The sequence below is a fragment of the Canis lupus genome, chromosome 16 (genome assembly GCF_048164855.1).
Source record: "Canis lupus baileyi chromosome 16, mCanLup2.hap1, whole genome shotgun sequence".
Lineage (NCBI taxonomy): Eukaryota > Metazoa > Chordata > Mammalia > Carnivora > Canidae > Canis > Canis lupus.
The window spans coordinates 5,747,430-5,868,173 of NC_132853.1; the positions used below are offsets into that span (position 1 = coordinate 5,747,430).

General features: G+C 52.3%; 5 protein-coding genes and 2 long non-coding RNA genes across 41 annotated transcripts; 4 read left to right on the plus strand and 3 right to left on the minus strand.

Moving 5' to 3' along the window:
* The first annotated feature begins 2,715 nt into the window (after window positions 1-2,715).
* On the plus strand, window positions 2,716-6,204 carry BBLN (bublin coiled coil protein). Its single transcript, XM_072778139.1, has 2 exons — window positions 2,716-2,943; window positions 5,726-6,204. Exons 1-2 carry the CDS (start codon window positions 2,865-2,867, stop codon window positions 5,896-5,898), a joined length of 252 nt encoding a protein of 83 aa, XP_072634240.1. The 5' UTR covers window positions 2,716-2,864; the 3' UTR covers window positions 5,899-6,204.
* Window positions 3,718-23,332, minus strand: CIZ1 (CDKN1A interacting zinc finger protein 1). Of its 14 annotated transcripts, none has more exons than XM_072778116.1 (19): window positions 22,726-23,332; window positions 21,846-21,969; window positions 21,497-21,612; window positions 19,923-19,994; window positions 17,933-18,162; window positions 15,659-15,752; window positions 15,364-15,472; window positions 14,554-14,848; window positions 14,286-14,469; window positions 13,955-14,073; window positions 13,132-13,329; window positions 12,346-12,470; window positions 10,175-10,262; window positions 9,619-9,732; window positions 9,266-9,412; window positions 8,225-8,294; window positions 7,898-8,019; window positions 7,387-7,542; window positions 3,718-4,866 (listed from the first exon to the last, which is right to left on the minus strand). In XM_072778116.1, the coding sequence occupies exons 1-19, from the start codon at window positions 22,877-22,879 to the stop codon at window positions 4,774-4,776; spliced, it is 2,610 nt and encodes an 869-aa protein (XP_072634217.1). In that variant the 5' UTR covers window positions 22,880-23,332; the 3' UTR covers window positions 3,718-4,773. The 14 variants fall into 14 exon arrangements, with proteins under 14 accessions (XP_072634217.1, XP_072634215.1, XP_072634216.1 ...); XM_072778114.1 differs by adding an exon at window positions 6,857-6,915 and having other exon boundaries at window positions 3,718-4,830; window positions 14,286-14,848; XM_072778115.1 differs by adding an exon at window positions 6,857-6,915 and having other exon boundaries at window positions 14,286-14,848.
* Window positions 23,333-25,408: 2,076 nt separating this feature from the next.
* LOC140605804 (uncharacterized) lies at window positions 25,409-29,535 on the minus strand. 2 transcript variants are annotated; one of them, XR_012008351.1, is made up of 3 exons: window positions 29,214-29,535; window positions 28,675-28,853; window positions 25,409-25,784 (listed from the first exon to the last, which is right to left on the minus strand). It is a non-coding gene; the product is annotated as an uncharacterized lncRNA (long non-coding RNA). The 2 variants fall into 2 exon arrangements; XR_012008350.1 differs by lacking the exon at window positions 29,214-29,535 and having other exon boundaries at window positions 28,675-29,199.
* Window positions 27,887-73,636, plus strand: DNM1 (dynamin 1). Of its 20 annotated transcripts, none has more exons than XM_072778137.1 (23): window positions 27,887-28,158; window positions 41,668-41,741; window positions 42,044-42,193; window positions 42,478-42,681; window positions 43,084-43,182; window positions 43,273-43,433; window positions 44,660-44,802; window positions 44,943-45,078; window positions 45,251-45,318; window positions 46,421-46,559; window positions 55,456-55,542; window positions 58,606-58,676; window positions 58,848-58,899; window positions 59,105-59,116; window positions 61,444-61,557; window positions 65,352-65,461; window positions 66,099-66,210; window positions 66,654-66,665; window positions 67,240-67,410; window positions 68,475-68,716; window positions 69,084-69,299; window positions 71,411-71,447; window positions 73,037-73,636. In XM_072778137.1, exons 1-22 carry the CDS (start codon window positions 27,998-28,000, stop codon window positions 71,430-71,432), a joined length of 2,556 nt encoding a protein of 851 aa, XP_072634238.1. In that variant the 5' UTR covers window positions 27,887-27,997; the 3' UTR covers window positions 71,433-71,447; window positions 73,037-73,636. The 20 variants fall into 20 exon arrangements, 14 of the variants coding, with proteins under 14 accessions (XP_072634238.1, XP_072634225.1, XP_072634227.1 ...); XR_012008345.1 differs by lacking the exon at window positions 46,421-46,559 and adding an exon at window positions 48,173-48,311 and having other exon boundaries at window positions 27,888-28,158; window positions 68,475-68,690; window positions 72,376-73,636; XR_012008344.1 differs by lacking the exon at window positions 46,421-46,559 and adding an exon at window positions 48,173-48,311 and having other exon boundaries at window positions 27,888-28,158; window positions 68,475-68,690; window positions 72,379-73,636.
* A 657-nt stretch (window positions 73,637-74,293) lies between these two features.
* On the minus strand, window positions 74,294-91,231 carry GOLGA2 (golgin A2). 2 transcript variants are annotated; one of them, XM_072778105.1, is made up of 27 exons: window positions 91,073-91,231; window positions 89,432-89,548; window positions 88,217-88,297; window positions 84,999-85,115; window positions 84,677-84,720; window positions 84,494-84,557; window positions 84,016-84,075; window positions 83,755-83,835; window positions 82,918-82,956; window positions 82,551-82,613; window positions 82,372-82,465; window positions 82,167-82,273; window positions 81,176-81,234; window positions 80,751-80,892; window positions 79,523-79,612; window positions 79,309-79,416; window positions 79,036-79,123; window positions 78,315-78,655; window positions 77,932-78,045; window positions 76,874-77,098; window positions 76,719-76,794; window positions 76,433-76,521; window positions 75,950-76,159; window positions 75,764-75,866; window positions 75,574-75,680; window positions 75,343-75,496; window positions 74,294-75,254 (listed from the first exon to the last, which is right to left on the minus strand). In XM_072778105.1, exons 1-27 carry the CDS (start codon window positions 91,118-91,120, stop codon window positions 75,031-75,033), a joined length of 3,045 nt encoding a protein of 1,014 aa, XP_072634206.1. In that variant the 5' UTR covers window positions 91,121-91,231; the 3' UTR covers window positions 74,294-75,030. The 2 variants fall into 2 exon arrangements, with proteins under 2 accessions (XP_072634206.1, XP_072634207.1); XM_072778106.1 differs by lacking the exon at window positions 88,217-88,297.
* Window positions 82,781-86,921, plus strand: LOC140605803 (uncharacterized). The gene is made up of 5 exons (XR_012008349.1): window positions 82,781-82,978; window positions 84,829-84,928; window positions 85,631-85,773; window positions 86,121-86,339; window positions 86,643-86,921. It is a non-coding gene; the product is annotated as an uncharacterized lncRNA (long non-coding RNA).
* A 131-nt stretch (window positions 91,232-91,362) lies between the features above and the next one.
* On the plus strand, window positions 91,363-96,498 carry SWI5 (SWI5 homologous recombination repair protein; the record flags this gene model as incomplete). Its single annotated transcript, XM_072778140.1, has 5 exons — window positions 91,363-91,580; window positions 91,841-91,889; window positions 93,600-93,721; window positions 94,451-94,545; window positions 96,153-96,498. Coding segments are annotated over 5 exons (549 nt in total), but the record flags the coding sequence as incomplete, so codon positions are not given.
* Window positions 96,499-120,744: the final 24,246 nt, after the last annotated feature.

The following is a 120,744-nucleotide window of genomic DNA, read 5'->3' on the forward strand; positions in this document are numbered from 1 at the left end:
TCCTCATCTCAAAATACTTCATGTAATCACATCTGTACAGGCTCTTTTTTTTTTTTTTTTTTTCCAAATAAGGTACTGTTCCCAGGTTCCAAGGATTAGGATCCAGATATCTTTGGGGGCAGACTACTACATTGGATTTGGAGAGGGAATCATGGCAAGGCTAATGAGATGGGGAGACAGGTGAACGAGGACTCAAGAGGCAGGGTAGCAGCAAGGCATACTCTCTTCCCCCATCAGGGCTGGATGGAGTAGGTGGCTGTTTTGTCCTGTGGTTTGGCTTATGGGCCCTGAGTGAGGGAGTGAGGTGACCAGAGGGAGAGGCCCTCCTTGGGACCATAGCATTTAACCAACTAGGAGCATGCCCGAGGGCAGCTGGGCACTCAGACAGGTGGATGTGTGCATCATGCATCCCTGTGCAGGCTCTGTGCATGAGCATTCGCATCTATCTGCTGTGTCCCTGTGGTATGCGTATCTGTGCATGCCTAGGCATGTTTCTGAAAAACTACGTGACTTTCTGAGGGTTTGTTTGCCCATCCCCTTGCCCTGGAGCCTGCAAGTTTGTCCCCTGGTTTAGATACAGAGTCAGGTCCTGTGATCCCACATGTGATTTCACATTTAGGAGAAAACCACATGCCTCAGTTTTTGTTTGGATGTCTCAAACTTAAAGGGATAAATGTGTTTGGATTATGTCAGCACGTCCACATAGATGACCTGTATTTCTGCCCTGTCTCTGCAGACCTGCGTGCCACATGAGGATACAGGTGTTTCTGTGCCAGTCAGGACACACCGCGCTTTGCTCTCTTGGTTGGTGAAATGCTGTGGTCTTTTTTTTTTTTTTTTTTTTTTTTAAATTTGGGCTTTTTTTTTTATTATTAATTTTTTTTTAATTTATTTATGATAGTCACAGAGAGAGAGAGAGAGAGAGGCAGAGACATAGGCAGAGGGAGAAGCAGGCTCCATGCACCGGGAGCCCGATGTGGGATTCGATCCCGGGTCTCCAGGATCGCGCCCTGGGCCAAAGGCAGGCGCCAAACCGCTGCGCCACCCAGGGATCCCAAATGCTGTGGTCTTAAGGAAGGCCTCCAACCCATCAGCCAAAGGCAGATGCCCAGACCTCTTTCTCAATCCTGCTCACTGGTTCAATGTAGGCCTCACCTCCACTCACCCACCTGGTTGGGGGGAGGGGGGGAGAAGGTAGGGCTGCCAGTATGCAAGTCAGTGGTGGCTCTGACTGTAGGCTGTGGACTCCACCTCACTTCCACCTTCCTTAGGACACAGAGGATCCTTCCCTGTTGTCATCATTTGGGACATACCCAGGTCCCCACTGGGGCCGGACATTGTGGGCTTGGGCTCCTGGGCCGCCAGGGCTGTGCCACAATGGAATGCAGTGACCCTGGCACCCAACAGCTGATAGCTGGTGCCCGGCCAAGGTAGGGGTGACAGATGGAACGCCAAGCGGTTGGGGACATACCCAAGTCTGATCCCTATCCTAAGGTTGTCCTAACCACAGAAACCACCAGTGTGAGACCAGCAACGACTGCTGTAGCCATGGGGCCTGCGGGCAGCTACAGGAGTCCCATGAGTAAGCCTGACTCAGCTGGACCCCTGGCCAGGATGATACCTCTGGGTCCAGCTCAGGAGTGATAGTGGCTTGGTGGGTGACTCTGGGCAGGCCTCCCTTTCTCAGCTGGCAAAAGGGGTGGAGGGTGATGGCAGCTGGGCCAGCCTTATCCTGAAGCCACGCACATCTCTGGGCCAACACAGACTATGACTCTCACCAAGGCCGTGAACCTAAGTCTTCCAAAGCCACGCGTCTCAGTTCACACTTAGCACTAATTACTTTATTGAATAAACACAATACCAAACAAAATGCATTCAAATGCTTTCTAAAAAAAAAAAAATCAATTTTTTTTTTTTTTTAAAAATCAATTTTAAAGGCCTTTCTATTCAGGCTAATGACAAACACAATAAAGGCAGATATGCTAGTGTAACATAATTGGCTGATTTTATACAGCACTTATTATCTTTTAGTCCACAAGTATATTATTAAATGATAGAGAACATCTAATACAACCATCTCTGCAGAACTAGGAAATAAATTTCTTTTTCTTTTTTTAAGTTTTTATTTGCTTATTCATGAGAGACACAGAGAGACAGAGAGAGAGAGAGAGGCAGAGACACAGGCAGAGGGAGAAGCAGGCTCCATGCAGGGAGCCCGACGTGGGACTCGATTCCAGGTCTCCAGGATCGCGCCCTGGGCTGACAGCGCACTAAAGCCCTGAGCCACCGGGGCTGCCCAGAACTAGGAAATAAATTTTTTTTTGTGGGGGGGGGGGGAAATAAATTTCTAAGAAAGAAAAATTTTACAGATTTTTCTCTTCCAAAGCCATGTGGAGGCGCCGGCTCGCCGACTCGCAGGTCCCCAGCTGCAGGACGGGCTGAGCGGGGGCGCCAGGCTGCCCCGCGCTTCTGCGGGGTTCGCGGGCCCCAGCGGCGAGCCCAGGCGTCCAGCCTAAGCTTCGGGGCGGGCAGTCGGGATGGCCCCGCCCCGCGGCCGGGAGAGGGGCGGGGCTCGGGGGCGGAGCGCGACTGTGAGGCAGGGAGTGGGCGGGCCCTGGGGCGTGGGGGCGTGGTCTGGCCGCTGCCGGGGGCGGAGCCCTGGGGGCGGGGCGGGGCGGGGCTCGCGCCGTGCGGCTCCGGCCTTCGGGGCGGGGCCCCGGCCGCCCTGCCGCGCTCCGCCCGCGCTTCGACTCTTCCGGCGCCGCGTTCCATCCCGCGCCTCCACCTTCCGCCCGGCGCCGGCCGTCCGCGGGCCTGTCGCCGCGTTCCGTCGTCGCGCGGCCCTCGCGGCGCCCGAGCCCGCAATGTCGGGCCCCAACGGGGACCTGGGCTTGCCGGTGGAGGCGGGCGCGGAAGGCGAGGACGACGGCTTCGGGGAAGCAGGTGACCCGGGGGGACTACCGAAGCGACCTTTGCTTTCTCAGGGTTGCCCTCCTGGGGATGGGGGCCGGGGCCAGGCGGGGGGCTTGGAGGGGACCGCAGAAGCCTCTCCCCCCTCGCCCCTGGGTGGGTTGCGGCTGCAGGCGCCGGCCCGGGGGCTCAGGGCGAGCACCCGGGAGTGGGTCCCTGGAAACCGCAGCATTGAGGGACTGCGGGCAACCGGCCCCGTTTTACAGTTGGGGAAACTGAGGCCACTTGAGGTTCACTCGCCCTTTAGACATTTGCTCCAGCCAGTCCGTGTCGTCCGTGTGCACACGGAGGCTCCTGGCGGGGGGCGGGGGGCCGTGTTGGCTTAGCCGGAGGGGCTGTCTGGGTGGGCGACAGGCCTGCTGCGTCAGCTTCCCCAGCCACCTTGGCCGGTGCGCCCTGGAGCCTTGGCGCCTGTGACCTGCTTACAGCGCAGCCTGTTGCCTGCACAGCACTGCAGGGGTGGGGTGGGGGGGGTGGGAATGGAGGTGGAGGGAGAACCATCAGCTCCCCTCTCACCTTGGGAAGCCTCAGTTTCCCCATCTGTAAAACAAGAATAATGAGTAGTATCTCCTGCGTTGCAATGTGTCAGGATTAAATGAAGAAAAAAACAAATGGAAAATAGCTAATAGGTTCGAAGCATACAAATGTTCTTTGGTGAGTGGTTATTATTCTCTTTAGTAAAATAAAGATTGGTTTCTCAAGTGGGAGAGCAGGACTTAGTAAACGTGAGATAAGTATGGAGTCCGCTTTTTGTTTTGTTTGGGTAACAGCTTTATTGAGCTATAATTCACATACTATACAATTTATCCATTTAAATCGTACATGTCAGTGGGTTTTAGGATATTCAGAGTTGTGCATCTATCACAATTTGATCACCCGGGGTCTGCTTTTAATAAAGAGGTAGAGGACTTTCCACAGGGTGGTAAGTGGCAGGCTGGCTGGTTTGCCCTGGGCACTGCAGGTGAACAGCAGCCAGATGTGTGTAAGTAAGCCTGCAGTGGGAGCAATCGGGAAAAGCCGCTCATGTGTCACACTGAGGGGATGCTAGCAGATTCACAGGACTTAGTGCAGTGGGGAGGTGGCTGTCCCAGGCAGAAGGCAAAGGCTTAACACTGGGAAGTGCCCTTGGCACAGATAAAGCCTGGCCCCAGTGGTGTGGAGACACCACCCGCCTCCCCCATTCTGCACACAGAATGTGAGTGTTGATAGTAATGACTATTTACTAAGTACTTGCTGTGGCCAGACCCTGTCTGAGTTCTTAATATACTGGAATCCTTACAACATCCCAGGCCTCATTGCCTTCCCAAAAGATCCAGTAACTTGTTGGGGTGGAGCAGAGGCTGGGACCAAAACCCAAGTGCCCCTGCTCCTTCTGAATCTTGGCTATGCCACCAACCAGCTGGAGGATCCTGGGTGGGTCCCTTCCTTCTTGGGCCTCTGTTCCCATCTGTACCACAAGGGGGTTGGACTCTAATATCCAGCAGGGACTTGCCAAGACTGTCCTTGGAGAGGTGTGCCAGCTCTGGGCGGTGGTGCTCTTCCCCCAGAATGCAGACACACTTGCACGCATATCCCAGATACACTCCTCCAGCCCTGACTTTTTCCAAACACTGCCAGCCACTTCCCCTTTGTCCCAGACTGGCAGCTGAGTATATCTGAGTCATGGGCTGGCTCAGAACTGGGTCCGCAGTGGGCACGGGCCCAGACCTTGGATCCTAAGGGACACTGTGCTGCTGAGAGGCAGGTCAGGAGTGGCCATGGAGGAGGGAGTGATGGTTTCTGGTGGAGACCAGGGAAGGCTTCTTAGAAGAGGAGGCGTTTTTGAGCTGGTCCTTGAATAGCTGTTGTGGTTGAGGCATTCTGAGTGGCAGAGACAGGTGAGCAAATGCAGAAAGGCTAGAAAGTCAGAGGCTTCATTCACTCATCCATGCATCTATCCATTCATTCAACTAGTGCTTATGGGACAGTGAAGGCATCGGGGAGAGCAGTGAACACAAGAACATTCCCCGTCTCATGAGCTCTGTAGTCTGGTGGGGGAGACACAGCAGCACACACTCACATCAGACAAGCCAGAGGTTGTGGAGGGCAAGGGGATCGGGACTAGAAGGGTGATCCCATCTGGGGCATTGGGAAAGCTCCCTGTGGCAGCATCCATGCTGAGACTAGAAGGATGAGAGGGGAAGGAAGAACGCATTGCAGGCAGAGGCAACAGCATGTTCAGGGGACCAGAGGTGGGCAGAGGTGGGTGACAAGAAAGGAAAGGGAGTGGAAGGTGGGGCTGGAGGGGGTGGGGCCTGGGAATCTAGGTGGTGCTTTTTCCTCAGGGCAAGGGGAGCTTCAGAGGAGCTGGAGAGTAGGGCCTGCAGGAGGACAGAGGTGGGCTCTGGCCTCTAGGTGGGCTTGAAGGTGGGCTCTGGCCTCTAGGCAGCTGATGAAGGAAGTAGAGAGGAGACTAGGCACCTGGTAGGCATCCTGGTAGGATACTGCCTGGCTGACCTCCCCCTGACTACCCTAATCCTAGAAACAAGGTATTATTTCTCCAAAGCCTTTCACTTGTGGTATCCACCCATTTTCTTTCTTTCTTTTTCTTTTTCTTTTTTTTTTCCACCCATTTTCCAGATGGTGACACAGAGGGTCAGAAAGGAGTACAGACTTGGCCAAAGCCCTTTTGTCTCACTGGAGAACAGTGTGGGGGAGGGTATCTGTGAACCCTGAGGAGACATGGGACCTTGGCTCTCTTTTCCTTTCCTCCTAGAATATGCTGCCATCAACTCCATGTTGGACCAGATCAACTCCTGTCTAGACCACCTAGAGGAGAAGAATGACCACCTCCATGCCCGCCTCCAGGAGCTGCTTGAGTCCAACCGGCAGACACGCCTTGAGTTCCAGCAGCAGCTTGGGGAGGCCCCTCCTGATGCCAGTCCTTAGGTTTTGGGAGCTCCCAGCCAGCTCCAACCCTGCCTCCCTGGGCTAGGCTCTGGCCTAGGCACTCACCACCTGGCTTCAACACCTGCTCAGGGGCTGGCCTACAGGTCCCCCAGTGGGTCTGCCTGCCTTGGACACCCTTCTGGTACTCCCCTTGGCATGCCTGGGCCAGCCCCCAACATCCGACATCCCCTCCCGGGGTCAGGTGTGGGCCCTCGACCCACCCACCTTGCCTGCCTGCCCAGTTCTGGGGCACTCTTCACTCTGCCCAGGCCTTGAGCGTCCACATTAAACGGGTCTCCAACACCACTGTGCCTCTCCTCTGTATCCTGGACTGAGGACCCCACTGGCCACCAGAGGGGAATAGGGCAGTGGGGGCATTCTAGGCACTGATCATGTGCTGGCAATCATGGGCCTGCTGATAGGATAGGGGTTCTCAGCCTTCTTGTATTTCTGGACACACAAGAAAAAGGTGAGGCAGGGCTTTCTCCGCGCCCGGTGCCATCCTGGACAGCAGGTGATTGCCCAGCCCAGCCAAGAGCATCGGACGTGCTATGTGACCCTGTAGACACACTCAGCTTCTCTGGGTCCTAGGGCCTTTTTTCTTTAAGACAGGCAATACATATTCATGCTGTGTAACCTTGGGCATCATCCTCTTGCTCCTGGCCTCAGTCCTCCTAGTTGGCCAATAACAGGGTTGGTCAGGTTGTCTACCTCTAAGGGTTTTTTCAGATGGGGGAAATACCAGAACCAAAGAACCAACTCCTGGGCCCCATTTGCTGCTGATTCTTCTTTGGGTTGCCTGACAAGAAGGGCGGGCCCCTGCTATTGAACCACAGACTCAGAACCAGAGGTCAGGGAGGCCCCCCACTCCTGCCTTTCAGCTTCCATGGGGTCCAAATGGAGAGAGGCCAGCGGAGGGGCCCAGAGGTCTGGCCTAGGGCAAATCCTGGTCACTCACCAGATATATGGCCTCCAGCAAGTAAGTCACTTGATCTTACTAGGCCTCAGTTTCTCCACCTATAATTTGGGGATCATAATAAGACCTGCTCCCTAGGGTCCCTGTGAGGATTAAATGAGATCTGGTTGAAGGTAAAGGTTTTCCTAGCCCTGATCACCCCATTAAGAGGGAAACAGGCTATGAGAGAGCACCTTGTGACCCCACAAGCCCTGTTTAGGGAGCCGGCCTATGGCCTTCCAGCTCAGCCACCACACCATGCCTAAAGAGGGTGGGTGCTGGCTGAGAGCTGGCTGGGGTACTCCCTCCCGCCGTCCACCCAGACAGAAGGGCTGGTGGGCATTATGTGGCCAAACTACCTTCTTTTATTTGATTTTCAGTAAAAACACCAACCACATCAGAATTTCCACACAGACTCTAAAAAGCATAGCAGACCTAGACCCAAACAGGGTGGGCAGGAGGCATGCCCTCTATCAAGTTTTGAGGCGGGTTGAGCGCCGGGGAAGTGGGGGCGAAGGGGGTTGGGCTGTCACCTTGCTGGGGGTTTTAGCTGTATCCTGGCTGCAGGGCTGGCTGGGTGCACGGCCACCAGAAGTGAACAGAGCAGTCAAAGCGTTCCGGGCGTTGATCGCACACCGGCGGCTCACGGGCCTGCTGGTAGGGCTGGGGTTCTTGGCCTTCTTGTATTTCTGGACACAGAAGGTGCAGATGAGGCAGGGCTTCCTCCCCACCTGGTAACACTCCCTGCTGGCAGCTGCCTCCCCGGCTTGACTGAGACTGCATTGGGCATGCCATGTGACCTTATATGTGTGTGTGACCCTTGTGATACACTCAGCCTCCTGGGGCCTGGCCCTCAGCATCGCAGAACAATAGCAGAAAGGGCTGGGCCCCACCCCTGCTCAGATTCCCTCTGCGGGAAGGCCCTCTTGTTGGGGGGTGTGCCCATGGGCTGAGGCTAGGCACAAGGATGGGGGGGTGGGGGTGCTGGCTGCTGGCTGAACTCATCAGCTAGGATGGGTGAGTGGGGCAGGAGGCCCAGCTCACCTGCAGGTTCTCGAAGTGGGCCAAGGACTTGCAGTGGGAGAGCTGTGCTCCTGAGTTGCTGTGGTAGAACTTGTGGCAGATGCGGCAAATGTACCCCATTACGGGCACCAGGAAGTCCACGCCTGTGGGGTTGCAGAGTTTGTGCACCCATCCCCATGCCAACCTGGCATCCCACTCTCTCTAGGAGCCCATTTGCTCACTCGGCCTCCAGGTAGGAGAGAAGAGGACAAGGGGAGAGGCTGCCCGGCCATGATGCTGTGGCTGGGCCCTGGGGGCTGGGCCCGAGGACCTCTGCTTCTGCAGGTGGGGTCAGGGCTAGGGTCTTACCGTATGCAGTGTTTGGGTTATAGGTCTCTGAGCCTTTCCACTCCTCTATGGATATATCTCTGGACCTCACCTGAAAATACACAAGTGTGGGCCTTGGTTCTAAGGTTCCCCCAAACTCCTCCCAGATGCAGGTGGGGCCTGCTTGGGGCTGAAGGCCACCCTTGCACCCCACCACCCACAGCCCATCCACAATGGCCCCTTTGGCTGCCCCTCACCACTCTGGACTGCAATGGGCAAGCCCCAGGAGGGCAGGGGCTTGATCCCCACATATCCCCACAGCTAGCACAGTGCCTGGCTCAGAGCAGCTGCTTTTCATTTCTTAAACGAAAAGAATCCAAGCTCCTCCAGCTCCTCGCTCATTGGAGGCAGTAGAGCTGGGACCTTATGAGCACAGGCTTTGGAGTCACATCCTGGCACCCAAGTTGGTGAGATTCAGCCAGGAAAGTGCTTGGTACACTCCTGGTGTATAACAAACGCTCAAAAGGTGTTGACTGGAGCAGCCCCAGTGGCTTAGCCGTTAAGTGCTGCCTTCAGCCCTGGGTGTGATCCTGGAGACCCGGGATGGAGTCCCACGTCAGGCTCCCTGCATGGCGCCTGCTTCTCCCTCTGCCTGTGTCTCTGCCTCTCTTGCTCTCTCTCTCTGTGTGTCTCTAATAAAAAAATAAAATCTTAAAAAAAAAAAAAAAAGTGTTGACTGCTACTATCTTCATCATCCTCATCTGGCACTGACTGTTCCTGTGTACCCCACATAGCTACCCCCATGCCCTTATTGGCCTAAGAAGCCCTTTCCCTTCCTTGACATCAAAATTTCAGCCAGGCTTCGAGGCTCTCACATGTTGCTGGCCGTCCTGCCATCCTCATGATGTGCATTTACACCTGGTCATATGGGATACAATCCTATTCATACTAAATCATGTCATGCATTTGTGCCTACAAATGCTAGCACTGTGCCCCCTGACCCCAAAGAGATGGGGTGAGGTCCCTCTGAGCTGGGAGTCCAGCCTCCAGTCTGCCTCCCACACCCCTTCTGCCCCCAAGCACCTGCTTGCAGAATTCCTCCTCAACCTCGATCTCTTCTTCATCCTCCTCCTCCTCCTCCTCTTCATCACCCTCAAAGCAGCCCACGGCATCCACTGTGATGAAGTGGTCCTCATCTTGACCGGCTATCTCCTTCTCGAGTGTCTTCAGCTGCCCAGGGGAGTGGGCCAGGGCTCAGGTCAGCTTTGGGCAGCTGAGGTGCCACCCCACCCACCTCTACCACACCCCTGAGAGTCCCAATCCCTCCAGACGTCTTGGAGTATAGGCTGGGATAAACCTCAATTCACTGTGTGGCCTTGGCCAAGGCTCTGTGCCTCTCTAGGCCTATGTCCTCCAAGGGAGCTGGGTTGGGTTACCTCCTTGGCTTTGTCCTTGTGCCCCTGGGACTTCACGTGCTCCACAAACTTGCGGGGGGTCTTGAAATAGCGGTTGCAAACAGTGCAGAAAGGTCGCAGGGATTGCTTGGCAATCTGTGGAAAGGAGGGCAGGCCAAGTGGGTGGCAGATGGTGTCCCCAGGTGCATCCCAGCTGTGCCCTGACACCTCATATCCCACCTACAGGCCACCACATTTGTAATCAGCTGGCTGTGCTCCACTCCTTTACCAGAATGTGGGCACGTACTCCCCCTGCCCACCCCTTGGGCTATGAGATGGGATGGCAGATGGCAACAGAGGACGGACATAGGGCAGGGAGAGAGAGTGGCTGCCAAGGAGGACCCCCATGAACTCTGGCTGACTGGCAGGGTGAGATGGTACCTTGCCTGATTGGACAGATGGAGACACTGAAGCCCTGAGAAGCCATGCTTAGGAGTGATAGCCTTGCAGAGACAAAGCCTGCCATTTACTGCACCCCCCAACCGTGGGCTGGGAGACAGCCCCTGTGGGCACCCTCGCAGCTTGCCAGCCCTCATACCTTGTGGTCCTGCGTCCTGCGGTGCTGGATCAGGTCTCCCATGTAGTAGACCTGGCAGGTGTTACACCAGCGCCTCGGCGGGGGCTCTCTGAATGGCGACAATCAAAACAAGTATAGTGTGACACTGCTCTTGTTGGGAAAACAGCCGCTCTCCCAAATGCTCCATAAGTGTAATACAGTACAATGTCAATGGGATGTTTTTTTAGAAACTCATTGTTGAATGGTTCAGAGATGCATCTGGAAGAATGCTTACACCAGGATAATAACCAAGGAAGGCTGGCAGGGGAAGAGATTTTTGGAAGCATTTGGGATACCAGGAGGCCAGCAGGACAGTAACAGCACTGAGCATACCTGGCCTTGGAAAGTCCTCTTTATCCTTCAATGTAGATGCCTGGTCATTCCTGGAGCTGTTCCTGCCCTGCCCTGGACCTACCCCCTCCTATCCCCCACATCCCCTACCACCCTCTGGTGCCCTAAGGGGCCACCACCACAGCATTTGCTACAACGGACAGGGAGGACCCGATCCCATCCCTGCTCCCACTGGACTGTGATGAGCTCTGGGAGGCCAGTACTCTATCCTAGAGCCCTGGGCTGGGCACGGCATCAGCCCCGAGCTTCTGACTGCGTTGCATGAAGGAAGCTTATCTGTAGGACTGCCATGTTCTGTGTGGCCTCGGGGGCCCCAGTCAGGCTTCATAGGAAGACGTCATCAGGAGACGGTTCAGTGAATGTCCTACACCTAAAGCCTGTTCGCAGGATGGGCTACATTCTTCGACTTTTCTTTTTTTTTTTTTTTTAATTTTTATTTATTTATGATAGTCACAGAGAGAGAGAGAGAGGCAGAGACACAGGCAGAGGGAGAAGCAGGCTCCATGCACCGGGAGCCGGACGTGGGATTCGATCCCGGGTCTCCAGGATCGCGCCCTGGGCCAAAGGCAGGCGCTAAACCACTGAGCCACCTAGGGATCCCTCGACTTTTCTTTTGTCACAAGATCTGTCTTTGCACAACTGAGCTTCCATAGTCTCATGAACTACCTCGTATTGCCCTATTTGTGAGCTGTTCCATCAAGCAGACAAGCCTGATCTAACTAATCCCACAGGTATGGAGATTTTAGACAGCATCCAATTAAAATTTTTTTACCATAATGTTACTCTGTAAGGAACATCCTTGGGAGTCATCTTTCTTCTGTATTTATGATCTCTTCACCTAAGTGTAATTCCTAGGTCCTTGAGCAGGGGGAGGTTTAAAGCTCAAGAACGTGCTACACCACCATGTCACAAAGTTCTTCTCAAAGTGAGAACCACCTAAGAGAGACACTGCTGCCTCTGGAGGGAGCACTCCGTTACCCAGGCCACCCAGGCCGTGCAAGCAGGGAGCTCCAAGCTGTGACCCTCTGTGAGCACACAGGCAGAGTCCCCACCCCACTGCCTCCAGGTCCGTCCAGCCCCATGAAGGGGTTTGATTCAGCCTCCCTAGGCTCTGCTTCGTTCTGATTCCAAACTAGCTGCTAGCATTCTAAAGTTGGGAGATTGCACATCAAAGCTGTTTCTATATTCTCCAGAACAATTAGGAGACCTGATGCTGAGGGGCAGCTATCCTGTAAGATGGAGCCCATGCCCCCCAGCACAGCCCAAGGCAGTGCCAACCTGCTTCTCCCCTCCCTGTAGGCACCTGTGACTGCTGGTGAAAGGTCTTCCAGCTTCCATCAGCACCCCTAGCCCAAGAGCTAGTCCTGGACTCCAGGAGGGTCATAAATAGGATCAATGAAGCCCCTATGACAATGAAAGGGGGAAATACAGGGTAGCTGTAATATCAGGCCATAAGATCCAGCCCCCTGATTGGAGTTAACACATATGCCAGGGAAGTAGGGGTCTGTACCACAAACCACTTCCTTCCCATGTGGGTAGTCACACTGTTCCTGCCTCGATGGAACCTTAAGAGACTATCTAGTTCATGAATTCTTGTACTTCACCAAGCCGTTTTACAGATGAGGAAAACTGAGGTCCAAAGGTATAAACAGCTAGTGGTGTAAAGAGGCCTCTGGCAGAAAGCAACACTTGACCCAAAGGCAGACCTTGCAGATGTTGGACTCAGGGCCCCTTTCAGCTTTTGCCTGGCCCACGAGACTGTCTACCCCCCAGTACGATGCCTCAGAGATCCCCCCACTCACTCATCCTCTCTCTCCAGGACATCCCGGGGCACGGGCAGCAGGGACAGGAGGCAGGCTTGGCTCATGTGCTGGATCTCCCCGAGCCGCTGCTGGTGCTGGGCTCCCGACATGTGGTCCTGGAACTCCTGCAGCGGGATGAAGAGTGAGCCCCAGAACAGTGGGCGAGCACAGGGCCCAGAGGACAGGCCTGCAGCTTCATGGTCACCCCACTGCCGCTGAGGCCATGCTTCTTACAGCCCTCTGGGGGCCAGTGAGCACACAGAAGCCAGAGCTTCTGCTGCTCCTCCTGGACACTGTGTGGGCTCCTCAGGGACAAGGACATGACCTCCAGATCCCACGGCTATGCTCAGGATGACACAGGCAGCAACAGCAAATGGTCATAATATTAGGAGCATAACGCTGTTGGTAAGGCTACACTCGCTCTGGGCTGGGCCTAGGGGCTCGTGATTTCAATGTCAAGTCACTGAATCGTCAGAACCTCCCAGCAAGGTGGGTTCTAAATGTTTCTTCATCTGATGCATGAGGAAACAGAGGCATAAGGAGTGGAACTCGCCATCTGGCTTCTACACACCTAGTCAGGGCTGAATTAGACCTGTCTGCTGGACTCTAAGATCCTAACTTCTTGGCTAGCCAGGAAATGTTTTCAGAACAGATGCATGGCTTTCATGAATGGTGCTCACAGGGCCCTCAGGGCCACTAAGGCACGGCAGCCAGGCCCGGGCACACCGTGTAGACACCCCCACTCTGCCCACTGGACTCCCCTTCCCGGGACCCGGCCGGCAGTACCTGCTGACTGCTACAGTTGGCCTTACAGAGGTAGCAGAAGAACTGGAGGGTCTGCTTAGAGGGTGTGCTGGCAGTGGCAGGGGTGGCAGATGTGGATTCGCCAACGCGAGGCACGGGTGTGAGGGGGACAGTGCTGAAGGCCCGGCTGTCACTGCTCTGCAGGATGGTGACCTTCAGGGAGCCCCCGGCACCCCACACCTGCAGCAGAGGCAGGGGCAGAGCTACCACCAGCTGGTACCTATGGTCGGCCAGCCCCTGTGCCAAGCATCCGGAAGCAGCATCTCACCAGACCCTCCCAACAGCCCCCTTCGCAGATGGGGAAACTGAGGTGCCGAGCTGGTAGCTGACTGCCCAGGCTCACAGAGCTAGGGTGTACTACAGCCAGGACTCAAGCCTAAGCCCACCCAACTGTAAAGACCACCCCATCCCATCCTCCCGTGACAGATGGAGAAACCGAGGTACAAAGAAGGGGGTGAGTTTGACCACAGTTGCACTATGAGATAGAGCTGGAACCTGAACTGCATGCACAGGCTTTTGCTCTGTGCTTTACCCCTAGAACACTTTACCTCGGGAGGGGACCAAGGCTATAGTCTAGGGATGAACAGGTTGGAAGGGACATGTCACCAAAAGCACCTCTGATTCTTCAGAGCAAAGGTGTGTGAAGGCAACACAGCAATGGTCAAACCCAGTCTGCTCTGCCCACGGGCCCCAGTGGTGGGGGTGGGGGTGGGGCACACAAGGGGGCCTAGGGGTGGGGGCGGGAAGGCCGTCCCACCACTGGGCCCCACAGTACCCGTGCAGTCCCAGGAGCATGTCTACCCACCCCTAGCATCTCTCTTGCCCTTTTTTCACATTCTCCCACATCCAGGCCACTGGTCAACTCGTCCTGACTCTCCATGCTGTCCTGGGCGCCCTCTGGCTCTGGCGAGGCCTCCTCCAGGCCTGAAATGAAAGATGGGTCCATCTCCCACCAGGGTCCAGAGGGACCTGGGTGGGCCTGATAGCCACCTTCTCTCCCCACAGCCAGGATCCTGAAGCCTTTGGTGGGGACAGCCCCGAACCATGGTCAGGACTGGACAGCACCAGGGGGAGGATCAAAGGGTCCTGGCAGAGCTGTCCCATCCCCAGGCAACCGGGAACCAGTGTTCACTGACCAGCTCCACTATCTCCCTTATCAGGAGGCGTCTCCAGCTCTGTGGAATGAACCGGAACCGGGGCTTGCTCCAATGCTGGTACTGACACCTGTAGCGGGGCCTGAGGCTGTCCCTCAGTGGGGTCAGGTGCCTGCACTGGCAGCTGCCCTGGAGGTTGTCTCAGTGGCTGCTCCGGCGGCTGGACCTGAGGATACGTCTGCGTCTGTGCCTGCTTCTGCAGCTGTGGCTGCTTCTGCACCAGGGGCTGGGAATGTGCCTGTGGCTGCACCTGTTTTTGCGGCTCTGCCTCCTTCAGCACCTGCCGCGGCCCCACATGGTCTGGAGAGGTCTGTGTCTGCACCTGCTTCTGCAGGAGGCGCTGCACTGGCATGTCCACGGGAGGCACCTGTGGCGGCGTCTGCGGCTGCACCTGGGCCTGGATCTGCAGAACCCGGGGCTGGAATCGTGGCAGAACTCGGGCTTCTGGCAGCTCAGGCAGCAGTTCGGGTGTCTGTGTCTGCTTCGGGGCTGTGGTGCGGGCCTGTGGCTGCCCCGAAAGCCCCTTCTCCGTGGGCAACTCTGAGCTAGGAAGGATCCAAAGATATCTTCCAGTATCTCCCCGTTGGCCCCAGGGGCTCCTCAAAAAGGGCCAAGACCCAGTTCCGTCCTAGTTTTAGCACGTACAAGCTGGGCATTGGGGCAAGCCCCCGCAGCTCTGCCAGCCCCAGTGTACCTAAATAAGTTGGGAGGATCACTCACCCACCACCTCCCACATCTGCTAATATGTATCCAAGGCCCTGTAAAGTCTCCCATCCTCTGCCCATTCTGAGGTCCCAGATGCACATGTTCACCTTTCTGACCCACCCACCTAGCCTGCCTCCAGGTGGCTCAGTGCCAGAGAAAACATTGGAGACTCTCCGGTTGGAGACTCCAGTGAGATGCAGAATTGGGTCTGACCTTCCTTCAAGCCAGACATCAAGGCCCTTTCCTTACTCCAGCTCCGTGAAGGGTCCCGACCCCACCTACACCCACCCCCAGCCTTTGCAAGAATGAGAGTACGAGGCACCTGGGCCCTGGGGGGGTTTTCAGCATGGTTTACCTCTTTGACCTCTTAGCTGGTGGCTCAGATGCCTCACAAGACTCGGGAGCAGGTGCTACAGTGTGTTTCTCCTTAGCAATGCCATCTGGGCAGGGTGGGGAATCCTGGTCTGGAATGGAGGGCAGATGAGTGACTGCCGATGCCACGAAGAGTACAAACTAGCTCCGAGAGATGGGGCCTGGGCTCCCCCTCCCTCCAAGGGCCCCGCCTCCCAGGTCTGCCTCCAACACCGACCCTGCACCCACATGCCCCAACCTGTATCCTCTCCAAAGGGCCAGCAGCCTCCCTGTCTTACCTTCTGGTGTGTCTGCTTGGGGCGCGACAGCTTCCTCAGACCCCTCTGGGGGGTCTGACTCATCTTCCACAGGCATTGTCTGAGAATAAGAATCCTGCTTCCTTTCAGAAACTAGTTTTGACATCTGCTGCCCAGTTAAGTATAACCTTAAGTATACCTTGGCCCAAGAGTAGCTGTGACAGTCTCCTAGGGGATGAAGGGACCTGGGGACTCTGGTGGTCCCAGAGCTGCCCAGAGATGATCCTAAGCACCCCAGGAATCATGTCTAGGCAGGTCCATCCAGCTGCATGGCTGTTAACCCAGATTTGGGGGACACAGAGGGCCCCTCCTGACTCCCCAAGTGACTTCTCCATGAAGCAGCCAGAAGAATCCATCTAAAATGCAAACCTGATCATGTCTTTTGTCTTTCAGGCTAAAATCCTCCTATGACTCCTCTGACTCTAGAGTACTCCTTCCTCACCCAAGCCCAAAACCACCTCCCCCACCCACCATCCAATTGGACCTCTGTCCCCCCGCCCCCACCCCAAGCCACCTCCTCACTCTCCCCTTCACCCTCTCGGTATCCACACTGGTCTTCTCTCTGGTTCCCCCAAATCCTAGGCCTCTTCCCATCCCAGGCCTTCACCCAGAGCCTCAAAGGCACTTCTTGCAAGAAGCTCTCCTGACCCCAGAATACAGATTCCCAAAGGAATTTGGGCTTCCTCTTTATGGAATATTTCAGTCTTAAATAATTGGCGGGAACATTATTTGCATTAACGTCTCGCCATTGTCACTACCCTCCTCAGCCTAAGACATCCGGGAGGGTCAGGCTAGATGCACCATCTACAACAGAAGCCCCTACAGGACTTAGAGATGTTTGTTAAATAAATGCACGACTCCGGTTGGTCCTGGGCTCCAATTAGCCCCTGCTCCCTCCTCCTAAGCTGAAGGAACCTGCTCCCAGTGGAAACGGGCACCACATCAGCACTCCATGCCCTTCAGAAACGACCTGGCTCTCACCCTGCATGACAGGAGCACTGCTGGCCTGTAAGTCAGGAGGCCTGGGGACTGGGTCTGTCTCGACACCACTCCCTGACCCTCAGTTTACACAGATGTCAAATGAGTGGCAGGAGCACTAGACAAGAAGAACATGTGAAGACAGGCCCAACTGGCAGGCTGGAGGCCGGGACCCCTCTCTGGAGGGAAATGCCTCACCTCCAGGTGTGAGCTGGCCTCAGAACCTGAGAAGGGGGGCGCCAGCCTTGCCCAGAATGCTCCCAGGAGCGTGCTGTGTGTGAGGAGCTGTCAGGACACTCGGGCACAGGACAGTCCCTGAAAGGAAGTTATCCCCAGGCAAATCTCCTCGCTTCTCTCAGCTTATGACAGAGAGAGGCACCTTTCACATACCCACACACCCACACCCACACCCACACCCACACCCACACTGGGCAAGGCACAAGGAGCTAGGGGTGCAGCTCCAGAACCTTAGGATGGCAACATGTAGAGTTTAGGGTTTTGTAACATTGTTTTACCCAATTACCTTTCTTTTACTTCCACCTACAACAATTAACTTAGACTTTTTTTTTTTTTTTTAACATTTCAGGTAGTGACATAATGTTTCTTTGTGAAATAAATGTAACCAACAAGAACCTAATTCATTTAAAGCTAGGTGGCTCAGGCTTTTGAGTTCTCCAAACATAGCAAGCCAAATTGAGATATCAGATTTTGAAGACTTGCTACAAAAGAAAAAGGAATGTAAAATGCCCCGACCATTTTTTAAAATATTGAATAAAAGTTGAAATGATAATACATATATATTTTTTACATATTGAGTTAACTAAAATCTGTTAGTAAAATTGATTTCACCAGTTTCTTCAGTTTCTTTTTACTTTGTTGATGTGATGACTAGAGAGAGACATTTAAATTCCGTATATGGCTCATATTTTCTTTCTACAGGGCAGCGTGGATTTACAGAGAACCACCACAGGACACCTAAAACTAATATAGTGTCCTGTGTCGTTTTTATCTCCAGGTGTTTACAAAGAGAGAAATATTAGGTAAATAATGGTACTGGTGGTATCTGGACATGGCAAAAGTCAATGCAAGAATATTTGAAATTTGGGAAACACTAGACAAGGTCAATTTACCCCCCTCTTTTTACAGATGGGGAAACTGAGGACAAAAAGGGATGTGACCTGCCTAAAGGCCAGTGTGAGCCACGTGGGTAGAACTGGGCTGATACCCAGGTATGACCTCCTACCCCATCCCCATCCGCTGTACCCCACTGCCACTCACCTTGCGATTGGGAGTAGTGGATGAGGGAGTGCGGGCCTGTTTCTGGGGAGTCCGCCCTGAAAGGTTGATCTGGGAGGGGTTCATGGGGACCCCGACAGGAGGGGGACCCAGCAAGGATTGCCGAGTTGCCTGGGGAAAAAACTGCTGTAGATTTGGGGTGGTCAGCTGAGGGGGTGTGAGGCTGGGGGCCGTCAGGGTTGGGGTTGCCAGGCCGTAGCCACGGAGGTTACCTGTGGGCAGGAAGAGGGGAGAAGAGGGATTACAATGGGGTCACATGGTAGAGGCCGGGGTCAGGTGTCAGTGCCCCAAAGCATCATGGAAACAACACACAGATGACTTTGACAGGGACATTTCCCACACGACAACAGCCAGAGAAGAGAGATGAGCACCAGAGGCCCACTCCCACCTTAGGCACTGGCGGTGAGGGGACTTTAGGGCTGGTTTTCTGCTCCAGCTGAGGAGAGGGACACTGCTTTTCCCCCTCCAGATGCCTCCCTGGTCAGCCTCCCCTGCAACCTCACTCACCCTCTGGGGTATGCTTTAGGGTACACCTTAAGATATGTGAAAGACCCAGCACAGTACCCATAGGGAGAACCAGCGAGTTGATTGACTGGTCCCTGGAATAAGAAGATACTCTCCCATCCCCCTTCACCCCACCCTCATCAAAAATCTACTGGAGGGATGGTTCAGCAGTTGGGTGGCTGCCTTTGGCTCAGGTCATGACCCCGGGGTCCGGGATTGAGTCCCACATCGGGTTCCTGCAAAGAGCCTGCTTCTCCCTCTGCCTATGTCTCTGCCTTTCTCTCTGTGTCTCTCATGAATAAATAAATAAATCTTAAAAAAAAAAAAAAAATCTACTGGGAACCAGGCACTTGCTAAGCATTTCCCATGCACAACCTCAGTCATTCGACCCAGCATAGCATAGGTATTATGTCTCTACCAATAACAAAACAGGCACAAAGCAGAGGTGCAGCTTGCCCAGGGTCTCTGCTCATTCTGCCTCCACCCCTCTCCACCTGCCTAAATCCTTCCATAGCTCCCTGCTGCTTGGAAAGGAGCCCATTCCTCACCGTGCAGGGGTCTGGCCCTGCCCTCCTCCCAGGCTTCCTTTCTTGCCCATTTCCCCACACATGCATCCACTACACTCCAGCTATATGCTTCTGTGCATCCCTCAACAAGCCTCATTTCTTCCTGCCTCCAGGTCTTTGCATATGCTGTTCCTTCTGCCCCGGCTATTCTGCCCCCCACTATCTCCTGGTCATCCTTCAGATCTCCCTTCAGGTGTTTATCCTCTGAGAGGCCTTCTCAGATCCTCTCTGTGTCTCCAGAGGCCCCAGCTGTTCTAGGACTAGCTGCACAATTTTTTCCTTGTCTGTTTCCCACTGCCCACCACCCAACCACAGTGGGAACTCCTATAAGGGCAGGCACCTCATCTAGCTCCGAGGCCCACTGCTCAGGAAGTATTTGAGCCATAAAAGACAGTTCAAATCCTTGCCCCAAAGCTGGGACAGGAAGCACAGGGGTTGAGGACATGGATCAGAGGAGCTCTAACAGCTAGTTCAGGTTCTATAACCAAAGCTCTGTGAGCAAATCAATTCCTCCTTCTTAGCTTCAGTTTCTTCATCTGTACAATGGGATAATAATAGCGCTTGACTCACTGTTTTATGAGGATTCAAGGAGATATACAAGTGTGCCTGGTATACGGTAAGTGTTCAATTAACATTAACTTAAAACAAATACATGTACATATATGTGCAGAGAGAATGCCAACCGGCTCTTTAAAAAGATCAAGAGATCTAAAAGATCTAAAAGAAAAATGGACAAAGGACATGGACGAGTCACAAAAAGAAATACGAATGTTTAACAGACAAAAAAACTGAACTAGCACTCCAAGAAATGTAAACTAAAACATTAATGATACAGCTTTTTTTGCCAACCAAGTTAGTAAATCATATGTGTATACATGTATATATAAAAAAGTATATAATACCCAGTGTTGCCGTGGGCATGGTGAGACCGGCACTGTCATACGTGGCTGGTGGCATTGCAAACTGGTCCAGTCCTTTGGGAAAGCAAGTTGGCAATACTTATCAAGAGCCATAAAACATCCATTCCCCCAACCCAGCTATTCTACTTTTGGGAATACATTCTAAGGAAATAGTCTCAAACAGGATATTCATCCCCATGTTATTTAAAACAGAGAAAAAAGAAAAAGAAAATAAAGAAAAAAGAAGCAGCTGAGTTTTGGTACATGAGTGCTTCCCCTCCAGTAGAATACAAACAGCCGTTAAAAAATAACTTTTACGGAGATGCTCAAATCATCTGGTAAATGATCATGCCATTCTATTCCATGAAAAAGAAGTAAGGTTCAGCCTTTCACTTACATGTCAATAACCAACCACAATCATATACAAATTCCCAACTTTGAGCCTAGAAAAAAATGGAGAAAATGCACCAAAACCCTGACAAGTGTTGTTGTTGTTTCCTCTAGGAGGGGAGTCTATAACAATGTGGGTTTCCTTATTCTCTTAAAAAAGTTTTGTTTTCACTTTTCTTTGAAAAGTGTGACTTTTAAAATGAGAAACAAAAAGGGGGAAATACATATGTATATATTGTGGGTCCCTGAGTGTGGTTTTCTCTCTCCACCTATCCATTGATCATTTGTAAATCAACTCACTCCAGGACCTTCCACGCCCATATGGCAGGCCTAAGAGTGACAGCCATCGCATCCTCTGACTTGGCAGTGTACTCTGCTGGATGGCAGGACAGGCTAGTATGTAAGAACACAGCTCTGTAGCCAGACCTGGGCTCTAACTCTCTTTCTAATCCACACCTACTCCCTGTGTGACTGTGAACACATGATTCTTCTCTGAGCCTCAGTTTTTTCATCTATAAAATGGGATCATGAGTGTGTCTCTCAGCTACCCCCAGGGTTATCAGCAGAGTCAAGGAATTGTGTTTGTAAAGGTCTCAGGACAGTGCACTGCCCAGAAGGACCACGCAGCAAGCCACAGCTACCACGTGGGAAGGGCTGGGTCTGCACATGAGCCATAAGTATCTGGAACAGCATCTTTGAAGGAAGAGCTGAGAAGCTGCTCTCCACGTAGGGAAACAGACAAGGACACAAGCTACACAGGGCTAGAGGCACCTACTCAGACATGCAGGGGTCAGAAGGCTCAGGCCTTCATATAGCTGAGTGACCCAGGGCAAGGACTTGGTCCAGACCCAGCTCTGGACCTCGGCTTCCTTATCTGTCGCATGGGATGTGGCAGAGGGTGGTCCGAAGAGATCTTTTCATCCATCATCTCATCTAATCTGAATGAGAACGAGCTATGCTGAGTGTTGCCTGCAGAGCCAGCACCGTGGCCAAGGGCACACCTCTGCAATCAGACCTGCGTCCAGCTGAGACAACTTTGGGACTCCACTTCCTGGAGCCTCAGAATCCTTGTCTGCAAACTAGGACGCCAAGAGTAGCTCCCTCTCAGAGTTGGTGTGTGGACTTGGTGGGATTTAGTGCAAATGGGGATGCTAGGGCACGCCACTAAGAAGTCAGAAGAGGCCTACCTTGCAACTGCTGCAAAAGCAAAGCTCTCTGTAGCACAGACCCGTTGAGGAGGGAGGCAGAGTTGGCACCTTGGAGATTCAGAAGCTGCTGCTGTGTCTGCTGCTGGGGAAGCCCCCTGTGTGTTGGGAGAGGGTATCAGAGGGCTTTGGGAGAGTCAGACCCCCCCCCCTTCCTTCACCTCCATTCTCAGCCCCTCTCTACTGCAGAGGAACCTCTTAAGGTGAGAATTAATGGCTTTCAAGACTGAAAAACAGGGATGTCCCTGGGAGAAAGGGCTGGGACGGGGTCTCCACGCCAGGGGCCTGAGTGACAGGGCTGAAACCACCCCCCCTCGGGAGGGTAACTCACCGGCTGACGGCTGCGGCCATGGGCAGCGGGGCTTGCGGTGGAGATTGTTGGAGCAGCTGCTGGAGCTGCAGGAGTTGCTGCTGCTGGAGCTGCTGGAGCTGCTGCTGCTGGTTGAACATGGTGGCTGAAGGAAGGACATGGGGTAAGCCACGACACCTGCCTCTGTGCCCATCCAGGCCCACCCATGGCCTTCAAACACCCGCCCGCTGAGCTTCACGGTCACACCCCAGTCCTGCCAAGAGCCTGCAGCATTTGCACCCTCATGCTTTCAATACCCCTCCTCCCGCCGCTCTCCGCAAATCTTGCCAAAAGTCCCCCCCAACCTGGCCCACCATCTCGACTCCCCTGGCTCGGTCCTTCCAGGGGCGTCAGACCCAAGCGCACCTCCCCCCACCCCCAGCCTTTCTCGCGCCAACACTATGCCAGCCCCTCTCCACACCACACCCCTCCCTCGTGCCTATTTTGCGTCAATAACAGAACCCCAATCTTTCGCTTTGGCCTCGGAACAAAGTGGGAGGCAGGCTTCCGCCCCCCACTCCGCTAACCCCTTCCTCTGCAGATCCAGCCAGCAACCCACGTCAAATCCGGTTACCCCACCTGCCCGCGACGCCCGCAGCCTCCAGCCAGCCGGCCTCTGAGCCTTGCACGCGTCCACCAGGCGCGCGGGGCCCGCGCACCTCGCTTCCCCGAACCCCCCCGCAATCGCCCCGCCCCCACTGGCGAGCGGGCAGGGCGGCCGGAGCTCGCGGTTCCGCGGGGGCTTGGCCACTTAGAACGGCCTGCGGACCCGGCCGCCGCAGCGCCCTCTGGAGGAGCGGAGGACCCGGCGCCGCCCGCCGCCCTGCGCTCGGGTCCCGCTGCGGGGACCGCCCCCGCTTACCCGGCGCCTCGGCTGCGGCGGGCGCGACCGTGGGCTGAGAGGGGGCCGTAGGCAGCGCAGACCCTCCGCCCCGCGTCCTCCGCCCCTGGAACCGGCGGCTCCGAGCCCGAGGTCCGTCTCTCTCCCGGAGGGGTCTGTCGGCTGGCGGGGACATCGCGGGCAACTTCGAGAAGGACCGACCCCAACCGACCTCCCCGCGGCTGCCACTGTCCCGCGATCCGGAGGCCTCGCGCGGGGCTGGGGTGGGAGGGGCCGTGCAGGCGGCCGCTGCACGTTCGAGGACTGGCCCGGCGAGAGGGTGACGGGCACAGCGGGCAGAAGGGGGTGGGGAGGTCCGTCTCCAGGTGCTTCTTCGAGTTGACTCGGGAGGGGGCGAGGAGGGCTGAGTGCAAGGTGAAAACCGCGTTCATCCTGACCCTGAAATTACCCGGCCCTCAAAGACTCTAATTACCCCTCGGCCGCACATCTTGGCGTCCCGGTGCTTGGCCCCCACGTGAGCCTAACAACCCGCGGTTACTAAGTAGCAATCCCTTTCCCTTTTTCTGTTACCTAAACCGGTCCATAAATTTAACCGCCCGGGGCAATCAGCTCCTTCTGCATTAAGCGCAGATTGTGCGCGGCCGCAGCGCGCAGTGGCGCTAGAGGCTCGCAGGTTGGAGGCCGCCCAGCGCGCTCGGCCGCGGAGATGAGTGTCAACCAATCCCTGCAGTCGTGTGACAAGCGCTGCGCTAAAGTTCGGGACCCGCTCCGCTGCAGCTCCGGGCGGCAGCGGCACAGATGCCTAATTCCGCCTGGATCTAGCGGCTCGAAAGTGGCTCGGCGTGGCCACAGCACGAGGCAGGGGCCGGAGTCCTCAGGACGTGGTGTCCTTGGGTGGAAGGGCAGGCTGCACCGTGGGAGCTTTGAAGGCCTGGCCTTGGGCTTTATCCCTGAAGGGCAGGGAGCGCTAGGAAAGTCTATGACAACAGCCCATCTCCCGGGATTAGAAAACTCACTCTGGGGGCGCCTAGGGTGACTCAGTGGTTGAACGTCTGCCTTTGGCTCAGGTCATGATCCCGGGGTACTGGACTCTTCTTCTGCCTGGGTCTCTGCTTCTCTCTATGTCTCTCATGAATAAATAATATCTTTTTTTAAAAATAGAAAAATAGAAAACTCACTCTGGTGAGAACCAAGACGGAGCCAAGATCCAAGCCCACTGACACCTTGGTCCCGGTGCTAGCAGAAGTTGAATCCCGACTCCACTACTTTCTGGCTAGGCCACCCAGATGCAGGCAGGAGTCCTCTCTGAGCCGGTTTCTTCCTCTATACAATGAATAATCCTTCCCTGGGTGGGTGTGAGGATAATATTACATAATGCATAGCGCTGTGTAATGTGTAACGTAGATCTGCATTCAAATTGCTGAAGTAAAAAAACAAAACTAAAAATAATGCTCATGCTGGTGATTCTGTATTAGTTCATCTTTCTGAAAAGCAATCTGTAAATGCTCTATCAAAACTCTTGAGGGACACCTAGGTGGCTCAGTGGTTGAGTGTCTGCCTTTGGCTAAGGGTGTGATCCTGGGGTCGTAGGATAGAGTCCCGCATGGGGCTCCCGGCAAGGAGCCTGCTTCTCCCTCTGCCTATGTCTCTGCCTCTCTCTCTCTCTCTCTCTCTGTGTCTCTCATGAATAAATAAATAAAATCTTAAAAAAAAAACAAAACCTCTTGAATGTGCTCTGCCCTTTGACCTGGCAACCCCTCTTGTAGGAAACTTGCCCAAGAAAAGAATCAGGAGACTTTTTAAAGCCAGCACGCCATTCATGGGACCATTATTTATAATAGCTATCCGGAAAGTAATCAACTTTAGGAGAACAGCTAAGGAAATCATGGTGTTTTCTTCTTATGGAGTAGCACACAGCCATCAGGAATTATGCTTTCAAAGACTATGTAAACACCCACAATATGATGTGAAGTGAAATCAGCAAGTTACAAAATTGCATACATAATTATGATCCCAATTTTGTTTTTTTTTTTTTTAATATTTTATTTTTTATTTATTCATGAGAGACACAGAAGGAGAGAGAGGCAGAGACACAGGCAGAGGGAGAGGGAGAAGCAGGCACCATGCAGGGAGCCTGATGTGGGACCTGATCCTGGGTCTCCAGGATCACGTCCTGGGCTGACGGCGGCGCTAAACCACTGAGCCACCTGGGCTGCCCATGATCCTAATTTTGGAAAAAATAAATATACGTGTGTAGTGAGCTCATGGAGGAGGTTCACTTTCTTTCCTTTTTTCTAATTTACGGTATCGGTTTAGATGATGTTTTCATGGGGAGGGAGTTGAACATTTTAAAAAATGTAAAAGACTTTGTGTTGACTCCTTGAAGACCAGACAAGACAATGGCTGGTAACTCCTTGGGGGATACTGTTCAGGGCTAGCCTCATGTTAATTGCTTTTAACCAATCCCTTGCTGGCAAAGCCCCCCAGTGGACTATGTTCAGAGGGAGAAGAGAGGCACCATCTCTTTGCATCTGATATGAAGTCTGACGCTGTAGCATCACCTGGAGGCCTCTTTCTTGCCTCTAATCTGAGTGGCACCTTTTTCATGTAATAAACTCTCATACTCATGTAGATCTGCATTCAGACCTGTTTCTGCTCCAGGAATCTACCCATCCCTTCCCATGATGCAACCTACCACTTGGTGTGACTATTACAGTTTGGGAATGTATTTTAATGCCTGATAGCACAAGCTCCCACCATTATCATGCTTTACAAAACATTTCTTGCCAATTCCCAATTGTGTAAAAAATTTTTTCCAGGTAAATTGTAGAATGACTTTGTTAAACCCCTCCCCCAGCTCCCACCACCTCTCAAGTTTTATATAATAATATATATAAGAGCTCCTTCAACTTTGATGTGCATAGGAATGTCCTGGGGCTCTTGGTTAAGTGCAGGTTTGTGATCCAGCAGACCGTGAGCAGGGCCCGAGATTCCATGCTTCTGACAAACTCCAGGTGATGTCCAAGCTGCTGTTCTGGCGTCAGTGATAAGCAGTACCAGACCTATAGTGTGATCCCATTCTATAAAAACAAGATGAAACAAAATGAATATATATATAGGAAAATCCAGAGAATAAACACCATATAAGCTATAAATAGTGGTTATCTGTGGGTGGGAGGATAACCAGAAGCTTTCAAACACAGTGTAAAGTCTGACTTTTACAGTAAGTTTCACTACTGTAACTAGGAAAAACAACGAGCCGTGATGGCACCCTTCTGGGCAGACATCGGCAAACTGCACCCCTTCCCCAAATTAATGGCTCCACACCAGGCTTCATCTCTGCCCTCTCTGGTTCTCAGAGCATAATAAAGGGCCTGGCCCTAAGCAGCTGCTCAGGATGGGTGTTGTGTGTAGCTAATACTCCAGCTGCCTGGAGGGCTCAATCAGTTGGTTTATTTATTTATTTTTAAAAAGATTTTATTTTATTTATTCATAGAGACAGAGAGAGAGAGAGAGGCAGGGACATAGGCAGAGGGAGAAACAGGCTCAATTAGTTGGTTTAATCAAATTCCCGTGAGCACCAAGCCAGTGCCACGCCCCTCACAGGGATTCTAATCTTTCATTATCCCCATTACCCAGATTAGATAACTGAGGCTCAGAGATGGGTAGGGACCTGGATCACCTAGCTTGACTAAATCCCTCCTAGGACAGGACCTGCTCATTCTCCTCTGCCTGTCTGGAAAATCCCCCCACCCCCAGATGTCCATATGGGTCACTTCCTTCAGATCTCTGCTCACATTTTTACCAGAATCCTACTCTCACCACTCTAAACAAAGAACAGCACTATCCACCCACCCCCCTGCCCGCTTAGCCTTCCCAAGCTTTCTTGCTTTCCAAAGCACCCATCACCATCTGACAGAGTCATATCTATTGGGTTATTGGTGCTTTGTTTCTTTTTCCACATAGGGGTATAAGCCACATATGGGAAAGGACTTTGTCCATTTTGCTCACTGCTCTGGGCTCTAGCATAGTGCCTGGCTCAGTTAATATGCATTAAACAGGTGAGTGAATGCAATCTCTGTTTGCCGGGCCACTGCTCTCCCAGAAATGCTTCCCCACCACCTGGATTCACAGCAGGGTGACCTGCTGATGCCTAACAGCACAGGATAGGCTGGCTTTTCTTTCCTAGACTCCTTGTGGGCAGTCCAAATTAGGTTCCTCCAAATCAAAGGTGGAAGGCTAGGGCTGGGGCCCACGGCCTCTCCATGTGAAAGGGATACACAGGGTAGGGCTATAAGAGTCCTGGATTTGAGTCCCAGTTTTACCACTACCCTGATGGATTGGGACAAAGACTGACACTCTAGGACAAGAAGTCCCAACGCTCCCAAGAAGGCCTTCCAAGGGTCAGGCCTGGCTCCCTCTCATCTTCTAGGTCTCTTCTCAAATATCACCTCCTCAGAGAACCACCCAACTCCTCCCAGGCTAAGTGGACGTTTTGCACCTAACGTAAGTACCTCTCTTCACACCCTGTTTACTTCTTCCATCACTGTTAGTGTACACTATTTTCATTTTTAGTCTTTCGTTTACCTGTTTTTCATTTCCTATCTGTCTCCACCAACCCAATGTGAGATCTGAGGGTAGAGACATTGTCAGTCTTGGTCACTACTGTAACTCCTCTGCCTACAACAGGGACTGGCTTATAGTAGGTGCTCAATAAATATTTGTTGAATTAATGTTCTGTCTCCTTCTAGAAACAAGGAAACTGAGGCCTAATGGTGGGAAGGGGCATGCCGCCATGAATTAGTGTCAGAACCTAGAGTAGAAGGCAGTGAGGCAGAGTGGAACTCCAGGTCCGGAGACTGTGACCTTGAAGGAGACCCATCTCTCTCCAAACCTCAGTTTCCTCATCTTAAGATGGAGTGAGACAGCCATGACCATTATCCAAGAGGCCTGGGACTAGGGGCGAGACCTTGCTCATTTCCAACAATGATGGCTACGGTGCAGCATCAGAGCTCCCCAGACACGGCTCAAGCGCCCCAAAAGCCGCAGGCGGAGAAAACTACAATCCCCATAATGCCACAGGCGGCACCTGCGCACGGCAGCCAGCCTGCAGCGCTGAGGGCGCCCTCTGGCGGTAGCCGGGCGCAGAGCTCCGCTCGGCTCCTGGAGGGGCGGGGGGGGGCCGCGCGCAGGCACTCGGAGCGCGCGGCTGCAGCAGAGGAGCCGGAGCCGGGAACCGGAGCCGGGAGCCGGAGCCGCGGCCGGATCGCAGCCCGCGGGGCCCGCCGCAGCCATGGGCAACCGCGGCATGGAGGATCTCATCCCGCTAGTCAACCGGCTGCAGGACGCCTTCTCCGCTATCGGCCAGAACGCGGACCTCGACCTACCGCAGATCGCGGTGGTGGGCGGCCAGAGCGCCGGCAAGAGCTCGGTGCTCGAGAATTTCGTAGGCAGGTAGGAGCGGCGCGCCCCGGAGCGCGAACTGCCCCCGCCCGGGTCCCCGGGCCTCCGCCCCCAGCCCCGACGGCGCCGCGACCTCGCAGCCCTTGGCGCTGCCCCCGCGGACCGCGCGCCCCCCTCCTCCAGCCAGACGGAGGGCGCCCCCCCAGCCCCGAGAGCCCCTTAGCGGCGGCAGCGCCCCCCGCTTGTCCGCAGACGTCGTCAAGCCACGGGCCACGGTATCACGCCCCCCTCCTCCGCCACATCCTTAGGGAAGACGGCGCTCCGCGGAGAGACACTGCCAAGGGGTCCCCCCCCAGTATGGGCACCGAGGGGGCCTGCATTACTCAGCGCCTCCCTTCGGCTCCCGCGGCCCCCGGAGCGGGCAGCACCAAGGGCAGTGCTCCCCAGCCCGGGGCTCCGCGGAAGACAGCTCCCTCCCGCACGAGGCCCCCCTCCCTAGCTGTGTCCCTGGGAGAGGACAGTCCCCGGGCCTCGAGGACCAGGCACAGCCGCCCCCCTCGCACACACCTCTGCAGCTCCCGCCGCCATCCGTGCGCAGCGCGGCGTTGGAGGGGAGGGGGGCTGGGGTGCTGCAGGGCCGGAGGGGGGTGGCGGCGGGACCGCTTCTGCTCCCCCTGCGCGCCGCCGGCCGCTGGCTCCGCCGCCGCCCCCGGGTGGGGGTCCCGCAGCCGTCGCACGCCCCGGGCCTGGCAGAGGGATCGTAATGGAGGGAGAAGGCGGCAGAGGGCAGAGATGACTAAGACCGGGAAGCAGGATGGCGGGGAGGGGGGAGCCATTTGCACGACCTAATCCCCCTCCTGCCTCTGATCCTACAGGGCGCTGGGAGGCCAGGTGGCAAGGAGCGGGGGGCAGCCGCAGAGACAAAAGGTCCTGGGTTTAGGGGGGCAGGTGGGGTCGTGACCCTCCCCTCCCGGGATCCCCAGAGAAAATGGAGGCAAGGATGGCCTTTCGGTGCCGGAGAAGAGGAGGCTCTCGGGGAGGGGGTTGGGCAGACAGGGAGGAGGCAGTGACACTGGCCTCTCCACCCTGGCATCTCCCTCCCTCACCTTCTTCAGACATCCTAGCTTTCTCCCCGTGACCTTCTCCGCTAAGGAAGCAACTGGCAGGTGAGGGAGGGAAGCAGAGGCCCCTGCCTCCCAGGGGAACACTCTGGATCCAAGCCAGGCTCTGCTGTGAAGCCTCAGGTGAATCACTTGCCCTCTCTGAGCCTGTGTGTCCGCCTCTAGGAAGGAGAGTTGCACTGGATGGTTGTTCCTGCCCCTCAAATGACCTGGGAAGCCCAGTGCCAACCCTGGGGCTGGAGGGAAGGGTTCCGACAAGAGCAGCGTATCTGGGGGATGTTGGGAAGCCACCGTGGGGGTGGCTGGGCCCAACTGATCAGCAGCGGGGGAGGCCGTTTGTCTCTTGGGGACGGGCTCCCACAGAGCCCCTCTCCTGCTCACGTGACCCCCAGAGCTGCAGACATAAACAGGCAAGACATACACAGATGGGGCCCTTCCCTGTGGCCCAGCAGTCAGGGGGAGGGGGTAGGGTGGGGGCCTCTGGAGACAGAAAAGCCCAGAGGCCCTAGTGTTTTAAAAGGCACCCATGGAAATGCAGCACTTGACAGTGTAGAAACCTTATTCCTACCTTCGATCCATTGAACATGTGTTGAATACCTGCTTTTTCCAGGCTGTGTGCTCTGGGCAGGAGGCATAGGGTCAGGGAGGGGGCAGGTGACCTCAGCCCCCCTCTGCTGAGCCCTTCTCCTTCTCATGTGCCCTACACCATTCTCTGTCGGGTGGCTCACAGCAGCCCCCTGAGGCAGGTGCTATGATGCCCATCCTGCAGCTGAGGAGACAGACCCCTGAGGTTAGATGTCCCCCTACCCAAGAAGGACAACATCTATTCGATTCCAAAGCCCAGGTTCCTAACCCTAATCTTGAGAGCCCATGAGAGCCGGGCCCTGAGCTGGGCACAGGAACACACAGGTGCATGTGCCGCCGTCCTCCAAATCTGTGGGATGGGAATGCTGACCCTTGCTGCCCTACCTGCCTGAGAGGGTGGCATGGGGCTCCAAGGAGTTCATGGGTGTGAACGCCCCTTTGTAAACATGTGCGAGGGAGCTGTGGATGGTCATTTAGGCTTGGGGCCCTATGTGTGCCAGTGCAGACCTGGCCCCTGTCTTCCTGGAGTTTCCTTGTCCAGCCGAGAGAGGTGCCAGTAAGTAGACAACACAGCAGGCCAGCCCAGCCACAGCTAGCCTGCGCCCCTGTTAGTTTGGTGAGTGGAGCAAGATGTGGACTGTGCCCCCAGAGGCCCAGGTCCTCTCGTCCCTTGTGCCTCGGGGCCCTCTGACAGTGGCTCTGCTGGAGGATGTGAGAGGTGTCCAGGTGTGGGCCCAGGGCCAGTGAGGAGGACTTGGCTTGAGGTGGAGGGATGGGTGGGAAAGCATTATTTGATCCTCATGAAAGTTAGTGAGGAGGCCATGGCTGGGGCCCTAGGAGGGAATTCAGTAGTGCTCCTCACCAGCCCCACTGCTCCCTCATAGGCTCCTGACCTCTCTGCCTAGGGCTGGGTCCCCAGACCGGTGAGCATGGAAACAGCTGCTCTGCCTCCTGGGGCTTCCCAGGAGCCAACCCCCCATGGAGAGGAAGTGGAAAATAAACCGGAGGGAGCAGAGGCTGCCCCAGGCCAGCGTGGGCTCCTGGGCACCCCCAGGCGGCCCTGGTGTCAGCTCTGCAGTGGAAGTGGCACAGCAGCTGCCGGACTTGCTAGGACTTGTCTGGTTCAATACTACTTCTTCATCCCCCTTTTACAGAACAGGAAACTGAGGTTAATTCATTTAGTCATTCAGACATCTGTGGATTGTCGACAGTGTCACAGCACTAGAGATTCTAGGGTAGAAAAGACAATAGCTGTGCATTCCAGAGGAGGAGACTGAAATAGTAAACACAGGAGCACATATATGAAGATGACAATGAGGGAATGTGGCCAGTCCTCTGAGAGGGAGAAGGCCTGCTTTGCACAGGGAGGTCAGAAAGAAAGGAGGTCCCTTTCTAGGAGAGGGTAGCATCTGAGATGAGAAGCCATGGGACTGAGAAGTATTCTAGGCTGGGGGAACAGTGAATGCAAAGGCCCTGGGGCAGTAACAAAGAACAGAAAGGAGCCACTGTGGCTGGTGTTTGGTACACCAGGGCAACATGGCATCAGAGAGGTAGGCAGGGTTGGATCTAGAAGGCCCTTAGGCTCCGAAGAGGAGTTGGGTTTCCTTTCCTTACTGCCGGAAGCTCTGAAGTAGTGGAGGGACTTGAGCTGATTCCAGCACTTGGGTGGGGGCAGCAGGTGAGGAGGCTGCCCCAGGGAGCAGGTGCCGGCTGATGGGGGGGTGGCTGGGCCAGGGCTTCCACATAGAGGGGGAGAAGAACAGTGGAGTTCAAGGTATATTTTGGAGGAAAGTCCCACAAGACTTGGCAGTAGATGGTATGTGCAGGGTGGGGAGAGAGGACTCTAGGATGACGCCAGTGTCTTTGATTCTGGGTGGGTGTTGGTGCCATTATTGGAGGACAAGAGGAGCAGGTGTGGGGGGCGGGGGTAGGCTCAGGAGGTGGATTCTGAGCATGTTGAGTCTGAAGTGTAAGGTGGGCAGTGTGGTGATGCAAGCTGGAAGCTCAGGGGAAGGCAGGCTGGAAGTGTAAGTCTGGAAGTCATCCATCACATAGAGGTGGGATTTATACCCATGGGAGTAGATGAGATCATCTCAGGGTAAGTGTAGACAGAGGAGTGTGTGCAGGGTCTCAGGTCACCCTAGCATTTTGTGAGCAGGTGCCTGCTGCCCTAGGCCATCCTTTGTCTGCCCCTGGCTGCATGCCCCCTCCTTGCGACACCTGTCCAGAACCAAGAATAAGTTGCCCTGGACAGGCTCTCAGCCTCCACTCCCCTCCGCTCACTCTGGTGCCAAGTAGGCTGACAAATGCATAGCACCTGCCCTCCCTGCCTGCTTGACTCCTGGGGAGGCAAAAGCCAGTGGGGATTCAGCAGAGGGGGTGAGAACTTGAGCTCTGGAATTGGACCTGGGTTTGTAGCTCAGCTCTGCCACTTATAAGCCAAATGACCTTGGGCGTGTTTCATAAACCCTGCTCAGCTCCTAGTTCCTCATCTATAAAATGGGGGTTATAATAGCACCTCTCTCATGGGATTGTGCTGAGTGTTGAGATAACACCCACGAAACACTCCAGGTAAGGCCTAGCATAGAGGACGTGGCAGTTCTGTTCTGCTTGCACAGAGGGACAGGCTGGGAGGCCGGCTCGGGTGCGGGTAGGGGCAGGAGGCCTCTGCCCAGAGCCCAAGGGGCGGCCTGAGAGGCAAGGTTTTGGGTTTCCCTAGTGACTCTGCCTACCCCTGCTCAGGCTCCCTGCCTCCTGCCAACCTCCTCGCCACTTCCTCTATGTTCTCCTCCCAGCACAGCCCTGGTGCCGGTTCTGCCTCTGAGAACCCCTCTTATGCTCAACCCCAGACCCTCCAGTAGGGGACAGCCCACTCCCCATTACTAAGCTCGCCTCATCCTCTGAACACTTTGGGACACATCTTAGTGGTTGCAATTCCCAGATTTGGAGACTGAGGCCAAGGAGGATTAGGGGCTATCTAAGACATTGTAGGTTGAAACTCAATGACGGGAGAAGGCAGAGAGGAGGGACATTTGCCTGGTGTGCAAGGTGCCAGGCGCTGCAGATACAGCTGTGAGCAAGCAGGACTGATCCCTGCTCTCAGGGGGCTCACAGCTGAGCAAGACAGACAGACACTAAATCACACAAAGGGCTCTTTTGTCATGTAGTTGAAGAAGGGCACGGGGGAGCCTTCTATTGAAGAGCGGCATCATCACTGAGGCCAGAGAAGGCCCCCTGAGGAGGTAGCATTTGAGACTGGACCTGAGCAAAAAAGGGACCCAGTCAAGCAAAGGAGCGAACATATTCCAGGTGGAAGGTCCTGTCTGAGCAAAGGCCCAAGAAGGAAAAGAGCCCGATGGGTTTGAGAACCCAGACAAACGGCAGTGTCACCGAGTGAGGAGCAGAGGCCCCAGTAAGACCAGGAAGGTGGGGAGGCACAGGTGGCCCCTCAGCCGCCACCCGCACCCAGGAGCCAACGCACTGCCAGGCAGCCACCCTGTGCTCAGAGCAGGACCTGCCACATGCCCAACACACATCTACAGCTAGGCTCGTGCGCTCAACCCAGGCTGGAGAACATCTTCACCAAACCCCCACCCCATTCAGTGGCCCCAAGGAGTCGGGAATGAAAGGTGACTCTGGCAGACAGCATCTGATCCAGGCTCCAATGGAATCGAGTTTCCCCCCCAACGACCTTAGCTGAGGTCACAGGGTCAGAACCTCAGGGGAGGGGATGCAAGGGGGGGTGGTTGGTGGGGAGGTGGGGGGTGGCCTGGAGGGGACCCATCTAGGGCACAGTGTTATCAGGTATGAAATAAGAGCAGAAATGGAGGCCCACGAGCCATATGTCTGGATATTCCAGTTATAAATCAAGCCAGGGGATCGCTGAACACAATGCATTCGGCCCTCCCACCTTGACAAACATGCTTTCATAACAACCTGGCAGACTGGGTTTGCATGGAGAATTTCAGACTCCTCGGGATTCTGTGACGGGATGTGGAACCCATCCCCTCAGGCTGACTCTGTCCCTTTTCACTGTGTCCTGTAACCACAAGGGGTCCCCTGGGTTCACATGCAGACACCAGACCCTCTCATCTGAGCTCCATCCAGGGTGCCAGAAAGGATCTCCCTGACCTTGGCGGGGCAGACCCCAGAGGAGGGCTTGAGTCGGAGAGGGAATTCCAGAGCACTCAGTGTGGCTTAGGAGGGGTGCATAGGCTCCAGCTGGACACTGACCCTTGGCCCCTGGGGACCCCTTGCTCTGGAGATCCAAAGAAGGACCTCTTAAACATGGGGCGGGGGCCCTGAGTCCCCATGTCCGAGGGCAGTGCTGATTATTTTCCTGTTAGTTGGAGGAGCAGACTATCATTCCTGGTTTCCACATGGCAAGATGGCTCAGAGAGGGTAGGGATCTGTCTGAAGTCCTGCAGCAATGGAATCAGAGGCAGGACAGGAACATGTACCAGTCCCCCGCCTCCGTGTCAGTGTCTGCTCTCTTCATCCCCACCATGTGTGTATATATCACACCCCTCTGCTCGCCTTGGTTGTCGCTCTGGACTCTTACCCCAACCTGGACTGAAATCTGGCTAAGGAACCAGAGCTGTGTGGGGACAGTGGTTCTAACAACTTGGAACAGCTGCTAGGCACCAGGAAAAAGGACTGTTGGCCTTGGAAGGTGTTCAAGGCAGTCTTCTAAATGGCATCTTCCCACTGTCCTAGCCGAAGGCTCTGGGACCAGCCTCCCCTCTGTGTCTTCCTCCCCATGCATGGAAAAATGCCCCTCCTCACTCTCCTGGCATATGCTGTCCTCATCTTCACCATGCCCTCGTCTTCCTCCTTCACCAGCTCATCCTCTGAGTCTCATATCGGTCAACACTTCCTCCAGGATGCCTTCCTTGACCACCCTCTCCCCCTATGACCTGACCCTCAGTGTAGGGGCTGGGGCTCAGTTTTCTCCCAGGATGAGGGGCTGCAGAGGAAGAGAGAGGTGGTTCTAAGAGAGAACCCCCTTAGGTTGAGGGTTCTCAGCAGACAGCAGCCCCAACCACGGTTCCTATGAACGTTTTAGCTGTTTATTAATGCCTCCTCTTTTATCACTCCTGTCAGATGCATCTGGTCTGAGTATGGGGAAGTGAGGCCACTAGGCAGGATGGGGAGAAATATCTCAGCAGGTGAATGCACATTCACCTCTGACCTGAGTCCCAAATTTTTTTTAAATTATTTATTGATTTATGATGGTCACAGAGAGAGAGAGAGGCAGAGACACAGGCAGAGGGAGAAGCAGGCTCCATGCACCGGGAGCCCGATGTGGGATTCGATCCCGGGTGTCCAGGATCGCGCCCTGGGCCAAAGGCAGGCGCCAAACCGCTGCGCCACCCAGGGATCCCTGAGTCCCAAATTTGAAGGAACGCAATGCTCACTAGCACACACAAGGCACCTGGCACAGGAGTGCGCAGGTGGCTCATGGTACCACCAATGGGCACCCTGTTAGGTCCTTCCACAGCCAGGTTCTTAGGGCATTCATTCCTTCAGCAGCCCTGGGAAGGAGCTGTTGGACTGTGTCCCATTTCACTAATGAGGAAACTGAGGCTCTGAGCAGGGAAATAATTTAGTGATGGAGCTGAGATACTCTTGCATTGAGCTACTGGTGGTAATAAATAAGGATCCAGATGTAGCTCAGTATTGAATGACTTGGGAAATGCCCTTGATGAGCTATTAGGCAAACAGAGCCACTACAGTGTAGACTGGAGCCCCTTGTGTGTGTGTACATGTGAGGGGGCTTTGGGCCATCTCTCATCACATCTGCCTCACATGGCCATGTGAGTATCAATCAAGAGGATGCGGGGAGGGACCTGGCAGGCTCAGTCAGTGGAGCATGTGACTCTTGATCTCGAGGTCATGAGTTCAAGCCCCACCTTGGGTGGAGAGGTTACTTAAAAAATAAAATCTTAAAAAAAAAAAGACGATGCAGATTTCTTTCTTTTTTTTTAAAGATTTTATTTATTCCTGAGAGACGGGGCGAGGGGGTGCAGAGACACAGGCAGAGGGAGAAGCAGGCTCCCTACGAGGAGCCCGATGTGGGACTCCATCCCAGGACCCCAGGATCATGACCTGAGCCAAAGGCAGACAGACGCTCAACGACTGAGCCAGGATGCCCGGGTGCCCCAGGTTGCAGATTTCTTTTTTTTTTTTTTTTTAATTTTTTAATTTTTTAATTTTTTTTTTTTTAGGTTGCAGATTTCTTAAACAGGCTTTATTGAGGTATAATTTACATGCCATAAAATTCACCTGTTTTTAGTACACAACTCAATGATTTTTAGTATATTTACAGAGTTGTGCAACCACCATCATAGTCTAATTTTAAAACACTTCCCTCACCCCAGAAAGAAGCCTTGTCATGATGCAGATTTTCAAGCACCCGGCAGAGCCTCTGACTAGCAGTCAGCGAGCCCTCTGTGTTTGCCGTGGTCATTATTGTAAATAATAAAATGTTTACAAGGGTGGTCCCCAGGTGTTGGGATGATGATTGCTTTTTATTTTTTAAACATTTTGTGTATTTTCTGAATTTTTTTTCAAAGGGAGAACATGATTTTTTGTAAGTCGGAGGCAAAAGAGACATCCATTTCCATCTTGAAAATATAAAGTCATCAACACTGGCAAGGGAGGGAGGGAAAAAAGGAAGAAAGGAGGGAAGGATAAGGAGGAAGGAAAAATCATAGCTTTTCTTTTTTTTTTTTTTAAGATTTTATTCATTTACTCATGAGAGACATAGAGAGAGAGAGAGAGGCAGAGACACTGGCAGAGGGAGAAGCAGGCTCCCTGTGGGGAATCTGATGCGGGACTCGATCCCTGGACCCCAGGATCATGACCTGAACCAAAGGCAGACGCTCAACCACAGAGACACCCGGGTGTCCCCATAGCTTTTCTTTAGTAGGGAAAACAGTTGCTGAGGAGAGAGTTTGCACTCAGAGTCCAGAGCCCTGGGTGCCCATCCTACCCCGTGACCAACTTGCTCTATGACATTGGGTAACACTCTTTAGGCCAGCAGGGTTGCCCTGAGTGCCAGCTACCTGCCCTGCTGACTCCAGAGGACACTGTTAAACAGGACCAGCCCAGTCCCTGCTCTCAGGGCATCAGAGCATCAGGGGAAACCAGGCCAGGACTGCCCTGAAATGTTCAGACCTTAGCTGGAATTTCACGGGCTGCATGATGCCTGGGGCCTCCTGGGGCAGCAGGAACAGAGAGAGACTTGTTGCTTGAAGTCACCCTCACCTCCTCCCAACTGTATTTATTGGCCCACCCCCTCCTTGGCCTCCACTCCAGCTCCGTGCTTCAGAGGGCACCTCCCAGCCTCCCCGCCTCCCCCTTGCCTTCCGCTTTCAGGGGCAAGATTTGGCTGGAAATGTCTGGCCCACCAGCCCACTCTTCCGGCCGGCCCCCAGGAGACCCACCTTCCAGCTCCCTCCCTGCTGCACATTTGGTGGGAGCCCAGCCTGGGTCCTCAGCTTACTCAGCAAGTCATATTATTTGTAATCATAATAGCTACCATTTCTTCGGGCATCAAGTTAGATGAACCTCACAGCAACCCATTTTACCAATGTGAAAACTGAGGCTCAGAGAGGTATGGTCACTTGTTCAGAGCCACACAGCTCCTACTTGGCAGCTCTGATATTCAACACTGGGCGTGTGTGACATCAGAGCCTGGGAAAGAGGAGACCTGGGAGGAAGACGGCCTCTGGGTACGCATTAGCCGGAGCATGCTGCTTTCTGGTGTGGTTTGTATTCAACAGGACCTGGAAAGCAGCGTCCCTGAGTTCTGGCCCCAGATCTCAGGTCTTAGAGTGGAGTAGAGGAGGGTCTCCTCGGACCTCTGATGTCTTTCCTCCAGACCCCTCTGGGTGTGACAGTGCCAATTCACACAGGAAGCATGTGGTGCCTGGAGGTCCTCAGAGGTGTTTACTTCACCCTCCCTGTGCCTCAGGTTTGAAGGTGCCTCTGCAGATGGCAAGGCAAAGCCTCTTCGGGATACCACCATCTGTCCAGAATGAGTAGGGAGAGCTGGCATGCCACCATGCACCCCTCCCACATGGCTCCCAGGGCTGGTGGGCCCAGCACACTTTTCTCTGTCCTCCCTCATCCTACACAGGAGCCGGGTGGGAGGTACATGGTGGCACTGGCTGGAGGCCAGATCAGGCCCTAACCCCCGCTATAACAGAGTGCCGGGGACCGTGGGTCCAGGTGGAGGGCAGGAGCCATGAGCTGTTCAGCTATGCTTGCTCCTGTGAGGGTTACCTGAGCACCTACTCCTTGCCTGGCCTGTGGTGAGCATGGGAAGCCAGCAGGGAGCAAGGACCTCAGTCTGGACGTGTGAACCAGCTAGTGCTCTTTGCTGCCTGCCCAGGGTGTGAGTCCCTGGTCCCCTTTTAGCCACTTCTTCCGTCACAGCTCCTGGTGCCTCTCTGGGCCTCCGTCCCCCACCTCCTCTAGACAATGGTAGAGGGATGATATGGTCTCTGAAAGCTTCTCCTCCTCAGCAGGCATCTAATATTTGCATTTACACCTAACATTCTGTGGTCAGAATCCTGAGACCCCAGTCAGTGCTTGGAGGAGGCGGCCAGAGGGCTCTGTGGGATCTTGCATTCCTTGCTGAAATTTGGGAACTCTCCTAGAGAGGGGGTTGAGAATAGGTAGCCCCTGGGCAGCCCCTTGGGGCTGCTGAGCACCCTCTATGTAGCAGGCCCGGCCTAAGCTCTTTGCATGAAGAGCTTCCATGGACCTTGCAGCCCACGTGTGGTAGCAGATGATGCCCAGTTTCTATGATGCTGATTTAGAGGCTGAAGGTTTTGAGGCACAGAGAGTAAAGAGCCTTGTCCAGATCGCAGAATGGCCAAGGCGGGATTCGAAACCAGGGCCTCTGCCTGGCATTGGCTCCTGACCACTAAACTTGAAAGGAAACATGAAAATGACTGTTTATTTATTTATTTTTAAATATTTTATTTATTTATTCATGAGAGACACACAGAGAGAAGCAGAGACACAGGCAGAGAGAGAAGCAGGCTCCCTGAGGAGAGCCTGATGCGGGACTAGATCCCAGGACCTCAAGATCACAACCTGAGCCAAAGGCAGACACTCAACCACTGAGCCACCCAGGTGCCCCCAAAAATGACTATTAAAATCCATATTCCCTCTCTCCCACCCCAGCCCCACTAGATCCTCACCCAGCATATCTGAGTAACACACAGTTTAATAAGCTGTCCTTGCAGGCTACATGAGGGTCTTACTCTGAGAACCTGGGCCAGGACAGAGATGGGGCCTCTCCCCACCCTGCCACCCCCATCCACACCCTGGCCCCAAGAGCTCCTGGTCTGAGGAGGGGCTCTACTCCCACACATAGCCCTGCCCCTCTAATCTCTGCTTCTCATAAGCTGCTTGTCCTTTAAGTAACCCTGGGGAGGCAGTGACTTGGTGAAGCCTGGCCCAGACCCCTGACCACCCCTCCAGCTGGGCCCTGGGCTCCCTGTACCTCTCCATGCAGCACCTCATTGACCGCCAACCTGCAGGTCTGCCAGGGCCGAGTGGGCCCATCTGTGCAGGGGAGGCCTCTCAGGGAAAAGCTCCAGGGAAGGTCCATGTCTCTGCGTAGGGGGCTTTCTGTGGGGAGTCCCATCCTTTCCAGCCCCTCCTGTAGTTTCCATGGCAATTGCTGTTGCCATGGTATTGCTGGGTGAGAAGCTGGTGGGGGAAAGGGTGGACCCCGGGCCCCCAAGCCAGCCCAGCCTCTGTGAGGACAGATGTCCTATCTCCACAGCCCTGGGGGTTCCCAAATACTAGAGGGTCACCCCCCAAAGGAGTAATGGATGGGAGAGACAAGAACACCTCCCCACCCCCCACCGCCCCGTTAATCCCCTCCTTCTCTGTGCTGCCTGGTGCATCTCCGTTCCAACACATGTCACACTGCATTGCATTATCTGTTTACTTGTCTGTCTCTCCCACCACACTGTGAGCTCCTCCTCTGGGTAGGGAGCTGTCTGACTCATCATCTCACATCCCCAGGGCCCAGCACAGGGCCTGGCACAGAGCAGCTGCTCCCAAATATGTCCTAGACTGAATGTAATTGAATTACATAAAAAGCCAAGTCTGGTGTTTTGGGTTGAAGGAGGAGCTGAGTTTGACAGGGAACTTCCCAGGCTTTGGGGTCCAACAGACCCTTGGATTTGAATCCGAGCTCTGACACTCCCATCCGGGTGACCTTGGATGAGTCACTTCATCAAGGAGCCTCAGTTACTTCATCTGTAACAGGATAATTTCTTTATTGAGCACTGTTATTGAGCATTGAGGACCAGGGGATTCAGTCAGCATTTATTAAGTGCCCCTTGTGTGCTAAGCCTTGGGCCAGACAATGGGACACTATGGTGGGCAGAAAGACACTGGCCCCACCCTTCTGAGGCTCAGTGTTGCAAAAATGAAAAGTGCTTGCCTAGCACCTGGAAATGATGAATAACTGCAGGATATGTCATCCTTCTCCTTCCCCATTGAAGTGGCTGGCTCCGCCCTATTAGCTTCTAATCTCCCCCAGAGGAACTACCGGGCAGGAAGAAGTCTCCCCAAGGCCCAAGAGGAGGCCTGGAACCCAGCAGCCTGGGCCTATTCTGTTGTTCCTGGGACCTTCCGGCCGGGGAGTAGGGAGTGGGGGTGGGGGTGCAGGAAGCTATGTGGCTCAGGTCAGGCTCTAGGCTGGGGGTAGGAGACCTGGTTTCTTCTCGAGCTCTGTCCAAGTCCTGTAGGAGCTTGAATTTGTCCCTTCCCTTTCTTAGGCCTCCATGTGCCTCTCCGTGAATGCGGTGGCCAACTGGATCCCTCAGGCTGTAACCTGCTCCGCCTTTTCCTGTGTCCTGGGGATCCCATGACTGCAGTTCTGACAGTCTGGTCCCTGAAGAGACCTCTGCCCCCATGCTTGCGCTGGCCTGGGTGGGGCCGAGGGTGGGAGTGGATATGAGAAGAGCTGACAGGACGAGAATCAGCACCCACAAGAGCTAGCCAAAAGGACTGCTGAGGTTGACACTGGCACCAGCAGATATCTGGGGTATAGACATCAGGTCTGGGGCAGTGACTCGGAGACCCCTCAGATCCCATCCTTCAAAGTATGGGTCTGCAAGGCATTGAAGCGCAAGGAGCTCTCACAGCAGAGTCAAACAGATCTGCATCCGGAGTCTGAACACCTCTGAGCCTCAATGTCATCTGCAAAATGGGAATAATAGCACCTACCTCACTAGGCTATTGTGTGGAGTTCATGAGATATTGGCCACAAAGAGCCTGGCATGCAGTAGGCACTTAAGCATGAATTCTTTTCCTTGCCTCCTCCTTCCCCCATCCCCCCTCATCCTCAACCCCAGCCAGATGGGCCCTCCCCCAAGGGGAAGTGAGATGCTGCCCTTCCCCCACAGAGGAAGGAAGGGGAAAAGGTGCTGCTCTGTTTCCTTGAGATCCACTCTGTGGCCACTGGCCACTTGGGCATGTGGGGCACTCCGTGCCACAGTTGAATGGCAGTGACTAGGTTGGCAGAGGGACTTCTTGTTGGTTGACAACACAGGGCATACCTGAGAGAGATCTGGGGGTTACTGGTCTGGTCTCCTGGCAGCTCATATGCATAAATCTGTGACCCAGGGTATCTGGGGGAGGTCTTGTCCACTTTTCTCAGCTGCCATCTCTCCTGAGTGACATGAAACCCTTGAGCTAAGGTGTGGTGGGCACTTTGGGAGAGAGTTGGAACTCCCAGTGGCAGGATGTGTGCCCCCAGGACACAGGGAGCCCATTCAGGCCTTGACTCATTGCTACTCTCACTCCCAACTCATTGCAGGGACTTCCTGCCCCGAGGGTCAGGCATTGTCACCCGACGGCCCCTGGTCCTGCAGCTGGTCAATGCCACCACAGGTATGCGCTCTCTGGACCAGCACTCGACCCGGCCTCTCCAGCGTCCCCACCTTATCCCCAAGGAGAGGTCTGGCCTAGCCGCTGAACTTGCTTGCTTCTAGGACTTTGGCACTGATTCCCCTTCTGGACAGTGGGGATAAAATGCATAACGAAGACATGGCGTTGTTGTGGGGAGGGAGTGGGGAGAAGGCAGTGTTTCGGGGTGTGTGTGGGTCTATTTCCAGGGGAAGATGGGACCTAGGTGGGTTGGGGTTAGAATGCTTACCCTCCCCCACTCTTCCCCACGTCCCCTTCTGGGACAGAATATGCCGAATTCCTGCACTGCAAGGGGAAGAAATTCACTGACTTCGAGGAGGTACGCCTGGAGATCGAGGCTGAGACCGACCGGGTCACTGGCACCAACAAGGGCATCTCGCCGGTGCCCATCAACCTCCGCGTCTACTCGCCTCAGGGTGAGGAGTCGTGTCCCCGCCCCAGGCCTTCGGGCTCCCGGTCTTAGATCCGCCCCCAGGGCGACCCCCGCCCCCCCCGCCCATCCTACCCCAAGCTCCACCCTGCCACGACTCCGCCCACCTCTGGCCACGCCTCTAGTGCCCTACACGCCCCCCCCGCCCCCGCCGCTTTCGTCCCGCTTCCCTAATCCCGTGCACCAGCCGCCACGCTCCCAAGACCCTAATCCGCCCGCCCCACGGCCACGCCCCTCGCCTTGAGCCCGCCCTCTCGCCACCCTGTCCAGTCCTGAATCTGACACTGGTGGACCTACCCGGAATGACCAAGGTCCCAGTGGGGGACCAACCTCCTGACATCGAGTTCCAGATCCGGGACATGCTTATGCAGTTCGTCACCAAAGAGAACTGCCTCATCCTGGCTGTGTCCCCCGCCAACTCCGACCTGGCCAACTCTGATGCTCTCAAGGTTGCCAAGGAGGTGGACCCCCAGGGTAGGTTCCTAAGGGCAGCAGAAGTACAAGGCCCTGGGGCTCTATTCTCAGCTCCAGGAGGAGCCCCTCTGGGAAGAATAAATGAGGTGGGAGAGGGGCACCCTAGTGGCTCAGTGGTTGAGTGTCTGCCTTTGGTTCAGGTCGTGATCCCAGGGCCCCTGAATCGAGTTCCGCATCAGGCTCCCCTCAGGGAGCTTGCTTCTTCCTCTGCCTATGCCTCTGCCTCTCTGTGTGTCTCCCAGGAATTAAAAAAATTCTTTAAATGAGGCTGGAGAGCAGAGGCAGGTAGTGGGTGAGGGAGGGTGTGGGTAGGGAGATGTGGGAAGCAGGTGGAGTGCATGTGGTCTCCCTTGTGAGGAGAGCATGTGCAGATGTAGGTGACCCTCTCCTGCTGTCCCCTAGGTCAGCGCACCATCGGGGTCATCACCAAGCTAGATCTGATGGACGAGGGCACAGATGCCCGAGATGTGCTAGAGAATAAGCTCCTTCCCCTGCGCAGAGGTAGGTAGGCTCTCCGACCCACTCCACCTGCCCTTCTTCACCCCACCCTGTGCGAGGCTGGTTGCCCCTGACTTCGGCCCCCTTCCACAGGCTACATAGGGGTGGTAAACCGAAGCCAGAAGGACATTGATGGCAAGAAGGACATCTCAGCTGCCTTGGCCGCTGAACGCAAGTTCTTTCTCTCCCACCCATCCTACCGCCACTTGGCGGACCGCATGGGCACACCCTACCTACAGAAGGTCCTCAACCAGGTAAGGAACTCAGGCCTGGGGAAAGCAGCGCGGGGACAGGTATATTTAAATGTGTTTTGTGAAGGTGACCAACAGGGGTTAGTGTCCTCATCATGCAGATGAACAGAGACCCAGAACACAAAGCAACTTGCCCGCAGCCCCACAGCAAGGTAGCAGCAGAGCTTCACTGACTTTTCCCTGACAGGGGCCTAGGAAGGGAGTCCTGTAGCCCCTCAGAAGGGAGTGAGGATCCAGACCTTGCACTGACAAGGGCTTGGGTTTGGGAGCCATTATTAGAGTGTACTTGGCTGAAGGCCTTGCTTCCTTCTGAAGTGGGGAGAGGCTCATCTGGAGACAGGAACAGGCAATCCCAGAGGCTTCCCTAAGATGTTTCTCCATCTGGAATGGGGCTTTCAGAACTGAGCCATGTGTGTATGTGTGTGTGATGATGGAAGAGAAGCAGTGGGGAAGGCAGTGTGGTGTAGGGGCAGAACCGGGGACTCTGGAAGCCACAGACCTGACACACCAGCTCTCTGAACCTCTATTTTTGCATCTGTAAAATGGTGATGTTGGTGATAAGACCCTGCTTCATAAGATCATTGTGCAACTTCAGGGAGATACTGTGTGCGAGGACCTAGCCAGAGTGAGCCCCAGAACTTGAGAATTACCGTACCAGAGGTCTAAACTCAGAGGGTTGCCCTTTGGCCATCCTTGCCCCAGACACATTTTATTTGGCCCTCATGGTGTCTAAAAATAGTCCATTAGTCAAAAATCCGGTAATTTCAAATAAAAATCTAGACTTCTGGTTTCTATTGAAAATTGCAATGTGGGGCACCTGGCAGGCTCTGTCAGTAAAGCATACACTCTTGATCTCAGGGTTATAAGCTTGAGCCCCACATTGGGGGTAGAGGTTATGTAAAAATAAAATCTTTAAAAAACAAAGGAAGAAAGAAAAAGAAAGAAAGAAAGAAAGAAAGAAAGAAAGAAAGAAAGAAAGAAAGAAAGAAAAAGAAAATTGTGTTGTTCACTCACAAATTCAGTTAATACACCTACTGTATTCCAAGCCCTGGCCTTGGCAGCTCTCCTCCTCGATCCTGGTGGGCTGGATCGTGGCTGCCTTCTACATCTCTCAATCTCACCACATCCGCAGGTCCCATGGCACTCTGGTCTCTGCTTGGCCCTGTGGGCATCTCCATTTGTGACCATGGCTTTAACCCCTGTCTCATCCGCCTCCCCTCCCCCCTCAGCAACTGACCAACCACATCCGGGACACACTGCCGGGGCTCCGGAACAGGCTGCAGAGCCAGCTACTGTCCATTGAGAAGGAGGTGGAGGAGTACAAGAACTTCCGACCTGATGACCCAGCACGCAAGACCAAGGCCCTGCTGCAGTGAGGCCCGCCCCAACTCCTGACACCCCAGCACTGAGCTGCCCCTCTGCACCGGGCTCTCTCAGGGCTCCCTCCACCCAGGGCTCCCTGCACAAGGCTGCTGCAGCCCCCTCACGCCATCCCACTCTCTCCATCCCCAGGATGGTCCAGCAGTTTGCTGTGGACTTTGAGAAGCGCATTGAGGGCTCCGGGGACCAGATTGACACCTATGAACTGTCAGGGGGAGCCCGCATCAACCGGATCTTCCATGAGCGCTTCCCCTTTGAGCTAGTCAAGGTAGGACAGTCTCCCCAGGGGCAGAGTGGGGGAGCTTAGGACTACCCACCCTGCCCTCCAGGACTTCCACATGAACCTTTGCTGACCTGGTGCCGATAGGGAGTGGGGCCTCTGTCTTGGCCTTCTAGGGAGCAGGAAGGCCTGACCAGCTGCCTCTTGCTCTCCTGCACAGATGGAGTTTGATGAGAAGGAGCTCCGGAGAGAGATCAGCTACGCCATCAAGAACATCCATGGCATTAGGCACGTATTGGGACTGGGGAAAGGGGCTGAGCCCTGGAAGGCAGAGGGGGTCTCATGCCAAGGCACAGGGAGTGATAAAGTGAGCCGCCCTCAGGAAGGACCAAGAGCCCTGGTCCCCCATCCTCTCCACCCTTTCTGGCTCCCAGCTCAGACAAGCCCGAGCTGGGGGAGGTGGATGAGAGGCTTGCTGTCCTCCTTTGCTGTCCCTGGGAGCAGGGCCTGGAGGCTGGACCAGCTGGGCAGAGCCCAGGACATAGGTGACATAGGAGGCTGGGGAAGCATCCTCTGGGCTTGGGCCCCCTGCCCATCCACAGGATGAGACAGTTTCCTCCAGTCCTATCCAGGTAGCTGCACAAAGCTGCCAAAACCACTGGGGAGGGCCTGGGATGGAGCATTTAGGCATTGGCCTGTGTCCTTTTATGATGAAACAGGGTCTTTCAACCTTCCAGACCCTCCCATAGTCTCATTAGGCCAAAGTGGGTCTCACTCCACACCACCTCCCTCCTTCCAGCCAACCCCATGGCCTTTGAAACAGGAAGAGGGATTGGAAAAAAGACAAAAGCTTAGCCCCCTTCAAGGACCCAGATCTACATTGTTCATGTAACAAGAACATTTAAAGCACCTGCTATGTGCCAGGGAGTGAACAAGACCAAAATGTCCCTGCTTTTATACAGATTCAATTCCAAGGTTTGGCATGGAATTTACAAACTGATAACTGTACTGGCCACGACACAGAAAAAAATCTTCTCTCTTAGTCTTAAAATAAAATGTTTTATTCCCAGAGAGGCTCTTAAAGAGAACCCAGTTTGGCAGTTTTCGTACCATTTCTGGCCAGAGAACCTTTTGTGTGAACAGAATCTTCAGAGGAAGCAGGACATACATAATTATAAGCAGACCTTGCCTTGCCCCAAAGAGCATCAATTCAATGTCCTCCATTAGAATCCCTCCCGCCCATTTTACAGATGAGGACACTGAAGCCCAGAGAGGGGTAATAGCGGGAGGACCCCAAGGAGAAATCAGGGGGTCGGGTGGGCCCTGGCCTAGCACTCCTGGTAGGAGCTGGCCTGTGACACTGTGCCCTTCTCCCGCTCCGGGCGTTCAGAACGGGGCTCTTTACCCCAGACATGGCTTTTGAGACCATTGTGAAAAAGCAGGTGAAGAAGATCCGAGAACCGTGTCTCAAGTGTGTGGACATGGTTATCTCGGAACTAATCAGCACGGTTAGACAGTGCACCAAGAAGGTAACCCGGTGGCCCGGGCCAGCCCCCCCACCTCTGTCCCCATCCTGCACTGCTGCCAGGCGCTCTTTCCCCACACCCCCCACTGCCTCCTCGGTAGCATGTACAGACCTCAGCGGGGTGGGGGAGGCAGGCCACCCCAGACCCAGACAGGGGGCCTCTCTGAAGGGGCTTTACCCACCCCCTGGCCCCCAGGCGCAAGGGATTAGACATTGATAAGACAGGTGTGATGATGGATGTCCTGAGAGCCCACTAAGAGCTCCTCCAGCTCAGGGAGGATAGGCCTTGAGGGGCCCTGAGCCCCCTTCCAGCTTTGGGAGTCCTCTTTGGAGGTTCCAGGGAGGGAACACCTTGGCCCTGCAGACAGGTGAGATACAGGGCCTTCTTGGGTGTTGCTCTGGGGGTCTGGATGGCTAGAGGGGTGCAGAGGACCCAGGTCTAGCAGGTACCCTGACTCCCCACTGTCTTTCATCCTCTCCATTCTCACCTCAGCCTCACTTAGGACTCTCACTCAAGACCCTTCCCTTCCCTTCCATCCATATCCAACCTTCCAGGGACAGAGTCCTCTTCCATCTGTTCTGTCATCTGAGCCTCACAAGAACCACCCAAGGAGGGCAGGCCAGGGAGGATGGCACCCAAGCCACAAGAGGGAAACTGAGGCTTAGGCAATTGAGTGACTTGTCCAAGGTCATATGAGCTAGCAGGTGGCAGAGCTGTTACTTGAAGCCAAGGCTTTGGACTCCAAATCTAGTATTTGATTCCGCCCTCAGCCTCCCTCCCTTTCCTCTCCCCACTGCTTCCCTGGCCCCTCTCTACCACCACCTCCACTCTTTCTGTCTTTCCTTTTCTCTTTTTCTGTCTTTCCCAGCTGAGTTCCTCCAGACCATTTGGAGGAGAGGCAAAGGATGCCCCTTGAGGAGAAAGAAAAGGGCAGGAGTAGAACAGGATGGTGGAGAGTGGAGGTCAGGCAGCTACACAGCAACTCCAGGAGGCATCATCTGCACCACGGTCTATGCAAATGGAGCCCCTGGAGTTGTGCAGTGCATAGCCTGGGCAGCTGGGTGCAGCAATCCTGGCGGAGATAGGGAATTCTGCTAGGCTTTGGAGTCAGGATGAAGTGGATGCAGAAGGTGCTGGCAAACCTTGAATTGAAGAGAATGGGTGGGTGGGGTCCTGGCTTGGGTCAGCCCCTTAGGAGGACCCAAGGCTGTGACAAAGACAGCATTGGAAAAGACAGAGAGGGCCGGCTCAGTGTAGCTGAGGAGGGGCTGGGGGGCAAGCCCTGGGGAGACAATCTGAACTCAGTAAGTGGCCTTGTATGGAGCAGAGGCTTTGTCCCTCAGAAGCCCCCTGCCCCATACCCACAGAGCCCTGGGGGATATTTGGCAGCACCTGGGAGGTGCCGACCCTGGGTGGCGGTAGGGAGGGCCGGTTCCACACTCACATTGTCTTCTGTTCTCTCTCTCTTTCTCTGTGTCGGTGTCTCTCTCTCTTCCCCCATGCCCGTGCCATCCTCCACTCCTGAATCCTGGCTCTGCTTGGCTTTCACTCCCCTCCTTCTCCCCACCTGCCCATGGCTGCTCCTCCTCCCATCCCCTCCTTCTCCCTGGGTGCAGGACGGGCCTCTTCACACCTGACCTCGCTTTTGAAGCCACAGTGAAAAAGCAGGTGCAGAAGCTCAAAGAGCCCAGTATCAAGTGTGTGGATATGGTAGTCAGTGAGCTCACGGCCACCATCAGAAAGTGTAGCGAAAAGGTATGAGGGCCGCCAGGGCGGGGCTGGGCCTGGCCATCCCTTCCTTCTGGCCATGGACTCCCGTGGGCAGAACCATCTGCTGAGCAGGCCAGGCAGCCTCTCGGCTGCCCACGGGGACCCAGACGCCTGTGCTGGCCGGGTGATTCCGGGCCCTTAGTTTTCCTGATAGCTTAAAACCCTCAGTCTGCTTATACTTACCATCCTTTTAGGCTCCCAGCTCCGCTACAAGACTTTACTCCAACCCAAGCATCCTTTTCACCGACAAGAATGACAATGGTGACAATGATGAGAAGGGGATGGCTGATGTTGATTGAACACCTATTAGGTGCCAAGCACTAAGCTCAGTGCTCATCCTTGTTATCTGACTTAAGCCTCCCCAACAATCCTAAGAAGTGGGTAGTGTTAACCCCATTTTACAGATGAATAAACTGAGTCTCAGAAGAGAAGAGAGGAGCAGGATTCAGATTTAGGGAAACTGAGGGAATAGATCTGGGATCCAGGCCTCCTGGGGTGGGGGGGAAGCTATCCCAGTTCCTCAAAACCAATTTGCCTAAAAGCATATTGGATTACTCACTTTATAGTAATCCATATGCATTTAACAGGATCAGCCTCTTTTGGGTCTGTGAACTTTTAAATGCCTTCTTCCTATTTGTCTACTTTTGGGCATTGTGAGGATTTTTAGCCAGATCTTCTGAAGGCAGTTCTTCCCAGGGGAGTGCAGGAGAATCAGTTGCCTTGGGGGGCCTTCCTAGGATTCAGATGCCCCTATCCAGCAAGGTGAATCAGAATCTCAGGAAGAGCCCAGCCTTGCCTATACTTGAAAAATCTCCCTATGCTGGGAGGTGGGGGCACTTCTGCCTCAACTTCATGTTTAGTTTCACGGGTTTCGTGAGTCATGTGCACCCCTTTCGTTATCCTGTCTCATTTTGCCCACTTTTATGCCTAATGTGGACAGTAAGTAAATTAGCATCCATTCCATGCCTTTTCCAGGTGGAATAAGATCTGGGCTGGACTCCCCACTGCATAGTATTTATCGTGACATCTGAGTCATGGTCCTACTGCACTGTGAATACTAAGCAACACAATCTTACTTTTGTTAAACTTTAAAAATTACTGAGTTTATTTTTTTTTTTAAGATTTTATTTATTTGAGAGAGAGAGAGAGCACGAGCAGGATTGGAGAGACAGGGAGAGAGAAAGAAACAGACTCCCTCCTGAGCAGGGAGGCTGATGCAGGGCTCGATCCCACTTTCCTGGGATCATGACCTGAGCTGAAGGCAGGTGCTATACCAACTGAGCCACTCAGACACCCCTACTGAATTTATTTGAAGCTGCCTCAAATCTCTTTACAAAAGAAGACAAGATATAATTAAATTTATTTAAATTTTAGCTTTTCATTATAAAACTCTGTGTACATATATATACATATATATAGTCTCGATTTTTATTTTTTTATTTATTTTAATATTTTATTTATTTATTCATGAGAGACATACAGAGAGAGAGGCAGAGACACAGGCAGAGGGAGAAGCAGGCTCCATGTAGGGAGCCTGATGTGGGACTCGATCCTGGGTCTCCAGGATCACGCCCTGGGCTCAATGCGGCACCAAACTGCTGAACCACACGGGCTGCCCCACAGTCTCGATTTTTAAAATTTAGTAAATGCCAAAGCTTAAAAAGAGGGCAACAACCCTCCCTTTCCAGGGAGCCACTATCGAGATTTTGGTATGTGTCTTGCAAGCAACACTCCTTTTTATTTATTTTCTTATTTGTTTATTTTTTAAAAGATTTATTTATTTATTCATTCAGAGAGAGTGAGAGAGAGGCAGAGACACAGGCAGAGGGAGAAGCAGGCTCCATGCAGGGAGCCTGACATGGGACTCGATCCCGAGTCTCCAGGATCACACCCGGGGCTGCAGGCGGCGCTAAACCGCTGCGCCACCAGGGCTACCCTGACACTCCTTTTTATTTTTATTTTATTTATTTATTTATTTTTTTATGATAGGCACGCAGTGAGAGAGAGAGAGAGGCAGAGACACAGGCAGAGGGAGAGGCAGGCTCCATGCACCGGGAGCCAGACATGGGATTCGATCCCGGGTCTCCAGGATCGCGCCCTGGGCCAAAGGCAGGCGCCAAACCGCTGCACCACCCAGGGATCCCTGACACTCCTTTTTAAAAAATAAAATTATCAGTATTGATTTTGTTCTGATCATACATGATTGTCATAAAAATACTCAAATAGCACAGAGAAAGCAAGTCCCTATAATTGTACAACCCTAAAGATAAGGACTACTAACTTTCTAACTAATTACAAATACACAGCAATTTTAACCTAAATAGGATCATACTATACTCATTGATTCCAGAACTCTTTTTTACCAAGCAGTGTGTCATGGAATCCTTGTATGTAACTACAGGAAGATCCACCCTTGAACCGCTGAGTCGTATTCCACTGTAGGAAGGTGGTATCTATATATTCAAGATCCTATTGACATTTTGATTGTTTCAAGCTTCTTTTCTTCTACAAATAGTGCTGCAGTGAACATCCTTACAGATGTATTTATAGTACGTATCCTGTGGTTTCTTTAGGGCAAATTCCTAGACAGAGAATGGCCAGTCAGTGGAAATGAACATTCACAATTTTGGTAATTTCCCTACTTCCCCAAGATTGCCCTCCAAAAAGTTTTTACCAATTTGTCCTCCAAATCTTTTTTTTTTTTTTTTAAAGATTTATTTCTTTATTTTGAGGGAGTAGAGGGCAGAGGGAAAGGGAGAGAGAAAATCCCAAACAGACTCCCTACTGAGTGTGGAGCCTGACACAGGGCTAGATCTGTGACCCAGAGACCATGACCTGAGCCGAAATCACGAGTTGGATGTTTAACTAACTGAGCCACCCAGACACCCCCTCCAATTTTTTTTTTCTACACATAGATTTATTTACTCTGTTAGGTAGTCACACTGTGAATATATTAGTATCCTGCTTTTTCTTTTAGTAACACATGTTTTGGTGGGTTATATTACATAGTCTACATAAATCTATTTTAGTGGTTGCATAATATTCTACCAAACAGATTTATCATGGTTTACATAACAGCTTTTCTATTGGTGAACATTTACTTTTTATTTTATTTATTTTTTAAAAGATTGTATTTATTTGACAAAGAGAAAGAGAGCACAAACAGGGGGAGTGGCAGGCAAAAGGAGAGGGAGAAGCAGGCTCCTCACAAAGCAGGGAGCCTGATATGGGACTCCATCCCAGGTCTCTGGGGTCATGACCTGAGCCGAAGGTAGATGCTTAACGAACTGAGCCACACAGACGCCCCTTTATTTTTTAAAAAGATTTATTTATTTATTTTAGAAAGAGAGAGCATGAGCAGGAGGGGCAGAGAGAGAGAAAGGATCTCACGCAGACTCCAAGCTCAGCGTGGAGCCTGATGCAGGGCTCAATCTCACAACCCTGAGATCAGGACCTGAGCCAAATCCAAGAGTCTAACACTTAAACCACTGTGCCACCCAGGCACCCCGATTGGTGAACATTTAAATTGTCTCCAGTTTTTTCAATATTATAAATAATATGGCAATGAACATCTTTTTTTTTTTAAGATTTTATTTATTTATTCATGAAAGACACAGAGAGAGAGAGAGGCTGAGACACCGGCAGAGGAAGAAGCCAGCTCCATGCAGGGAGCCCGGTGTGGGACTCGATCCTAGAACTCCAGGATCACACTCTGGGCCGAAGGTGGCGCTAAACCACTGAGCCACCCAGGGATCCCCCTCTTTTTTTTTTTTTTTTTTTAAGTAATCTCTACGAACAACATGGGCCTTTAACTCATAATCCGAGATTGAGAGTCACACGCTTAACCAACTGAGCCAGCCAGGTGCCCCTGAACCTCTTCCTATATAAATGTCTATTTTTCTTTCTTTAGGATTTTTTCCCCTTGGGATAGATTCCTAGAAAACTGATTACTAGATACAAACATTTAAAAGCTGTGAAACACTCTACTGAATTGCATTCCAAAGGAAAGCAGTAAATATAGTAAATGGTGAAATTTTGGAAATAACCCCAGATATCCATCAAGAGGGAATCGATTATGTAAAATATCATGCAGCCAATGGCAGACTATAGCCATTAAAAGGGCAAGGTATATTTATTTCCATTCACATGTCCCTCCACAATGTACTGTTGAAAAAAAGCAGGTTTCAGAAGACAATATAGTATTTGGGGGGAAGAAATAATATATATAAATAACAAAATTCCAAAGTCATAGCCACCAAATTGCTAACCATTCTTTTAAAAGAGGGCAAGGAAAATAGGAATTTTTCCATTTCTACTTTGCAAATTTTATTTTATTTTAATTTTAAGATTTTATTTATTTATTCATGAGAGACACAGAGAGAGACAGAGGAACAGACACAGGCAGAGGGAGAAGCAGGCTCCATGTAGGGAGCCTGACGTGGGACTCAATCCCGGTCTCCAGGATCACGCTCTGGGATGAAGGGGGCGCTAAACCGCTGAGCCACCTGGGCTGCCCTGCTTTGCAAATTTTAGCCTTACAGTGAGTCTGTAGATTTTGTCAGCAGGAATCTTAATTAACGAAAAGGAAAGCTTATAAATTATTTTTTAAATAATGTTGCCTTTTGATTTATTTAATGAACAGTAATTATTATTTTTTCTTTACATGACAAAAATCCACCCATCTTCTTTATTTTTTTCTTTCCCAAGTCTAAATTTAGTAAGGTACCCCTGCCGGAAGCTTCTAAATAGTCAATTCTAACTCTTCCCAGGCCTGCTGGGATTACAACTTTCCTCTCTGGATGAAATCTGGAGTTTAATGACGCCCATGGGATGTGCTGCTCAATCTTCCTGACAACCCTAAGAGGGAAGGTGCTGTTACTGCCCCATTTCACACACGGAGAAACCGAGGCTCGCAGAAGCTGGCAGTCACTTTCCTAAGGAGAGTCAGCAGGGCAGGGGCTGGCTTTGAAACAAGCCCAGGCCCGCATCCTTGGCCACTAACTCACGGGCTCCGAGCTGACTGCCCCGCTCAGCCAAGGACTGGGAGAGAAATGTTCCATTTTAAAAACTGGCTAAAAGTCCTGGAAATGCTCAGAGACAGCCAGAATGGAAAAAGATGCTCAAAGGGAACAGAACTTCTCAAAGAGGCTGAGGCTGCCCTGTCATGTGTGACACGTGGAAAACTTGACACATGTAACATACAGGCGGTTAGTGGGAGAATTGGTCATGCTCTTTGGCAAATTGCTCCCTGTTCCCTCTTTGCCCACCTCTCCCCATCCCTCCACCCCCCTGCCACAGCCCTGCCCTGGGAGGAAGCACTTGGGACCACCTCAGAGGAAGTGACTCAGTCCTGAATCTCTGTCCCAAGTTGGCAACTAAGGAGTGGGAGCCCCTCCTTAGGCCTCATGGGGCAGCGAGTCCGCCAGACCCGTCTGGCTAGTGTTTGTTCTGAAGGCCCTGGTCTCGGGCTATCTCTCCTCCAGATCCTCTTTGCTTGGCCACGTCAGCCACACCTTGGCATAGCCATGGGATGGTCGGGGTGGAGGGGGACGATGAGCCATCTCTCACATCTACCTCTCCTGGGCATCCAGGGCACCACTTTCCTCCCCATCCTGCTGCCTCTCCCGACCCTGCCCCATCTCCTTGGCCTCCATCTTGCCCTCAGGATCACCACCTGTGACCCAGGCACACTAACCTCCAGGTCTCTTCCTGCATAGGGAGATTTACCTGAGGGGCCCCACCCAGGCATGGGAAGAGGGATGGGACTGGTTCAAGATTTGCCCGACCTGGGTCCCATGTGACCACCACCAAGTGGTGAGGGCAGCCCAGCAGGACTCCTGTGAGTGGACTCCCCATCATCAGCTCAATGAGGCCCCCTCCCTGAAGAGGAGCTTGTTCATGAACCAGAAGGGCTGATGTCCACTCACCCTGAAGAGGAAGGCAAAGACATCCACCCTTCATTCATTCTCTCATTCCTTCAACCTGCCCTCTCTGAGCCCCAGGCATGTGCCTGGCTCTGCTCCTCTGCCCTCAGGGCAATGACAATCCAGTTGTTGGGTGTGGGGGGAGCATAGAGAGGCCCCTAACCCAGTTCTTGGGGTAGTTAGGCTAGACTTTCTGGAGGAGGTGGCATCCAACAGTCCTGCAGGAGAATGAAGCAATGTGAGATTTGTCCAGAATCCCATTGAGCTGAGGGCAGAGTTCACAGAGGGAGGAGGTTTTAGAGTAACTTCCCCTTGGGCCTCAGTTGATAAAAATTGGAGGGACGTGGGTACCGGTGAGCTCCTACTCCAAAGGAGCGGGGTAGAGACAGGTTGGCTGGGCAGATGTTGCTGGGGATGATGGTGCCAGGCCGGGGCATGCAAAGGGAGGCAAAATCGCGTGGATTCTACCAAGAGGGCCCGGGGTCCAGCCAGGCCCCCGCGGGGTACTGCTCATGCTGCTGGCACCCCACTCCGCATGCCCCCTGCCCTGTGCCCTCGCATGCTTGCCTGTGGCTCCTGCATGTCCTGTATGTGCCTGCTGGCTTCCCCCTGCCCCCTCCCTCAGCTCTGACAAGGACCATTGCCTGTCCCCAGCCTGACTCAGGAGGCCAGCTGGCACCTCGGGCCCTGCCCTCCCCGGATTCTTCCTGGATAGGAATCTCAAGGCTGTTCTCTGCCTGATTCCCCACCTGACTGTCCCTCCAAGCCTTTGAGAGGACAAGGCATAGCTCTGGGGTCAGCGAAATCTTTGGGGGCTGACGGGCCCCCAAACAGAGGCCTCAGTCGAATAGTCTGTTTCCAAGAGGCCACTACCGAGGTGAAAGAGGAGGCCAAGCCCCGTGGCACTTCTGCCCATGGGAACTCACTGCCCTCCCCCCAAAGCTGCCCAAGTAGGCCAGGGACGAGGGCCTAGAACCGGAAAGACCCTCGAGTTGTCATTTGGAACCCACACTTGGGGGAGAGGGTGGCCGTGGCTTGGTGCCTTCAGCTTCCTGGGGACCCCAGGCCTCTCTTCCCCTCATCCCGGGCCTTCTGTGTGTGCCTCCCACGCCACGCCCCTGGATCCCCGGATTCTGGTGGGGTGGAGGAGCTCCCCGCCAGTGCCCCCTGTGTACGTGGCTCTCTCCCCTCCCGCCCCTCCCCAGCTGCAGCAGTACCCCCGGCTGCGGGAGGAGATGGAGCGCATCGTGACCACCCACATCCGGGAGCGTGAGGGTCGCACCAAGGAGCAGGTGAGTCCACAGCCCCTCCTGCCCCTGGGCCCTCCTCCCTCTCCTTCCCATTTTGCCTCTTCTGTCTTTGTCTCCCTCACGCTTTCTGGCCTCACACTCTCTGCTTCTCTCTCTTTTTTTTACTGTGGGAAAATATGTACAACGTAAAACATACCACCTTGACCACCTCTCAATGAGCGGGTCAGTGGTATAAAGCACATTCACACTGTTGTGCCACCGTCATCCCCATCTGTCATACCCCCCCATCTGTTGTCTCCAGAACCTTTTAATATTCCTCAGATGAAGCTCTGTGCCATTAATCAGTGACTCTCCAGCCCCTGCCTTCCCCCAGCCCCTGGCAACCACCATTCTACTTTGTGTTCCTACGAATTTAACAACTCTAGGAACCTCGTATAAGTGGAATCCTATAACCATGGTCTTTTTGTGTCTGGCTTATAACACTTAGCATAAAAAAAAACACTTAGCATAATTTTCGCAAGGTCCATCTATGCCAGGTGTCAGAATTCACTTCTTTAAAAAAAAATTTAACCTCAATTAATTAACATATAGCGTATTATTGGTTTCAGAGGTAGAGGTCAGTGATTCATCAGTTCCAATGCTCAGTACGTCATGTGCCCTCCTTAATGCCCATCACCCAGTTACACCATCCCGCTACCCTCCTCCAGCCACCCTCAATTTGTTTCCTATGATTAAGAGTCTCTTATGGTTTGTCTCCCTCTCTGATTTTGTCTTGTTTTATATTTCCCTCCCTTGACCTATGCTCCTCTGTTTTGATTCTTAAATTCCACACAAGTGAAATCACGTGATCATTGTCTTTCTCTGATTGACTTATTTCACTCAGAATAATACCCTCTAGTTCCATCTATGTCATTACAAATGTCAAGGTTTCGGTTTTTTGATGGCTGAATAATATTCCATCATAATATTTATCATATATATATATATCACATCTTATTTTTTTAAACTTTTTTTTAAGATTTATTTATTTATTCATTCAGAGAGAGAGAGAGAGAGAGGCAGAGACACAGGCAGAGGGAGAAGCGGGCTTCATGCAGGAAGCCCGATACGGGACTCGATCCGGGGTCTCCAGGATCACGCCCTGGGCTACAGGTGGCACTAAATTGCTGCGCCACCGGGGCTGCCCTATGCCACATCTTATTTATCCATTCATCTGTCAGTGGACATCTGGGCTTTTTCCATGGTTTGGCTACTGTGGACATTGCTGCTATGAACATTGGGTCGTAGGTGCCCCTTCTGAATTCCCTTCCTTTCTAAGGAATACCTGAACACTATTCTATTGCCTGTATATGCTTTCATTTCATTTCAATAGTTTATCAGATATTCATTCATTCAATCACAAACATAGTCACTCAATGCCACCTCTGAGCTGGGAGGAGCAGAGATGAGCAGGCCCCTTCCAGGCTCATGGGCGAGTCCTCCTTACTTGTCCAACTCTCTGTCACCTTTCTATCTATACCTGCTTCTGGCTTCCAATTCCTAGCCTCCATCCTCACACGCCCTTTCTCCACCACGGTGCTGCCGCCCCAGTCATTCATATCTTTATTGTAAGTTTTGAATCCTCACTGATCTCTTTAATTACGAAAGTGATAAATACTTAATAAAATCTTCAGCCCCGCTCACAATCTCTCTCAAAAATAAGTACAATCTTTTTTTAAAAAAGAGAGATCTTATCTATTTATTTGAGAGAGAGAGTGAGAGAGAGCACAAGTTGGGGAGGAGGGCAGAGGGAGAGGGACAAGCAGACTCCCCACTGAGCAGGGAGTTTGATGAGAGGGCTCAGTCCCAGGACCCTGGGATCATGACCTGAGCCTAAGGCAGATGCTTAACGCACTGAACCACCCAGGTGCCCCAAGGCATTTTCCCCCTAGGCATATACACATTCCAGATTCCATCTTAATCTTCAGTAACTGCAGTCCTGCTGTGTGTCTTGTCTTTTTCCTCTAAAGATAATTGTAGTAGCTAACATCTGTTGAATGCCCATTACATGTCAGACATGTGATCTGCCTCATTTCATTGTGTCTTCACCACTCCCAGGAGGCAGACCACTTCATCTGATGAACTGGAGACTTAGTGAGCACAGGTTTATTATGGAAAGCAGTGGCGCTTGGGTCGAAACTCAGCAGTGTGCGTCAGGCATGTCACTCTGGTCAGAACTCAGTTACAAATCCCATCACTCATCCTGGGATTTTCCAATGCCAGAACCTAGAAATTGTCTTCATTCTTTTGAACAGCTATAGAGAGCTTTATTGTTCAGAGGATCCAATAATCTATTTCACCTTCTGATGGTCATTGGCTTGTTGAAAATTTTTCTCCTTTACAAACTACACCACACTGAACACCCTGATATACATATATCATTGCTCACTTTGTGAGTCTATGTATCTATCTCTAGATGTGAATATGTGCATTTTAATATTGTTCAATATTGCCAAATTACCCTCCAAGAAGGTGATCCTAACTTGTACTTCCACCAACAGTATATGAGAATCCATCTTCCCACAATGCCCACACTGGTCATTACCAATATTTATTATTAATTTGATAGGTTATAAAAGGGTCTCATTCTTTAGTTATGAGGGTGAGCATTCTTTTACATAGACTTATTGATTACATGTATTACCTCTATGAATTACCCATTCATGTTCTTTTTTTTTTTTTTTTATGATAGTCACAGAGAGAGAGAGAGAGAGGCAGAGACACAGGCAGAGGGAGAAGCAGGCTCCATGCACTGGGAGCCTGATGTGGGATTCGATCCCGGGTCTCCAGGATCGCGCCCTGGGCCAAAGGCAGGCGCCAAACCGCTGCGCCACCCAGGGATCCCCACCCATTCATGTTCTTTGGCTATTTTGATTTGTGTTTTTGTGTCTGTCATTTATTTACTCATAGGAACTCTTTATTTATTATGGGTACTATTACTGATGCATTGATTGATATATTATGGGTTCTATATATGCTATAAGTATGTTTCTTCCAGCCTTTCATGCATTTTTAAAACCCTGTCATATTTTTTCCACTTGCCTGTTGACCTGCATATCCTCAAAGGTTATGCTCCTCATCGATATTGAGCTGGCGTACATGAATACCAATCATGAGGACTTCATAGGCTTTGCCAAGTGAGTGCTCCCTAGGCTAAGAAGTGACACCTCTAGTGTGTGTGTGTGTGTGTGTGTAGGACCCAGGCCTGTTGGGTTAACCCTCTGGGTCTGGTGCCCACTGAGCAGTGGCATTGAAGCTAGGCCTCTTGAGAGGAGAAGTTCTGAGACTCTTCCTTCTCTTCTTCTTAGTGCTCAGCAGAGGAGCAACCAGATGAACAAGAAGAAGGCTTCAGGGAACCAGGTGAGTGAACCCCAGTGCCCCAGCCGGAGGGATGGAGGGTGCCGGATGGACGCCAAGCTCTGAGAGCCCCCTCCCCCGAGGGGAAGGGTCTCACAGGGGCCAGGGATCCTATCAGCTGCCAGCCACAAGCCTCCCACTCTGCCTCAGTAACCCTCTCTCCTCTCTCCCGATGCTTCTCGTGGTTGCTATGGTTACCTCTTTGCAGGATGAGATTCTGGTGAGTACCAGGACTGGGGCTCTTGGCTTGTATAGCGAAGGGGAGGAGGGGACCCATTAGTAGTGGGGATGCCCAGGGGGCAAAAGGGCACTCTTTGGCTTGAGCTGCTTGCACATACCAGCACATGGGTGCCCACACATGCTCTCAGTCCAGAGGCAAGGCCTGGCCATTCAGAGTCCCATCAACCTGTCCATTAGTGCGCATGAGCTAAGCTTCTACTTCAGTCAGAGGTAGACCATTTGGGCTGGGCGGGCACAAATGGCTGGCAGGGGCCTGGCACTCAGTGGGTGCTCCTCAAATATCTGTTGGATGGATGGATGCATGCATGGATGGATGGATGGATGGATGGAAGAGAAATATGTTTTTAAGATAGCCATCTCTACTGGAAAGTTGAGTAAAGAGATAAATGAATGTCAAGAGACAAGTCCCTCCTTGCCCATTCTGTCCTTCAGATTTCTGCTGAAACACCACTTCTTACCCCCACCTGTACCCACAAGCCATGGTCTGGAATCTTCCAGAGGCCATAGTTTCTTTATGACAATCTAGGTGTTTGTGTGATTATTGGGTTCATACCTATTTCCCTCTCAAACCCCATGAGGGGAAGGGTTGGGTCTCTCTTGTCCATCAGCAAGTCTTCAGCCCTACAGCCTAGTGCCTGACATAGAGCAGGTGCTCAGTAGAACTAAGGCATCAATGAGTGTAATATCTGAGTTCAGCAAACACTCGGTGGTGCCTACACTGCACAGGCTGCCAGACAGGAGTCAGATTCTGGCCCTGCCCCCTGGAGACCTGAGCCTGCCATCAGGCCCCAGCAGGATGGGAGTTGGAGGGGCAGGAGGTTTCTGGTGCAGGAGCTCTGCAAGGGGGTTTAGCAGAGCTGGGGGTGGCCAAGAGAGGACAAAGCCTGCAGGTCAGAGCAGGGAGTAGAGTGACAAGGTCTGCTCATGAGATACTGGGGTAGGGAGTGCCAGGGCATGGCATTTGGACTCAGTTCCAAAGATAGTGACAAGACACTAAGGTCCTTATCGGACCTGGACAGGGTAGGAGAGGCACCACAGAGCACCTGGCTACCTTGTTTCTGTTAATGGCTAAGGTAGCTACTCAGCTACTGATCCACTATGTCACTTGGGTTCTCTGCAAGGTTCCTGGGGAAGCCAGAGGGTCGAGGAGGGTTCCAGGAGGCCTCAGAAGCAGGCTTTCCTGCCAGCCCCAGGCTCCTCGGCTCTTCTCTGGATGCTTAGAGAAGCCAGGGAGGTCAGGGCTAGGGGAAGGAGAAGAGAGAGTTCCCTCCTCCTCAGTTTGGCCCACCCCCAGGGTCTAGTTAGTGGCCTTGCCCTTGGAGTAGAATCTACAGGCCTTGTTTGTGGTGATGGCTCAGGATGGTCTTGGGGACAGCTGCTTCCTGCTGGAAAACAGATCTTTGCCTATTTCTCTGGGGTCCTCTGGGAGGAAGGGCCTGTTCAATTCATGCTCAGCCTTTCACCCTGTTCCCAAGCCCTACCACCCTGCTCCCATTCAGGGCCTGAGACCAAAGACCCTCAGAACCATTCATGTTTTCATGCCACAAACATTTATTGATCACTTACTGGTTGCCAGGCACACTGCAAGGCGCTGGGATATGCCAGTGAGTAGGCAAAAGAGTTCATAATTTAGCAAGGCAGTCTGACATCAACAGATAATCGCTCACTCTCTCTCGCTCTCACACACAGACACACACAGACATACACATGACACACAATCTTGAAACCTCAGTCATTGTCATAGGAGAAGACTTAAGGGAGTTGTAAAAGACAGTAAGATGACAATGAGGGTCCTGACTTATACTGGGGTCAGGGAGTGCCTGCCTGAGAATGTGACTTTTGAGCTGATACCCAGAGGGTATGGAGGAATTCAGCAGGCCAACAGGAGGGAAGTGCTTTCTAGGCAGAGACAGCAGCAGCACTTACATAGTCACTGAGATCAGAAACAAGTCTTAGAATTAAGTGGATCTTAAGCTGAAAAGACATTGCCCAGTTGGCTCCCTACACTCTACTTGCATACTTTTAGCGGTGGGGAGCTCATCCCCTACCAAGGCTACCAGTCCCCTACTCAGATGGCTCTGACTATCAGAAGGCTCTCTATCCTGAGCTGACCTATGCCTTCCTCTGTCTTCCAGTCTGTTACTTGTGGTTCAAAACAGGGCAGGTCTGGCCCACACCCTCCCTGCCCAGCCAGGCTTCCAAGAGCTGGAGGAGGGGTGGGCTTTTGAGTGTTTCTCTTTGCCTACCCCATCCTCCAGGGAGAGTCCTGGCCTCTCCCCACTGACCTCCTGCCCTCTCACCCTCCAGGTCATCCGGAAGGGCTGGCTGACCATCAACAATATTGGCATCATGAAGGGGGGCTCCAAGGAGTACTGGTTTGTCCTGACCGCTGAGAATCTGTCCTGGTACAAGGATGACGAGGTGAGTAAAGGGCCACTGGTCATCAAAGGGTTTGGCTGGGGCCAGATTCAGGCTCAGACACTACTCCAAGGGCTTGGAGTAGATTGGGCCACCCAACAAACAAAGTTTTTTTTTTTTTTTTTTAATCCCATTAAAGCCCCTTGAATAGAGGTGGCCCGCAAGGATCAGAGGCAGACAATCCTGAGAGCTCATCCAGCGGGAAAGAGAAGGTGCCTTGGCAGGATCAGGGAGCTTGGGGCCAAGTGCCCTGGGGAGGGTAGGCAGGGGCGCCGGGTGCCCCTCCCTGACCCCGCCAGCCTTGTGGCCTTCCTGTTTTCCTGCTCTGGGGTGTGCCGCCTCCCTTGTGGCCCCCACAGACCTATGACACACACATATGTCCAGCTGCCAGACACCCTATTAACCCCTGCACCCCAGTCCCCCAGACCCCACGGGCACAAGAGAGATGCCCTGAGGGCCTCCAGGCCAAGGGGCCAGGAGTGATGGGGCCCTGCAGAGGCTCCACACAAAACCCCTCCCTGCCCACATGGGCTCACAGAATGCCTGCCACCTCCCTCCCTTGCTGCTGGTCTCCTTTAAAAATGAGTCTATTTGGCTTCCACATCTGGATTCCAGAGGTGACCAGAGAGAACAGGGAGGGCTTGGGGCTTTGGGGGGGAGACTTGTGGTAATGAACTCCAGCTGGCCACCCAGTGGGGGAGGGGACCTTCTTCCTGAGGAAGCTTTCGGAGGAGAGGGAGCTCTCAGTGGGGAAGTGGGGCTGGGGTGGGAGCTGTGATTTTGGTCTCTGAGCTCCCTCCTTGATCCCTGCCTCCTCCAAGTCGCCCTGGGCAAGGCCCCCTCCTCCTCATCTTGGGCTGGGCCTTCCGTCGTCACTGGCGGGGGCGCCAAGCCATCTGGACCTCATTACCCCAACCCTGGCCTCTCCCCGAGCATGGGGCCCCTGGAAGGGTTGGAGTGTGAGGTGGCGTGACGTGGGGGGGGTGTCGCTTCCTGCTCTGTCGCTCAGGCAGGCTGCCTAGACCCCCTCATGGGCTGGGGGCACTGATTACTGGCCCTAGGACTCCTGGTGCTCTTAAGTTGGGGCTCCTTATGTGTTGGGCCAGGGGACAGTGTGAACTGGGGCTGAGGGCTGCCCTGTGGGAGAAAGTATCCAAGAGGGACCCCGTCCTTGAGTGGTGGGTTCTTTCTGAGCTTTGTATGTACATTTGAGTTGGGTTGTGTGTGGGAACTGTGCTGAGCATGTGAGGGGTGCAGTAGGGGTGGGTAGTAAGTGCTGGGGGGTGGGGTGTGTGAGGCTGATGGATGATATGTGTGGCGGGAGGGGTGGTGGTGCAGGAGAGTGTTTGGGCTATAAGCATCTAGGTGTGGTTGGGGGAAGACCATGTGTGCCCTTTCTCGGCGTGTAAGTGAAGCTGTATGTAGCAAATGGGCTGGAGGAGGGAGAGTGTGCATGTGGAGCATCTGAGAACATGCGTGTGCTTGGGATGTAAGGATGGGAGAGAGCTTGTGTTCCGTTGTGAGGGTATGTATGTGTGCACAAGCCTGTGGCCTTGAGATGTGCAAGTCTGCTTGCGGCATGAATGTGTGATATTAGTTTGGGTGTGGGAATGTATGTGCCTGAGTGGCAGAGGTGTGCATGTCGAATTGAGTGCGTATGTGTGTGTGTGTGTTGCATGTGAGTGGATTTTTGCACTAGAACAGCTTGCGGACATGGAGGTGGTCTGGGCTGCAGGGAGGATGATCTGTCCCCCTCTCTCCCCAGCTGCCAGCCCTCTAGTCTTTGGGACATGGGCGGCCCTCTGGGCAGACAGGCGGCTCCCCATATCCGTAGTCCTCATTGAACCCCCCCATCTTCTCGGTCTCCCTCTGCCACCCATCAGCATCCCCATCCCGTCTCACAGCACGGTGCCCCCCTCCCTCTACACCTCCTCCCAGCACCCGCTGCACCCCCCAGCAGCCCCCTGCCCCATCTCCGGGTTCCGGTTCTGGGATGGCGGGTGGGGGTCAGTCCAGCTCTCCAGCGGCGGCGCCGAGGGTCTAACCCAGCCCAGCCTAACCAATGTGCAGACTACTGTACAATTTGGGAGTCCTGAACAGATAGTCTAAACACTGGGTAGACGGAGTGGAGGTGTCCTCTGGTCCTTCCAGGCAGCTGTGTCTGTCCGTCGGGTGAGAGCTTCGGCCCCATCTCCTGGAGACCCAAGGCCCCCAGCCCCAGCCCAGCCAGCCCGTGGTCCCCTCTCTGCTCCCGACTCCCCTTCTGCCTCCTTTGACGTGGCAGGGGTGAGCGGGAGCTGTGGCTGGGAAGGAGGGGCCTGGGGAGGGGGCCGGCCGGCAGGAAGGGAGGGGTGGGGGGAGGAGGCCGCTCCTACCTAGAGTCCAACCCCAGAGCACTGGGCGGGTGGTGGCGGGGCCTCCCTCGAACGCTTCCAGATGTTCCCTGGCCGCGTGTGCAACTTCCTTCTCTCCTCCCCCAGCCGCCCTCTGGGGCTCCCGGCCACCCGCCTGGCATAAAGAAGGCTTTATGTGGCTGGACCGGCCAGGCGGGTGTGGAGGGCAGAAGGAGGTGGGCAGGATGGTGCCAGGACCGGGGAGCAGGGTCCCCCTAAATCCATCCCCGACCTGAGATCCTGGATGAGGCTCATGCCCAAGCCCTGAGTCCCTGAGATCCACACAGACATTCCCCGGCCACGGCATGGGTCCTGTGGTGTGGGCACGTGGGGTAACAGGGGTTCCTCCTCCCAGAGCCCCCTCCTGGAGTACCTTCTCTGCAGAACCCCCGGGCCTCCCTTGGACAGCTACAGACAAATGTCGGCCCACAGCAAGCACACATTAGTGTGCACGGAGGCCTGGCCCCCACATGCCCATCCACAGATACATATTACTCCTCCCAGATGACTACAAATAAACCAAACGCATTCAACCTATTCAGCAAACCATATGCACATGAACGTGCAAGCCCACAGTGTTCCCCACAGGCACACTCCATACAAACACAGATATTTACAGCTGCCACATACATCTATGAAACTGTGCACACATCCGCCTTGACACACAGGCCTGCTCACACAAACACATGGCCATGCTAGGCACCTCCCCAGGCACACACATGCCCACACACACACCTACGCAACACAGACACGTGGGCTCACATCACAGTGGTGATATGGTACGTGCTCCAGCTGGCATGTGTTTACACACACAACTACACACATGCTGCACACAGAGACATACCATCTCCAGGCTTGTGCTGTGCGCCTGATTGCTAACACATGGGCGCCTGGGGGGTGGGGCGAGGAGAGGGTGTGGGCTGAGCCAGCCCTTTGAAGCTGCTGGTGCTGGTGGCCCCCCTTCTTGTCTCTATAGTCAGGAAATGAAATCAGCAACTTAGCTAAAGCAGGTCCCATTGGCCAGGCCGGGGGCGAGAGAAGCTTGAGTGAGGGGTCCCTGGCTAGGGCTGGCCTGGACAGCATCCAGGGCTTGCTTGGGGGGTAGTAGGATCCACCCTCCGTCTCGCCACCCTGCCCTCTTGGGCTCTGGCATGTATGCAGAGGTGGTGGGAATGGCTTGAAAGCCACTGGGAACCAGAGGTGCTCAGCAGGTCCAGGGCTCCGTGGCCAGGCTTTTTTCAGACAGCACCTATGCTGTGCAGGGGGCATGGGTGCCCAGAAACCCAGGGCCGCCCTGGGGCTCCAGAGCCCTGCTCCCCCACTGCCCCAAACCTCCGCATGGAACACTCTTAGGATATGAGGCATGGCACCGACCTCACCCATCGCTCCCACCTCTATCCACAGGAGAAAGAGAAGAAATACATGCTCTCCGTGGACAATCTGAAGCTACGGGACGTGGAGAAAGGTTTCATGTCAAGCAAGCACATCTTTGCCCTCTTTAACACTGAGCAGAGGTGGGTCCCCAGACTGCAAGCCCCAAACCACCTTTCCTGAGCAGAAAGGAGAGGGACCTGCTCCAAGCCCCACAGCGAGAGTCATTCCTTTGACAAATATTCAGTCAATCACTTGGTAAGCGCCTGCTCTGCCTAAGACACCCTGCTAAGCATGGGGGACAAAGGGCCCATCAGGCCGGATCCCCTTGTTGCTCAGTGTCCAGCAGGGTTGGTGACAGTACCAGGCCTCTCACCTCTCAAGCCAGGGCTGACCGAGGGTTCAGTACAGCTGCCATCAGGGAGGTCCCCAGAGAGCCAAGGAGGGAGCCAATGGAGGCTGCACAGTCAGGGATGCCCCTCGTATGAGATCTCAGTCCCCCTTCTCCTTTTTAGTATCTTTTTAATAGAGCATTTTACCATTTTTTTCACTGAATCCTTACAATGACCCAGGGAGGCAGGAATTGTTTTTATTAATCCATCTTCCAGGCAAGGAAACAAGCTTGGGAGGTGAGGGGACATGCCCAGGGTCACACAGCTGGGAAATGAGGAAGCCAGGACTGGGCCCCAGGTGTGATGTCCCCAGTCTGTGCATGCCCTTAATCACCTGGGTGAGTGGGTCTCCGAGCCTTCTCCCCTCGCCGCCTGCCCCACCTTGCAGGAATGTCTACAAGGATTATCGGCAGCTGGAACTGGCCTGTGAGACGCAAGAGGAGGTGGATAGCTGGAAGGCCTCTTTCCTGCGGGCTGGCGTATATCCTGAACGCGTTGGGGTGAGTGGAAGGGCAGGGAGGGGGGCAAGTTACTTCTAATAGGGGGCCCTGAATCACTATCCTCAGCGATGCCAAGTCATGTCATCAGGGCTCAGAAATAGCACAGATCCTCCCCCTTACCTGTACTGGGGTGGGATCAGAGTTAAGCCTTCCTCCTGTCCTCCAAAGCCAGTTTTTTGTGAGCCTCCTTGACCACAGATGGCAATTCCTTCATTCTCTTCGTAGAATAGTTCAGGGGGTTTTGTGGCTACCTTCATTTCCCTTCTCTCCTTCACTGTGGTGATGTCTACAGTTGCCTTAGGGTTGGGGTCAAGTGCCCTGGGTTCACTCATCTTTTCCTTTCTGTGTGTGTGTCTGCTTTGGCTGTGCTTGCTGGTGGCGGCGGCGGTGGTGGTGGCAATGCTGGTGTCGTGGCCTCTATGGCTTTGGTGTGGGCCTCCCAGGACAAGGAGAAAGTGAGTGTGCCCCTCTCTCACCTTCTGCCAGGTGTCTCCAGCCTGGCAGCAGCTCTGGCCAGGTCTTTAGAATCAGGAAGGGGGTGGCACCTGGGTGGCTCAGTGGTTGAGCATCGGCCTTAGGCTCAGGGTGTGATCCCAGAGTCCCGGGATCGAGTCCCACATCAGGCTACCCCCAGGGAACCTGCTTCTCCCACTGCCTATGTCTCTACCTCTCTCTGTCTTTCTCATGAATAAATAAAATCTTTTTAACAAGAAAAAAAAAGAATTTTAGAATCAGGAAGGGGCCTTGGAAAGGTCTTTGCTAATTGAGAGACTGGGAGACTGAGGCAAATTCTAGGCACCAAGTTGAGAGTGGAGATAAGGCTGAACAAGGGTTTGGGTGCCTTAGAGACACTGGGGTGGGCAGAGTGCAGACACAGAACGTTTGGAGGAGCCAGTGTCTGTGTGTTCAGGCCCTTTGCTCTCTGTACTCAGTTCTCCAGGCACCCTTCAAGGGGCTGAGACCCTGGGAGTGGCTGGAACCTGGCTACGAGGGCCCAGTCACTCTGATGCCCTCTATTCTCAACGGCAGGCCAGCGAAACAGAGGAGAATGGCTCAGACAGCTTCATGCACTCCATGGACCCACAGCTAGAGCGGCAGGTGGAGACCATCCGGAACCTGGTAGACTCATACATGGCCATCGTGAACAAGACCGTGCGTGACCTCATGCCGAAGACCATCATGCACCTCATGATCAACAATGTGGGTGCAACACTTCGTGGGCAGTGGGTGCTCTTTTGGGACCAGGGAGGGAGTGGCCAGATTGGCCTGGGGGAGGCACAGACCAGTCCCTTGGGATCAGGTCTAGAGAGGTAGGTATAGGTCCACACTAGAGCTGTCCAAAAAGAAATATAATGTGAGCTTTATATATTATTTTGTAGATTCACATACTCAAGTTGTTCCAAACATGCTTAAATATTTCCCAAAAGGGACTAGGAATCACACCTTTTGAGTACTCCCTGACCATGTTTTGAAATGCGCGCCCTGCAGAACCACTACCACCCATGGCTTAGTGAAAAAGCATGGCCCCCAGGGAATTAGAACTGTATTTCAATCCTGGCTTTGCCACAAATTCTGTTTGACTTTCAGTAAACTACCCTTCCTGAGCCTCTGTTTCCCTCTATGTAAAAATATGGATAATAATAGAGTTGAGAATTAAGGGAATATAAAGTGCAGAGCAGCACAGTGCCTGGCACATAGTAGGAGTAGGTGCTCAACATATATTTAAATAACGAATAAGTGAGACACAGACCTATGGTGTAAAAACCTCAGTGCCTCCCCATGAATATCCCGGGGCCTGCGCCAGGTAGCACCTGTAGAGCATAAAGGAGCCCACCACCTACACATAGAGACTCAGATTTCACCCAATCCAGGCATGTATTTACATCTGCTACTCAAGGGCTTGGGAATTTTTAAAATGCCATCTACCTTATTTTGGCCCCGTGGATTGTGCAAGTCCTTGGAAGGGGTTATAACTATCCCATTTTACAGATGAGGAAACTGAGGCTGAAACAATGCTGAATAACTAGGTGTGCTGGTTGCATGGTAGGCCCTGAGTGCCCTCCCGTATCTATGACCTTGGACAGGTCAGTTTTCCCCTCTGGACCATCTGAGAAAAGGGCAAGCATGGAGACGGGAAAGCGGGGGAGATCTCTGAGTGGCAAAGCCAGGACCACCGAGCTCCCAGTCCAGCGCACGGTCCCCCAAGGCGGCCAGACTGGCACAGGCGTCAGGTCCTAGCCCCTCCTCTCTTGGCGCGCCCGCAGACGAAGGAATTCATCTTCTCGGAGCTGCTCGCCAACCTGTACTCGTGCGGGGACCAGAACACACTGATGGAGGAGTCGGCGGAGCAGGCGCAACGGCGCGACGAGATGCTGCGCATGTACCACGCACTGAAGGAGGCGCTCAGCATCATCGGCGATATCAACACGACCACCGTCAGCACGCCCATGCCCCCGCCCGTGGACGACTCCTGGCTGCAGGTGCAGAGCGTACCGGCCGGACGCAGGTACCAGGGCCGGCCCCCACGGCCCCAAAGCCCCCCAACCCGGGGCCCGCGGGAGGTGGGCCGGGACCGGGCAGTGGCGCGCCCGCGTCACCGGAACGGCTCCCACCTGGAGCAGGGGGCGGGGCTTAGAGATGGGCGGGGCTTGACGCGGGGCGGGGCTTGCCGTGAAGCGCTGGCTGCGGGGCTGGGTGGAGCTGGAACTTCGGAGCCGCCCGAGGCGGGGCTTAACCTCCCGGAACGAGTAGGGCGCGGCGAGGCGGGGCTTCCGCGCATGGGCGTGACCGGCGCTGGGCTGGGGCGGGGCCTCAGGATGGGGCGGAGCTACTCATCTCCTCCCTCCTTGTTTTCCGCGCCCTGTCGTCCGCAGGTCACCCACGTCCAGCCCCACGCCGCAGCGCCGAGCCCCCGCCGTGCCCCCAGCCCGGCCCGGGTCGCGGGGCCCTGCTCCTGGGCCTCCGCCTGCTGGGTCCGCCCTGGGGGGGGCGCCCCCCGTGCCCTCCAGGCCGGGGGCTTCCCCTGACCCCTTCGGTCCTCCCCCCCAGGTGCCCTCGCGCCCCAACCGCGCCCCGCCCGGGGTCCCCAGGTGAGTGGGGGCTGAATGCGGCGGGAGAGACCACCGGGCGGGCGTAGCCGGGAGGAAGGGAGGGCCAGAGCCCGCCCTCTCCATCCAGGGCGCTAGGACGCGGACGTGGACGCTGGAGCCACGGGAGGTGTGGCCGAGGGCTGGCGGAGCCTGGCCCCCCAGGGGGCGCTGAGTCCCGGAGGTGGTCGTTTCTGGGGAGGGGGCCATGGGACTCATCCCACCTGCCCCCTTCTTTCTAGCACTTGCATGGCGCTTCCCTCCCTCTTCACTTCTCTCCTCCACCCGTTGCATTCCTCCTTTCTCCTCGCACTCCTCCCTCTCCTCCCTTCTCCATTCTGCCCTCAACTTCTCTCTCCCAGTCCCTGGTGACCTACCTCAGGTCCGGGGATCTGAACCCGGATCCTCTCCAGATGTGGAATTTGTTCACTTACACTCAGGGCTGCTCTGAGTCCTGACTCTCTGAGCTGTCCCAGGGGGCATCTGGCCTCTGGCCCACAGGAACAGAGGCCAGGCTGTGACTGACCAGCAAGGTGTGTGATGTGTGTGTGGGCGTGCACACAAGTGTGAGTGTAAGAATGGCATCCAGGCACGGGCTAGGACATGGAACAGCTGGGAAAGGGGACTGGGAGCCATGGGGCAGTCTAATGGCTTTCTTCTTTTGCCCTGCCTCTGGCCCAACCTGGCCTGAACCAACATGGTGGGTATGGAGGCAGGAGTGGGTGAAGGCTGCCCCATTTTCCCGGAGATTTCCAAGGAAAAGGATTCTACATCGTCCCTTGGATTTGCCTTCTTGACTCATGACCATTTTTCAAGGAAGCTCATTCTGATCCCTGTTTCCAGTGGCCACATTCTTTGAGGAGAAGCACATCAGATCAGTAGCAACCACTTGTGTTTCCACATGCCTGGAGGGTAGGGCCTCGCCTTCTTGGGTCTAGCCTCCATGGACCCCAAATGAAGCAGAGATGGGACTTGCTTCCATGGTGATCTGATGACCAAAGCAGATGGGGTAAAGCAGGCAGCATGGTAGTTGGTCGAGAGTGCGGGATTGGAGTCCAGATGTTCTGGTTCACCCTGGGCTTTCGGCAAGTCACTTTCTCTTCCAGGGCCTTAGTTTCCCTTCTACCACATGATATTTAACATTCTGCCTTTCTCCCAGGGTTGGTGTGAGGATCAAGGGAGACAGTGACTGTAGAACTGTCTGCAGTTCTACAGTTCAGACTGTAGCCACAAACTGCAGATGTGGCTATAGGAGCACTTTGCTAACTTCTCTTGTGAGTCGAGATTCTTAAGGGTATTTGACATGCCCAGGTGTGACATATGGGAAGAGGAAGATTTGGCACCTGCTCTAACTCCAGTCTCACTAACATACAGGAAATGCTTGGCAAGTCACCGCCTTGCCTCGGGGAAGAGAACAGTCTGGGATGCTTCAAGACAGATTGACCTAGGGGAGGTCTGGGGGCTGATTGAGATAAGACTCAGGTGATGAGGAGTCAGGGGCGTCGGTATGGAGCAGCAATGAAGGCAAAGGTTTAGCTTGGGATGCATTGAGGAGAGCCGCTGGCCAGAGAAGAGTGCAGATAGAATGAGGAAGAATAAGAAAAGGTTGCCGTGGGTACAGTGGGGGCAGGCTGCAGAACCTTAAAAATTCTTGGGACTCAATGCTATGGGGACTAGGGAGCCATGGAAGGTTCTCGGGCAGAGAAATGACAGCTGGACCCTGAGAAAGCAAGTCCTGTCCCTTATGGAGCATTGCAGGTGGCCCTCTGAGCACTCCAGGCACGAATGTGCAGGGAGCTGGTGCAAATGCCTCCTGTGTATGGGCGAGCTTCTGTGTCGTGACTCAGCCCACGCGTGTGCTTCAATGTGCCGAGTGGCTGCATGCCCCGATCCGTGCTGCACGTGCCAGCCAGTGAGGGTGCTGGGCAGCGGGAGGTGGGGGAGGTGTATGCGTGTTGTCTGTGGGCATGTGTGTCAGTGTGTGCATGCGGGGCCGTGGGGCCTCCCAGCATGTGTGTGCACGCCCGGGCGTGTGCGTGTGCGTGACCCCCACCCCCCAGGCCTGCCCTGTCTGTGCGTGTGAACTGCCATGTTGATCTCGTGCTGTCTTTCAGAATCACTATCAGTGACCCCTGAGGAGCGTCAGCCACGGTAGGTGCATACATGCCTCTCTGCCTGCTGCATGAACAGTGTGTCTGCCCCCCGCCCCCCGCCGCTGCACCAGCTCCACACTGGGGGGCGCACCTGGGACCTCAGAGCCAGGCTCCCCTCCCTCTCCCTTCTGCAGCTCCAGACTTATTCTTTCCTCTTTCTGTCCTCGCTGCCAGCTGGCTCTCTCACCTCCCTCTCAGCGAGCCTCGGGACTCAGTGCCACTGCTCAAGACCTCCATGGCTGAGCCTGGGGAGCTCTTGGGACAGGCTCCGCGCCCGAGCTGGCAGACACAGGTGCTCTCTGGAGCCATCAGAGAGGACAGAGGGCTCATGGTTTATGGTGTAGAGGCAGGAACCTTGGAGGGGGTTGTGCGTGGGGCTGAACTCAGCCAGCCAGGCTTGGAACTTTGTCCTGGGGGTGCCACACTCATTGTCCAACCTGAGCCAAGCTGTCGGGGCAGGGCAGCCAGCTCCCAGCTCAGGAGCTCTGGGAACCGAGGCCATGATAGGGCAGAGGAGGTCACAGCCCCACCTCCTCTATGGTGCCAGCAGTTGAGCAGCAATTTGGGGCGAAGGCTCTGGTTTGCTGATTTCTGAAAGCTGGAGGGCCCTGTCCACAGTGTACGGGCGAGGTAGGATCACGCAGCCTGTTCCTCTCCCTCCTGGTATGGTCATGCTTGTGACGGCACTACAAACGACAGTGTCCTCTGCCCCAGATGAAGCACCGTAAGCCAGCCCTCAGGCTCCCGGGCCTAGGCCTGGTGCTCCTGGGGTGACCTACACTTTTCAGCCAAGGGGACGACAGTGTCCACCAATCTAGGCAAATCAGCTTTTCTGAGTCCCACCCTGGTTGGGCCGCACATGCGCCCAGCAACCCACCTGCCACTCTGTCCCTGCCGCTGACTCTCACTCTTCTGCTTTTCCCCAGCAGGAAGGGCCCAGCCTCACCTACGCGACCTGTGGTCCCCCGGCCAGCTGAGGCTCCCCTCTTAGACTTATAAGCCTGTGGCCGCTGGCATCCGGCTTGCCTGACCTCCCTGCCTCCCCAGGGTCCCTTCTGAGGACTCCGGGCTTTCTGCCCACCCAGAGGGGCCTCCAGGTGCCCCCTCCAGCCATCCTTTTAGCTTTGCCCTCCTGGTTCAAACACTGTTCTTTCTCCTGTCTCTCTCCACGAGGACTGGTGGCTGTGGCATGGGGCGTCAGGACCCACATTCCGAGACTAGGGCTGGTCCTGGGCCAGTACATTGGAAGACATGGGGGCCAGAAAAGAGGGAAGGCAGAGGGGCCGAGCATGTGCCTGGAGCTGTGGGTGCACTGCCTGGTGGTGTATGAGAGACCGGCGTGCGTGGCAGAGGGAGGGCCGCCCCGGCCTCCATCCAAGACCCCTGGGAAGCTGTGGCCCCCACCCACCTCCAGTTCCTCCTACCTTCCCTTTCTCTCTCCTCCATTCCAGAACCCTTGCCCACACCCTCAGCTTTGTTTTCGCCCCCTGTCCTCCCCTCCTACCCCACCGGGCTTGGCTGCCCTTGCCTTACCAGTTCTCTTCCTCCTTCTCTCCGTTCTCTTTTTGCTTTCTCTCCAACTGCCAGCCGATCGGGTCAGGCAAGTCCGTCCCGTCCTGAGAGCCCCAGGCCCCCCTTCGACCTCTAACCAGATCCCTCTATTCCTCGGAGACCTCCCTTTCCAAGCCTGCCTGGACGGCTGTTCTGTGACTTGACAGTGGCTCCCCAGCCCCAAAGCCTCCCCCTTCATCTGTGACTTAGTCTGTTGTAGTGGTGAGCTGACACATCCAGGCGTGATATTGGTGAAAACTTGTGCCCCTCTGTGGTATTGCTCCTATCCCATTCTATAAATAACTATAAATACACACACACACACACACACACACACATACATATATGGCTGCCACAGCCTCGCCTCTAGTGTTGGGAACCAATCACCACGCTGTCCTTGAGGAGTCTTGTGGTCCAACTACAGGGGAACACTGTCACCCTGACATCCCCCTCTCCAAAGTGTGCCACCTCCGATGAGCCTCCCTGTCATGCCCGGCCTGTGGACGGCCACTCTTCCGTCCCTCCCCCGCTCGAGCACAGGGGGGCGCTGTACTGGCAGCTGTGTGGTCCTCTGCCACCAGTCTTGCTGTCTCTTGGCTGAGAATAAAACCCATTTCTGGACGATGGGAGACTGTCCTCTGCTGGCTTGTGTTTTTGTGGAGTTCAGGGGAAGGGGAAGGCTTCAACCTTGGGATGAAGCGGTGGGGAAGGGCCCCACCATTGCTAGGGTGTTGGGATGAGTGGCGAAGAGAGGTCCTGTCCTTTCCAGGGCCTACTGGGAAAGCACCTGCGGGTTCATGGGTTATCTTTCTGGGAAGCCTGCTCTGCCCACTAGGGGGCAGGGGCACCAACTCAGCCCAGAAGGAGGATTGGGGGCCCCTGGCACGCACTGTGCAGGGGAAGGACAACAGGCCACCAGAGGGCCAGGGTGATGAGAGGGCAAAGTGCCTGAACTGGAAGGCAGCACTCTTGGTGCGAGGACCCTGCTTTCCCCAACCCAGGATTAGATCAGGCTCTGAGCCTCTGGACCATTAAGACAGGAGTGCTCCTTAGAGTCCCATGCATGGCAGGGGCCCTGGGATCCCCCAGGCTTCCCCAAGCAGCATGGGGGTGACAGGCCTGGATCATCTCCAACAGCTCTGTTTGCTAGGCAGGCTCAGAGACACTGGGGCTTTGCACAATCCAGAAGTCTGCCCTCTGCTGGCAGAATCTGCTCCCTGTTCAATGCCCACAGTGCAGACTCCAGGACCTAGGGGCCAGTGACTGGAAACAGGCACACACAAGGCTAAACAGTATGGCTAAATCCATTTATTCCGAAATAAAAAGCAAACAGAAGTTGTGAGTCACCTGGGCGGAACCCCGTCCCCGCCTCCTTCCTCTGTCCTATGCTATCAATAAATAAGTTTCCTCATCCCCAAATATTTAATAGAACTTCCTCCCCATTTGCCAGTTCCAACCTCTGCTATGATACAGGGGGCTGCCCTATCCCCAGAATATACAAAATGTTACACAGGTACAGTATATACACTGGGGAGGGAGCCCCCCCCCCCACCAGCTTATGCCTTTGCCTGGCCTGGGTTAGCCCCAACTGTCCTAAGGCCTGGGAGAGTGCTGCCCAGTCATTGAGCTGGACAGGGGGAGCACTTGTTCCCCAAAGTGCCTCTGAATAGAGGATGCCTGAGCCCCTCTGAAGGACTGCTTGGTGGGGGTGAGGAGGCCACCAGGGAGCCCCTGCCCCCCAAGAAAGGGAGCCCTCTAAATAAACTATGTTTTTATTGAGCCTCTGGCTCTTTGTTTTTCTGGAACGATGAGTAGTCCAGATAAAGACACAGCCCTTGCCAAGGTGGCAAGAGGTCTGCACCTATTTGTCTCCCCCAATTAGGAGGCTTTTCACACCCCTCTCAGGGGTCTTATCTTGCTATTTTAGGGATAAAAGGGTAACTGGGAAGGAATGATAGGGTGGCAGGGACAGGGTGGGAGCAGAGCCCCCGGCCCCACTTCTCCAGGTTTTGCTTGCTGGTGTCAGGCTCTTAGATCACCAGGATCTTCACCTCGTCATTGTCATCAGCCCGGTAGAAGAAGGGGACGCAGGGATTCTTGCTTAAACCTAGGTATGGCTGGGGATTCTGCATCTCCTGCAGAAGCTGCATGATCTGCTGTGCAGTGGGGTTCTCAGGGGCACTGTGGCCTGGTAGGGCCTCTCCCTGAGGAGGTGCCACATTATCATTGTCAGCCAGGCTCACCTCTCGAAGATCTTTGTGGGTCAGGGAGAGAGAAAGAAACAGGGCTCTGAGTGCTGTGCGAGCTCTCCCCGCCCCACCCACCCTGAGGGCTCTACTCACCACCCTGGCCATTGGCAGCACCAAGCTCTTGGGCTGGGGGTGCTGTAGCAGGCTCTGCTGCGGGGTCCTGGGCAGCTGCCAGGAGCTTGCCCTGCCGTTCATTGCGCTCGCTCACTAGGCATAGCACCAGTTTCTGTAGCTCCAGCAGCTTCATCTGGAAGGAGAGGTGCTGAGCACCCCCGAGTTCCACCCCTGCCCTGTACCACTCCCAGCGATGCTCAGGGCCCCTACCTTCATGTTTTCTTTGTCTTGAGCCAGACGGCTAATGTACTCCTCCTTCTCCCGGTGCCGTTCCTTCAGCACTGCCCTCTGATTCTGGTACAGGGCGATGTATTCTCCTGTGGGTACACGGGCTGCCGCTCAGGCTCTTGGACCCATCACAGGGCTCCCCCCACCCCCGGGTGCTGGCCCTCCCACTCACCAATAGTGTCTGTCTCTCCAGAAAGCTGGATGCAGCAATGCTCCAGCTCCTCCACCCGCTCCTTCAGCTCCACTTTCTCCTGCATGAGCTCCAGGAAGCGGCCCTGTGGCCAGAGCAGCAGGGTCAGGGTCAGGCAGCCCGCCCTGGTGGCCCCACCCTTCCAGGGCTGGCCAGCGATTGGCTCACCTGCAGCTTGTCCATGGCCACCTGAAGGGCCTGGTGGGTCTCCCCAGGCACACTGTCACCACTGGGGGCTGCGGCCTCCTCCTGCACCTGCTGGCCTGGGGCCACCAGGTGAGCCAGACGCTGGCAGCGCAGCTTCTGCTTCTTCAGCTGCCCGCGCAGCCGTGCCTGCTCCTCCTCAGCACTGGCTAAGGCCGAGTTAAAAAATGCCACCTGCAGGTGAGACATGTGTGTGTGCTCTTGTGGGGGATACTCAGGGTGACCAGGTGGCAGGAAGGCAGAGAGAAGCTCCTCCTCTCCTGGCCTTCGTGGGCACATCTGCGCTTCAAGGATGGTGCCGAGGCTGACCGCTGGGTCCCATGGGTTTGAGGGTTGAGAGAGGTTGAGGGAGGGAACCAAGAAGAAAGGAGGGTGCCCCTGGGAGGGGGTTACCACAGAGGGAAGCGGGAAGGTGGGACGAGGAAGGGGCAGCGGGGGTCTGCTCACCACGGCCTCTCGGCTCTCCAGGTTCTCTGGCATGCTCAGCTTTGGCTGGGCAGCCTCCTCTTCCTTCTCCTCACTGTCCAATCCATCTCCTGTCAGGGCAGATGGAGGGTCCTCAGACAACCCAACAGGGGAGGTAAAGCGGGCCAGGGAACAAAGCTTGGGGCCAGTGCATCCCCAGAGAAGAATTCACTGTCCTACAGGTCCCGTCACACTTGATTCTGTGCTGCTCAAAGTCACCCCTCCTCCTCGGGCTCTGTCCTCTTCCCCTGGACACTCTCCTACTCACCTTCCCCAGGCATAGCCATGAGGCTCAGCTGGGCCTGGAGCTGCTGGTTCTGCTGGGTGGCAGATTCCAGGCGTCCCTGAGGGACCAGGAAAGAGTGAGAAGGGATGCGGGTAGCAGGCCCTCCCCTCGGGGCCCAGTACTCGAACTCCCTTCACCTGGGTCTCCTGTAACTCTTGGAGGGCTTTCTCGGCCGCCACCTTGCCCTGAACTTCCTCATGCTGCAGCCGGTCCATGAGCTGAGTCTGCAGCAGCACCTGCTTGTGCAGCAGCTCCTTGTCGGAAGCCAGCTGCTGGTAGGCGGCCATATACTGCTGCAGGTGGCTCATGTACTGGTCCCGCTGCTGCTGTAGATTCTGAGCCTCCTGGCTCTTCAGCTCCACCTGTGGGAAGACCCAGGGACTAAGGCTGGCACCCATGCTGAGAGGAAAGCGGGAGGCTCTGCGGCCCGCCCAGGCCCCTGGCTTCCTCGCTCTAGGACTTCAGTGACTGCCCCTATATCCAGGGACCCACACTTCCCTTACCCTTCCTCATGCCTCATGACCACCTTCTATTTTCACTTTAGTGGAAAAGCAAAGTGCGCCCATGGACATCTGAGTGCGCCCTGAATGCCTCACACTACAGGCATGCTTCTCATTTAATTCTTGACACCTGGGCAGCCCGGGTGGCTCAGCGGTTTAGCGGCCCCTTCAGCCCGGGGCCTGATCCTGGAGACTCAGGATCGAGTCCCACATCGGGCTTCCTGCATGGAGCCTACTTCTCCCTCTGCCTGTGTCTCTGCCTCTCTCTCTCTCTGTGTCTCTCATGAATAAGTAAAATCTTAAAAAATAATAATCCTTGACACCTCTGTGAGCAAAATGCTAATATCTCTGAGGACACCTGAGGCTGAGAGATGAGAAGCGACTAGTGACTGGTGGAGCTGGGGGTAGCATCCAGGGCTGAATCTGAGAAGCCACCCGAGGTGCACCATCTCTTGACCTCGTTAGGGGCCTGAGATCTCTAGCCAGGACGAGGACCTTCAGCCCAGGGATACCCACTCTGTAGAGTCAGACAGCTGGGAGTGACAAGGGGCCTGCACCACAGGCAGGATTGGAAGGACTCTGGAGTCAGGTGTCCCCCCACAGGCTGAAGCTGCACCATCCTGGGCAACCTCCCACCCTCCGAGCAGGTAGGTTTGTCCTCCAGGCTTCCTCAGCTGGTGTGGGGGGTAAGTTACCATCTCCTTTAGCTCTCCCAGCTTCTCCTGCAGCTGGCCCAGCTTCTTGGCCAGCTCCTTCTTGACATGCTGCTCCGACTGCAGTGCGGTAGTAATCTCCATGTTCTCGTTGGACTGGAGAGAGAAGAGGAGTCAGTGGCCACCCCAGAACATGGAGTCTACCTCCCACAGTGCAGGGAAGAGTGGAGGCAGGTGTCCTCACCACCTCTGCCCCACTCATCTCAGCAGGGCTCTCCGGCTCACAGGGTGCCTTCAAGGGCACCATTTTCACATTGGGTGCATACACCCTTCCCCCATTTACACGTGGGGAGACAAAGGCCTAGAGGGGTTAACTGTCTTGCCCAGCACCAAAAGACTTGGCTAGGAGGAGAAGGGCTACACACCAGCTTGACGAAGCCGTTCTGCAGCTCAACCAGCTGCTCCTTGAGCTCGCGGTTCTGGGAGAGCGCACGGCTGATGGTGGTGCGATCGCTCTGCATGCTCTCCAGAATCTGCTTGCGTTCCTCTGCCTGCTCCCCCCAGCACTCGGCTGCCCGCTCCAGCTCCAGCAGCCGCTGCTCCTGCTCCCGGTTCAGGCGACTCAAACCTTCGTTGTCTTTCACTTGGGCCTGCACCTGCTCGGCCAGGCTCTCCAGCTCCTTCTGTAGTTGTTCAGTCTCGGCGTGCAGCCGCTGCTGCTCCTCCTCCAAGGGCCTGGCTGGGGGCTCCTGGGCTGGGGGCACCACTGTGGGGAGCAGGGGGAGGGGGACACACGCTAGGGGCCTCTCACCTCTGTGCCTTCAAAAAAGCCCTCTTCTTGATCCACAGCTCCTAACTGGGCCTCCTCGCCCCAAACCTTGGCTTCCTGGCTCACAATCCCTCACCCTCAGGGGATATGCACTCTTTCAAGACACTTTTGAAAAGAGTTTTTAATATTTTTATGCTCAGGACAATTCGGAGTGGTTGCCAGCGGGCACACTGCCCAACCTGGCCAACTCCTAGTACGGACCTCTTTCCCTGGGCCACAGTCCCCTTCCATCCACCCACATCCTTAGGGCATTTGAAGGCATCCTCACCAGCCCTCTGGCACCAATCCTGCTCCCAGATCCTCCTGCCTCAGCTTACCTATCTGGTTCTTCAGTTCAGCCAAGTTGGCCTCCAACTCCTGCACCTGACTCATGCTGTGCTCCTTCTCTTCCCTCAATCTGTGCATCTGCCCAAATCACAGGGGGGATGGGTACATGGGTGGGGGGAAGTAAGACCATTGCCCTCTCTATTCCCACCTATAAAAATTGCACAGCCACCTCTGGCTGCATACCAAGTGATAGGATTCCCCTTTTACTGATGTCCAGAAAGATCAAGCAGCCTAAGGTGGGGGCGCTGAAGGTCACATCTCACCTGTTCAGACATCTGCTGCATCTTCTGCTGCCAAATGGCATTCTCCTCCTTCAGAGTCTCTGCATACTGGTCTCTCTCCAGCTGCAGTTGCTTTAGTAAATCTCTCAGCTACAAAAAGGGGCACAGATGTTAGCAGGGGCTGCTGCTGGGCCTAACCAGCTTCTAAGCACCTAGGGCCATCCTTCCACACCCCCTGCTCTCTGCAAGGCCTCACCTCCCCGACGTGGGCCTCCAGCTGTGTCCGCTCTTCCAGGGCCTGGTGTAACTCCTGGCTGCTGTCAGGGCTTTTGGATTGACTAGAAAACTGGAGAATGGAAAAGGAGAAGGTTAGATGTGGGGAGCCCAGGCTGTTGCAGTAATGCACCCCACCCCAAAAGGATCTGAGCTGGGATAACGTACAATTTGGCATTGATACAGATCTCTACCTTTACATTACGTTAGTATTGGGTCCACAGGCTTTCTGTTAACTAAATACTCATTGTAAGTGCTCCTCTAGCTCCCAGTCCTGCCAACCTGGTGTGTATTCTCTTCCAGGTTCTTTACTGGCTATAGTGAGGGTGGCTACAAACTGGCCCTGGTCCCAGAAATGGGGTGGTCAGGTCCCAGAGTGCGGGTGTCCATTAACTTCAGAGCAACCTCAAGCCCTCACTTCCTCTCTCTACCAGGCTATTTGTTAGACTACCCAGCCTAGGAACAGGCGGAGGCCATGTTCAGTCAACACCTGCTGAATGGATGGGGAGATGGTGAGGGAGATGGGTAGAGAGCCCTACCTGCTGCCCAGGACAGACCAAATTTGGAGACTCATGTTTCACTCTGGGGGGATTGACCAGAAGAGGAGCCTTAACCAATTGGTCCCATGCAGGAAAAAAAGCCGTCAGGAGGGTGACAGACCATGTGAGAAACAGCTGGGGCTGTGGAGCTTGGGAAAACCTGAGGGAGGGCCAAGGAATCTACAAACACACCCCCTCCGAGTATCTAAAGGTCTCAGGAAAGAGATGAAATTTTTCCTGTGTTGATTGGGAGGGAAGAACCCCACTGAAGGAAGTGACCTGAAGGCAGATTATCGCTGTGTGAATAAACACTGATGGAGGGGAGCTCTTTGGCCCAGGTACCCTGATGACCTGGTGGCCCCACCTCCAAGAGGAAGCAGATGGGGACTCATGGGCTAGCCTTGTGACTGTCAACTGTAGAACAATGGTTTGCAACCAAGATGCTTTAAAAAACAAAAATTTAAAAAGCCCCATCCCTGAGATTCTGAGTCCACATTGCTGCACAGGGCTCCAATTTGTAGATTTTGATCAACATCTGCAGCAGGATTCTATAGCAGGGCCAGAACAAGGACCCAAATATTCCAGCTTCTGGCTAACGGCTGGCCATCACAATCCCGGGAGACCACGGCCCCAGACAGATGGGACCCAGACTCCCTGGGGCTTCGGCCTCACCTGCTGCAGCAGGAGCTCCGACATCTCCAGCTTCTTTTGCAGCTCCTCCATCCCGAGCTGCATGGCTGCCTTCTCTCTCACCATCACCTGAAGCTTCTCCTCCAGTTCTGAGTTCTGCTGCTTCAGGTCCTCATTGTTTTTGCTATGGCCAGAGAGAGCAAAGGTAGGTATGAGTACAGAACAGAAAGGAGTACTCTGGTGATCAACCCACCACACTTGCCACGGGGCCACAGAACGGTCGGAAGGGGCCCCCGGGGAACATGAAGCCCAACGAGCAGGCCAGAGAGAAGACCCGCGAGGCCCAAGGCCACAGCCTGTGCTGGCGGCACAGCTGGGCCTGGAGTCCAGCTCTGTGCGTGTTCTAAGCCGTATGCGGTGCCCCCCTTCCCCTGTAGCCCTCCCACTTGCCAGCCCCGCTGTCCTACTTGTTCTTATATAACTCCAGCTTGAGGGTGTCTCGCTCTTTGGTTAAGTCCTTGTTGTGCTGCAGATACAGAAAGGCAGGGTCAGGCATGGGCTGGGCAGCAGAAGATGCAGCCACACTTCTTCACCCACCCTAGCCACACTTGACACTTTGTTCAAAGCCATGTCCAAGCCCAAGTTGTCATGTGCCGTGGACTAGAACTCGGTAAGGGTGGGAGAGATTCAGAGCTGGCCAGCAGAGGCCCAGACAGTGGCACTGCTATCAACTACTAGTAGCGTCAGAACACTCCTGACCCTTCACAGAGCATGTCAGCAGCTGCCATGCTAACAATCACATTCAAGCTTTGCGACCACCACATGGGGTAGGCACGATTGTGTCTGTTTTTACAGGTGAACAACACAGAATATCACAGATTCAGTCGTTTGCCTAAAATCCCCATCGGAAAGCTAGAATTAAACATCCAGTCCGTCTGATTCTTCACCTACATTTTCTCCCTGGGTTGGGGAAGCAGGGATAAGGAGTGGAATTAAATTTGCATTGTGATCCTCTGTCCCTTTTTTGAATGATCTGTTCATACGGCCCACCACTCAGACTGTACAGAGGTGATCTGTTCCTCTCCCTGGGTTTTTATAATTCCTTTCACACACCTTGTATTACACACATACTTCCCTTCCTATACAAATGGTAACATACGAAAAAGACTGTTCTGTACTCAGCCAAGACCCACAGCCAGTGAAGGGGGCAGGGCTGTCTCTCAGGATCTGGACTCTACATTCAGTGCTCAGTCCAGAAAGCAGCCCCAACTGCTAAGTCCCCCAAGACAGTCAGCTCAGCCCTGGTTGCTTCTAACCACCTCAAAACTTTAAAGCAGCAAGAAACAGCCCATGCTGCCTTGTGGGCAGGAAGACACTCCACCGTGTGGAAGGGACCTTTCCCCTTCCCCTGTCGGGGAAGCTGCACCTCCAGCCAGGTGGGTCAGAAGCTGGGCTCACCCTGTCCACCTGCTTCTGCTGTGTGGAGACAGCAGACAATGTGCGCTCCAGCTCACTGACACGCTGGCGGGAAGACTGCAGGCGACTAGCAAGATCTTCAGACTCTCCTGGAATGACAGAGTTCAAAGAGGAGCCCAGGAAGGAATCCCACCAAAGGCCTGCCAACGTGCCAGGCTATGGGGTGGGAGGATGTCTAGACTCCCACCTGCTTTCTGCCTGGCTGCCTGCTGTGTGTGGACCAGGGCTGTCTGTAATTCGGTCTTCTCAGACACCAGAATCCCTATGGTCTGAATGTGAACCTTTGGGAAAGAAGGTAAAGGGGTGCTGAAGAGAGGGGATGGAAGCATTTCCTGGGGGCAGGAGGGAGATCCCAGCTCCACACACCTGCAGCTGCTCCCTTAGAGACCCCTGCTCCTTTGCAAGCTTCTGTTCAAACTCCTTCTTCTCCTGCAGGAAGGAGGACACAACATCCTTGACTGGAAGGGGGCAGAGATGAAACAGCAAAGGACGTGATCCCAAAATATGCCATCAGTGGAGCAGGATAGGCCCAACAATGTGGCCAGACTGGGGGGGAGGGGGGCGTGGTGGCAGGTAGTGGGAGGAGGGCAGGGGTAGGGAAGGGGTGGGGGACACAAGGGGGCCTTTTATTCCTCCAGGCTGGGAGCAGACCAAGATGAGAATGGGCCTCTACATCTGAATCCTCCCCAAACGCCTCTGCCACATAATCAGCAGACAAAAGATATCATGTTACTTTTTCCAGTTGATCCAGAGTTTCCTGGTTCTGTTGTTTCTGTGGGGAGAGCCAAAGAGAGGTAACTCGGTCTATTCCCTTTCACTGCCCTCTGCACACCAAGACTGAGGGATGGGCAGGGGCCAGGAATGGGTTTCAAAGGGGAAACTTCATGTGGACACGAACTGATAAGAGTCTCCTCAAGCTCCCAAGAAAAGACTTTGGGTCTTGGGTAGTTTTGCTCACAGCTACACAGATGAGAGTCCTTGTGAAAGGACAGGGATAAACCTCCAGAAACAGGAGTTGAGAAGCAAGAGACTACCCTTCTGGTAACTCGTGATTTGGAAGGGTGCTTTCATTCAACAAGTATTTACTGAGCACCCTGGGCCTAAGTACCCACAGGCCAGGTTCTGTTCTTAATAGCAGGGATACAGGAATGAGAAGGACCTGATTCTCTGAGCTAAAGGGGACCTTGGACACCTCTAATTCTACCTCCTCAGGAGACTGAAGCCCAGAGAGGAAAGGTGACTCATCCAAGTTCAAAGATGGAGCAAATTAGGGGTTGGGTCAGGGCAGGAGCACACCAGCCAAGCCAGTGCTTCCTCCAGAGGCTACAGCCCTGGGGCAAGTATGGAAAGGACTCAAGCAGGGGTGTCCGGAGAACAGAAGGAGGCAAAGAAGGCAGCCACAGAGAGCCATGCCGCATGCTCTGGGGTCCCTCCACCTGAGACTCAAACCCCCCGACACCCCATTCTCCCTTAGCACCAGGGTCCCCCAGCCCCTTTCTTCAGAGCCCCAGGGAAAAACTGGAGCCCCAGATTGGCAGTGTGGAATCAGGGGACCCCACTGGACTCTTACCAATTCCTCTATCTTGCTACTGAGTTGTTTGTTTGTTAGATTGCTGGAGTCCAGGGCTAGTGATAGCTCTTGGTACCGGCTCTGAGGCGCATGCAGAGGAGGAGGAGGAGGAGGAGTTGGACGAGGGTTGGGGAGAGGTAGAGAGAGCAGTCATTAGGGTTGGGGGCTGTCTGGGCTGGCAGCGGGGCACCCAGCCCCCGCTGTGGGAGGAGATGGGGGCTGGCCTGCAGGGTCCTGAGACCATGGTCTAGTGCCACTTACCTCTAGATCCTTTATGTTAGCAGAAGATGCCAGGCCCTCCCCATTGATGTAGGATGAAGACTAGGAGACACGAAAGGGCTCACATGGAGGCGCACTCTGCCCGCCCCAGTACCTAAGCCCTCTGACTCCTCATCCTGCCCATCAGCTGCAAACTTTTCTGCCTAACTAACCCCTCCTTTGTACCACTCCTCCTGGTTCTTAGCCCCCCGTCATCATCCATCCCCTCCTGGGCAGCTCTCATTATGCACTTTCTGCAGAGAGGTCAAATGATGTAAGCAGCCTCAAGGTCGGACCCCTTTACCTGGGGGAGCTTCAAAGGGAAGACTTCAAAGGGGAGAGGAGTCAGGCAAACATTACCCAGTGAGCTGGCTACTCCTGAGCTCTTCCCTCCCTCTTGGGAAATCTCTGCCTCAGTTTCTTTCTGTCATATTCTCCCTCCCCATTTCCCTCCCACTTTGGGTTTCAAGTTCTGGGGTACCTCGGACACAAGACCATTGAGCTGCTGAGAAAGCTGTCGCAGGCTCTCGGTAGAGGACAGACATCTGGGGATGAACATGAAAGTCAGGGGTTCAGGAGGCCCAGCGGGAAAGAGGGGGTCTCAGGCAGAGGCCTGCCCCAACGCCTGGGCCCAGGGACCACTGCCCTCATGGGAGATACTCACTTGCTATCATCTATGAGGATAGGACCATTTTCTGCATCATGGTTCTGTTCAGGAAGAAACACATGAGGTGGTCACTCAATTGCTGGTAAGACCACCCAGGGGCAGGGGGAGGCAAGCTCATTCTGATAACCTGCCAACTTCCCAAACTTCAGGGAAAGACCTGGTCTTGGCTTCCCCCACCTCAGTCCTCCAGAAGGGCACTCTGCTCTAGGAACCAAGCTACCTGAAGAATGGGAAGAGGACCCAAAGCAGGTACAGTCCTCTGAGGAAGAGGAGGGGGTGAACATACAGTGGGGGCGGCAAAGGGGGAGGAGGCACAAACCTGATTTGATGTCATGCTGGTGACACGAGGGAGACTAGCACAGGGGGAAGGGACACCGCCAGGTGACACGGTGTCATCAACAGTTGGTGCAGCAGGAGCGGCGCGGTCTTTGGGCGCCTGTCACAGAACAGAGCAGGCAGGGGGTTAGGGGCCATGCAGGTAAGAAGGTGCCTTGCTGCCATGGACGCAGGGATGCAGAGCAGGCAGGACAGGCATTGCTGTGGTCAGAGTGACAGTCACACATGCTGGGAGCCACTCTGGAGTGCGGCTATGACTCACCCAAGCCGAGGGCCGCCTGCAGCCTTCTGGATGGCCAAAGCTCAAAGCAAGGTCTGCAAGACCTCCCTCATGAACACATGAGGGCCTTGTTCTCCGTAGAGCTCAGCAAGAGACAGTACCATGCTCTGACCTGTGGCAGCCACAGCAGGTGGAAGACAGGGTGCCCAGTCAGGGAGAAGGCAGGCCCTGTTCTTCTGGAATGCCAGGGTGACACCCCCCTGGGCCCCTGCCAGGCAGAGGGTGGTGGTACTGAAGGAGATGTGGTCAGTTCCACTCTTTGCCTCCTTCCTCTCTGCTCTCTTTTCCCTTCCCCCCTCCTCCTTCCAACTCCTGGCTGTATTTGTTCAATTCAGGCCTTTCCTGGGAAGGAAGTTACCCAACTAGAAGCCTCACCCTACTCCTGCAGGTGAAAAGAAAAACATGGCTACTACACCCACACCCCAACCTCCTAGCTCCAAAACACCTACCAACCAGGAACCAACCTGAGAAACCAGAGGTAAGATGCCTGCCCTCTGACTCTTGGTATCCTGGAGAACGATCCTGGAATGGGACACAAGGAGCCACAGAGAAACTGCTCCCTTTTCCCCACCTGAACCCACTTGCTTGACCAGGGCCCTACCCAGCCTCCTTCCAGGCTCAGGTCTGACACACTCAGTCCAAGCACCTGGCTCTACAGATCTAATGTCTGATGATGAGTAAAGATGAGTGGAGAGATGGGGAAGATGGCTGATAAGCTCAAGTTTGAAGAGGGGAGCACTAGGGAGCCAAGGCCTGGCCAGTGAGGCCAGGAGCGGGAGGAAGAGGCCACACGTGTGCCTGTCTGTCTGTCTCTCTCTCTCTCAGCCCAGGGCTCGCTGCTTTCTGGACGCATCTGCTGCCCTCCTCAGAGCAAGTGCCGCAGAGCCCAGGGAGCTGAGGATGAATCTGAGCAATTTGCATGTTTAGTGTCCATGCTGTGACCTTTGACCCTGGAACCTGGCGTTGTCTTGACAACCTGTTCAACAGAATCCTAGATAAGAGCAGAGGCTCAGCAGCTGGCTGAGGCATGAGACTTTGGGGGAGGTAGGGCACTTCCAGCCCTGGGCCCTGCAAGCTCTGGGTGCCTCCTGGCATCTTGAGATCCCCCTGATCCCTAGCACTAGATACAATGACGTTCAGAAAAGAAAAAAGTGATTACCTGAAGATTTAAATATATATATCTATATCTATAATGACGATTTTGTGACCAACCAAGATATTTCACAATTTTAGGTCTTACAGCAAAAGTAGGGGGGTATTTAAAAAAATCACTCGCCACTCCTCCAAATGTACTGTTAATATTTTTTTTATTTCTTCATGATTCCCCACTTCTGGAAATGCTATCAGCTCTCTGTCCAGGATCCTGCAACCACAAGCCAGCATTGCCAGGACAGAAAACTTAAGTGGGAAACAATCACTGATAGAAGATTGGATCTAAAAACCACAAGAGATGGGATCCCTGGGTGGCTCAGCAGTTTAGCACCACCTTCCACCCAGGGCATGAACCTGGAGTCCCGGATCGAGTCCCACATCGGGCTTCCTGCATGGAGCCTGCTTCTCCCTCTGCCTATGTCTCTGCCTCTCTCTCTCTCTCTGTCATGAATAAATAAATTAAAAAAAAAAAAACCCACAAGAGTAATCTGGGTTTTCCTTTCCAGGACAATAGAGGGATGCGGGCAGCGGGCACAGAATCCTAGAACTCAGCGCAAATACGAGCTTCAGGACTGCCCCAGGCCTAGGCTCCCCTCCTCCCTGTGCCTCTCAGCAGCTCCTCTGAGCCCACACGATGAGTCAGTCACAGCACCTAGACAGACCCGATCACCCAGGCGTGAGCAGTCCCTGGGAGTGAAAGCCTCTAACACCAGCACGCAGGGCTCTGTCCCCTGCTCTCTCTCCATGCCCATCTCTAACTGGACGTGGCTGCGTTTCAGCCCTACGCCCCTGGCCTGGCCAGTGTCCCAGGAGGAAGTACCAATGTCATGTCCAGAGAACCCACCCAGGCTCCCTGCCTTTCTGGGAGATACTCTGTGAGATCATAATGCAAACTGTTACCTGCATTCCACCCTCCGGCTGCCTGGGATTCCCTTTCCCCCACTCTCCATATGGATGAATGCTACCCGCCTCTAATCTTCCCATCAGTCTCGAGTTCATTTAGAACCAACCTTACCCTCAGTTAAGCACCTGGAATGTTGCCACATCTTACCTTGCTTCTTGCAGCAGGGTCTCTGCCTCCCTAAGTATGCATTCAACCTGGTTTACCTCTTTTTCTTGAGCACCTAGCCAACTGCCTCTCCTAGCAAGGACCCATTGAACACACAGCCCAGTGTTGAACTGATTTTTGAGAATAGGGGCAGGCGGGATGTCCTGGTCACTCATGTTTGGTTAACTTCACATGCTTTCCAGTTAATTCCTCTGAAAAAATAACCTCAGTCCTTGTAACTATAACATACACTCCCTTTGTCTTAACCCTACACTACCTACTCTCCAACCAAAATGAACTAATCCAATTCAAAAAAAGGACAAACTGCTATGCAGTCTATTCATCTTTTGGGGGACAGGTGCCCAAAGGGCAAGTGTGAAGGTTTGCTTTTATTTAATCCAAATCTGACGCGCCACTGGGTATTCATACCCAAGGCTAGAAAAAGCCAAATCCCACACACCTGCTCTGGAAGCTTTCCCAAGTTACCTTTAAACTTCAAGATGTGTCTCACATCTTCTTCAAAATGATAAAAGATGTGGGGGAAGGAAAAAAACCCAATCAACCAAGCAGGTGAAAAAAAAAGCAGACATGAACAGGCTGAGGGTTAATGACAGCAACATAAAATAAGCCAGAGGCAAAGTATTCCCCCAAACCAGAGAAGCCTTGGGGCATGCACAGCTGGGAGAGAGCAAGCCAGAGAGGGGGTTCGGCACTGCCTCACCTTCCACTTGTCCAATGGGGGGAGCGCTACCCCATTGGAGCGGTTAAGGTCGGACACCAGCACCTTCAGAATATCCTGAATCTACAGGAGGCGAGAAGGGAGAAACAAGGGCAAGGGGAGAGAGAAGAGTGGCTTAGAGAGAGGTGAGAGAGTCAGGGAAGGAAGAAGTGGGTTCAGGAAGATGAAATGCTGGAGAAGAGAGAGGGCAACAAATCCATGGCCTGTGCTGCCTTCCCAAACAGCCACCTGCTGCCGTGCTGGAGGCAGAAATCAATGTACCCAGATGGAAAAGTCCCCTGAACGAGACCGAGAACGCGATCACCAGCCCAATGCAGGTGTTATTTTAATACATTCATCAGACCCTCTCCTCAGACCCGGGTGCTGGGGACAAATCTGACAGGCTTGCAACTCCATTTTAAAAACCAGACTTCCATGGAGGGTTCGCTTGAACAAAGGGAGCTCCAGCTAGAAGTCTGAAAGACACTGATCTGCTCCAACAATATCATCTTACAGAAGAGGAAACTGGGCCCAGGGGAGGAAGTGATTTTCCTGAGGTCGCCCAGCAAACTGGTGGCAAAGATGGACTCAAAATTCACTGTCACCTAACCCAAATGCTTGGTCTCCTTGCTACACCCTGGGTCTCTTTTGGTGCTTCCTATAGGGACAGTGTGATGGCAGATGGCTATTCTCACTGCCTGGCTTCCCCCCTGAAGCCAGGGATGAGGAAAGTCACCAGGTCAGTATGTCAAATAGGACTACCCTTGACTGAATGCTTATCCCACACCAGGCCCTAAGGGATTAATATAAAAACAACATCAATGGGGCATCTGGACAGCTTAGTTGGTTAAGTGTCCGACTCCTGAGTTCTTCCGGCTCAGGTCATGATCTCAGAGTCATGGGATCCAGCCAGACATCAGGCTCCGTGCTCAGCAGGGAGTCTGCTTGAGGATTCTCTCTCCCTCTTCCTTTGCCCCTCCCCCTGCTCTCTCTCAAATAAATAAACCCTTAAAAGAAACAAAAAAAATCAACCATCTCATTCCAGTGTCACCAGTGTTAAGACATTATTACCCCAACTTTATTGATGGGGCATATTCCCAGCAGAGGGAGAGGTAGGATTCAAATCCGTACCTGACATCTCCTCCACAGTATCAACCACCACCCTCTACTGCCCCTCAAACACCCCTGGCCCCAGGAACCTGGCCAGCCAGTACTCACATCCTCAGGAGAGTGACAATCATTGGAAGTGGTAGTCTCAGGGCTACTGCCATTTTTAATCTTCCTTTTCTTCTTTGCTCCTACACCAGGGCTGTTCTTCTGCTGATACTCCCTCAACTACAGAAAGGAAAATCAGTGGGGCTCATGAGAACTATAAACCCCTGTATTCATGTCCAACTTTGTAGTTTACAATATACTCCCATACTCGCCATCTGACTTAATGCCACCAACAGCCCTACAAGGTGTTGTAATTCTCAGTGACTGCAGAAATAGACTGATAACATGACTAAGAAAAGAAAAGGCAATAATGGAATTTAAACTTAGGCAATAATGGAATTTAAACTTAGTCTTCTGACTCCGAGTTCTGGGGTTATGCCATGAAATCAGCAGGTGCCAAAAGGCAAAACCAGAGGTGGAGGTGGAAAAGGTGGGAAAAATAACATCTGAGTAATCTGACTTTAGAGTCCTTTCCTACAAATCTGTTAAAGCTGCACATTGGTATTTATCAAACTTTTATATCAACGTATCCTGATGGCAGAAGGCAGTAAAGGCACACACCTAGTGAATGTGGAAACCTAACAGAAAGAGGACAATCCAAGCACCATTTCAGAGAGAAGTCTATCATAATCTTACAAATCTACACAAATGTCATCCCTAGTACATTACTATAAAAGGATTTTTCTTTCTCAAAAGAATCAAGCACAATTGATGCTTCAGTTCTATATTATCCTGTGGCCCTCAGAACACTCCATGTTGAGATGATGATTTGGGGAAGATTCCCACCTATGAAATTCAGGTTCCAGAGATCAGTTCCACAGAGGATAAGCAGATCTCACTCCAAAGAGCACTGATTGATGGGGGGGAGGCGGGGGGGGGGGGACTCTGGTCCAGAATCATAAGGAATTAAAATGTGAGGTAGAGAATTCAGATTTAATATGTGAAAGTCTTTCTGGACAGTAGAAACCTAAAAGGAAACCATACCAAAGAAAACACACTCTCCCCATTGTCACCAAGGTGTTATCAATGTTCCATGATCACTGGTGTAGTCAATGTTTAAGGATGGGGTACAGTCTAGAGTAAGGGCTCCTGAAACCTCTCCCACCTAGGTCCCATAGTCCCCAGTCCCCTTCAAGCTGGAAATTTGCGCCGCGACCGGAGAAACCGGAAAGGGTATGAAAACACTGGGAGACTGGGTAGTAAGACCAAACACCGGGGCTCCTGGCGCTAATGACAGTTCCGAGGGGGATTGTGACGTAACTACATTCCCCTCCTCCCTACCAACGCCCGAGTCGCCGCTCCGCGGTGGGGGAGGGGAAAGCAGGGCTGGGACCGAGGTCCCTGGACACCGGGACCGGCCTGGAGAGCCCAGGTCCTCCGCTTCTGGGTGGCAGAAGGCTAGGGCCAAACCTGGAGCAGGGAGCCCGGGGAGTCACCAGCCCAAAGTCACCGGGGGCGGCGGGCGAGGGCGGGGGCTGGGTAGCCGGGGGGCGGGACTGGCTGAGACGACTTGGGGTGGGGGGCGCCAAGGGGCGTCACGGGGCTAGCCCCGTGTGCCTCAGGGGCAGCAAAGATTCTGGCCACGGCCCGGCCGTCCGAGGGGCCTTTGGCTGGGTCAGGGAGCCGCGACCCGGCACGTTTTACCTTTTTCTTGGCCGCAGCCAATTTGCTCTGTCGGGTTTCTTCCGACATCCCGGGACGGGGAGGGGTAAGGGGGGTGGCCACATCACCGCGATCCCGGCAACCACCGCGGCATCACTTCCGGCAGTCACCGCGCCGGTGTGCGACTGAGCCAGAAAGGGAGGGACCCTAGAGTTTCTAGGTAGCAGCTGGTGGGCGTGGCCTCAATGCTCCAATTCTATTGGCTGGTGAGAAAGATGAACGGGGGGGAATGGGCGTGGTCAGGTTGCCGCGAGCGGGTGGAGTGACAATGAAAGCTGCGCGCGCAGCCTCTGGCCCCGCCCACTTCGGGGCGGGGGCGGGACCTGGCTTTGCAGGTTGCGCGCGCATCTAGCCACCCAGCCGTCGCCGTCTCCGTCCTAAGATTCCGAGTACCTGGTGGGCCAGAGGGGCCGCTCTCCCGCCCCGCCCTGGACCCTTCTGCACTGCATACTCCCCCGACACGGGGGCCCCGGACCCCAGGGCTCCGGAGGTGGGCGAGGAGCGGATAGCAGGGCGAAAGCGCATCCCTTCACAGTCCCTTTCCTGACTCCCCATTGCCGGGCCTCAGACTCTGGTCCCAGAGATCACTTCCAGAGACCCCCATCTAGCCCCCCACACTCCCTGCCCTCATCTCGGACCGTATCTGCCCCTCCCCAACTCCTTACCTCCCACACCCCCACGTAACCCTCTCCTCTCAGAGCGGACTGACTCTAGGTTCAATCAGCCTTTTGTCTTCGGATTCCTCTCCAGGACTCAACCAGGACTTTCCCAAAGTTGCCGCGGGGCCTTCCAATCCCCTGTGAGTATGCCTGTGACCCCCACCCCTTTCTCTCCCTCCGCAGTGTGAAGTCAGTGCTGCTCCCAGCCCTCCTCTCCATCCCCAGCCCCCTTCAAGTCTTCCCCCAGCACATCTTGTTCTGCTGAGGAACTCCGGGTCATTTCTCAGTCCTTCTGCCTTCTTTTCCTCCTGCCCACCAAGATTCAAAGGAGAAGCAGTGTCCTGGCCTTTGCCTGTGGTACCCCAGGCTCCCCCAGTAGGCTCTGTCTCTCCTCCTTGCCGGGAGCACCCTGATCTCCTCCCTCACCCACCACCCCACACAAAAACCACTCTCATTCCCCCAGACGCGCGTGCGCTCTCGTGCCTTTGCCATTTGAATATACTGTGCGCTTCTGGAATACTTCCCTTGCAGCTTTTTAGCAAGGTGATGCCTGCTCATCCTTCCGGGTTGAGAATCCCCGAGAGGAGCCTCACTCACCCCCACTTCTGACTCGGTCCAGTTGCTCGATTAGACACTCCCTTAGCACACTGTACTTCACCTAAAAAGCACTTTTCAGACTTGTTGTTAGTTGATTAATTATTTGTCATTCATTCATTCACTGGACACCTTTTTATTGAGTGCCTCCCGTGTGCCAGGCACTGTTGGGGCACAGTGAACAAAACACAGTCCCTGCCCTCATGGAGTTCATACTCCAGTGGCATGAGGCCAACAACATATTATCAATGAAATGTATATGTCAGGTGGTGATAGATGTTTTAAAATATCAGGACAAAAGAATAGTAAGCCAGTGAGGAGTGACCATTTTAGACGGAGTGGTCAGCGAGGGCCTTCCTGATGAAGTGTGAGTAGAATTTTAAATGAAGATATCTGGAGGAAAACCATAATTACTGGGTGTTTTATATGCGTTCCCAGAAGGCAGGGGCCAGGCTTGATGTCTTGTCCATCGTTGAATTCCTGGAGCCTTTGCCAGTGTCTAGCAGATAGGGCTTATTCACTGTCAACTCACTGATTAACAAACCCTGCCCTAAGAATAGGAACCATATCTTCCTTGGCCTCTTCTTCAGATCCAACACATATTTCCTAAAGATTAGCCAGTGTACCAAGCCCTGGCCCTTGTAGCTTCTAGAGACAAAGAGGGCAGATGAACTGCAGCCCTAGAGAATGGTTTTGTTATCCAATAAAATCATAAGCCCAGCGACATCATAGACTTGAGAAGAGAATCCGAGAAGTAGACATGACCCTAGTAGATTATCTAGGGTCAGATTAGGGGCCAGAGTGAGCCCTTTAGTTAGGATTGGGCTTGGGCAGGAGTGAAAGAAAGCCCCCAATAATGGTGACCTAAATAGTCCTCCGGGACCCAGGCCTCTATCTTGGTTCACCACACTTTCAGCTTCGATTCTACCTTGTCACCCAAGATACTGTTCAGCTCTATCATTACATCCACATTCTAGCCAGCAGGAAGGAGGAAGGAAGGCCAGAGAAAAGCATGCCCTCTCCCTGGAAGAATGACTCCCAGATGTTACACACATGATTTCAGATTAACTTCCCCTTGCCAGAACTTAGAGGGCTACATCTAATTCCAAGGGAAGCTGGGAAATGTAATCTCATTAGTGGGTGGGGGCTGTCTGTCACCAAGCAGAAGCAGGTTGAGTGGCTGTTGAGGGCAAACTTGTAGGTTCTGAATTGTGGATAATGGGTCCGTCTGGCTAATGACTTTGTGTGCCACCCAGCGGCCATCTCCCAAGTCTGGCCAGGCTGATGGGGCCAGCAAGGATTCTCTGCGCCTTGACATTCAGAAACTGAAGGAGAAGAGGGATCTGCTGGACAAGGAGATCACCCAATTAATATCTGAGTAAGTCTCACTGGGCTCCTCAACATGCTCGAGATAGCTTTTGACCAGAGCCCAGTAACTGAAACCTAGCCATGCTAGCTTAGCGTGAAACCAGGATGGTGCCCTGCTGTTATATCCAGCCCCTCTCAGCAATCCATCTTGGATAGGGTATGGTCAGGCCTGGGAGGAGCGGGAACTAGGAAGTGGAAAGCTGTCAGAACAGAGAGATTATCACTCTCACAGTCCCTCTCTGCCTCTGCTCCCCGCTCACACTCACGTGGGACTCCATTCTCTACAGGTGGGCTTTTCTGTGCCTGGGGGAAGCTGGCTCTTCCACAACTTCTGGATTTTCTCATGCCCCTTGCTATAGTCACATGGCACAGACTGAGCAAGCTTTGTGCATTTCACACATGAAGGGATCTGACTAGCCACTCATGTGCCCATCAGTGAATCCCTCAGCTGTGCCCTTGGTTGCATAGTGCCAGTGTGGCTGGGAGCTGCCCCCCAAGGGCATAGGGACATTTGCCAGGAGTGAGGGGCTAGGCACATTCCCTGCTCTACTGTAGGCTTCCTGAGGGCAGAGTCTGTCTTGGCCCCTAGTAGGCCCTTAGTGAACATTTGTTAAATAGATGCCTTGTTAAAAAAAAAAAAAAAAAAAAAAAAAGATGCCTTGTTAGTCTCTGAACCTTGGATCCTCCTCAGCTTTCTTAAAGATCCCCTCTCTCTCTTTCTCTCCATCTCTTACCCCAGAGGCTACAGTGTGGATGAACTGGAGGACCACATCTCCCAGCTCCATGAATATAATGACATCAAGGATATAGGCCAGATGCTGCTAGGCAAACTAGGTGAGCAGCAGGACCCCAGAGGACCAGCGAGGGCTCAGAGGGAAGGAGGTTCCATTTCCCCAGGTGTTTGGATTTTGCTCCTGGGCCCTCTAACTTGCCAGCCTTCCCATCCTTCTCAGCTGGCCCACTGCTCAAATGCCCGAAGCAGCTGTACAGCTCTTACAGGAGTCCCTAGGGTTTTTTCCCTAAACGTGGAGCCTGCTTCAGAGCCCCAGGCAGATTTGAGCACGAACTCCTCTACCTGCTAGATTGAGGGCTACGGTTCCTGGTCTTCTAGGTCCCTACTCAGACTGATGGAGATACCACCCTTACCTCAAATGGCTGACTTGCCACAGAGGCAGAAAGTCACAGGAGGGTGACTCTGTGACTTAAAGGAGTATTTTGTTCCTCCTAGAACACAGTCTGACTATTCAGAGGGCTTGGCCAAGACACAAGACACACACACAAAGGTGTCTGTGCTGGCTAGGACAGGCCACTTGGGAAGTAAGGAAATGCATGGGTAGCCTCAGTCCATTACCTGGCTGAGGTCAGTGAGCACTCCAGCGTTCAGCAACTGGTGACTCTTTGGGACAGGGTGCAGGGCCAGGATGTCCACCAGGTCACTGCAGGAGTTTAGCACGTCTTGTGGAATTGCCTGTCAGCATCCAGGAGTCTGTGGCAGGAAGGGCTTCTCTGTTCCAGTGGGGAATGGATCCCAGGGAAGGAAAGGAGACAACAGAAGGAGGGAGATACAGACAAAGGAGGATGATCAGGCCCTGAGGAGAAAGGAAGACCAGGGGACTGTAGCCTAGTGATTAAGGGCATAAACTCTTGTGAGATATAACCCAGCTTGAGACCTGTCTTTCTGGTCACAGGACCTGGAGAGAGAGGATAGGGCAGCCTATCTTCTCTCATTTGTTCAGGCGATATTTGCTGAGCACCTGCCCTGTGCTACTGCACGGCATGGGGCACTCCAATGAACCAGACCCTTAAAGGACCCTGTTCTCATGTGACTTATGTTTTGGTATTGCGGGGGGAGGGAGGTGGTCAATGAGTAAAGGAACATAAGCAGAGGAATTATAAAATGTGCCAAGTGCTATGATAGAAACAAAGATGGAGAAGAATATTGAGGTATAAACAGGGTGGCAGTTAGGAATGAGCTAAGGTCGTCAGGGAAGGCCTCTCAGGAAACCCTTCTCTTGGGAGGCCATCCCTTCCCTTGGGAGGAAGAAAGAGTCTTTGAGGGAGGAGGAGGAATGGCATCACCAAATGGCCAGGGCATGGCCCATGGGCCAGGCTAAAGACTGAGGGTTTTCAGCAGTCCTCAGGTACAGTGTAAATATAAATTTACATTTTCAGCAGGTGGCTCTAGCTGCTCTGTGTGGAGTCCAGGGGAGCTTTGTTTGACTCCTCTGCAAAGTGGGGTGAGGGTTCAGTGAGTCTAGTTTGGGGTGGCCCAGCAGGGCCCATGGTTGTGAAGTCTGGAGAGAATAGCAGGAGGGTATCTCAACCAACTATGGGAGCAGAAAGAAGGTTCAGGAGTGGGTCCTGGGTAGGTGTCAGGCCTTTGGCCCGTCTCCCCCTTTCCTCCTCAGGATGTGCATCCCTTCTTCCTTCTTTTCTTTCAGCCATGATCCGAGGTGTCACCACCAAAGAATTGTATCCAGAATTTGGCCTGGAAATGAACGACTGAACCAAGGCTCACAGTCCTTTGTCCACAGCCTGATGGGACAGGTGGATTTGAACATGAGAGGCAGTGAGAGCCCAGCCAGCACACCCACAGGCTTCCCAGTGAGAAAGTTTCAGAAGCCGTTTTCTAGAGAACTCAATCTGAGTCAGGAGGGAGCCTGGAGAAGAGGCAGATGGTGTGGAAGCACTATTACCTGCTCCACATTTCCTGAAATGTTCTGGTGATAGGTACATGTGTGTATGTCTGCCGTTTGTAAATAAACATACAAGCAATCTTGGTGTGAATCTGTACATGGAGTCCCTCTCCTCCGATAGCCCCCTGATTTTCCCCGGGAGAAAGAGAGCCAGCCCCCCTTGGATCATAACAAGCCAACATGTACAAGCACTGTGCTGAGAACCTTATATCTGTTCTCTCTAATGCCCGAGTCCATCCTGTGAGGAATGAGTATTGCTGTCCCCATCCCCAGATGGGGAGGTGGAGGCTCAGAGAAGCAAAGTGACTTACCCACGGTCACACAGCCAGTAAGTGGCAGAGCAGGGATTCAAGCATAAGTCTAATTCTGAAGCTTATGGTTTGCATTGCTGCCTTTCTGGATTGAGGGACAAGCGGGTAGGAGCCTAGTATGAAACAGTGGCACAGAAGGAATTCTTCCCTTGTGCATCCATCTGCATAATGAGGGCCCCAGTCCCCGGCTGCAGTCTTCCACCAAGCAAGGGACTCCCTTGTGTGTTGCTTCTGAACCACCAGCACTGGCAGAAGTGAAACTGGTGCTGCAAGTGCTCAGTGCAACCCAGGGGGCAGGATTTCACACTGAGCCAGCCAAGTGTTCTGACTGGGGATCCCTGGGTGGCACAGCCAGCGGTTTGGTGCCTGCCTTTGGCCCAGGGCGCGATCCTGGAGACCCGGGATCGAATTCCACGTCGGGCTCCTGGTGCATGGAGCCTGCTTCTCCCTCTGCCTGTGTCTCTGCCTCTCTCTCTCTCTCTGTGACTATCATAAATTAAAAAAAAAAAAAAAAAGTGTTCTGACTGTCCCAGCTGCTCATCCGGCTGTCCCTGCTGGACATCTTAAAATCTTAGGTGTGATAGCAGCGCTTCACAACAGGCCGTCATGAGGTGAAGTAAGCATGGTTTTTAAAAACTGGCCGTGTGAGTCAGGCCTGGGTGTGGGTTCCAGCTCTGTCCATTTATGAGCTGTGTGACCACAGGCCACTGACTTGGCCTCTATAAGCAGAAATAACAGTAGTACTGTATGCAGTGTGGCAGTTAGCATTAGCTGCCTCAACAAACAACCCTCGAATCTGCAAGTCTGATGAGGATCTGGTAGCCCCCCTGCATCGTAGGGCTTCACTGCTGGAATCCAAGGCATGGAGAAGAGAAAAGGAGAAGACACATCAAGTCTGAATTGACTTGGCCCAATGAGCAGCCTTCACTCCTGCTCACAGACAGTTGTCCAGAACTAGCCACATGGCCCAAACCCACTAAGGGAGGCTGGGACCGGAAAATGAGGGTGAGCATATGAATATTTGGTGGGGACTCGCTGCCATCTGAGCCCCAAGGGCCTAGCTCCGAAGCATGCTTCCAGGACTTGGACAGCCGCACAGGACCCAGTGCCCCATTCGTGCTCCTCAGGGGCTAGCCTGACCCATGTCCACACTCCGGCCCATTCCAGATGTCACGTACTTGGTTGTATCTGTATGCCTTTGTTGACTATGAGAGCCAGAGTGCATTCTCATTTGGGGGCACTTCTCACCATTTCCTATACTTTTGCATCCTAATGTCTACGAGTTTTCTTTTTTCTTTTTTTTTTAAGATTTATTCATGAGAGACACACAGAGAGAGGCAGAAACATAGGCAGAGGGAGAAGCGTGACCTGAGCCAAAGGCAGACAGACACTCAACCACTAAGCCACCCATGTGCCCATGTCCAAGGTTTTCACAACCACCTAACCACATAGGTTCTATCATCATCCTCCTTCTGTAGAAGAGGAGACAGGCTCAGTGAGGGGAAGCAATCTGTCAAAGTCACACAGTGGCCAAGTGGGAACAAGAGGTCAGGTCTGTCTGGCTCTAGACCCTGGCCTTCCAACCTGAACCCTACACCATGAGGCCTTCTTGGGATTTCTTCCCAGACTGGGTGCCCTCTGAGGACAAGATTGTCAGATTCATCTCTAGTGATACCTTTGCCACCTGCACCTCACACATACTCAGTATTTGCCTAATTGAATGCGACCCTGATCCCATCCTTTTAGGTCATGAGAGAGGGCTGCTGGATCTAACTGGATATGGATGCAGGACTGGGACAGGCTTTCTGAGCCTCTCACATGTGAGATCCTACACAGCTGTCACCTCACCTGACCTTTCCCTTTCAGCTTCCTGGGCAACCAACATCATCTTCCAGTGGAGGAGGAAGAGGAGGAGAGGTAAGCAGCCAGGCTCAGGGTTGGGGGAGCCCCCAGGAGGAGTTTTCTCCACACAGACAGCTGACTCGCCTTGCTCTGTCCATGCTGAGTCTCTCAGTGCCAGGAGCTGTCGAGCCATGGCCTCTGGGTCTCTGCCACACAGTGTTCGCCTGCCAGCAGAAGTCAGGGATCTAAGAAATGATGACAATAGTTTGGTCAAAGGCTGTTATGGGTTACAGGAGCATATGTGAGCAGCACCTAACCATTTTGGGACACTGGGGGAATGTCCTGGGGTAGAGACACTCATGCTTGTACTGGGAGTCAGCCAGACAAGAATGTGGGCCAGGATTCCAGCAGGGGAAATGACATTGACAGAGGCCCCAAGCCGAGATCTTAGCGGGCCCAGGACGGGCGCTGAGGACTCAGTCGGCTTGGACAGCAATTAGAGATGATTTGCTGACTATTTAGTCGGACTCTTGGTACAGATGGGACTCTGTCCCAGACACAGTCGGACCCCAGCTCTGCGTTTGGGGCTGATCTTTTTTTGCAGGGAGATGGATACAGTTTTTATTTTCTGTAATTCACATGGTTTATGATTTAATTCTTATGAAGTGAAAAAACCCAATAAGGACATTAACTCCAATGAAGACATTAAAAGAAGACACATGGGGGCAACCTGGCTGGCTCAGCACACAACTCTTGATCTTGATCTCAGAGTCACGAGTTTGAGCCCCACATGGAGTATAAAGATGATTTAAATAAATAAAACTTTAAGAAAATGAAAATAAGGGGCGCCCGAGTGGCTCAGTCACTTAAGAATCTGACTCTTGATTTCAGGTCAGGTCATGATCTCAGAGCCCTGAGATTGAGCCCTGTGTTGGGCTTTCCAGTGAGGATCGTGCTTAAGACTCTCTCCCGTTCCTTCCCTAAAAAAAATAAAAATAAAAATAAAAGAAGACACATAGGAAAAAACAACAGGGAATGCACCACAATAGTAATAATGCTTATTCAATGTGGAAGGATTCTTGGTGTTTTTTCTTTTCTCATGTTTTTCTCTGCAACAGCCATGCTATCACACTGGGTGGTTCAGCCAAAGAACCCACATCCCCACACCTCCACCTGCTGAGTCTCTCTGTTCTCAGTCCAGCCAAGTAATCCAGACCTTCCTGTAATTAATCCTTTCTTTGCTTTGTTTTATTCCTCCCCTTTACCCTTAACTCTCTACTACTTATTTTTGCTTGATTCTAAACTTATCCTCAGGGGCATCTGGCTGGCTCACGCTGTTAAGCGTCTGCCTTCTGCTCAGGTCATGACCTCAGGGTCCTGGGAAGGAGTCCCACGTCATCAGGCTCCCTGCTCAACAGGGGGTCTGCTTCTCCCTCTCCCTCTGCCCCTCCGCCAGCTCCTTCTCTCTCTCTCTCAAAAAAAAAAATAAATAAATAAATAAATAAAATCTTTTTTTAAAAGAAAAATTAAAAAACGTATCCTTAACCTTAATTCTAAATATTACTAGAAATCATTTTTCCCTGGACCCTCGCCTCTTTACAAATTACAGAAAGCCTAGAGTCCCAAGACCTCTTGTGTCTATATGTACTTTGTCCTGGCAGTTGCTCCGAGTTGCGTTCCTTCTGGAAGGCAACAAATGGCAGTAGGGCAGATTCCAGGTTCTCAGGCTGAGAAGAATACACTGTCCAGAACTCAGAGACCAAGGACGACCCTGGAAAGGAAAGCATCATCTGGATCCATGTCTTTTTATGTGGCGTCAGCTCAGCCCAGTATCATGGCAGGCGGAGGCCTCAAGGGGGCAGTGTCTGCCCAGAGATGCTCCCAAACTTGGGGGTGGGGGGGTTGGGAGGTAGCAATCCCTAGGAAGGCCTTGGTGAGATGGTCTGGGCCTGCTGAGCCACTGGCTAGAGACCAGATCCTCAACACACCCCACACAGAAGTGGGGTTCTCTCTGGCAGCACCCCTTCCAGGAGGCCGGAGTGACCCCAGCTCCCACCACAGATGGTAAGAAGCCAACCGGTTGTGAGATGTGGACAGTGACAGGTGCTCAGGGTGTGCCTCCTTGGCCGCCAAGGGTTCCTCTGACATAGACCTAGGTTGTTTGAGCACATCTAGTGTAAACCTTACTCGGAAATATTTATCATGCAGCACCTACAGCACTAACACAACACAGCCTGTATTCCCATCATCTCTGGGGATTGAAAGGTTAATTTCTGGACAGCCTGCCCTCACAGAGACAATGTCACCAAATAGCACCCCACTTGAGCTCTTCTCAGAAGTGGACACTTTGGGGAGGGAGAGGTGAGGAAGGCCAGGGGTCCAGGGCCCCACTACGGTGGGAGAAGGGTGCCCACAGGCCCCCAACCCCGACGCCCTGGGGGCATTGTGATGAAAGCTCTGTGTCAGGTGGACAGGGACTGAAAATGAGGTGAAAGGTGACAACCACACACTCAAACCAGTCACACGCTGGAGGTTTCCCCAGACAAGGGGTTGATGGTGGTAACAGCTACCCTTTACGAAACATGGCAGTCAGGCAGTGAGACAAGCATGTCACAGGCACTATCCCATTGGCACCTCCCAACCACAGAGCACGTTAGGTGGAGTCTCCCCATTTCCAAACTGCAGGTCACAGGGTGGAGTAGCCTGCTCCAGGTCACAGGTCCAATTAGCAGCTGTGCTGTGGGACCCCAGAACCCAGCCAACAGGATACTATTCTGCCTCCCCAGCAGATTCCCAGCCTCCCGTGAATCTCTCATCCAAAGTCATGCATTCATAAAAGGAGGAGTTAGAACTTGAACCCAGAAATCTCTGAGCCCTTAAGCTCAAGTTCTTAACCACAAATCTCTGCTGTGCTTCTTATAAGTTGTATCTGCCCAAGCCCTGCTCTTGAGGCCAGGCCAGTGGCCAAAAATGAACCACCTTGGCCTTGGCCTTAGCCTTGCCCCCCTCTCTCCTAATTCCTCTGAGCAGGAAGCTTTGCTCTATTCCCAGTGACCCTTGTGCTTGGCATGACTATTGCATGTGTTTGCACAGATTCCTAAGAGGTATTCACTTATTTCCATTTTCCAGATGAGGCTAATGAAACTCAGAGAGGTTAAGTCACTTTCCCAAGGTAACACAGGTAACCAGTAGACCCAGAGGAGAAGTTTCCAAAAACGTGCTCTTTAAAGTCCAGGTAATAATTTCCAAACCTTTGATTATCACAATTACCTGAAAGGGCTTTTAAAAATAAAGATTTTGGTCTCTAACTCCACCCTAGGGATTCTGATTTTGTAGGCCTGGGGCAGGCCTGTACTTTTTAAACAAGTTTCCCAGATGTTCATGGTATATGACCTCTCTGGTGAGTGTTCCTTGCTGGTTGGTGAAATTGCTTCTAACCCACAATAATAAAGTACGCTCAAACCCTGCCTCCAAACAGCCACATTCAAACCCATCTAGAGTCCCTGGCCCTGAAGAGCCAGCTCCAGCTCCAGCTAAGGTGGGGTTTTATCTGGCCCTCTCACAGATCCCCATGTTTGTTAGCTCTGTGACTTGCCTAGAGCTGACCTGCAGCCCCACCCTCCACCCTGGCACCAGCAGACCTGCCGGGCTGGTTTCCCAGGGAGCAGCTCTGCCTGTCTTGCCATCTTAGGGCTCTTGCTTCTGACTTATCAGGGGCTGAAGAAGTGCCTATAGGGGTTGGCAGCAGGGACCACGTGAAAGAGCACTTGGTGGGGAGTCGCTTTGACCACGGGCTGCATTGCAGAGCACAAGGGGGCTGGAAGGCGCCCCTAGACAGCCCAGCCACCATGCCGTCACACCCTGGCCACCCACCTGATGCTTGTCTCTGGAAGTCAACCTCCCCCCTCCACCTCCAGACGGGAACTTCTCTCCTGTGACTAATGTGAGTCCCTCCTGCTATCCAGTCCATCATCTCCAGCGTCCCACCCTTCTTGCTACAGTGCTCAAAGGAGGGGGTTCTTTAAGGACTGACAAGATATTGCAGAAGAGATTGAGATGTTGTTGATACGGTGCTGGAAGTGGCTTTTTGTTTGCTTTTTGGTCTGTGGCCAAACAGAGGAAGCTCAGCAGGCCTTACTATATAGACAGATGCAGGAGGCTGGGTTGGCAGGAACTTTGCCAGGTCTATGTCTCCTCATCTATAATGGAGGTAAAATAAAACCTCTGTGGCCACTTCACAAGTGATCATAGCTGTAAAGTGGGTTTAATGACTCTAAAGACATTGGCCATTTTGTCAGCTCATTACTATGATAATACATTTGTGTATCCTAAGTATATTACTGGTCCCCAGGAATGCAGGGTCCTTCTAACTCAAAGTGGGACCTTTAATGAGGCTGCAATCTGGGGCAGCGAAATCTGGGGAGGGGTGGGGAGAAGAGGTCTGGACAGGAAGGAATAAGAGAGGGAGCACCCTGAAGAGAGAGGGGAAAAGGGAGAGGGTTGGGGGGGGGGCTGTAAGAGAAAACTCTTACCTTGAAAGCCTTGGTTATCTGGGCATGAATATTCATTCATTCATACCTTCAGTCATTCAACAAGAATTTTTTCAGGCACTGCTCTAAACTCTGGGGATGCAATAGTAGGAAATAGTAGGAAATAGTAGGAAAGCAAATATTCCAGCCCTTGTGGAGCTTACATTTTAAGGCTGGGAGAAGACAATAAAGCAAATAAAAGACAAACCATCCTTTCAGATGGTGATAAGTACCAGGGAGAAGAATAAATCAGGGAAAATAGATGGGACCTAAAGTTATAATATTTGGGTCTCCTTCCCCTCCTCCCCCAAAGACATATTGAATGAATTCGAATTTAGGTCCTGAGCCCAGGAAGGGGCCTATTCTGGGGCAGGTTTTTGTTGTTGTTGTTGTTGTTGTTGTTTTTATTATTCACAAGAGACACAGAGAGAGACAGAGACATAGACAGAGGGAGAAGCAGAGTCCTCACAGGGAGCCCAGTGTGGGACTCGAACCCAGGACCCTGGGATCATGCCCTGAGCCGAAGGCAGCCACTCAACCACTGAACCACCTCGGTGTCCCAAATGTTTATTAAAAAAAAAAAATGGGGGGGGGACGCCTAGGTGGCTCAGCGATTGAGCGTCTGCTTTTGGCTCAGGGCGTGATCCCAAAGTCTGGGGATCAAGTCCTGCATCGGACTGCCTGCAGGGAGCCTGCTTTTCCCTCTGCCTATGTCTCTGCCTCTCTCTGTGTGTCTCTCATGCACAAATAAAATCTTTAAAAAATAAAAATAAAAATAAGACATTTATTTCAGAGAGAGAGAGAGAGATCAGGGGGAGGGCAGGGGAGAGAGGATCCTTGAACAGACAGCCCCCTCCACGCTGCCCCTGCTGAATGCAGAGCCCAACGATGGGCTCAATCCCAGCACCCTGAGATCATGATCTGAGCCAAAGTCAAGACTGGCCCCTTAACCAATTAAGCCATTTAGGTGCCCCTAAAATTGTTAATTTTTAAATAATCTCTACACCCAATGTGGGGCTTACACAACTCTGAGATCAAGAGTCACCTGTTCTGCCCACTGAGCCAGCCGGATTTCTGGGGCAGTTTTATGAACAGGGCAGGAAGGTGTCAGTGGAGTGGAGACCCACAGGAAGGGAGAGGGGGTACCCTGTGGACGCCCACGGGGACCAGCAAGTGGAGAAGACCCTGAGACAGGAGGGTTTGAGGAACAGTGGAGAAGCCAGTGTGAACTCAGCAAGGCAAACAATGCAAAGGGGCAGGGACAGGGGTGGGGAGCAGAGAGTGAAGGCCTTAGAAGCTACCACTGTCAGGACTTTTTGGCTTCTGTTCTGGGTGAGCAGGGAAAAGCTCTGAGCAGAAAAATAAGACTAACTTGCATTTTTTAAAAAGATTTTATTTATTTATTCATGAGAGACACATAGAGGCAGAGAAATAGGCACAGGGAGAAGTAGGCTCCTTGGGGAGCCCGATGCAGGGCTGGATCCCAGGACCCCAGGATCATGACCTGAGCCAAAGGCAAACGCTCAACTGCTCAACTACTGAGCCACCCAGGTGCTCCTAACCTGCATTTTTACAAAATCCCTCTCTCCACTAGGTGGAAGGGTTATAAGAGAGGACCTAAGTGAAATGGCTCTAAGTGCTCAGATTCTGGAAACAACAGCATGTTGAAGGCACAGCCAGCTGCATTTGCTAATGAATGAAGTATGGGGTGTGTGGGAAAGGGGGCCTGCTGGGATCTGGGCCCAGTGACTGGAAGGGTGGAGTTGTACTCCCTGGAATGAGGAAGTCTGGGAAGATAAGGAGCTGGGTTTGGGCTCTGTGAGGTTTGAGAGGCCAAGAGGCGGGACAACAGGTATTTGGGGATGGAACTCCTGGGAAGGTCAGGCAAGACACATAAATGGGTGCACCCACCCTGTTGCATCCCCTGGTTTAGACAGCCATGTGATTGCTGAGGGACATCACCTAGGAGGCTGTGGGCCAAGAAAAAAGCTGGAAGGAGGTTGGGGGCACCAATGAGGAGAGTTCAGGGGAGGGGGATCCAGCCAAAAAAAAGCAAAAAGGGAACCAGGGAGGGAGGAGGAAGCTCAGGGGAAGGCCCCTGAAGCTGATGTGTGTAGCCAGGAGCTCACTGTGACCTTGGCAAGAGCAATTTCTCAAGAGCAGTGGAGACCAAAAGTCTGATTAGAGGGACTCTGGGGGGCACAGGATGAGAACTGGGGACAATCACCAGAGACGGCACTCTTTCCAGGAGTTTGCTCTTAAAGAAACCAAGTAACTGGAGAAAGAAGACATGAGGTCAAGAATTAATGTTTGTTTTTCTGTTTGGGAATTTGGGGAGAGGTGTAAAATATACATAAAATTGACTATTTTAACACTTTTTTATGTGTAGTTCAGTGGCATTGTACTGTTTGCAACCACCACCACGATTCATCTCCAGAGATCTCCTCTTGCAAAACTGAAATTCTGTCCCCCTTAAACGCTAACTCCCCATCCACCCCCACCCCGTCGCCCCTGGCACCACTGTGCTCTTCTCTGGCTCTGTGAACTCCATGACTCTGGGGACTGAAAACAAGTGGAATCATATAGTGTTTGTCTTCCAGAAGCTTATGTCAATTAGCATAATCCTCAAGGTTCAGTTATGTTGTAGCAGGTGCCAGAACTGCCTTCCTTTCTAATGCTTGAATAATATTTCATTGTGTGGATGGACCACATTTTGTTTGTGTCCTCACCCTTCCGTAGACACATGCTTTGTTTCCATTTTGGCTGCCTGTGTATGCTGTGACATACATGGGTGTGCAAATATCTGTTTGCATCTTTGCTTTCAAGTCTTTAGGGTGTATGTCCAGAAGTGAAACTGCAGAATCCTATGATAATTCTAGGTTTAATTTTTAGAGGAACTGCCGTTGTCTCTTTTGCTTGTTTGTCTTTAAGAGGAGATAGAGCAGCATGTTTGTGTGCCGATGGAAATGATCAAGTGAAATAGAGGAAATCTGGGGGGAATCCCTGGGTGGCTCAGCAGTTGAGTCCCCACTTTCAGCCCAGGACCTGATCCTAGAGTCCCGGGATCGAGTCCCACATCGGGCTCCCTGCATGGAGCCTGCTTCTCCCTCTGCCTGTGTCTCTGCCTCTCTCTCTCTCTTTCTCTTTGTCTCGCATGAATAAATAAATAAAATCTTAAAAAAAAGAAAAAGGAAAAGAGGAAATCATGAAGCACAAGAGAGGGAGAATGGGGGCTGATGACCTTGGGTGAGGAGAGAAGGTAGGGGGTCTGGTGCACAAGTACAGGCATACCTCGTGGCATCTCATATCACTTTATTGTACTTTGCAGATATTGTGTTTTCTGTAAATTGAAGGTTTGTGGCACCCTTTTTCCAATAGCATTTGCTCACTTTTTGTCTCTGTGTCACACTTTGGTAATTCTTGCAATATTTCAAATTTTTCACTATTATTGTTTGTCATGGTGATCTGTGATCAGGGATTTTTGATGGTACTGTTGTAGTTGTTTTGGGGCAACATGAGCCTTGCCCATATAAGATAGAGAACTTAATTGATAAATGTGTGTGTTGGGACACCTGGGTGGCTCAGTGGTTGGGCGCCTGCCTTTGGCCCAGGGCATAATCCTGGAATCCCGGGATCGAGTCCCACATCGGGCTCCCTACATGGAGCCTGCTTCTCACTCTGCCTGAGTCTCTGCCTCTCTCTCTCTCTGTCTCTCTCTCTCTCTCTGTCTCTCATGAATAAATAAAGAAAATCTTAAAAAAAAAAGAAGTAGAAAAAGAAAAAAAAGAAAAATATTTTATAACACTATAGCTGTCATAGATTATGATTCCTCTAATGGATCTGGACAAAATAAATTGAAAACCTTCTGGAAAGGTTTTATTAAAGACATTTATGCAACGAAACTGAAAAAATATATATTTGGGATAATTTCCTTTTTTTCTCTGTGCTCCGGAAAAGTTTAAATAAAAACATCTTTATGGGGCAGCCCCGGTGGTGCAGCGGTTTAGCGCCGCCTACAGCCCAGAGCGTGATCCTGGAGACCCTGGATCCAGTCCCACGTCGGGCTCCCTACATGGAGCCTGCTTCTCCCTATGCCTGTGTCTCAGACTCTCTCTCTCTCTCTCTCCCCCCTCTCTGTGTATTCTCATGAATAAATAAATAAAATCTTTTAAAAAAATCTTTATGTTCCTTAGGGAGGAGAAAAAAGAACATTTGTGATTCATGGGAAGAAGTCGAAATATGAACATTAATGGGAATTTGGAAGAAGTTGATAGTGGAGGAAGCCACTGCAGATGAGGTGGGAATAGCAAGGGAACAACAATTAGAAGTGAAGACTGAAAAATGGGACTGACTTGCTGCAATGTCATGATAAAACTTGAACAGATGAGGAGGTGCTTCTTACGAATGAGCAAAGAAAGTGATTTCTTGAGATGGAATCTACTTTTGTTTTTTTTGTTTTGTTTTGTTTTGTTTTGTTTTGTTTTGGAATCTACTTTTGGTGAAGATGCTATGAAGATTGTTGAAATGTTTTAGAATGCCACATAAATGTAATTGATAAATCAGCAGCAGGGTTTGAGAAGACTGGCTCCAATTTTGTATTTTGGGGTTTTTAAAATTTAATTGAATATATAGTGCAATATTGGTTTCTGGAGTAGACTTTACTGATTCATTATCTACATATAACAACCAGTGCTCGGGGATCCCTGGGTGGCGCAGCGGTTTGGCGCCTGCCTTTGGCCCAGGGCGCGATCCTGGAGACCCGGGATCGAATCCCACGTCGGGCTCCCGGTGCATGGAGCCTGCTTCTCCCTCTGCCTGTGTCTCTGCCTCTCTCTCTCTCTCTCTCTGTGTCTCTCATGAATAGATAAATAAAATCTTTTTTAAAAAAGTCACTTATGCCTTGTTTTCCTCTCTCCTATTTTTTTGCCTTCCCCATATTTCCATCTGTTTTCTTTCTTAAATTCCACATAAGTGAAGTCATATGGTATTTCTCTTTCTCTGACTTATTTCACTTAGCATAATACACTCTAGCTCCATCTACAACATGATGAATGGCAAGATTTCATTCTTTTTGATGGCTTAATAATATTCCATTGTGTATGTGTGTATACTATATATATTCCATTGTGTATATATGTGTGTGTATATATTATATATATTATATATATTCCATTGTGTGTGTATATATATATGTGTACAAAGTTCCATTATACATATATATACAATATATATTTCAGTGTGTGTGTGTGTGTGTGTGTATGCCACATTTTCTTTATCTTTCATCAGTTGATAGACACTTGGGCTTTCTTCATAGTTTGGCTATTTTTGATAATGCTGCTATAGACGTCAGGGTGCATGTATCCCTTCGAATCTGTCTTTTTGTATCCTTTGGGTGAATACCCAGCAGTGCAATTGCTGAATCGTAGAGCAGTTCTATTTTTAACTTTTTTTTTAAAGATTGTATTTATTTATTTATTCATGAGAGACACGCAGAGAGAGGCAGAGACATAGGCAGAGGGAGAAGCAGGCTTCATGCGAGGAGCCTGATCCTGGGACTCTGGGATCATGCCCTGAACCAAAGGCAGACGCTCATTCGCTGAGCCACCAGGCATCCCTATTTTTAACTTTTTGAGGAACCTCCACACTGTTTTCCAGAATGGCTGCACCAGTTTGCATTCCCACCAACAATGTGAGAGAGTTCCCCTTTCTCCAGACCCTCACCAACACCTATTGTTTCTTGTGTTGTTAATTTTAGCCATTCTGACAGGTGTGAGATGGTATCTCATTGTGGTTTGGATTTGTATTTCCCTGATGATGAGTGATGTTAATTAAGCATCTTCTCATTTGTCTGTTAGCCATCTGGATGTCTTCTTCGGAAAAATGTCTATTCATGTCTTCTGCCCATTTTTAAACTTGATTATTTGCTTTTGGGGTGTTGGGTTTGGTAAGTTCTTTATAGATTTTGGATACTAACCCCTTATCAGATATGTCATTTGCAGATATCTTCTCCTATTCCATAGGCTGCCTTTTAGTTTTTTTAATTGTTTCCTTCACTGTGCAGAAGCTTTTAATCTTGACGAAGACCCAATAGTTCATTTTTGCTTTTGTTTTCCTTGCCTCTGGCACTGTGTCTAGTAAGAAGTTGCCATGGCCGAGGTCAAAGAGGTCACTGCCTGTGTTCTCGTGTAGGGCTTTGATGGATTCCTGTCTCACATTTCGGTCTTTCATCCATCTTGAATTTATTTTTGTGTATGGTGTAAGAAAGTGGTCCAGTTTCATTTTCCTGCATGTGGCTGTCCAATTTCCCAACATCATTTGTTGAAGAGACTGTCTTTTTTCCAGTGGATATTCTTTCTTGCTTTGTCGAAGATTACTTGACCATATAGTTAAGAGTCCATTTCTGGGTTCTCTATTCTGTTCCATTGATCTATGTGTCTGTTTTTGTGCCAATACTACACGGTCTTCATGACTACAGCTTTGTGATATACCTTGAAATCCAGAATTGTGATGCCACCAGCCTGATTCTCTTTTTCAAGATTGCTTTGGCTATTTGGGGTCTTTTGTGGCTCTATACTAATTTTAGGTTTGTGCTAGCTCTGTGAAGAACGCTGGTGGTATTTTGATAGGGATTACATTAAATGTGTAGATTACTTTGGGATTAATATGGACATTTTAACAATGTTTGTTCTTCCAATCCATAAGCATGGAATTGTGTGTCCTCTTCAATTTCTTTCTTAGGGGTTCTATAGTTTTCAGAGTACAGATCTTTACATCTTTAGTTAGGTTTATTCCTAGGTATCTTATTGTTTTATAATGGGATTGATTTCGATTTCTTTTACTGCTGCTTTGTTATTAATGTACAGAAATGGAACAGATTTCTGCTCATTGATTTTATTTTTTTAAGATTATTTATTTATGGGATCCCTGGGTGGCGCAGCGGTTTGGTGCCTGCCTTTGGCCCAGGGCGCGATCCTGGAGACCCTGGATCGAATCCCACGTCGGGCTCCCGGTGCATGGAGCCTACTTCTCCCTCTGCCTATGTCTCTGCCTCTCTCTCTCTCTCTCTGTGTGTGACTATCATAAATAAATAAATAAATAAAATTGAATATTTATTTATTTATTTATTTATTTCAGAGAGAGAGAGAGAGCACATGCATGCTGTGCAAGCATGGTGGGGGCAGAGGGAGAAGCAGACCCCCCACTGAGCCAGGAGCCCTACTAGGCACAGGGCTCAATCCCAGGACCCTGAGATCATGACCTGAGTTTAAGGTGGACGCTTAACCAACTGAGTCACCCTGGCACCCCTGCCTGGTTCCTTTCAATCACTCATTTCTCCCATTATTTCCCCACCTGCTCCTCTCACCATGTACACTTGCTGCTGTTTGCTGGTTCTTTGACACCAGCACTAGTGCTAGAGTGGTGGCTGGCCCACAGAAGTACATGGGGGAAAGACTGAATGAATCCCCATTTTTATTGTGGGTGGACTGGCTTCACAGAGGTCAAAATACCCAGTGTGAGTTGGAGTTCACACCCTGGACCTTCTACCACCAAAGGCCCGCCCCAACACATGGGGCAGGGCTGCACCCAGGCAGGCAACTGACAAATGCAAAGGCCTGTAGGTTTGTTGATGAGGATGCTGGTATTTTTAAGAACACATCTTATGCATAGTAAGTGCATGCTGTTGCACATTCTTGAAGAATAGTTTCTTTTTTTAAATTTATTATTATTATTTTTTAAGATTTTATTTATTTATTCATAGAGACACAAACAGAGAGGCAGAGACACAGGCAGAGGGAGAAGCAGGCTCCATGCAGGGAGCCTGACACGGGACTGGATCCCAGATCTCCAAGGTCACACCCCGGGCTGCAGGCGGCGCTAAACTGCTGCACCACCAGGGCTGCCCTAGAGTCTCTTTCTTGAAATAATGAACTCAATAATGCAACTGAAAACTCAACTGACAGATCTCACGTTGCTAACATATTTGGCACAATTTAACAATCACTGTTAAGTTCTAGCCTTTTCAGGGTTAAAGATACCTCCTAAGGAAAATATTTTATCATCCTCAGGGATTTGGTGGTTTTCCCAGCTAAATGAGACTGCATATTGACCTAACAGTTTGGTCGTGAGTTAGGGTTCTCCAGTCCCCTGCAATTTCAAGATCATGATGGGCTACACTGAGTCCTCTTGATTATCTCTGTGCCAATAGGACTCCAAAGGGGGTGGTGGGACAGCCCATGTACCTGGGTCCCATTTATCTAATTTTTCCAGCCAGCAGAAATTTGCATATACCCTCTGGTCAGGTTTCCTCAGTTTGGGATTGGATCCAGCAAATCCAAGCCTTACTTGACTTTATTCTGAATTTTCTACATGCAGAAACATATATTTTCATTTGCTTCCTATCTAACAGGGCCACAACTCTTAGATAAGATTAGGTTATGCATACGTCCTCTGGCTCAAAGTCTCAGGAGGAAAAATCTACTTGGAAACCTATCCAGGGCACAGTTGGGTTGGGTCTAGGTTGGGCCAAGGTCAAGACAGGGGCCATGGTTAAAGAAGGATTAAGAGCACAGGCTCTGGGGAAACCTGGGTGGCTCAGTCGGTTAAGTGTCTCCCTTTGGCTCAGGTCATGATCTCGGGGTCCTAGGATCGGGCCCTGCATCAGGCTCCCTGCTCACGGCAAAGTCCATTTCTCTATCTCCTCCCTGGCTTGTGCTTGCTCTGACTCTTTCTGTCTCTGTCTCTCTCTCTCAAATAAATAAAATCTTTAAAAAATAATTTTTTTTTAAACAAATAAAGAGCACAGGCTCTGGAGCCAGACTATCCAGTTCAAATATTGAGTCTACCCTAGACTGGCTGTCTCGCCTGTACCGACTTGGTGCCTCAGTTTCCCCACCTATAATATGGGGATCAAATTCCCTGAGAATTTTGGTGTGAGGGTGGGGCCAGGAAGAGGGCGTGGTAGGTGGAAGCCTGGAGCTGCTAAACAGAAAGAAGAGAGGCTACCTGGGGCAGTGAATGTGGCTCAAGAAAGCAGGGTTGGTGCAGAGGCTGGTTCTGAGGCTCAGTATATCCACAGATCCAGGTGACTGAGATCAGAGAGGCAGTTGACATGCAGGTTAAGCTGATCTCTGGAGCAACTACCTGCTCAGGAGTCAGGGAGACAGCAGGGTCCTGTTGAGACATAGATGCTGTCTCCTGGGCAGAGTGTTTCTCCCTGCTAACTTCCTCACCCATAAAATGAGGATGATCATGGTATCTTTCTTTTTCTTTTAAAGATTTTATTTATTTATTTATTTATTTATTTATTTATTTATTTATTTATTTATTTATTTATTTAGAGAGCGAGTAGGTATGTGTCGAGGAGGCGCAGAGAGAGAGGGAGAGAGAATCCCAAGCAGATTCCATGCTAAGTGTGGAGCCCCATGTAGGGTTCAGTCTAATGACCCTGAGATCATGACCTGAGCAGAAACCAAGAGTTGGAGGCGTAACCCACTGAGCCACCCAGGCGCCCCAATCATGGTATCTTTTTTTCTTTTTTAAAAGATACAAGTGTTGGGCAGTCCGGGTAGCTCAGCGGTTTAGTGCCTGCCTTCAGCCCAGGGTGTGATCCTGGAGACCCGGGATCGAGTCCCATGTTGGGCTCCCTGCATGGAGCCTGCTTCTCCCTCTGTGTCTCTGCCTCTCTGTCTCTCATGAATAAATAAATAAAATCTTTAAAAAAAAGAAAGAAACACTTGTATCTTTTATTTTTTTAAGATTTTATTAAAAAAATATTTTATTTATTTATTTGACAGGGAGAGAGAGCACAAGCAGGGTGCGCTTCAGGCAGAGGGAGAGGAAGAAGCAGACTCCCCGCTGAGCAGGGAGCCCAACATGGGGCTCAATCCCAGGACCCTGAGATCATGACCTGAGCTGAAGGGAGATGCCTAACCGACTGAGTCACCCAAGCACTTCAATCATGGTATCCTTCATACCAGGATGATTATGGGAGCATGGGAGAGGGTAAATGTGAAATTCTCAGCCCAGAGCCCGGCTCGGCAGATGCCCACAATAAATGCTAGCTGCTTTTTTTTTTTATTTATTTTATTTTTTATTCTTGACAGACAGAGAGAGGCAGAGACAAAGGCAGAGGGAGAAGCAGGCTCCATGCAAGGAGCCTGATGCAGAACTCGATCCCAGAACCCGGGGATCATGCCCTGGGCTGAAGGCAGGCGCCAAACCACTGAGCAACCCAGGTACCCCAATGCTAGCTGCTCTTATTAATATCACTTTTCTTTTCAAATCACTTGGCTTGCTGATCCCAAAACATGGCCAGGCCCCAGGGCTGGACACTGGGCCCTGGGAGTAATTTACAGTGATGGCATCAGCTTAGTTTTTCAAGAAGGCATTGTGGGCAGCCTGCTTCTACATTCTTTTGAAGTTATTGGTGTGAGTGCCAGAAGAGAGGCCCAGAAGGGCCGGATTCCTCTGAAGGAACAAATCCTGGTCACCCTGGCTCTTAACCCTGTGAAGGTTTGAGAAAATGCACAGATGACAAAACCTAGGTGGATCTTCCATGCAGCAGATTATGAAGCAAAAAGTCCAGGTCCTGTTTTCTGACAACACAGGACACTCACATCAGGTGCAAAGGTCCTCAAGGTGATTCTTATTCAGACGCCGTCAAGCCAATCTGGATATTGCATCTCCGTGTAGGACCTATTGTCCCCTGATAAGTCAGATACTCTTTGACCCGCACTGGCTATTCCCTTGGCCTCAAAGGCTTCTTCCTCCAGATAATTTCCCTGGCTCCGTGCCTGACCTCCTTGGCTCTTTATTCTAATGACCTCTTCTCAAGCTGCCCTATCTCTACTTGATGTTTGGGCTGTCTTGTTTACTGCTGTGTTTCTGGTGCCTACAACAGGACCAGGAAAATAGTGGGCACTAAATAAATATCTGTTAATTGAATTCTCAATAAAGTGGCTGGAACCCAGGCCTTTGGGAAAGCTCCCCCGTCCTGCCGGCAGCAACGTGTTCTCTTTTTTTTTTTTTAGAGATTTTATTTATGTATTCATGAGAGACACACACACAAAGAGAGAGAGAGAGGCAGAGACACAGGCAGAGAGAGAAGCAGGCTCCCTCCAGGGAGCCCGAGGTGGGACTCGATCCAGGGTCTCCAGGGTCACGCCCTGGGCTGAAGGCAGGCGTTAAACCGCTGAGCCACCCGGGCTGCCCTGCTATGTGTTCTATAGACAGGAACAGCCCAAGGCGGGAGAAGGTCGGGGCCTTCCTGTACCTCTGGCCACCCATATGAGGTCTGGAGGAAGGAGCACCAGTACCTGGTGCACAGACAGGGAGAAATGGCCCTGCTCCATTACACATGAAAGAAGCAAGTTGTTACACACCACGTATATTATCATTCTACTTTGTTAAAAAATTAACCATTTGGGTTATTCATATACTCATATCAACACACACATACAGAATTCATATACAAGTAAAAGAAAAACCCGTTTCCTCTCTGCATGTAATACTACTGACACCAAATGTGTGGTGGTTTCTATATGAAGCAATTCTCCGTGGGCAAGGACTGGTTTCCTACAATGTAACTCAGTGCTGATACTAACTGACTGGAGTTAATACCAAAGCCATGGGTTCAGGGCTCCATCCCCCAAGACTGCCTGCACTTCAGACGCTCATCATGAGTCTTAGGTTGTCACCTGTACTGCAGACCGACTGGATATAAATCGGGAGTTCTCATGACCCCCTCATCAAGTTTCATAATTTGCTTGAACAGCTCATGAAATCCAGAGAAACACTTATTTATATTGACCAGTTTGCTATAAAGCATACAACTCAGGAACTGCCAAATGGAAGGGCCTCACAGGGCAAGGTGTGTGGGAAGGCGCACGGAGCTTCCATGTCCTCTCCGGGTACGCCACCTGCCTGGCACCTAGATGTGTTCCCTAACATGGAAACTCTCTGAACCACATCATTTAGGGATTTTTTACAAAGTTCCCATTAGTAGGCAGGTGTGGTTGAAGTGGGGCCTTATTATGAATAGCAAAAGGTGTTCTTTTCAGGCTGCCTGGGTGGCTCAGACAGTCAAGCATCTGCCTTCAGCTCAGGTCATGATCTCAGGGTCCTAGGTTTGAGCTCCACATCCGGTTCCCTGCTCAGTGGGGAACCTGTTTCTCCTTCTCCCTCTGCCTTTCCCCCACTCGTGTTCTCACTCTCAAATAAGTAAATAAAATCTTTATTAAAAAAACACTTGAGGGGATCCCTGGGTGGCTCAGCGGTTTAGCGCCTGCCTTTGGCCCAGCGTGTGATCCTGGAGTCCTGTCACATCAGGCTCCCTGCATGGAGCCTGCTTCTCCCTCTGCCTGTGTCTCTGCCACTCTCTCTCTCTCTCTCTCTCATGAATAAATAAATAATCTTAAAAAAAAAAAAACTTGATCTTAGCCAAAAAACTGAGAAGCGATTATAAAATCTTTATTTTTTAATTTTTTAAAAGATTTTATTTATTTATTCATGAGAGACACAGAAAGAGAGAGACAGAGACATAGGCTTGGACCTATGTTGATCCCAGGACCCCGGGATCACGCCCTGAGCCTAAGGCAGATGCTCAAGCACTGAGCCACCCAGGCGTCCCAATTATAAAACCTTTAAAAAACAAACACACAAACAAAACCCAAAAGGTGTTCCTTTCACCTTTATCACTTAGGAAATCATAGAGGTTTTAGGTGCTCTGGCCAGAAGCTGGGGAGGAAGACCAAAATTTGTATTTCTTATTATATCTCAATATCATAACAGGTATTGAATTCCTTAAACGCAGTTACTAAGCACCTACTGTGTGCCAGGCCTGGGACTAGTTAGTAAGCCACTAGCACAAAAGCAGCAATAGCTCTAGCAGAGAGGCAGGATGCATAGTGGTTAGGAATGGTCACTCTGGACACCAAAGATCTGATCCCTGGCTCTGAACTCCCTTGCTGGGTGTCTTTAAGGTGTCATTTGCCCTCAGTTTCCTTTTCTGTAAAACAGGGATAGCCATAGTGCCTAAACCCTAGGCCTGTTTGAGGATTAAATGAGATCAGATCTGTTACTGCTCTTAGCCCAGGGCCTGGCACAAAGAAAACTCTCTGGAGGCATTTACTCATCTGGCTCATCCTGGCTCATCTTATTCCTCCACGAGACAGGCACCATTGTCATCACTTCTACCCAACAGATGGAGGAAAACAAGACTCACTCACGTGGAGTTACTGGCTCAGTTCATGCACAGAGGAAAGGTAGGGCTGGGATTCAAACCCAGATGGTCAATCCCACAGCACCTCTTGGACCATTTCAGCCTGCATAGGGAGTATGCATAGTGTTCCTAAATGAAAAAGAGATACATCCTGTTGTGATGAAGTTTGGGGCAAGTATTCAGATACTTAGTCAAACACTAGTATCTGTAGATTTATCTGGTTACTCTCTGCAGAGTGGGTGGGGCTTATTCAATCAATTGCAGGCCTTAAAAGAAGAAAAAAGAAAAAGCAAAAATCTGAAACTGAATCCCCCACAAAAAAGGGAATTCTGTTTCTGGACTCTTTTGGGACTCGAGCTGCAATATCAACTCTCCCCTTGGTCTTCAGCCTGCCGCCTGCTGCCCTACCCTGAAGATTTTGAACTTGCCAGGCTCCACAATAATATCAGTAAATACAATTTTTAAGTTTGTTTGTTTGGTTGGTTATTTATAGGATCTCTATGCCGAATTGGGGCTCCACCTCACTACTCTGAGATCAAAAATCACACACTCTACCAACTTAGCCAACCAGGTGCCCCACATGATCAAATTTCTTCAAATAAATCTCTCTTTATATATGCACTTCCTGTTGGTTCTGTTTCTCTGAAGAGCCTTGACAAACACATGTCTCATCCTAGGAGCACATGGTGTGGCTCTACTGAATGCGGTAGACAAAGTCCTCATCTCAACAGACTCCTAGAGATATATTTCTGTTTTATTTATTTATTTATTTATTTATTTATTTATTTATTTATTTATTTGAGAGAGAGAGAACCCAAGAGCAAGCAGTGGGAAGGGACAGAGGGAGTGAGTCTTAGACTGCGCTCTGAGTGGGGAGCCCGATGTGGGGCCTGATTTCACAACCCTGAGGTCACAACCCAAGCTGAAACAAAGAGTTGGACACTTTACCGACTGTGCCCCGCAGGCACACCATATTTGTTTTGTAATCTAAGACCAACTACCCAAATTTTGTAAATCCTAGAATGAGATCGAGATAGACTTCTTATATACAGTGCCATTAAGTAAAAAGTTTAAATTTTTAGTTGGGGAAGGGAAGGGGAGATGCTTGGTAAAGTACTGGAGAGAGGCCCCGGAGGGGACAGCTGGATTTCCTGACTCTGGGTCGCCACCCTCTAGATACACTGGGGCCCTGAGCCCTCCCCGCTACCCCAGGCTGGCACAGAAGTCTGTGAGCAGCTCTGACCCCTACTACTCCTAGCGAAGAGCTCCTAAGGGAGCATGGACTAACCATAGCATGACACTTGCCCCAGGCAATCTGCAGCAGATGTGGAGGGGAGTATGGAGCATGCCCTGACCTTGGGGGAATCTTCTGGCCATATGACAATAGTGCTCTGAGGAGCACTGAGCCAGCCCACATGAATGTCTAACCATGTGTTGTGGGTCAAATTGTGTCCCTACACAATTCTCATATGGAAGTCCTAATCCCTAGTACCTCAGAATCTGATTTTTTTTTTAAATAGGGTCATTACAGATGTAATTAGTTAAGAAGAGGTAATACTGAGTACAGCAGGTTCCTAATCTGAACAGTGTCCTTATGAAAGGGGAAGTTTGGACACAGGCATGTATATGGGGGAAAAAGCCATGTGAACCTGAAGGCAGAGATTTGAGCAATGCTTCTACAAACCAAGGAACACCAAAAATTGTCAGCAAATCAGCAGAAGCCAGGAGAGAAGCTTGGCACACTTACTTCCTCACATCCCTCAAAAAGAATTGACCCTGCTGACACCCTGATCTTGGATCTCTAGCCTTTTATGTTTGGCCTGTTGCAAGACAATAGCTTTCCTTTTTTTTTTTTTTTTTTTTAAGATTTTATTTATTTATGGGATTTCTGGGTGGCTCAGCGGTTTGGTGCCTGCCTTTGGCCCAGGGCGTGATCCTGGAGACCCGGGATCAAGTCCCACATTGGGCTCCCTGCGTGGAGCCTGCTTCTCCCTCTGCCTGTGTCTCTGCCTCTCTCTCTCTCTCTGTGTACTCATGAATGGATAAATAAAATCTTTAAAAAAAAAGATTTTATTTATTTATTCTTGAGAGACACACACAGAGAGAGCAGAGGGAAAAGCAGACTCCCTGCAAGGAGCTCGATGTGGGACTCAATCCAGGATCCTGAGATCAGGCCACAGTAAAATCAACTGAAGGCAGACACTCAACTGCTGAGCCACCCAGGCGTCCCAACAATAGCTTTTCACTGTTGAAGCCACTTGGTTTGTGATACTCTGATAGAGTAACCTTACTAACTAGCACACCATGCCCTGTCATTCATGGCTGTTGGCTACTCTCTTCTCAAATGGGCCTCAAGTAGCCATTAATGTGGTTCCTGAAGACCAGAGGGGAATGACAATGCTTAGCTGGCTCCTGGGGGCCCCTGTTTTTTACACTCCTGGTATCAGAATTCTTAGGGACTTGCTAAATGCAGATTTCCAGGCCTCACTCCAGATCCACTAAGTCAGAATCCAAAGTTTGGGGTTAGAATCTGGATTCTCAACTCCAAAAAAAAAAAAAAAAAAAAAATCTGGATTCTCAAAAGTCTCTCCAGCTTTTTTTTTTTTTTTTTAAGATTTGTTTATTTGACACCCAGAGAAAGAAAGTGCACAACTGAGGGGAGTTAAGGAGGGGCAGAGGAAGAGGGAGAGAGAGAGAATCCTCAAACTGACTCCCCATTCAGTGCAGAGCCTGACACATGGCTCACTCTCATGACCGTTGTGACTGTTACCTGAGCTGAAATTAAGGGTTGGATGCTTAACTGGCACCTCGATCTCTTTCTTTTTTTTTTTTGTAGACTTTTTTTTTTTTACAACAGTTGTTTGCAGAAAAATCAAGATGATAGTACAGAGAATTTCCATACATTCAGCACTAGTTTGCCACACTATTGTACTATTAACATTTTACAGTAATGTATTTGTTACAAAACAAACCAGGGTGCCTGGGTAGCTCAGTCAGTTGAGCATCTGCCTTCAGTTCGGGTCATGATCCTGGGGTCCTGGGATCGAATTCTATGTTGGGCGCCCTGCTCAGTGGGGAGTCTGCCTCTCCCTCTGCCCCTCCCCTCCAGTTGTGCTCATTCTCTTTCTCAAATAAATAAACTTAAAAAATTAACAAACCAATATTGATACATTACTATTTACTAATGCCCAGAAATTATTTAGATTTCTTTTATTTTTACCTAAAGTCCTCTTTTTCTGTTCCAGGATCCCAATATATCTACTCATCATGTCTCCTTAGGTTCTTCTTGGCTGTAGTGGTTTCTCAGACTTCACTGCTTTTAACGACCTTGATAGTTTTGAGAAGTACTGGTCAGGTATTTTGTAGGATGCATCATTACCTGAACCTGACCCATGTCTTTCTCATAAGACTGCGGCTATGGATTACTAGGAAGAAGACCACAGAGGTAAAGTGTCATTTTCATTACATCTTATCAAGAGGACATTACCAGCAACACAACTTATCACTGTTGCTGTTGACCTTGATCATCTGGCCGAGGTGTGTTTGTCAAATTCCTAGCTGATGTTTATGCCAGATAAATAGGAGGGATGGAGAGAAGGCCTCTGACTCTGTGACAATTCTTTTAGGTCACTGTTCAGAAGAAAGTAGCCATAGCGAGCAGGCGGCTCACTCACAGAGCAAGTCTTACATGTCAGGCACCAGGGCAAGAACCTCACCATGACTTCATTTGTTACAAGCCCACCAGGTAGGCAAGATCACAATTCTCATGTTATGTATAAGGAAGCTGAGCTTCTGAGGCCCCGCAGCCAGAAGCCAGCAGAGCCACACCTGCTCAGCACTGCTCTGAACTGTGCAATGCCCCCTTGTGAGGGTGAGGGAGCTGCAGTGGCTGGGGCCTCCTCTCCCAGGGTGACAGCACGCATGAGAAATATGCACTGCCTCCCCTTGGGGCCCAGATTTGAACCTTTGAACAGTTTTTTAAAAAATATTTTATTTATTCATGAGAGACACAGAGGGAGAGGCAGAGACCTAGGCAGAGACAGAAGCAGGCTGCCTGTGGGGAGACCAATGTGGGACTTGATCCCAGGACCCCAGGATCACGACCTGAGCCAAAGGCAGATGCTCAACCACTAAGCCACCCAGGCATCCCCCCGAAATTGGAACCTTAGCCAGATGCTATGTTGCTCCTTCTAGCCCAAATGTTCTAAGTGGGAATACTTCCACTTAGTGGATAGAGACTAAAATATTATTAGGGGAATAATATTGAGAGGGAAGAGATCCACGTGGATAGAGTCAGGCCCAAACAAACAAAACAAAACAAAACAAAACAAAACAAAACCATCCACAAGGGATCAAGATGTCCAAAGCCTAGGAAAATCAAATTGGCAGAAAAAATAATTGGTTTTTGATAATTTTCCTGAGTATTGGAAAAGAAC

What these genes read in the sequence shown, in the direction of transcription:
- BBLN (XM_072778139.1), top strand. Translation starts at nt 2,865, where the DNA reads ATGTCGGGCCCCAACGGGGACCTGGGCTTGCCGGTGGAGGCGGGCGCG. An exon ending in CGACGGCTTCGGGGAAGCAG is followed by an intron (nt 2,944 to 5,725) that starts GTGACCCGGGGG and finishes CTTTCCTCCTAG; the next exon opens with AATATGCTGCCATCAACTCC.
- CIZ1 (XM_072778107.1), bottom strand. Translation starts at nt 22,879, where the DNA reads ATGTCCCCGCCAGCCGACAGACCCCTCCGGGAGAGAGACGGACCTCGG. An exon ending in CCACTACTCCCAATCGCAAG is followed by an intron (nt 15,753 to 17,932) that starts GTGAGTGGCAGT and finishes GAAAGGAAGCAG; the next exon opens with GATTCTTATTCTCAGACAAT. An exon ending in CCAGCTAAGAGGTCAAAGAG is followed by an intron (nt 14,849 to 15,363) that starts GTAAACCATGCT and finishes GATCCTTCCTAG; the next exon opens with CTCAGAGTTGCCCACGGAGA.
- DNM1 (XM_072778124.1), top strand. Translation starts at nt 27,998, where the DNA reads ATGGGCAACCGCGGCATGGAGGATCTCATCCCGCTAGTCAACCGGCTG. An exon ending in AAGAACATCCATGGCATTAG is followed by an intron (nt 45,319 to 46,420) that starts GCACGTATTGGG and finishes CCGGGCGTTCAG; the next exon opens with AACGGGGCTCTTTACCCCAG. An exon ending in CTCTTTAACACTGAGCAGAG is followed by an intron (nt 65,462 to 66,098) that starts GTGGGTCCCCAG and finishes CCCACCTTGCAG; the next exon opens with GAATGTCTACAAGGATTATC.
- GOLGA2 (XM_072778105.1), bottom strand. Translation starts at nt 91,120, where the DNA reads ATGTCGGAAGAAACCCGACAGAGCAAATTGGCTGCGGCCAAGAAAAAG. An exon ending in TGAACTGAAGAACCAGATAG is followed by an intron (nt 78,656 to 79,035) that starts GTAAGCTGAGGC and finishes TGCTCCCCACAG; the next exon opens with TGGTGCCCCCAGCCCAGGAG. An exon ending in TGGAGAGCCGAGAGGCCGTG is followed by an intron (nt 76,160 to 76,432) that starts GTGAGCAGACCC and finishes TCTCACCTGCAG; the next exon opens with GTGGCATTTTTTAACTCGGC.